The following is a 142,303-nucleotide window of genomic DNA, read 5'->3' on the forward strand; positions in this document are numbered from 1 at the left end:
CTACACCTACCCTGCCCTGTGTGTATGTGAGTGGAACCCCTAACTTAGCCAGATTCAGGGGAGAATAGTGTCAATTTGGTATACCAATCAGCCTAAGCACATCTTTGGGGTGTGGGAGGAAACGGGAGCGCCCGGAGGAAACCCACACAACCACAGGGAGAATGCGCAAACTCCCACAGACACAGGCCCAAATCCATGTATCTGCACAGCTAGCAGTGCTAGTCACTGAGCTGTTGCGGCGCCCGTCTACTGGTCCAGGATTAAGCACACACACCGACACAAAGTACTAGGCCACTCCCGGAACCTCCAAGAGCAGCCCACGCACGACCCACCGTGTGCATGCCCCTCATTTGACAACAAGGTGGACCGACACCTGCGGAATAAAAAGACAAAAACATTAACATGTAATTCTACATTTCCGGTGTCGTCCCGAGGTTCTGACCCTATTTAATACCCTCTACTATAATCCTCCATCCTTGTTTCACTCATGTGTCTATCTAAGTAAACCTTAAACAAGTCCAACGTGCCTGCCTCCACCACCCTACTCGGTAGCGCGTTCCATACCCCCACGACCCTCTGCGTGAAGAACCTTCCTCTCACATCCAAATTATACTTCTCCCCCCTCACCCTTAGATCGTGACCTCTCGTAATTGTCCCCAATCTAGGGAACAGCCTACCACTATTGACTCTATCTATTCCCTTCAGTATTTTATATACCCCTGTCATGTCCCCCCTTAATCTCCGTCATTCCAAGGAGAAGAGTCCCAGTTTCTCCAACCTTTCCTCGTAACTCAGTCCTTCCATGCCAGGCAACATGCTGGTAAACCTCCTCTGCACTCTCTCCAGTCTCCACATCCTTCCAGTAGTAAGGTGACCAGAACTGGATGCAGTACTCCAAATGCGGTCTAACCAACGTTCTGTACAACTGAAGCATTAGACGGCAGCTCCTATACTCTATACCCCTTCCTATAAAGGCTAGCATTCCATAAGCTTTCCTCACAACCTTCTCTACTTGTGTCGCCACCTTCATAGACTTGTGAACCTGCACTCCCAGGTCCCTCTGTATTTCTATACTCCTAATCGGTCTACCTTTTATCACGTAGCTCCTCTCTGCATTATTCCTTCCAAAATGCATCACCTTGCATTTGTCAGGATTAAATTCCATCTGCCACCTATCTGCCCAATGCACCAACCTATCTATATCCTGCTGTGTCACCTGACATTCCTCCTTGGTATCTGCCAATCCTGCCATCTTGGTGTCATCTGCAAACTTGCTGATCACACCATGTACGCTCTCTTCCAAGTCGTTTATATATACTACACAGAGGAGAGGTCCCAGTACTGAGCCCTGCGGCACACCACTGGTGACTGGCCTCCAGCCCGAAAAGGTCCCCTCGACAACTACTCTCTGTCTCCTATTGCCCAGCCAGTTCTCAATCCACCTAGCTACCTGTCCTTGTATCCCATGTGACTTAACCTTTTCTACCAGCCTACCATGAGGGACTTTGTCAAATGCCTTACTGAAATCTATATAGATGACATCAACGGCTTGCCCATCATCAACCATTTTTGTCACCTCCTCAAAGAATTCTACCAGATTCGTAAGGCAAGACCTCCCCCTAACAAAGCCATGTTGCGTATCCCTAATCAGATCACAACGCTCCAAATGCTCATACATCCTACCCCTAAGAATTTTTTCCAATAATTTTCCTACCACCGATGTCAAACTCACTGGTCTATAATTACCAGGGTTATCCCTACTACCTTTTTTAAACAGCGGTACAACATTAGCTACCCTCCAGTCTTCTGGGACCTCACCTGTGTCCAAAGAAGAGACAAAGATTTGCGTCAGAGGCCCAGCAATTTCATCTTTCACCTCCCTGAGCAGCCTGGGATACCCGGAGCTTTATCCGTTTTTATGCCACCTAAAAGCCTTAGCACTTCCTCCCTTGTAACAGATATTTCCTGCCACTGATCTACAGCTCCCTCCAAGACACTACACGACACCGAGCCCTCTCCTTTGTGAATACTGACGCAAAGTATTCATTCAGGATCTCCCCCATTCCCTCTGACTCGATACATAACTCCCCTCCTTTGTCCCTAAGAGGACCAATTTTCCCTCTAACCACTCTCTTGCTCCTAATATAGGAGTAAAATGCTTTTGGATTTTCCTTAATCCTATCAGCCAAAGCCATTCATGCCCTCTCTTCGCCCTTCTAACTCCCCTTTTTAGCTCCCTCCTACTCTCTCTATATTCCTCCAGCGCACTTTCCGTACCCAGTTGTTTTGACCTAACATATGCCTCCCTCTTCTTCCTGATATATCTGGAAAGGATGCTCTCTATGGTACATCTGTAACAGTTGGTGAGAGTCATTGAGGACGTGCCAAATTTTCTTAGCCTCCTGAGAAAATAGAGGCGTTAGTGGGCTTTCGTAACTATTTCACAGGACATGACTATTCCAGCACTCTCCTGGTTGGCTATCCGCAATTGTACCATCCAAAGATAATCCAAAAGTGGATTGGCCATGCTAAATTGCCCCTTAGTGTCCAAAGATGTGCAGGTTAGGGGGGGGATTGGCCATGCAAAATTGCCCCTTAGTATCCAAAGATGTGCGGGTTAGGTGGATTGGCCATGCTAAATTGCCCCTTAGTAACCAAAGATGTGCAGGTTAGGTGGATTGGCCGTAGTTGAAAGTGTGGGGTTATGGAGATAGGCCAGGGAGGATGCGTTTTGGAGAGTCGGTACAACTTCTTTCTGCGCTGTTAGGATTCAGTAGTTCGAAATTGCCTGCAACATTTAGTCTTAGAGAGGAGATACATGGAAGAACTTTATAAAAGGTTCATCGGGTTCAGCTGTATATTTTCAAAAACAGCAAATCAAACACTGGTCTTTAATTCCAGAGGGATAGTATTGGAGAGTGGAGAGGTTATGCTGAAGCTGTATCGAACTTTGGTCAGATGTCACTGCACACCATTCCAGTGACAATGCTTGTGGGGTGGGAGCACAGAATGAGTGTGTGTGAGTGTGTATGTGTGTGAACAGAGTAAGTGTGTATGTGTGTGTGTGTGGGGGGGAGCGGGGGCACAAAGTGTGTGTGTGTGTGTGTGTGTGTGTGTGTCACAGAGGGAGGGTTGTATGCTACCTGTGGGCCAAGCAGTCATTCTGTCACGTGTGACATGTGTAGCGTATGTAGATGTGGCCCCTGTAAGCTGGTTAGCCGGCAGTGAGGAAGACAGAAGCTCGGCTCTATCGCTGGGAATGGCAGGAAAGTGACGAGCAGCCGTTTACAGCTTTGAAACTGCATTTATTGGGCAGGTACGCCACCTCTCCAGGTTGTTTTAACACTGTCCTTTTTCTCCCTCATTCTATTCTTCAGCCCACAAGGAAAGGCGTTCCGTTCCAAAGTGGAGCTTTTGGCACACTTTGAGAAGGTTGGAGACACCACCTTGGACCCCAGTGACTTTGACTTCACCGTCACCGGCCGAGGGAGCCCCTCGAGAAGGGAGAAGAAGCCGCCCAAAAAGGCCAAGATCCCCAAATCAACTGGCACGGGCAGAGGACGGGGCAGGCCCAAGGGGAGCGGCAAGGACAAGCGAGTGCCAAAGGGCGGCCCGACCAAGCGGCTGTCGGACAAAAGCGCGGCAAAGCTCCTGGTCAAAATGCCTTTCTCGGCTCCCCTGCTGCAGAAAGCTGAAGGAGCCACGTCTTCCGTGGAGCAGCTTCCAAAGGTGCGGAAAGGTGGGCCTGGCAGGAAGAGGAAATCCGATGCTGAGCCCAAGGCCGTGCCCAAGAAGCGGGGCCGAAAGCCGGGCGTTGTCAACGTGGTGCCGGCCGTCAAGAAGAAAATCGTCAAGGAGTCTTCCATCAAACCCGAGGAAGTGACCGTCTTACCAATCAAGAAGAGGAACCTGGGGGAAGAGAGCTCACCCCTGAAGAAGAGAAAAAGCACTCGCATCTTCGAGGAGGATGCCAGCATGCCGGTTTTGGCAAGTCCGCCGGTGACGGAGAGCACCCAGCCTGAGCCGTCGGCAGTGGACGCCAGCGAGAAGAGCGGGAGGGGGCAGAAGGGTGTCAAGAGCGTGATCCACAAGGCCCGAGAGGGGAGCCCCAAAGGCCGCGGAACCAAAAAGGAGCCCCCTCACCCCACCGACCCCACGGAGCCAGAGCCTAAGGAGGTAACTGCCCAGGAGGCGGAGAGCTCCAAGAACAGGAGGAGCCCCTCGGAACCCAAAGACTTGAGCGCCAGAGCGTGCGTAGAGGAAAGGCCTCTGCCACGGAGCAGGCCCGAGGCGGAGCTGCTTCCAAAGGAGCCTTCAAAGACTGAGCTCGCAGACAAGGGCAAACTGAGAGGCGAGGGTGATCAGCGGGGCGTCATCTCGGCCGTGCCCAGGCCGAGCAGGGAAGAGTCGGCGGATACCCGAGCGACCGTCTCGGAGCGAGTTAGCTGACTTTGATAGGAAGAGGAGAGAAAAGAAAATGAATGAGGCAGCTGTTGTGTCTTTTTCCTCCCTTGTGAGTAGGGCTCTGACGGAAGCTTTCTGAAGCAAAGTGATTCTGAACCTCGAAGCTTATCTGGGGCAAGATTTCATTTCTAATTTCTTCCTTGAAGTGTTTGCATCTGTTAGGTGGTCAAATGTTCAGTCTGTCTTTCTTTTTTGTGTTTCGTTCGGCCCCCTCAGAAAGATAACGAACGAGAGATTGCCCCTCCTGCCCCTCCTCCCACACCCCATTTCTCCCTCCCCGTGCCCCCCCCCCCCAACTAAATAAGGCAAAAGTTCACCATGCCCTTCTGCAATATGGTCACAGAGCCCCCATTAGGATCTGAGTAAGACCTCTCCCCTTCTCCCCTCCCCCTACCACCCCTGAATCCGGTGGGATCTCTCGCAGGACAATGAACCGTTATGGAACCCAGTCCAGAATAGGGGACAGCTAATGCAGAACCATTCTCTGAGAAGGATTCTCTGAGGGCCAGACCCAAGGTTGTCAATTCTGATCAGGTTGTGCGTGTCCGTACGGGTTTGGGGCGGCAGGGGGAGAGGAAAGGTGTGTGGAGAGAGGGAGGGAAATGTCTCCCTGAAGTGGAGAGGGTCCCTGATTGCAAAAGGCGTCTTCCGTCTCGATGGGCATGGGGTATCTTTAGCGCTCATCGAAAGGTCCAGCAACGTTGCAGAGAGATTGTGGGGGGAGGGGAACAACCTTTTTGGAAAGTTGGGCTTTTCCCTTTGCTGATCGAGGTAGGGGGGAAGGCAGAACAACAAGGTGAGCTTTCAGAGCCACAGGACTGTATCCACTCCCTCACCCATTTCCCCGATGGTCCCTCTCTTCAAAACCCACCCTGTTCTCGGTGTGACTCTTCCATCCTCCCGCCCTGTGGCCCTGTTACTGAGTGAGTTGTCCCCTCTTTTTGTTAACATGCCTGCGGGACACTCTTAAATAACACATACACCCCCTCCTCCCTCCAGATACAACTGGTCAATTACAGCAAGTTCAACCGCTTCTGTTCAGTAATTCCCCCTTGCTTGTGGGGGTGCGGGGGAGAGAGGAAGAAGTAGCAGGGTTTTGGGGGAGAGGGGCAGATTAAAAAGAAATCCAAAAATGACCAACTTTTTTTAAAAGAATTATCTAAATGCACACAGACATATATATATAGGACAAATAGGTGAGTGGAGTGTAGTCGTTCCTGAGATAGTTTTCCTGTCTTCTTCCACGTTCGACTTGTCGATCCAACCTCCCCGTGTCCGAGCGAGAGCAAAGCCCAGTGCTTCCGCTGTACTACGCTAAGGGTTGCAAACACTTTGACACACTTTGCTGTTTCCTGGCGTTGGGACATCCAACCGGCTTCCACGTCCCCCACCCTTCCCACAGAGCCGGCTATTGAGCTGTCTGCTAGCCTTTTGAATCTTATTCTTCCCGCTTGCAACGTCGACTAGAGGATTTTACTGTATTGTAAGCTGTCCTTTATATCGTAATATTATTTATATCTCAATAGTTTTGGTTGTGTGTTTTTTAAAAAAAAATGAAGAAGAAAGTATGATCCAATCAGGCGGCCTGAAATACACTGATGCCCGGCACTTCCAAACGATTGACCGGGCTATATATATATATTTTTGGAAGCCTGAGATCCAGTTCTCCTCTTAAGGATAACGTTGGGTCTGCTGCTGATGATGAGGGAGCCAGGGTTGGCGGGGCAGGGACCGAGAGACCACTCCTACGGGCTCTGGCAGATCACGGCGAAAAACTATATGTTTTTTCTTAAAATAAAATGTCAAAAAATTGCTCCCTTTTTCTGGGTTTTCTTTATCAAATTCCACCCCCTCCCAACTCTGCCACCCTGGGGTTGGACCTGACGGGACTGTGACCGTTCGGGTCCTGTCACAGTCTCAGAGTCACCACGATGAACAGACTTGTCTGCAGGTTTAGAATCTCCTGCCACAGGTGGAGCTGGCTGGGGAAGGAAAGGGACAGAGCGACATGAAAGTGCAGGTTGAAGGGGAAAGGGGAACGGCAGATAGAATGGTGCCTGCAGGGTTGTGTACGTCACATGTTCCTTCACAGGTCTCACCTCCTAACACCCGTGGTCAGAAATCCTATAGGTTGGGAAATACTGATGGAGCACGGCAGAAAGGCCATTGCCCTGGTTGTGGGTTTCACTGTGGAGGCCCTTCCCTTTCTTTTCCTCCCCTTCCCCCAACTCCCAGCAATCTCCAACTTTCCCCACCTCGCCCCTGACTCCCTGCTTTGCTCCCAGCCTCGAGCCCCCCCAGCTCCTCCCATCCAGCCACAGTGGAACTGCTGAAGGGGTGACCATTCATCCAGGTGCCAGAGTAGGGGACGAGGTAGATATAATGGTGTGTCACTGTGTCTTAGTGGTCAGAGCATCAAATGCTGTAAGATAAAGCCAAGATGGTGGCGTTGACAGTGCTATGATTTGATTTCTATTTTGCAGGAGGGAGCAGCCTGTCGCTCCTTCCCTTGAGGCGTATGTACAGCCTGGGGTACGCAGACGTCCTCTGATGCTAAGGAGGTAACAACCCATATTTTGAGGTCGGGGCAGCAAGGTGCACATCTTGTCACCAGCACATTCCAAAGCTTCGCATCAGCAAGTGTCGAGTGGGCCACCATCCCGTCAAGCTGAAATTCCAATGGCTGAGGGTTTTCCCTGGGCTGTGGAAAACTGATCGATTACAGGGTGGGGGTCCCTGGCCCCCCTCCGCCCCATCCCAAATCTTCAGGGTCTGAGGGTGGGAGAAGAACCTCTGTGACTGATGTGGCTTGAGGGCAGGAAGATTATCCGAGGGCCACAGCAGAGAACGCTTCTCTCCTCCCAGATAGTGCAGTCGGATTCTGAGCAACCATCTACCCAGGCTGACAGGGCACAGGTTCTTCTCTCTTCATTCCCATGCCCCCCCATCCCACCTTCCTCCCTATCAAGGTACATATTTCAGTTAATTTTTTTAACACCTTAAAATGCACTAAATTGCACCGTTTTTTAGAAAAGAAAATCTATTTATTGTACATGTGGGTTCACATGTTACAGATTCATCAGCTACTTTTGTATGGGGGGGGAGGTGAGGAGGGGGCAGGGGTTCTCCTTACGGACATTTCCCGCACTGGCGTCCCTCCCTCCTGATGTCTCTCCACACTGACGTGCCCCCGCACCCACTTCACCCCCTACGGGTGATTCCCCCCGCCCCCCCGCACTGGCGTCCCTCCCTACAGGCATTCCTCCCGACAGGCATCCCCCCATGCTGGTGTTCCTCTGCTAAGCAATGGCTATGGGTCGTTGTTTCTCAAACCCTCCAAACTGCAATGCTCCCACCAGCTTTCAGTTGCCCTCACGGCAAAGCAGTGGGTCCACCCGTTCTGTCTTAGCTTGCGAAAGCCTGTGTGGCTTTCTCTGAGGTGCAGACCCCCTGCAGCTCCAAGCCTGCATTCTGTGAACCTCTTGTGAGGAGTTTTGCTTTGCATTTTTAATTTATCTTGGGCGCCCTGCAACCCCTGTAGCCAGTGGCCCTTCTAGACATCCCCCCATCCACTGTACATTGGCCTAGCGTGATCCATCTTCCAACTGCGTTTCTCCCCTGCCCCACCCACCCCCACCCATTCATCTATGCTTTGCCAGGCAGAGTGGGATCATGGGGGGGTTCAGCCAGCCTCTACAGCTTCGCCCACTGACACTTCCCCAACTTTCAAACTATTCGGCCAGCTGTAGTTATCAAGAAAGTTTGACTCCCTTGGAGTAAGGATGTTAAGCTCAGAGAATAGCTCTCTGCTAATATTAACTGAGTTAGTGAAGACTGGGATGTTCCGAGATGGAGGGAGATTAGGAATTTTTAACACTTAAAGAGATGGCATTTATTTCTTTCTTACTCATTGATGTAACATACAGTTCAGTTTGCATGCATACCTTGCAAGCTGAAGCAACACGGTACCTTGACATAGGTGAATTTAGTTGATTTGGAAAAGCTGACCTTGTGTTTGCTGCCAATCCCCGTACTGTTTATTGAAAATCTCCGCCCACTGTTCTGTTCGATAAGGTTTGACCCAAATTCATTTTGCAAGATTAGCCATCATGCCACCTCTGCAGTTTATTGTATGCTGAGGGAGAGAGGAGGAAGTCACACTTCAGCCAACACCCTACCTGCACGATTCCCAGACAGCTCCTACTGCCAGTGACAGACCTGTACCCATCAGTATCTTGTACCCTAATATGTACAGTTCAGTGTACTCCCAGTGACAGACCTTTCCAGGTGGTTAGCACTGCTGCCTCACAGCCAGGGACACAGGTTTGATTCCCAGGGTGACTGTGTGGAGTTTGCACGTTCTCCCCATGTCTGAATGGTTTCCTTCAGGTGTTCCGGTTTCCTTCCACAATCCGAAAGATGTGCTGGTTAGGTGCTAAATTCTCCCTCAGTGTACCCGAACAGGCGCCGGAGCACTAGGGGAAGGCTTGTTGCTTCAGTGAATTTGCTCTCAATCATGTTGGAATGTTAAATTGCGGGGCAACCTTACCCGTCTAGGTTAGCGCACAATCCAAACGCAACCCTTGGGAATGGGGAGCACATTGTGTGCTGTCGCTCCTGTTGCTGGACTTCTAGATCCATGATCTTCGATTGAGGCAGCCCTTGTTAAATGCAGGAAGAGATAAGAGCAGCTGCTGACCGGGCCATGCTGACTGTCTCCCTCCCTTTTGTGACTCTTTGGAGCCATTCCGATAAATCTGCTTTCACTTGCTTCATTTCAGACACTACTTCTATCTCACACTATAAGCTCCCAGCAATTTCACCGTGGCATCCTGTGTTTTGCCTGAGACACTCCTTCAGGCTTTCTTGTGACTGTTTGTCCCGAATGTGTCCCTTTTACCTTGCTCATATTGCGCAGTAGTTGTGTTGCAGAAGGTGAGGGCTTGCCCCCATCTTGGGTCAACACAGAGGACCAAAGCCCACTGTTTCAAAAAAAAATAATGTCCCGTAGCTGAGATAATCAAGACAGTTTTTTTTACTTTGTATAGCTTGTAATCCCCATCATTAATTGTGTTTGAGTTGTTGGGGAGGGAAGGGGACACTCGGTGGGTATAGGGGGAACCTTGCTTATTTTCCCAGAGAAAAATGGCACCCTGAGTATCTCCGCCGTATTATTTCGCGAAAGGCAGCATTCTTGATCTTGGTGCCAGTTTGCAGAAACAACCCCAATACCTGGCATACCATTGTTTTCAAGGGCAGCGTCTGAAACCGCGGTTAAATTTAAAGACACAGTCCACCACCACCACTGCACCCTCCCTCCCCCCTGCCCCGCGCTGCTTAGGTGCATTGGCCATGCTGATTCTCCCTCAGTGTACCCAAACAGAATTGTGGCGACTAGGGGATTTTCACAGTAACTTCATTGCAGTGTTAATGTAAGCCTACCTTGTGACTCTAATAAATGAAGTTTTAACCCGTGCCGTTGTTCCCCCAGAAACATGCAGGGAAACAAGAAACAGGGTAATCAGTGTGGCCTAACCAGCTTCCCCCTCACCCCATTGGTTAGCTCTGAGTCCTTCCTGCCTGGATTCGACCCCCCCATGCCCCAGACTTTTTGAGAAGGCGTGAAAGTGCCATCCGGTTAAATTTTCTGCGCTGCAGGACAGTCCCTGAAAGCGAGACTCCCAACTGTGCTCTCAAAAAAAATCCTTATATCCCAACCTTACACACCGGCGGAGGTGGGGGGTGATCCAGTGTGGGGAACAATGTGTTTTCAGATTCTAATGCTGGATGTTTAAATTGTGCATACCACCCATACAAAAGAACACCCTGACCCACAATCTTACCTAAATCCCTTAAAGGGAGAGGAACATCTGCGCTCCTTTGAGGAAGGCAAGGCAGAGGGTCCTTGGTGACCCTCTTTAGCAGCAGAGGGGCAAACAATTGGGTCAAACTTAGAAGCACTGCAGAAGGAGGCCATTCGGCCTCTCGAGTCTGCACCGACTCTCCAAAAGAGCACCTTACCCAGGCCCACTCCCTAATCCAGTGATCCCAAACTAGTGGCCAGAATGGACTCAACTTTATATTCTGTTACTTCAGTGACCGCCATTGGAATGCCCTGCTTTCCCCTTCCCATATCCCATAACCTTCCCATTCTGAAATGCAGGTAGACGTGAGCCCGTTGTTAGCTGCTAGATTTCAGGCGCCGTCTGGTTTTTGCACCCTTGCCAACGTTCCTTATTTTGGTGTGTTTTGTTTGGTTTGTGAGCTGTTCAGGTTAGGGAAATAGAAGGGTGGGGTTGGGGGAGTTTAAGTGCGTGTTTGGGATGGCAGTAGGGATATGGAAGAGAGGTCTTTGGGTTGCTGCGTGCAGATCGAGTCCATTCACCTCTGCAACCTCTCCCTGCCATACCTCAGCTGCTAAGGAGCAGAGTGGATATGTTTAAAACTCTAATGGTGAAAGTCTCACCATTTTGACAGGATCCTAGAATCCCTACAGTGCAGAAGGAAGCCATTCGGCCCATTCAGCCTGTACCGACCGCAATCCCACCTAAGCCCTAGTCCTGTAATCCCCTGACACTAGGGTCAATTTAGCATGGCCAGTCCACCTAACCCAGCACGTCTTTCAGACTGTGAGAGGAAACCCACATAGACACGGGGAGAACGTGCAGACTCCACACAGACAGTGACCCGAGGTAGGAATTGAACCCACGTCCCTGGTGCTGTGGAGCAGTAGTGCTAACCACTGTGCCACCGTGCCACCCAAGTAGGGAACTCATAGTGCGCGTGTATGCGTACATTGGTTCCTCACCATTACCCATAAAGAGGCATCTATCTACCCATCATCATGACATGGTAAAGGGGATGGTGTTGGTGGATGAGCAGCTATCCCCCGCCACCTCCACCCCCCAAACATTAGTAGAAACCGTGGTCTGGATTCCAAGTCAGTACAAATCTGTAGCTTGGGGGTTCAGTTTAGCTCAGTTGGCTGGACAGCTGATTCACAATGCCGACAGCACGAGCTATTCCCCCCCCCCCCAGTCCCGACAAGTTATTCACGCAGGCCCCTCCCGTCTCGATCTTGCCTCTGGCCCGAAGTGGGGAGACCCTTGGGTTAAAATCATCACCAATCAGCTCTCCCCCGAAGGAGGAAGGAGAGGAGCTTCTGGCCAACTGGATTGTGGTGACTTTGCTTTTTAAATCTATAGCCCTGGCTGGTGGGGGAGGCGGGTAGTTGCTGAGAGCTGTGCTAAACACAGAGTGCTGGGAAAACGCACTTGAGAGGAATGGGTTAACACTGGGAGACCAATCAGACTCCTCTTTGCAACTGGTTCTGAACCAGGTCCAAGGAAGAGACCTATCAGACTCGGAAGCGTTAATTTTCTCTCCCCCTCGACAGACGCTGTCAGACCTGCTGCGTTTTCTTTTCTGGCACACACTGTTTTATTTTAAATGATGTAGCTTGAGAACAGGGTTGAGGATGGACCGGGGAAGATAGGTTCGCTGAGAAACCTGGTGTGGTGGGGGGGGGGCGGTGCGGGTGGATGATCCAACAGCTAGATTGCTTTTGCACCGGGGAAGAGATAAGTTCTGTCTCGGACAGTGCCCGAAGCCTTCCTCCCGCTCGCTGCCTGAAGATTTTGCGACAGGAACCCAGGTTCGATTCCCAGCTTGGGTCACTGTGTGAAGTTGCACGTTCTCCCCATGTCTGTGTGGGTTTCCTCCGGGTGCTCTGGTCTCCTCCCTCTTCCCAAAGATGTACGGGTTGGGTGGATTGGCCATGGTAAATTACCCCTTAGTGTCCAAAGATGTGTCCACTAGGTGGATTGGCTGTGCTAACTTGCCCCTTAGTGTCCAAAGATATGTGGGTTAGGTGGATTGGCCATGCTAAATATGCGGAGTTATGGGGATAGGATGGGGCGAGGGCCTGAGTAAGATGTTCTGTCAGAGAGGCGATGCAGACTCAGTGGGCTGAATGGCCTCCTCCTGCACTGTTGGGATTCTATGATTCTAGCTGTCCTCCCATTGGAAGTCCGCCAGGCTGCTGCACCAGTGCTGGCAGCAAAACCTCCACTGAAAAAAGTTAGTCAGATCCTGGTGGGACCCATTAGGTCGGAGCATCCATGGTCACGGGTGACCTGGCCTCACTGGGCTGAGAGAACTGAGACCACACCACAAGTTTTTGACGGGTGGTATTTCTAATGGTGTCCCTGCCCCAGCTGATATCTACTTTTTGTCCCCCTTAATTGCCCAATAACATTACGAATAAGACCTAACTGTCGCTGCCTTTAACCGGGCAGCCTCTGTCTCTTCATCCGGTGAAGTGCTGGTGTCGTCCGAGTTCCAGAAGGCACAGTTATTTCAGGCTCCTGGATTGTACGTATGTGTGTGTGCTTTTTAATCGGTAGATTATATATAGCCGCGTTCAGGCAGGGTGGCTGTGTACATGCCTCGGACATGCTGCCAGCCTAATTGTTGGTCAGCCCCTGTAGCAAAATAGAAAACATCCCAACTTGCCAACCTTCTACTTGAAGGCACAGGTTCAAACTGGAGCATTTTCAGCAGGAAAAATTATTTTACTTATAATCAGGTGCTGGGGGAAGATTGTACTGGTGACCATGTCGCCCAGGTGCCCAGATATAGCCCAAACATTGGAAAGAGTTGTCCCTCCGCTCTGACACATCTACCGTTCCCTCCTCTCCCTCCTTCTGTCCTTTGCAAAGCAGCAATCCTGCTCTCTCGGTCTTTTTTTTTCCCTGGGTACCCTGCCCCGTACAAAAGGCCCCTTGCTGCGTCACAGTGGGGTTTGATTTTATTGTCCTTTTTCGATCGCAGCCCTTCCCGACAGTTGGACAAAGTACCCGACAGTGGGTAAAGATTAGCCTGAAACTTTTTCTAGTCTGCACTCCTAACACATTGTTCGTGTGTGTGTGTGTGTGTGTGCGTGTGTGTGTGTTTGTCAGTGATGAGATTCTTCCTGTAAACCAGTAGCCAATAACACACCTAGGTTGAACCCGTGGGTCTTTTATTCTGTTAGAATAACGCTTTTGTTTTTGCACGAGAAATAGAGAAAACGAGTTTATATTTTTTTTAAAAAAAAGGCTTTGAAAAATCTTAATTGTAAAATTGTTCTGCTTATGACTCCACCCAAATGTTTCAGCAAACAAGAATATAAATTATATATACATATATATTCTATATCATTGTTGCTTTTACATCGTTCCACACTTGTCATAACCTAGGTAGCTCAACTCGATGTGCTGGCAATTTTCTTTGCAGTCAAGACAGACAAATCAAGTCAGCCTCCCTGCGGTCAACGCTCGGCCGCAAGTCGCAGATTTGTAATCTCAATCCAGCGGCCCTCTCTGCCCACAAACCCTGTTTTCCCTTGGGGCAATAAAATGGCTGGCGGGTGGGGCATTGATGCTCAGAAACAGTAGCAAGGGGGAGAAAATGCAATGGTGCGTGGTGTGGGGGGTGGGGGAGTGCCTATTCAAGGCTCACAAACGGGAGCAGGGAGGAGAGAATGTAATGACGGGGTGGGGCTGGAGGGTCAAGAAAGGACTTGCATGTCATAACTTGGGTTCACATTTGGCAGCCTCTCAGTTTGGCAAAGCGTCTCCATATTCCAGTGGTCATGGCCGATTTCTAGCTGTTTTATGTTTATTATTAATTTTTTTTAAATTTTAAATAGATAATCTGTTTGTCCAGTAAGGATCGACCGGTTGGGGGACCATCTGGTTTATATTTTTTACATTTTAGTAATATATAGAATATATAAAAGCTTCCTATAGAATATAAACATATAGTTTCCTATAGAATATATACGTATAGTTACTGAATAGATTATAGCTCAGTGCTTCCTTTTTCTCTTGTACATGTCCGGACTGACGTGACTGTAAAGCCCAGGCCTGTAGTTTGTGTGATTGGTTTGAGCATCCTCCAAAACCTTCGCTCCTCTGATTCCACTACAGTGCCGGAGCGTCTGTCGTGCTAGCTGTGTGGCGTTCCCGTCGATTTTCTTTTTTCCTTTTTTTTTAGCAGGGTGAAGGACAGCCCGTGTGTAATTATGAAATCCCTGTTTACTCAGTGGAGGTATAAACTCTCACGCTCTCACTGTGTGTAACCATGTCAGATCCTTGCCCAGCAGTGTAAGGGTTTACTTGTCCGTGATTATGTCGTTATTGTTTGGGAGGGGTGGGGAGGGGAGTGTTGGGGGGAGGGATACAGCAGGGGGGTGATGTTCGTGAAGCCCGTGCCACTCTGTGTTAATGGCCTCGGAGATGCCTGTTTGCACAGCAGGGCAAGGATTGCTCGCTGTGTATCCGTGCGTGGGTGCGCTGGGATTCCCTTGATTCGGTAAGGGTTGAAGGGGTCACTGGCTGTGTAACGATATGGCAGGGTAAGGGACACTCACTCTGTAACTGTATGGCGGGAGGAGGTGGGGAGGGGGGGTCTGTTCTGTTCAGCAGGGTAAGGATTGAGATGACGCTGCAGACTGGTTAGTCTTCTCATTTAACCTTCCAAAATGACTCTTTAAGTGTGGCTTCTATGCCTCGCGCGTATGATGAACTGATGTGGCCTCCCATCACTGTCGAAACGCAAATAAAAATTTCCAAGTCCTCAATTTTAACCACTTGTAAGACTTTTACTTGGTGGCTATAAATGAAGTGACGTCTCGTTTTCTTTTCATCTTGCCAACCGCAGACCATCCGTCAAGCCTCATAGCCCGCCAGGGTCAGAGGTCACAGATCCAGTCCTAACGCGTCAGCACCTTCAGACACCAGGGCAGAACCAAACTCCTGCCTAGGCACTCGCCACCGGGTGGCTGGAGGGAGGCTGACCGCCCAGCCCAGACTGTGGAGGGAGAGGGGGCGGGTCAGAGCTGACTAAGGGTGGCAAAGTCCCCAACCTTCTTAATGCTAGAAGTGGCTACAGGTAAACCTCTTGGAATCATAGAATCCCTACAGTGCAGAAGGAGGCCATTTGGCCCATCGACAACAATTCCACCCTGGCCCTATTTCCATAACCCCACATAATTACCCTAATCCCCTGACATTAAGGGGCAATTTAGCATAGCCAATCAACCTAACCCGCACATCTTTGGACACTAAGAGGCGATTTAGCATGGCCAGTCCACCCAACCTACATGTCTTTGAACACTAAGGGGCAAATTAACATGGCCAGTCCACTGAACCGGCACATTTTTGGATTGTTGGAAGAAAGCGGAGCACCTGGGAGAAACCTACAAAGAGACGGGGAGAACGTATGAACTCCACAGTCACCCGAGGCCGGAATTGAATCCAGGTCCCTGGCGCTGTGAGGTAGCAGTGCTAACCACCATGCCACCATGAAAAAAAAGCAAGTGGTGAATGCTGGGAGTGGGGGGGTGGGAAGAGGTGACAACACCCTACAGGTGAGAATGGAGAATGAGCCAGCCCTGCGACAACGAGATACGTGACGCTTGATTCGAGGCGCTACGTCCTGATCACCGAGGGAACAAGCGCCCTTCGTGTGGGTGTAGTCCCAGAAGTGAGTGGCTTGTTTTGAGGGGAGTTCAAGTGGGATACAGATTGCCGCACCTGTTTGTTGTGTGGTGTCGCCGATGGGGTTTATTTGTATTTACAAAGAGTGTTGGCAGCGCATTAATGTTTGGGTGGTAAGAGGAGTCGACCCTTGGCCTTCAGGACCAACACTGTCCCATAACTCTCAGGATTGCCAACGAGAATGTTCTTTCCCTCTTCAACTTGCTGTATTGATTGTTGACCAATTTGAAAGGTGCCAGCTATTCAGTGAAGGGTCCTGCCTGTTCAAATTGGTCACGGAATCAAAATGTCACCAGCTTCTCCATTGGCAGCTAAAGCAGACCGGTGGTTTTGGAATGTCTCTCACTCTCACCTTGATTTCGGGGATAGGGCCACAGGGATTGTTCAGGTCAAGGCCATCACAGCTTTTCTCTCTCGATCTATGACCCTCCCCCACTGTCCCCAAGCTCTGAAAGGGCAAGCGACTGCTGGAATGTTCTGCTTCTCTTCTCTCAAAAGGGATCCGGCAGGCTTGCAGTGGCCCAATTGCTCCTCTTGCCAAAGATGCACTGTTAATCAGAGGCAGCATTCTTTCAAAATATTTTGTGGAAAATCCCCATCCTAACTGTGTGTGCATGCATGCACACATGTGTCTGTATGTATGCATATGCATGCATACATGTGTGTGCGTGCATGTTTGTGGCTACATGTGTACTGTGTGCATGTGTGATCTGAAATGAAACTGATAGGGTAAAGAGAAGGTAATTTAGTGGACAGCAATTAGCCCATGGATATAACAATGGGTATTTTACTTTCACTCTTTCATGGAGAATTGAAGGGGGGGTGTCGCTGGGTGAGGGTAGCATTTGTTTCCCATCCCTAATTGCCCCCTAAGAACAGAGTGTCTGGCTCAGGTTCTTTCCGAGAGTAGCAGTTAAGATTCGACCACATTGATGTGGGGGGGAATCTGGAGTCACATGTAGGCCAGACAGGGATAAGGACGGCAGATTTCCTTTTCCCTAAAGGGTTACATTAGTGAACTAGATAGGTTTTTATGAGAATCGATAATGATTTCGCAGTCATCATGACTGAAACTGGTTTTATAACCCCAGATTTTACTAATTGAATTTACATTCCACCAGTTGCCCTGGTGGGATTCCAACCCTCTGGATTAAGGTCTCTGGATTACTAGCTCAGTGATGTAACCACTATGCCACCTATCTCCCCAGTAAGTAGGCACTACATGAAGAGGGAGGAAAGGGTGCAAGTTCCAAAAATGCAAGGTGCCTAATGACCAGAACCAGGCACTGATTCACTTGTGAGCTGCTAGGTTAATCACCCTGCTCGTGTGTGTGTGTGAGCGCATGCACTAGAGTGTGCACGTCTGCATGCGTATGTGTATCTGCATGCATGCGTGTGTGCGGCTGCATGCGTGTATCTGTGTCTGCATGTGTCTGTGCGCATCTGCATGCATGTCTGTGCATCTGCATATGTGTGTGCATCTGCAGGCATGCGCATGTGTCCATGCGTGTCTGTGTGTGCGACTGCATGCATGTCTGTGTGTGTCTGCATGCGTGTCCATGCATGTCTGTGTGCAACTGCATGTATGCCTGTGTGCATGCATGTCCATGCGTGTCTGAGTGCATCTACATGTGTGTCTGTGCATCTGTATGTGCGTGTGCATCTGCATGTGCGTGTGTGCACATTTGTGTGCATCTGCATGCGTGTGCAGCATTCACAGCTGCATGTGTGTGTGCGCGCCTACATGTGTGTGTGTGCGCGCCTGCATGCATGTCTGAGTGTGCACCTGCATGTGTGTGCATCTGTATGCGTATGTGTCTGCATGCACGTGTGCATGCGTCTGCGAGTCTGGGTGTCCATGTTTGTGCATATGCATGCATGCCTGTGTGTCTGCATGCATGTCTGTGTGCGTCTGCATGCATGTCTGCATGTGTGTCTTTGTGTGCGGCTGCATGCGAGACAATGTGCATCTATATGCTTGTGTGCGCATCTGCATGTGTGTGCATATGCATGCGTGCGTACCTGCATGTGTGTGTGCAGCACGTGCGCATCTGCATGCATGTGTCTGCATGCATGTGTGCGCATATCTGCATATGTGTCTGTGAGCTCATGTCCATGCATATCTGTGGGTGCATCTGCATATTTGTGGGTGCATCTAGATGCATGTATGTGCGAGTCTGCATGCGTGTCTGAGTGCGCATTCGCGTGCGTGTGTGTTAACGGTATAACGGACTGCGATTGGGTAGTCTGGGCACCTTCCTCGTTATGTTCCAAGGATGAACACACCTCACCCTCCCCCCAGCCCTGTTCCATGAATGATGCCCCCAATCTGCCGACTTTTCAACTTTGCCAGCTCACTGTCCCATGTGACAGCCTTTGAAAACCGTGGCTGCCAATTGGTGAGCCGGCAAAGTTGTCGGAAGCGGTGCCCAGTTGATGGCCAGCCTGGTGAACATGGCATTGTCCCTTTCACCATCAGTGGCCCCAATGTCTAACCCTGCTTTGCAAAGCTTCATTCCAAGAGGCGGTTTCATTCCACTGTCTAACTGGCCGCAGGGCAGAATCTGCTGACTTTCAACACTGGAATGACCCTATCTGTCCTGATTCCCCCTCCCCCACCAAATTGGGACTGGTTTCTTCCACCGTAAAAAACAGAAGGAGGCCATTCAGTCCATCGAGTCTGCTTCGTTCCATTCAATGACTGATCTGATGTGAGAATCCTCAGCTTCACTTTCCCGCCTTCCTCGATTCCCTCACTGATTAAATATCTGTCCATTTCAGCCTTGAACACACTCAGTGACCCAGCCTCTGGGGTAAAGAATTCCACATAGTCACTCCCCTCCAAGAGAAGAAATTCCTCCTCATCTTGATCTGAAATGGGTGACACCCCCCCACCCCTTACTCTGAGATTGTGCCCTGTGGTCCCAGACTCTCTCACAAGGGGGAACAACCTCAGCAATCACCCTGTCAAACACCCCCTGAGAATCCAATATGTCTCAATAAGGCCACCTCTCATTCTTCTAAACTTCCAACCAGTGCAGCCTCAAACCTACTCAACTTAAGAAAATCCCTCTCTACCCGGGATCAACCGTGTGAACCTTCTTGCTCTGCCTCCAATACCACCTTCGCCAGGCACAGCAAGATCCCACTTCCATCAAGAAAACCCCTAAGTTAGATTCATTGACCAGGTTGAGGACCTCTGTGTCCAATGCACCAGAGGCCTGTGAGTGACCATTCACTCTCTGGTCTCCAATGCAATGTCACAGTTTCCATCCAACCCTAATCGTGAGACCACAGCTGCAAGGCTGATGTGGAAGGTGCGGACACCGTGGATGATGTATGCTCAATCGAGAGGGGAACTTCAGCACGAGTGTTTGCTGTTGACGCTCGATGCTGGGGATGTCGACACCAGTGCTTTTGTTGACTGTATTCAGACTGCGAGAATAGGGTGAGGCTGAAATGACTCCTTTGTCCGAGGGGCTCTGTTCAGCCCCTGTGTGGTTTGCCCTCTCGACTGAAGTGGAAAGGGAAATGTCGGCCAACAGCTGCCGGCTGGGAAGTTAGTTGTTGGCCTTGCCAGTTACACCCACCTGCTCCGACTCTCCAATCTCATCCTTCAACTCTTCCTTGATCACGCTCAGTGTTGGCAGTGGCCAGCTCCAACCTCTCTGTCTCCTCGGCTCTCCACCTGCTGTCTACCATTCCCACAGCCACTTCTTCCCCATTCTCCCCTTTCACACATACTTCTACACACACTTACTCCTGTCTTCCTCACTCACTCTCTCTCCCCCATCCTCTCTCTCTCTCTCTCTCTCTCCCCATCCTCTCTCTCTCTCTCTCTCCCATCCTCTCTCTCTCTCTCTCTCCCCATCCTCTCTCTCTCTCTCTCCCCATCCTCTCTCTCTCTCTCCCCCCCATCCTCTCTCTCCCCCTCATCCTCTCTCTCCCCCCCATCCTCTCTCTCCCCCCCATCCTCTCTCTCTCCCCCATCCTCTCTCTCTCCCCTCATCCTCCCTCTCTCTCCCCCCCGTCCTCCCTCTCTCTCCCCACCGTCCTCCCTCTCTCTCCCCCCCGTCCTCCCTCCCTCTCCCCCCCGTCCTCCCTCCCTCTCCCCCCCGTCCTCCCTCCCTCTCCCCCCCATCCTCCCTCTCTCTCCCCCCCCGTCCGCTTTCCCATCCTCTCTCTCCTCATCCTTCCTGTATCTCTCTCTCTCTCATTACCTCCCCCCCAACTCTCTCCCCTCTCTCCCCCAACTCTCTCCCCTCTCTCCCCCAACTCTCTCCCCTCTCCCCCCCAACTCTCTCCCCTCTCCTCCCCACTCTCTCCCCTTCCTTCCCCTCTTGCTCTCTCTCGCTCCCGTCCATCCCCTCCATCACTTCTCTCTGCCCCCACTTTCCCTCACTCCCATCTTTGTATGTATATTTCATCCATCATTCCACACTCAGTCCCTCTGTACAGGTTTGTGATCCTCTGTGTTCATGTCTCTCTGCACCCCTTTACCCTCTCCCTCCGCACCTCTCATAGAAACATGGAAAATAGGAGCAGGAGGAGGCCATTTGGCCCTTCGAGCCTGCTCCACCATTCAGTATGATCATGGCTGACCCTGTATCTCAATGCTACCTTCACCATGCTCTCCCCAAACCCCCTAGATACTTACAGTCTAAAAATCTATTTCCTTCTTAAATCTATTCAGTGTCTCGGTCTCCACACCTTTCTGCGATAGAGAATTCCACTGGTTCACCATCCTCTGAGTGAAGACATTTCTCCCAATCTCTGACCTAAATGGCCTTCCCCGTTTCCTGAAACTGGGACCTCCTGTTCCAGCCCCTCCCCAGCCAGAGGAAACAACATCCCTGCATCCAGTCTGTCCAGCCCTGTCAGAATTTTATACATTTATGAGATCCCCTCTCATTCTCCTAAATCCCAGTGAATATAGGCCCAGTCGACCCAATCTCTCCCCGTACGACAATCTTGTCATCCCCGGGAATCAGTCTGGTGAACCTTCGCTGCGCTCCCTCCATGGCAAATATATCCTTTCTTAGATAAGGAGACCAACACTGCACACCATACTCCAGATGTGGTTTTGCCAAGGTCTTGCACAGCTGGCACTTAGACATCCTTACTCCTGTACTCAAGTCCTTTGGCAATGAAGACCAACATACCATTTGCTTTCTGAACTGCTTGCTGTAATGTTTGCTTTCAGTGACTGGTGTATTCAGAAACCCTTTGTACGTCAACCTTTCCCAATCTCACCATTTAATCCTCTGCCATTCTATTTCTCTGACCGAAATGGATAACTTCACATTTATCCACAATATAATGCATCCGTCCCGTATTTACCCACTCACTCAACTTGTCTGAATCACCTCATAACCTCTTAATATCCTCCTCACCACTCATAGAATCCTACAATGCAGAAGGAGGCCATTCAGCCCACCAAGTCTATACCAACCACAATCCTACCCATAACCCCGTGCATTTACCCTAACTAGTCCCCTTGACACTAAGCAGCAATTTAGCACGGCCAAGCTACCTAATCCGTCCGTCTTTGGACTGTGAGCGGAAACTGGAGCACACGGAGGAAACCTACGCAGACATGTGAAGAATGTGCGGACTCCACACAGACAGTGTCCCAAGCCAGGAATTGAACCCGAGTCCCTGGTGCTCTGAGGCAGCAGTGCTAACCACTGTGCCACCTAGTGGCGGTGCTCCCATTCCTACCAAGTTTCATGTGATTAGCAAACTTGTAAACATCACATTTGGTTCCCTCATTCAAATTATTGACGTATTTTGTGAATAGTTGGTGTTCTAGCACTGATCTCTGCAGAACCCTCTTTAATCGCTATAGGCATTTTAAAAAATACTCATTTATTCCTACTCTCTGTATCCTATCTGCTAACCAATTCTCAATCCAGGCCAATGTGTTAGATCCAATCACATGCACTTTAATTTCGCACACTATTTGGTTTGATTTAATTTATTATTGTCACATGTATTAACATACAGTGAAAAGTATAGTTTCTTGTGCGCTATATGGACAAAGCATACCATTCACAGAGAAGGAAAGGAGAATGCAGAATGTAGTGTTAGAGTCATAGCTAGAGTGTAGAGAAACATCAACTTAATGCAAGGTAGGTCCATTCAAGAGTCTGATGGCAGCAGGAAAGAAACCGTTCTCGAGTCGGTTCATACGTGACCTCAGACCTTTGTGTCTTTTTCCCGACGGAAGAAGGTGAAACTAACCTCTTTCGTGGAACTTTATCAATAGCTTTCTGAAAAACTGTGCACACTCGCTCCCCCCTGTGCCCCCCGCGCCCCCTCCCCTTATGCCTCAGAGCCCCCTCTTGCCGCATTCCCACCCCATTTCGCTAATGTTTTTCCTGATTGAGAATTATCCGCCTTGCACACATTGCTTCTCACTCCCGGACACCCTGACAGAGATATCCAATTACCCAGTCCTGCCACCATTCTGGGATTCCTGCTTCACTCCTCCAGCTGGCAGCTGCTGACTGCCCTCTGCATCGTGCCACTGTGAGTGGGGCAGAGGGCTGTCAGTGTGGCGACTCGGGGATTTTCACAGTAACTTCATTGCAGTGTTAATGTCAGCCTACTTGTGACACTCATAAATAAACTTCAAAGTGAAATAAATAAACTTTCTGACCCTCTTGTTCACAAAGGCCTCCCTTTCTGCTCCCACTACCCGACAGCCCTCTCTCTCCTGCTGCAGATATACCCTCCCACACACCATGTGGGAATGACAAACCCACCTTCCCAGGCCCAGTGAGAACCTCTGGAAGGTTCGCAGGCACTTGTTCCATCCAGTGCAAATGCATTCATTGCCTGCAACCCTCCCAGCCTGAACCATAATCAATCCACACAAAATTGCAGCGGCACTCACTAAATTGCATGCTTCTATCATGATGTGGTGATGCCGCCATTGGACTGGGGTAAGCACAGTAAGAAGTCTCACAACAACAGATTAAAGTCCAACAGGTTTATTTGGCAGCACGAGCTTTCGGAGCGCTGCTCCTACATCAGCTGAAGTGATGAGTTGTGTTCACAAACAGGACATATATAGTCCACAAACTCAATTTACAAGATAATGGTTGGAATGCGAGTCTTTACAGGTAATCAAGTCTCAAAGGTACAGACAGTGTGAGTGGAGAGAAGGTTCAGCACAGGTTAAACAGGTGTATACTGTCCCCAGCCAGGATAGTTACTGAGATTTTGCAAGCGCAGGCAAGTCATGGGTTACAGATGGTGTAACATGAACCCAAGATCTCGGATGAGGCCGACCTCGTGTGTGGAACTTGGCTATCAGTCTCTGCTCAGCGATTCTGCATGTCGTGTGTCACGAAGGCCGTCTTGGAGAACGCTTACCCGAAGATCAGAGACTGAATGCCCGTGACCACTGAAGTGTTCCCTGACAGGAAGAGAACACTCTTGCCTGGTGATTGTCGAGTGATGTTCATTCATCCATTGTTGTAGCATCTACATGGTCTCCCCAATGTTCCATACCTTGGGACATCCTTTCCTGCAGCATATCAGGTAGACAATATTGGCTGAATCGCAAGAGTATGTACCGTGTACCTGGTGGATGGTGTTCTCATGTGAGATGATGGCATCCATGTCACTGATCTGGCACGTCTTGCAGAGGTTGTTGTGGTAGAGTTGTGTGATGTTGTGGTCATTGTTCTCCTGAAGGCTGGGTAGTTTGCTGCAGACAGTGGTCTGTTTGAAGTTGTGCAGTTGTTTGAAGGCAAGAAGTGGGGTGTGGGATGACCTTGCTGAGATGTTCATTTTCACTGGTGACATGTTGAAGGCTCTGGAGAAGATGTCGTAGTTTCTCCGCTCCAGGGAAGTACTGGATGATGAAGGGTACTCTGCCGTGTCCCATGTTTGTCTTCTAAGGAGGTTGGTGCAGTTTTTCGCTGTAGCGCATCAAAACTGTCGATCGATGAGGGCATCTTTCAGCATCTGGAGGTGTCTGTTGTGATCCTCCTCATCTGAGCAGATCCTGTGTATACGGAAGATTTGTCCATAGGGGATGGCTTCTTTAATATGTTTAGGGTGGAAGCTGAAGAAGTGGAGCATCGTGAGGTTATTCATGGGCTTGCAGTACAGTGAGGTGCTCAGGTGACCGTCCTTAATGGAGATGCGTGTGTCCAAGAACGCAACCGATTCCGGAGAGTAGTCCATGGTGATGGTGGGATGGAACTTGTTGGTGTCATCATATAGTTGTTTCAGTGATTGTTCACCATGAGTCCAAAGGAAGAAAATGTCATTGATGTATCTAGTGTATAACATCGGTTGAAGGTCCTGTGCGGTGAAGAGGCTTTGTTTGAGCCTTGCATGAAGATTTTGATAAATTGAGGTGTGAACTTTGTCCCCATGGCTGTTCCATGTGTCTGATTGAAGAAGTGGTTGTTGAAGGTGAAGACGTTGTGGTCCCGGATAAAGCAAATGAGTTGTGGAAGTGTGTCTGGAAACTGGCAGTTGTCGGCGTTGAGTACTGAGATAGTTGCAGCAATGCCGTCATTGTGGGGGGTGCTGGTGCAGAGTCCAGAGACATCCATTGTGATGAGGAGTGTTTCTGGTTCAACTGTTCCATGTGAGCTGAGTTTCTGTAAGAAGTCCGTAATGTCACGACAGAACAATTACATGATGACGTCAACAAGTTCCATCCCACCATTAGACTCACCATGGACTACTGTCTGGAATTGACTGCATTCTTGGGGACACGCATCTCCATTAAGGACAGTCACCTCAGCACCTCACTGTACCGCAAGCCCACAGATAACCTCACGATGCTCCACTTCTCCAGCTTCCACCCAAAACACATTAAAGAAGCCATCCCCTATGGACAAGCCCTCCGTACACTTGGATCTGTTCAGATGAGGAGGATCGCAAGACAATTACAGACACTGAAAGATGCCCTCGTACGAACAGGATATAGCGCTTGACTCATCGATCATAAGTTCCGACATGCCAGAGCGAAAAACCGCATCGACCTCCTCAGAAGACAAACACGGGACATGGTGGACAGAGTACCCTTCATCGTCCAGTACTTCCCCAGAGCAGAGAAGCTATGACATCTTCTCCGGAGCCTTCAATACATCATTGATGAAGACGAACATCTCGCCAAGGCCATCCCTACACCCCTATTACTTGCCTTCAAACAACTGCACAACCTCAAACAGACCATTGTTCGCAGCAAACTATCCAACAGTGACCATGACACCACACAACCCACCTCTGCAAGACCACACCACACAGCAACCTCTGCAAGACATGCTGGATCATCAACACAGATGCCATCATTTCACATGAGAACACCATCCACCAGGTATATGGTACATACTCTTGTTGTCTACTTGATACGCTGCAGGAAAGGATGTTCCGAGGCATGGTACATTGGGGAGATCGTGCAGATGCTACGACAACAGATGAATGAACACCGCTCGACAATCACCAGGCAGGAGTGTTCCCTTTCTGTTGGCGAACACTTCAGCATTCACGGGCATTCGGCCTCTGATCTTCGGGTAAGCGTTCTCCAAGGCGGCGTTCAAGACACACGACAGCGCAGAGTCACTGAGCAGAGACTGATAGCCAAGTTCTGCACACACAAGGGCGGCTTCAACCAGGATCTTGGGTTCGTGTCACACTATTTGTAACCGCCACAATTTGCCTGGGCTTGCAAAATCTCACTAACAGTCCTGTCTGGAAACAATACATATCCTTTTAACCTGTGCTTAACCCTCTCCCCATCCACATTGTCTGTACCTTTGAGACTTGATTACCCGTAGAGACTTGCATTCTAACCATTATCTTGTAATTGAGTTTGTGTCTGTATATGCCCTGTTTCTGAAATATATCCTGCACTCACCTGAAGGGGCAGTTCTTCGAAAGCTCGTACTACCAAATAAAGCTGTTGGACTTGACCTTGGTGGTGTGAGACTTCTTACTGAGCCTCCGATCAAGAAAGACTTGGATGTGGGGTCACATTTGGTGGGGGACCACCATTTGTTGCTCATCCCTACTTGCCCTGGACTTGCGCTTTTTCGGAGGAGCAGTTAAGCGTCGACCACGTTGCTGTGTAGGGAGGGGTGGGAGGGTAAGGACTGGAGTCGCATGTAGGCCAGCGACAATTAAACTAAGAAGGTCTTGTTGGAACCGCGGAGTCTGCACACTCTCCCCGTGTCTGCTTGGGTTTCTGCCATGTGCTCTGATTGCCTCCCACAGTCCGAAAGACATGCTGGTTAGGTGCATTGGCCATGCTAAATTCTCCCTCAGTGTATGCGAACAGGTGCCAGAGTGTGGCGACTGGGGGATTTTCACAGTAACTGCAGTGCAGTGTTAATGTAAGCCGAGTTGTGACAACAAATAAAATTCCTAAACATCAGATTAGTATTTAATAGAAATATGTAGAGACGGGCACTGTGATGTGTTGCCTCACCAGTGAGGGAATGCATCCTGCCCAGAGTTAAGGAATCCTACTTTATTCCCAGGTTCTGATACCAGGTTTGACACTCAGTGAGGTGCTAATCTCAGCCGGGTTCAGATTCCTTTAAGCAGAGCGCCCCCTGATGGTCTCAGCCTCTGCTCTCGTCCCAACCCAAGAGAATCAATGAAGATAAGTCGCCTTTGCCTCGTCAGACTCGGCACAGTGGTCCCACCTCTGCTTTGACACTTTGGGTCATGGGTATCCTCCAGAGACTCAAGCGCCTGTTCCAGAACTGGCAGGCGCAGTGCTGAGGGAGCACTGCACAGTCAGTGATGCCGTCTTTCGAGGCGCTGTCTGCTCCATCAGGCGAAGGGCCATGGAGAGCCGGGGAGAGTTCTTCCTGGCGTCATGGTCTCTGATTAAAGTTTTGTTTTGGGGTGACAGACTGCAATGAGTAGGGTGCCACTGTCAACACCCTGGGGGTTATACCATTGACCAGAAATTGAAGTGGACCCAGCCACATAAATACCACAAGTAATATTGGTGCCACACAAGCACCAGGCAATGCCCATCCCCAACAAGAGAGGATCTAACCATCTCCCCTTGACATTCAATGGCATTCCCATCACTGAATCCCCCCAAATATCAACATCTTGGGGGTTACTATTGAGCAGAAACTGGACTGCTCAAAAAAGACAGTAGGACTAGGGGGCACAGCCTCAAGATAAAGGGGAGGTGGTTTAGAACGGAGTTGAGGAGGAACTTCTTCACTCAAAGGGTGGTGAATCTCTGGAATTCTCTGCCCGTTGAAGTGGTGGAGGCTGCCTCGCTAAATATTTTTAAGAAGCGGGTTGATGGGTTCTTGATAAGAGAGGGGATTAAGGGTTATGGGGAGAGGGCGGGAAAGTGGAACTGAGCCACGACAGATCAGCCATGATCTTATTGAATGGCGGGGCAGGCTCGAAGGGCTGGATGGCCTACTCCTGCTCCTATTTCTTATGTTCTTATGTTCTTATATAAATACTGTGGCTCCCAGAGCAGGTCAGAGGCTAGGAATCCTGCAGAGAGTAACTCACCTCCTGACTCCCCCAAAACCTGTCCACCATCTACAAAGCACAAGTCAGGAGTGTGATGGAATAATCTCCCACTTGCCTGGATGAGTGCGGCTCCAACAACTCTTGAGAAGCTCGGCACCATCCGGGACAAAGCAACCCTCCCACTTGATTGACACGCTAACCACCCACCATCAATAGTGGATGAGGTGGAGGGCTCTTGCAGGCTGCAAAGAGACATTGATAGGATGCAGAGCTGGGCAGACAAGTGGCAGATTGGAGTTTAACCCTGTTAAGTGCGAGGTGATTCATTTTGGTAGGACAAACTTGAATGTGGATTACAGGGTCAGCGGCAGGTTCTGAGGAATGTGGAGGAACAGAGAGATCTTGGGGTTCATATCCACAGATCTCTGAAGGTTGCCACTCAAGTAGATAGAGCTGTGAAGAAGGCTTATAGTGTGACCTTGGTGAGACCACATTTGGAATATTATGTGCAGTTCTGGTCACCTCACTATAAGAAGGATATGGAAGCTTTGGAGAGAGTGCAGAGGAGATTTACCAGGATGCTGCCTGGTGTGGAGGGTAGGTCTTATGAGGAAAGGTTGAGGGAGATGGGGCTTTTCTCTTTAGGGTGGAGGAGGATGAGAGGCAAGTTAATAAAGGTTTATAAGAGGATGAGGGGGGGTAGATAGAGTGGATGTGCAGAGACTATTTCCCTTGGGTGGATGTAGCTGTTACTAGGGGGCATAACTTTAAGGTTCATGGTGGGAGATATAGGAGGGATGTCCGAGGTAGATTCTTTACTCAGAGAGTGGTTGGGGTGTGGAATGCACTGCCTGCTGCGATAGTGGAGTCAGACAATTTAGGAACTTTCAAGCGGTTATTGGATAGGCACATGGAGCACACCAGAATGATAGGGAGTGGGATAGCTTGATCTTTGGTTTGGACATAGCTTGGCACAACATCGAGGGCTGAAGGGCCTGTACTGTGCTGTACTGTTCTATATTCTAACACTCACTCCCTCCAGCACCAATGCACAGAGGCAGCAGTGTGTACCATCTGCAGGACACACTTCAGTGACTCGCCAAGGCTTCTTTGCCAGCAGCACCCAAACCTGCCACCTCTACCCCCTAGAAGGACAAGGGCAGCAGATGCCATGGGGAACACCCACACCTGCAATTTCCCCTCACACACAAATGTCAGCCATTCCTTCACTATGGCTGGAAATCTCTCCCGAACAATGCTGTGGGTGTACGGATGCCACATGGGACTGCAGCGATTCAATTGGAATATTGTGAGCCATTATGGGCTCCATACCTAAGGAAGGATGTACTGGTGTTGGAGAGGGTGCAGAGGAGGTTCACAACAATGATCCCAGGAATTAAGGTTTTTCACGAGGAGTGGTTGAGGAGTCTGGGTCTGTACTCGATGGAGTTTAGAAGGATTGGGGGGGATCAAATTGAAACTTACAGAACACTGCAAGGCTTGGATAAAGTGGATGTGAAGAGGATGTTTCCACTAGTGGGAGAGACTAGAACTCGAGGGCACAGCCTCAGAGTGAAGGGACGCTCTTTTAAAACAGCGATGACGAGGAATTTCTTCAGCCAGAGGGTTGGTGAATCTGTGCAACTGATTGTCACAGAGGGCTGTGGAGGACAGGTCATTGATTGTCTTTAAGACGGAGATAGATACATTCTTGATCAATAAGGGGATCAAAGGTTACGCAAAGAAAGCACTGTAACCCCCAACATTAATGCAACTGTACCCCCAACACTAATTAAACTGTACCCCCAACACTAATTGAACTGTAACCCCAACACTAATTGAACTGTACACCCAACACTAATGGCACTGTAACCCTAACACTAATGGAATTGTACCCTAAATGCTAATGGAACTTTAAGCCCAACATGAATGAAACTGTACCCCCAAAGTTAAGAGGAAGTAATTAATCACAGATATTTATGGTGCAGAGGGAGACAATGCAGCCCATTAAATCCATGCTGGCTCCCTTTAGTGCAAACCAGTTTGTGCTCTCTCTCTCTCTGTCTCTCTGTCTCTCTATGAGCTCTGCCTACCCCAGCCCCCTTCTCCTGCCCTATGCCTGTCAGCTTAGTTCACTCAAGCGCCTCTCTAATTTCATTTTGATTGTGTTCCCCATCCATCATCCTCAGGGCAGCAAAAGTTTCACACCATTATTTTTTAAAATGTTGCATTAGGGACCAGATCAGAAACTCCGAGATATATTATAAAGTTCACCTAGATACCTACTCTATTTGATTTTGGCATTAGTGTGAGCATAAGGTTTTTGGCTCCTGATGTGACCCAGTAGGGAGCTTTTACTAAAACAAATTTTATTCAACAGTTTAACTATAGTAAACAGAATTAGCATAACTTTTACCAGATGAGATACTTGAGCAAGACAGGGTCTAAGTTTTAACAGTTATTGATTTTCATTAGTTCCAATTTAAGCAATATCCCAATAGACATAAGACCCTCCTCAGAATCAGTCAGGCAAAAATACATTGACTTGTGTGAATTCCCAGTGTTCCAGTTGGACAGCGATACAGAATGACACCCATCTTCTGACTCTCAGACAGCAGCCTCCAGAGGATAACCTGCCATCATACAGACAAATTCCAGTGAGAAAGGCAAGGTGTAAGAAACAACCTCGTGCCTTTTTCAGATCTCTGGAGAGATGTTGTAGGTAAAATAATACCTCTGAGACTGTTAGTGAGTCAAAATACAGTGGGGTTTTTATTTCAAAGCTCTGGCGTTTATTCCAGAGCTTTGGGAGAACCGGTTCCAAACAGGGACTACCAGACCTTTCATAGAACACAAACACAAGTGGGCAATTATACATTATGAGCTCCAGCAGTAATCACGATTCAAAGTTCCAATTCTGGCCAGACCTCCAGGTCTTCCTTCCCTGGTCACGATTTAGCTTCAGAGTTAGTGTACACTTAAACTGGACCATCTGATGGGCAACACGACAGCTCTGTGACTATCACTGTTTGCTGTGCAGATACATGGATTTGGGCCAGTATCTGTGCGAGTTTGTGCATTCTCCCCGTGCTTGTGTGGGTTTTCTCCGGGTGCTCCAGTTTCCTCCCACACCCCAAAGGAATTAGTCTCCCCTCAATCTGGTTTCCAATGTGGAATGCCATAAGCGTAGACAGGGGTCATGGGTGGAAGAGAGGACTCACAATGTTGAAATGGCGGTGCGGGCTCGTTGGGCTGACGGGCCTGTTTCCCGTGCTGTGTTGTTCTTTGTTCTTTGACCAGAGATTACTGTCCAGCTGGCAGCTGCAATCATGACACAGGGTTAATCTGGTCACAATTCAAAACCCTTCTGCAGCAGGACTGGCATCTCTGTCTTTGAAGTTATTTGTGCGACCGTGGCTGTCCCAGCAGGACTCTTCCTGCTAAAAGCTGGTATCGTGATCTGCCATCAGCAGTTGTCAAAAGCCGATATCGTAAATTACCATCTGTGTAACAATGTCCAACTAACACAAATAGCTAAGATTTGCAAAGTCTACAAAATAACAGCCACATTAAACTATCTCTCTTTGTAAAAATGAGAGTTAAAGCATGAACAAATAACTTATATTACTGCCAGGGGCAGTATAAGCTTGAGAAGATCAGTCATGATGAAGGGTTATGTTTGTGACATATTCTAGGTACAAAATCCATTAACCCTTTCCCTTCTTCAGGTACAAAATGCATTCACCTTTTCCCTACTTCAGAGAGATACCAATTTTCTAACTAGTCCCCTGACTTCAATTTCCAGATGACCAGAGAGAAAGAGAGTTGCTAAACTTTTCAAAATTAAACTGCAACTCTTGCCTTTTTTCTCTCTGTGTAAGCCGAGCTCCATTCACACACAAGATCTTCTTGTCAATCAACCCAATCAAATCCTATTGTGAAACTCCAAGGAGCAACTCTAAAGAATAACAACAATGCATTTGCCTGGGTTAAAACAAACACTAATAATTAGGAGTACTGATCCTTCTGCATGCTCAGTAGGTGAGCTGCCAGCTGTAGATAATCAGCACCGTAAACAGGGCTAAAGCATAAAACACAACCTTCACCAAAAACATGATATCAAATACATTTCTTAAAGGCACAGTACCATCATGGTTGTTCCTCACATCCTCCCCAGCACATCCCCAATTATAAACGGGAAAGTTGATCCCCTCTCCAAAAGTTAACATCTAACCACTCAAAAAGGAGTAACTCACTTTATAATCTGTTAAAGTGAGTGTAAGAAATAGTACGATCTGTTCTTCAGCAACTTCTAGTGCTTAAATCAAAATAAACTACCTGAGACTCGCTCTTTAAAATCAACAAGTAGCAATTTATTTATCTAACTAGCAGTGAGCAGGTTAACTAAACAATTAACAAACGCAACAAAACATGATTCTAATGGAATGCTGTTTAGATAAATACAATTCACACTTATTAACAAAATAATATAATTTTCGTTTAGTCATTCCCAAAATAAAACCAGGCTTTACCTTCTGGAACCTTCTTTCCTATCTTCACTATTTAGATGAGGCTTTCTTTTAAGACATAAGCGATTATACTGGCAGACGGCCATTATTGCATCTCTCTGAAGCTGACAGCTGGCTCTTCCATCCCTGATGACAAACCAACATTCTCATATTAGGATTGGATCTCAGGGTACCAAATTTTAATCCGATAGGCTGCTGTTAGCTAAGTGCCTAGTTTAAACTGATTGGGCAAAATTCAAAAACAACCTGTTGTCTTGGCAACACTACTGCCTGGCCGCTCGATACAAATATTTCACTCTGTGTACTGCATGTACCTGCACCTGAAATAAAGTACAGAAAAAAATGACCTTTTATTTAGAGGGATCATGCAATATTTCCATCTTTTAGCAATTTACAATCTTTAAAATAATTTGACAAACACCAAATTCTAACATTCTACTCAACATCGTAACACCTCCACCTCACTAATTAACAATTATTAAAATGTCCCAAAATATTTGTGGTGTTAATGATCTGTGGCACTGATTCCATAGTCAAGGTGCAAGGAGCAACTGTGTGCGTTCACATTCCTGGGAATCGATTTCCCTCAGTGTTGTGACAGGGCTTTATCCTACACCAACTGCAGCCAGACTGACAACTTCCATTCCTCACAGCTATCGATTCAGAGGCAATGATATAATCTCTGGAGGCACAGAGACTGGCGTGTCAGACCCTCACCATTACCTCTGCTTGGATTGAACCTTAAATTGCAGCAATAACTTGCAAATATATATCACCTCACCCACATGGCAAGACATCCCGTGGAGGGAGTTATCAGTCAGGAGTAATTTGAGGACCTAGTTGTTTTCTGTTTTTTATTCCTTTCATGAGGATGTGTGGAGGAGGATGGGCCACTGGGCAAGGCCAGCATTTCTTGCCCATTTCTAATTGCCCCTCCAACTGAGTGTCTTGCCAGGCTCTTTTGAGAGGGGTGAATGGGATCAAAGGATATGGCGGGAAAGCAGGATTAGGCTATTGAGTTGGACGATCAGCCATGATCGTGAATGATAGAGCAGGCTCCAAGGGCCAAATGGCCTCCTTCTACTCCTATCTTCTGTGCTTCTACCCCGTCTATCCTTTTATATATTTCATTGAGATCACCTCTAACCCTTTGAGAGAATCCAGGCCCCCTTTTCCCCTGTCTCTCTCCATATGGACGGTCCCACCATCCCTGGAACAAGTCTGGTGAACCTTTGTCCTGAGTGGCAATAATATCGTTTCTGAGGTAAGGGGACCAAAGCTGTATACACATTACTCCAGCTGCACTCGAACCGAGCTCCTATATAATTGAAGTGAATCCTCACTACTCCAGTACTCTAACTCTCTCACAATAAAGGCTAATAAAAGCTGGGGCGGCATGGTGGCACTGTGGTTTAGCACTGCTGCCTCACATAGCCAGGAACCCGGGTTTGATTCCCGGCTTGGGTCTGTGTAAAGTCTGCACATTCACCCCGTGTCTGTGTGGTTTTCCTCAGGTGCTCCGGTTTCCTCCCACAGTCTGAAAGACGTGCAGGTTAGGGCACAAAAGTCTGACAGCTAGGGAATTTTCACAGTAACTTCATTGCAGCGTTAGTGTAAGCTTACTTGCAACACTAATAAATAAACTTTAATTTACTGACTTTCTGTTAGCCTTCTGAATAACTTGCTGCCCCCCCGCACGCTGGCCTCCAATGACTGATGGAGAAGGATGGAAGGGTGAGGTGAGGAGGTGGGAAGAGGAGGGGACTACGTCCGGATGCTGTACAAGGGCTTCGGAATAAAGATCCTGCAATAGCGAATCGCCAACATTCCATACGATTCACTGAGAGCGGGAATCGGAGCATCATGGGGAGAGGAAAGGGGAGTTGGGGTGGGGGGGTGTGTTACAGAATTACTACATCCTCCCCACAGCTTCCTACACCTGGTATGTGGCCACCGGCATGACTTTCTGAGGAGGATTGGTGCTAACCCTCTCTGCATGGCAGTAAGTGCCATCAAGAGTGCACTGTCACCTCCTAGCACTGGGGAACGTAGGAGGGATCTCTGAGACTGCATCAGGAGATGAGGTCAGCTGTCAAAAAGAAGAAGCATCCCTGCGGGAAGAGGAGGAAGAATGTTTATCTCCCCTCCCAAGCTGCCCTCCCTCCACCTTTGAGCCAGCGAGCTCTCGGGATCTGCAGTGTGCCACCCAAGAGGCAGATGGCAGTGTCTCCCTTCCAGGGGGGAGCTGGAATCAATCAGATTGCATGGAACTGTGTGCTGAGAGGGTGTCCCATCCCCATACCACCTCACCACCACCACACCGCACCCCCCCGCCCCGGCTCGTAATGGGTATCTAAAACAGGACGGAGCACAGTTTGAGAATGAGGGGGTCTCCCACTGAAGACAGAGATGAGGAGGAATTTCTTCTCTCAGAGGGTGGTCAGTCTGTGGAAATCTGCCCCCCCACCTCTACCTCCGACAGCAGTGGGGCTGCGGCTCAAGACTGAATTAAACAACATCTGTACAATTGGAATCAACCCTCCCTATCTCTATAACCTCCTCTAGCCCCTACAACCCTCCCTATCTCTGTAACCTCCTCCAGCCCCTACAACCCTATCTCTGTAACCTCCTCCAGCCCCCTACACCCCTATCTCTGTAACCACCTCCAGTCCCTACACCCCCTCCCTATCTCCGTAACCACCTCCAGTCCCTACACCCCCTCCCTATCTCTGTAACCTCCTCCAGCCCCCTACACCCCTGACTATCTCTGTAACCACCTCCAGTCCCTACACCCCCTCCCTATCTCTGTAACCTCCTCCAGCCCCCTACACCCCCTCCCTATCTCTGTAACCACCTCCAGTCCCTACACCCCCTCCCTATCTCTGTAACCACCTCCAGTCCCTACACCCCCTCCCTATCTCTGTAACCTCCTCCAGCCCCCTACACCCCTGACTATCTCTGTAACCACCTCCAGTCCCTACACCCCCTCCCTATCTCTGTAACCTCCTCCAGCCCCCTACACCCCCTCCCTATCTCTGTAACCACCTCCAGTCCCTACACCCCCTCCCTATCTCTGTAACCTCCTCCAGCCCCCTACACCCCTATCTCTGTAACCACCTCCGGTCCCTACACCACCTCCCTATCTCTGTAATCTCCTCCAGCCCCCTACACCCCCTCCCTATCTCTGTAACCACCTCCGGTCCCTACACCACCTCCCTATCTCTGTAATCTCCTCCAGCCCCCTACACCCCCTCCCTATCTCTGTAACCTCCTCCAGCCCCTACAACCCTATCTCTGTAACTTCCTCCAGCCCCTTACACCCCTGACTATCTCTGTAACCACCTCCAGTCCCTACACCCCCTCCCTACCTCTGTAACCTCCTCCAGCCCCCTACACCCCTCACTATCTCTGTAACCTCCTCCAGCCCCTACAACCCTCCCTATCTCTGTAACCTCCTCCAGCCCCTACAACACTTCCTATCTCTGTAACCTCCTCCAGCCCCTACAACCCTCCCTATCTCTGTAACCTCCTCCAGCCCCTACACCCCTCCCGATCCCTGTAACCTCCTCCAGCCCCTACAGCCCTTTCTCTGTAACCTCCTCCAGCCCCTAAAAACCTTCAGCCCATTATGTCTCTGCCAGCCCATCAAGAACCTATCTATTCTAATTGCATTTCCCAGCACTTGGTCCACAGTCTTGTACTCAGCAGCATTTCAAGTGCTCATCTAAGTACTTCTCAAACATTGCACGGGTTCCTGCCTCTCCTGCCCTTTGGGGCAGCGAGTTCCAGACTCCCACCAGCTTCTGGGTGAAAAATATTCTCCTCCAATCCCCTCTAAATCTCCCAGTCCCGACCTTAAATCTATCCCCCCAGTTACTGACCCCTCTACTGAGGGGAAGTTTCTTCTTATCCACCCTGTCCCCCTCATTATTTTGTACACCTCGATCAGGTCCCCCTCCTCAGCCTCCTTTGCTCTGAGGAAAACAGCCCCAGCCTAACCAGCCTCTCTCCATCACTGAGATGCTGCAGACCAGGCAGTATCTTGCTGAATCTCCTCCGCACCCTCTCCAGTGCAATCACATAGTGTGGAGACCAGAACTGCACACAGTTCTCTAGCTGTGGCTTAACCAGTGTTTTAGATAGCTCCGTCACAACCACACTGCTCTTATATTCTACACCTCAGTTAAACAAAGGCGACTATCCCCATTATCTTCTTGACCACTTTACCTAGCTGTCCTGCTGCCTTCAGAGATCTTTGGACGTGCCTAGGAACGTGCCTAGTAGGAGGAGGCCATTCGGCCCTTTGAGCCCACTGCACTTTTCATTTTGATGATGGCTGATCGTGAAACTCAATATCCTGATCCCCCCTTTGCCTCCCTATCCCAGGATCCCTTAATGGAAGACGGGAGAGGGGTGAGGCAGGTGGAGGCGAGGAGCGGGGTCGATGTTGCAGAGACGGGGGGAGGGTTGGTGGAGATGGATGGGGAGAGGTGGTGGAGTGCCTGGTGGCCTATCCAACTGTCAGAGCTCCGAAGATATTTGGACATAGTGTTCGCAGGTAATGGATCCTTTATTGTCTTCTTATCAATAAAGAGAGAACTGGAGAAATCCTAAGGCTTCTTTCGTCTGTTCTGCTCAATTGTGTACAGTCAGGTGTTTTTTTAAGGACACAACTTCCAGTAAAAATACTTGCCTCGAGACTCACACACTAGTAAATTACTTACATATGATACAAAGAGGCAGGTTCCAGACAATAGCTGTTTAATCGCAGACCATCAGTAATGTCATAATCTTTAGTAATAGACAGATGGAATGTCGGTTCTCCCAATGGTCACTTAATCATGTCTTAATTACAATCTCAGTGCTGTCAGCAAAGACATTCAGCTGTGTCCTGTTGATATATATATAGTAACACCTTCTGTGTGCGCTGTCTATTTCATGTATATGCAGAGGCAGCCAGTCCACAGTCCACATAGCTGCTGCTGATGTGTTAATTTTCCTGGGCCACTAGTGGAGCTCAGTTCTCCTTCCCCCCCCCTCAATCCATTTGTCTATACGTAGGATCCGGCCGTTGTGGCGAGGAGGGAGCTTCCTAGGTGCTAATTGGGTCACCATTCTTCCTGCTTTGTTGGACAGGCGGGCAGGGGAATTGGCTGGGGTACGGGAAAGGCGTCAGGCACGTGCGAAGTCCTGTTCTTCTTCCTCCTCTGCCCTGTTATCTGTAACCGCTCAACACCACCACCCCCCCAGCCCCAGAACCCCAAGGTTAATGCGGCCAACATGTCAACATGGCTCCAAAATGGCGGCTGGTTGGGGGGGGGGGGCTCTTTCTCCACTATGGGGTCAATGGTGACATTAGGAATCAGGTTTTTCTGAGGAAAGGTTCACTTTCTACTCTAAAAATAATAATTATGAAGAAAATGAACTCAAAATCTTCACTTTCCCTTCACCAAAAAGGGAACAAGTGTTGACCAAGATGGGGTGGGGAAACGTGAACAGGGGAAGGCCTCCGCTCTCCCTTCGACTAATCAGCGCGAGGGCGGTGGGCGGGACAAGTGGACTTCGCCCACCCTCCTCCCCCACGTGGGCTGGACCGGCCCACCAATCAGAGCTGAGCGGTGCTGCCCAGGGTGGGAGGGCCAGCCAATGGGATGAGGCGGCGGCGGCGTGCTGGACCAATGGCGGGTGAGGCCGTTGGAAGGGGCGGGATCGCGCCTCGCGCTGGGAGCGGTTGGAAGAGGCGTCGGCCTCGCGACCTGAGTGGCGGCAGGTTCGGACAATGGAAAGCCAGGGTGGGCGGGTCTGGAAGCAGCTGCCCAATGAAACTCCGGACTCGCCTATGAGTGGCATCGCAGTTGACCATTGGAGAGAGAGGGTGTGAGAGGAAACCAATGAAAAGTTAGAAGGGGCAGGTTCGGGGCGGGAGGGCAGTCTGAACCAATCGGAGAAAAGGGAATGACGAGAGGGTGGGGCTGAAGGATCAGCCAACGAGCCTACGCGATATCGCGCCTGACTGGCGGCAGGCTGGACCAATAGAAGAGAGGAAGCCACGATGTTGACTAATGGGGAGGGGGCAGCTCAGCGCTGGGCGGCCAATCGGAGTGGGGAGGGGCGGGTTCCGGGCGGCCGCGGGCCCGGGGCCGCCTCAGTGTGCGCTCGGCTGCCGGGCGGTGTGGAGCGGAGTTGGGGCAGTGCGGGAGAAAATGTCCGAGTGGAGGAGTCCGGACACGGAGTTTGCCTACAAGCTGCCCTCCAGCATCATGTGTGAATTCTGCTCGGTGATGGACTCCCTGGGCAGCTCCGACTGGGCACGTTTCGGTGAGTTAATATAACCCTATAGAGAGAAATCACAGAGAGAGAGAGAGATCACAGAGAGAGAGAGATCATATAGAGAGATCATAGAGAGAGAGATCACAGAGAGAGAGAGAACATAGAGAGAGAGATCATAGAGAGAGAGATCACAGAGAGAGAGATCATATAGAGAGATCATATAGAGAGAGATCATATAGAGAGAGAGAGATCATATCGAGAGAGAGATCATAGAGAGAGAACATAGAGAGAGAGATCATATAGAGAGAGAGATCATAGAGAGAGAAATCACAGAGAGAGAGAGATCATAGAGAGAGAGAGATCACAGAGAGAGAGAACATAGAGAGAGAGAGAACATAGAGAGAGATCATAGAGAGAGAGAGAACATAGAGAGAGAGAGATCATAGAGAGAGAGAGAACATAGAGAGAGAGATCATAGAGAGAGAGAGAACATAGAAGAGAGAGAACATATAGAAAGAGAGAACATATAGAGAGAGATCATATAGAGAGAGAGATCAGAGAGAGAGATCATAGAGAGAGAGAGATCAGAGAGAGAGATCATAGAGAGAGAGAGAGATCACAGAGAGAGTGAGAGATCACAGAGAGAGAGAGAGATCAGAGAGAGAGATCAGAGAGAGAGAGAACATATAGAGAGAGAGATCATAGAGAGAGATCATATAGAGATCATACAGAGAGAGAGACCAGAGAGAGAGAACATAGAGAGATGAGAGAGAATCATAGAGAGAGATCATATAGAGAGAGGTCATATAGAGAGATATCAATCTCTCTCTATGATCTCTGATCTCTCTCTCTCTATGATCTCTCTCTCTCCATGATCTCTCTCTCTCTGATCTCTGATCTCTTTCTCTCTGATCTCTCTCTCTCTCTCTCTCTATATGATCTCTCTCTCTCTATGATCTCTCTCTCTCCATGATCTCTCTCTCTCTGATCTCTGATCTCTTTCTCTCTGATCTCTCTCTCTCTCTCTCTATATGATCTCTCTCTCTCTCTATGATCTCTCTCTCTCCATGATCTCTCTCTCTGATCTCTGATCTCTTTCTCTCTGATCTCTCTCTCTCTCTCTCTATATGATCTCTCTCTCTCTATATGATCTCTCTCTCTCTATATGATCTCTCTCTCTCTATATGATCTCTCTCTCTCTATATGATCTCTCTCTCTCTATATGATCTCTCTCTCTCTATAATCTCTCTCATCTCTCTATGTTCTCTCTCTCTATGATCTCTCTGGTCTCTCTCTCTGATCTCTCTATGATCTCTCTCTGTATGATCTCTATATGATCTCTCTCAGAGAGAGAGAGAACATAGTGAGATGAGAGAGAGAGAACATAGAGAGATGAGAGAGATCATAGAGAGAGCGATCATATAGAGAGAGAGCGATCATATAGAGAGAGAGCGATCATATAGAGAGAGCGAGATCATGGAGAGAGAGATCAGAGATCATAGAGAGAGATTGATCTCTCTCTCTCTATGATCTCTCTGAGAGAGAGAGACATAGAGAGAGAAAGAGATCATATAGAGAGAGATCATACAGAGAGAGATCAGAGAGAGAGACCAGAGAGAGAGAACATAGAGAGAGAGAGATCATAGAGAGAGAGATCGTAGAGAGAGAATCATAGAGATTGTGATCTCTCTCTCTGAGAGAGAGAGAGATCAGAGAGAGAGAGATCATTGAGAGAGAGAGATCACTGTGATCTCTCTCTCTCTCAGTGAGAGAGAGATCACAGAGAGAGAGAGATCAGAGAGAGAGAGAGAGAACACAGAGAGAGAGATCAGAGAGATCATAGAGAGAAAGAGAACACAGAGAGAAAGAGATCATAGAGAGAGGGGGGGGACCCTATAGAGAGAGGGGGGTTCCACAGAGAGAGAGAGGAGTTCCTATAGAAGAGAGGGAGGGATCCTATAGAGAGAGGAATCATGCAGAGAGAGAGAGAGTGGGATCCTAGAGAGAGTACAGGTTCCTACAGAGAAAGTGAGAGATTCTATAGAGAGAGGGGGAGATGCTATAGAGAGAGAGATCCTATAGAGAGCATGCCATGGTGGCACAGTGGTTAGCTTTGCTGCCAGAGTCCTGGGTTCAATTCTGGCTTTGGGTGACTATGCAGAGTTTGCATGTTCTCCCTTTGTCTGCTTGAGTTTCCTCTGGGTGCCCTGGTTTCTTCCCACAGTCCAAAGATGTGCAGGTTAGGTTGATTGGCCATGCTAAATTGCCCCTTTGTGTTAGGGGGACTAGCTAGGGTAAATAGGTAGGGTCAGGGGGATAGGGCCTGGGTGGGATTGTAGTTGGTGTAGACTCGATGGATCGAATAGCCTCCTTCTGTGCTGTAGGGAATCTGTGATTCCAGGGAGAGAGGGAGGGATTCTTTTGAGAGAGAGACAGAGAGAGGGATCCTTTTGAGAGAGAGAGAAAAGGAGGGATTATACAGGGAAAGAGGGGAAGGTCGAGTGGATCCTATTGAGAGAGAGGGGAGGGGTCCTATAGACAGGGGGCTCTTAAAGAAACCTCCCAAAGGCAGAGATTGTAATGATATATTCCAGAGGGAGAGATGCTATTGAGATATTACCGTAGAAAGAAAGATCCAGCAGAGAAAGAGATATATTCTATCAAGATTCTATAGAGTCATCCAATAGGGAGAGAGGTTCTACACAGAGGGAGAGGTATCCTAAAGAGAGATATATCCGATATCTGGAGCAAGATCCTATCAGGAAGGTTGTGATCCTATAGAGAGAGATTCTACAGGGAGATATACCCTCTATGAACAGAAATCATTGAGAGATATCCTATGTAGGGAGAGAGATCCTTTAGGGCTTTAATGTAGAGGGACATACCCTGTAGTGAGGGAGATATGAGGTCCAACAGAGATATATCCTTTACAGATATCCTATAGAGAGAGATCCTATGGGGGAGGGAATCCTATAGATAGATATGTGATAGAGAGAGGGAGATCCTACGGAGGTATCCCACAGGGAGAGAGAGGGGTATCCTACAGAGAGATATAAAGAGAGCAATCCTATATATCTGAGGTATATGTATCATTTTGATGTATCCTATAAAGAGGCATCCTATAGAGATATCCTATATATTTTGAGAGAAGGGGGAGAGAGAAATCCCATATAAAAATATCCGATAGAGACCATATAGGGAGAGAGAATGGGATCCTGTTGAGATATCCAATAGGGAGAGATCCTGTAAACTTACAGTATAGGGAGAAAGACCCAATAGAGAGAGCCTGTAGGGAGAGAGATCCTATAGAGAGAGCCTATATTTTCTATATAGTGTGATTTTTGATAGAGATTTCCTATATAGTTTACAGCTATCATTACCCACTTCCCGGTACAATATCCAGATAAAAACCAACAGGTTTGTTTACTTTTTATAGATACTCATTAAAACTTTTATCTGTTGCAGCCAATTGTGTCAAATGATCTTAATGTATCTGCAAAGTCATTGCAATTAGATTAGTCTTTATATATGGCATTCAACTGCAATAGTCTTTAATCTGCTTCTCAATTAAACTATAATGTTTTTGTTGCAATTAGGTGCAAGTCAGATTTTATGTGTGACAACAAAGTGATGGTGCGGTTATTTGTGAAATAACATCTGTGAGAGTGTGTGTGTGAGAGAGAGTTATGTGACAAGTGTGTGTGTACACGTGTGTGAGAGTGAGTGTGCGCGCGTGTGAGAGTGAGTGTGCGCGCGTGTGAGAGTGAGTGTGCGCGCGTGTGAGAGTGAGTGTGCGTGCGTGTGAGAGTGAGTGTGCGCGCGTGTGAGAGTGAGTGTGCGCGCGTGTGAGAGTGAGTGTGCGCGCGTGTGAGAGTGAGTGTGCGCGCGTGTGAGAGTGAGTGTGCGCGCGTGTGAGAGTGAGTGTGCGCGCGTGTGAGAGTGAGTGTGCGCGCGTGTGAGAGTGAGTGTGCGCGCGTGTGAGAGTGAGTGTGCGCGCGTGTGAGAGTGAGTGTGCGCGCGTGTGAGAGTGAGTGTGCGCGCGTGTGAGAGTGAGTGTGCGCGCGTGTGAGAGTGAGTGTGCGCGCGTGTGAGAGTGAGTGTGCGCGCGTGTGAGAGTGAGTGTGCGCGCGTGTGAGAGTGAGTGTGCGCGCGTGTGAGAGTGAGTGTGCGCGCGTGTGAGAGTGAGTGTGCGCGCGTGTGAGAGTGAGTGTGCGCGCGTGTGAGAGTGTGTGCGCGCGTGTGAGAGTGTGTGCGCGCGTGTGAGAGTGAGTGTGCGCGCGCGTGAGAGTGAGTGCGCGCGCGCGTGAGAGTGAGTGCGCGCGCGCGTGAGAGTGAGTGCGCGCGCGCGTGAGAGTGAGTGCGCGCGCGCGTGAGAGTGAGTGCGCGCGCGCGTGAGAGTGAGTGCGCGCGCGCGTGAGAGTGAGTGCGCGCGCGCGTGAGAGTGAGTGCGCGCGCGCGTGAGAGTGAGTGCGCGCGCGTGTGAGAGTGAGTGCGCGCGCGTGTGAGAGTGAGCGCGTGAGCGTGAGCGCGCGCGCGTGAGAGTGAGCGCGCGCGCGTGAGAGTGAGCGCGCGCGCGTGAGAGTGAGCGCGCGCGCGTGAGAGTGAGCGCGCGCGCGCGAGAGTGAGTGAGCGCGCGCGCGAGAGTGAGTGAGCGCGCGCGCGAGAGTGAGTGAGCGCGCGCGCGAGAGTGAGTGAGCGCGCGCGCGAGAGTGAGTGAGCGCGCGCGCGAGAGTGAGTGAGCGCGCGCGCGCGAGTGAGTGAGCGCGCGCGCGCGAGTGAGTGAGCGCGCGCGCGCGAGTGAGTGAGCGCGCGCGCGCGAGTGAGTGAGCGAGCGCGCGCGCGAGAGAGAGTGAGCGAGCGCGCGCGCGAGAGAGAGTGAGCGAGCGCGCGCGCGAGAGAGAGTGAGCGAGCGCGCGCGCGAGAGAGAGTGAGCGAGCGCGCGCGCGAGAGAGCGTGAGCGAGCGCGCGAGAGAGAGTGAGCGAGCGCGCGCCCGTGAGGGAGCGATCGTGCGCGCGCGTGTGAGGGTGAGAGAGAGCGATCGTGCGCGCGCGTGAGGTTGTGAGAGAGCGATCGTGCGTGCGCGTGTGAGGGTGTGAGAGTGATCGTGCGCGCGCGTGTGAGAAAGAGTGTGCACGCACTTGTGAGAGAGTGAGTGTGCGCGCGTGTGAGGGTGTGAGAGAGTGATTGTGTGCGCGCATGTGTGAGAGAGTGTTAGAGAGCGAGTGCACACATATGTGAGAGTGTGTGTGCACGTGTAGTGGTCTAGGTGTTGGAAGTGTGTACAAAACAATCTCAATTTGAATAAAGTCATTGCAATGATGTGTAAAGTCACTTTGCTTTCTTAAAAATAACAGATGTGATGTTTACACCTTGCAGTTAGGTGTTAATTCATCTGAACTCTGGCAATGATGTGCAAAGTAGTAGTTCATTTGTTTATAAATGTCGATATAACGTTTGTACATTGCAATTATGTGTTGAGTCATATTGATATGTTGCAATGTTGTGGCAGATAACCTTAATTTGAATGTAGATTGGTGATACAATGTTTATATAGTTGTGTACCTTTATAGGAAGTGCACAGTTAGCAAATAAATTAAGATAATGTTTAGCTGAGTGACATCATCAGTTTTGCGTGTTTAGGGACCTGTGTAACTCACTGATGTTTCCAGTCTGGAATTTTTCTGTATTATATTTGCTTGTGTGTAAAGCAGTTTGAGTTCATTAACGTGCTCGACTACCTTTGAAGTTACCACAATTTATAAAATGTTTTAATCACTCAGATATGCGTGTCGCTGGCTGGCCAGCATTTATTGCCCATCCTTAGTTACCCTTATTTCAGAGGACAGTTAAGAATCAACCACATCGCTGTGACTCTGGAGTCACATGTAGGCCAGGCCGGGTAAGGACAGCAGATTCCCTTCCCTAAAGGGAACCAGATGGGTCTTTCCAACAATCCACAAGGCTGTCAGTAGATTCTTAATTAAAAGTTTTTTTATTGAATTCAAATACCACCATCTGCCATGATGGGATTCGAACCCGGGTCCCCAGAAGATTAGATAAGTTTCTTAATGTAAGCCTACTTGTGACTAATAAATAAACTTTAAGAAACTTATCTAATCTTCTGGGGACCCGGGTTCGAATCCCGTCATGGCAGATGGTGGTATTGCCAGAGTGTGGCGATTAGAGGATTTTCACACTCACTTCATTGCAGTATTAATGTAAGCCTACTTGTGACTAATAAATAAACTTTAACACTGCAATGAAGTGAGTGTGAAAATCCTCTAATCGCCACACTCCGGCGCTTGTTCGGGTACACTGAGGGAGAATTTAGCACGGCCAGTGCATCCTAACCGGCCCGTCTTTCGGACTGTGGGAGAAAACCGGAGCGCCCCGAGGAAACCCACGCAGACACGGGGAGAATGTGCAGACTCCACACAGACAGTGACGCGAGGCCGGGAATCGAACCTGTGTCCCTGGCACTGTGAGGCAGCATTGCTAACCACTGTCCACCCATTTCCGGATTAATAGTTCCAGGATTACTAGTTTAGCAATAATATCACTAGGCCATCACCTTCCCTGTGTATGGTAATTGTGTAAGAAGTCTCACAACACCAGGTTAAAGTCCAACAGGTTTATTTGGTAGTAACTTATTTGGTACTATCAAATAAAACTGTTGGACTCTGACCTGGTGTTGTGAGACTTCTTAAAGTGTTTACCCCAGTCCAACACTGGCATCTCCACATCATGTACAAAAACCTTCATATCATGTGCAAAATAATGTTTACTTTGCACTTAAATTCGGATAACATGTTTATATATTGCAACTGTTTGTCGTAACCTTATCAAAAGTGCAAAATGATCTTTATTTTGGGTATAATTTCAGATATAATGTTGATATATTGCCGTTAAGTGCAGAGTATATAAGTGTACAATCCACCATACGCCCTGAAGTTCCCAGTTATCTGTCCTTGACTGTACAGAATCACCTTTTAAAGTCACTGTACCTCCCAAATCATTAAAGCTGCAGGCTCTTAAATGTTCAATTTGGCAATCACTCGAAGCAAATTTTGACTGATAAATGCTTCAGCGGCACAGAGGTTAGCACTGCTGCCTCACAGCGCCAGGCACCCGGGTTCAGTTCTGGCCTCGGTATCTGTCTGTGCAGAGTTTGCACGTTCTCCCCATGTCTGCGTGGGTTTCCTCCGGATGCTCCGGTTTCCTCCCACAGTCCAAAGATGTGTAAGTTAGGTGGATTGGCCATGATAAGTTGCCTTTAGTGTCCAAAGATGTGTATGTTAGGGGGATTGGCTATGTTAAATTGTCCTTTAGTGTCCAAAAATATGCAAGTTAGGAGGATTGGCCATGCTAAGTTGCCTTTTAGTGTCTAAAGATGTGTAAATTAGGGGGATTGGCTGTGCTAAATTGTCCCTTAGTGTCCAAAAATGTGTAAGTTAGGGGGATTGGCCATGTTAAGTTGCCCCTTAGTGTCCAAAGGTGTGTAGGTTAGGTGGATTGGCCACGATAAATTGTCCTTTATTGTCAGGGGGTTAGCAGGGTAAATATGCGGGGTTCTGGGGATAGGGTGGGATTGTTGTCGGGGCTGGGCTCAATGGGCGGAATGGCACTGTAGGGATTCTATGATCCAAAGCAAGCTGCCTGCTGATGGTATATTCTTATCCAAAGGGTTTGGGCCCTGTTCACAGACAGTGTGAAGTGTGTACACATCAAGGGCTCTTATTGCAGGAAGTTTGTGAACTTTACATCAAAGTTTTGGTAAAATTGTTTGGTTCCGCTGTCATAGATAAAAAAAATGTAGCTGTGTCAGTAAAGGATGCACATGTCACAAATTTCGCAAGCACTTGCTCAGACTTACTCAGCATTTTCCTTCAGATGGTTTGAGGAGCAGTAATTTAACGTGATGACACAGTTGGGTGTGGGCTTTGGACACTGCAGGAACACCTCTCGTTGTCACTGGTACATCAACTTCTAACCTTTACAGAATGCTGAGTCAAAGGAGAGATAGCGAGAGGAGAGGGGAGAGTTACTCGACATGGCATCTCCTGGCCAAACTTCACAAAGGGAGAGTTTGGGAGAGGTGAAGAGGTTTGGAGTGCAGGAGGGGCAGTTTGGAGGGGCTCTGTTCCCCCCTCTCTCTCTCGCCCCACCTCCCCCTCTCGCCCCACCTCCCCCTCTCGCCCCACCTCCGCCTCTCACCCTACCTCCGCCTCTCGCCCCACCTCCGCCTCTCACCCTACCTCCGCCTCTCGCCCCACCTCCCCCTCTCACCCTACCTCCGCCTCTCGCCCCACCTCCGCCTCTCACCCCACCTCCCCCTCTCGCCCCACCTCCGCCTCTCGCCCCACCTCCGCCTCTCACCCCACCTCCCCCCTCACCCCACCTCCCCCTCTCGCCCCACCTCCCCCTCTCGCCCCACCTCCCCCTCTCACCCCACCTCCGCCTCTCACCCCACCTCCCCCTCTCGCCCCACCTCCCCCTCTCACCCTACCTCCGCCTCTTGTCCTCCCTTCTCTCACCCCCCCGCCCCTTCTCTCACCCCCCCGCCCCTTCTCTCACCCCCCGCCCCTTCTCTCACCCCCCCGCCCCTTCTCTCACCCCCCCGCCCCTTCTCTCACCCCCCCGCCCCTTCTCTCACCCCCCCGCCCCTTCTCTCACCCCCCCGCCCCTTCTCTCACCCCCCCGCCCCTTCTCTCACCCCCCCGCCCCTTCTCTCACCCCCCCGCCCCTTCTCTCACCCCCCCGCCCCTTCTCTCACCCCCCCCGCCCCTTCTCTCACCCCCCCCGCCCCTTCTCTCACCCCTCCGCCCCTTCTCTCACCCCCCCGCCCCTTCTCTCACCCCCCACCCCTTCTCTCACCCCCCCACCCCTTCTCTCACCCCCCCGCCACCCTGCTCTCTCGCCCCCCCCACCACTTCCCTCCCCCTCCCCGTCCCACTCCCCCACCCTCTTGCCCCTCCCACTCCCCCACCCTCTTGCCCCTCCCACTCCCCCACCCTCTTGCCCCTCCCACTCCCCCACCCTCTTGCCCCTCCCACTCCCCCACCCTCTTGCCCCTCCCCCTCCCCCCTCTTGCCCCCCCCTCTCCCCCACCCTCTTGCCCCCCCTCTCCCCCACCCTCTTGCCCCCCCTCTCCCCCACCCTCTTGCCCCCCCTCTCCCCCACCCTCTTGCCCCCCCTCTCCCCCCCCCTTGCCCCCCCTCTCCCCAACCCTCTTGCCCCCCCTCTCCCCCACCCTCTTGCCCCCCCTCTGTCTTGCCCCCCTCTGTCTTGCCCCCCCTCTGTCTTGCCCCCCCCTCTGTCTTGCCCCCTCCCTCCTGTCCCCCTCCCTCCTGTCCCCCTCCCTCCTGTCCCCCTCCCTCCTGTCCCCCTCCCTCCTGTCCCCCTCCCTCCTGTCCCCCTCTCTCCTGTCCCCCTCTCTCCATTCCCACTCTTTCGCGCTCCCCGCTCTCTCGCCCCCCCCCCACTCCTCCTGCCCCCCGACTCACTCGCCCTCCCCTCTCTCTCGCCCCCTCGCCGCCCCTCCCTCTCCACCTTGCCGCCTCCCCCTCGCCGCTTCCCCCCCCCCCCCCCCCGTCTGTCTGTCTGTCTCTCTCTCTCTGTCTCTATGTGTATCTCTCTCTCTGTCCCTCTCTGTCTCTCTCTTTCTCTCTGTCTCACTTTCTCTCTCTGTGTCTCTTTCTCTCCCCCCCATCTCCCCCCCACTCTGTCTCTCTCATTCTCTGTCCCTCTCTCTGTCTCTCTCATTCTCTGTCCCTTTGTCTCTCTCCGTCTCCCTCTCTCTGTCATTCTCTGTCCCTCCCCCTCTCTGTCTCTCGCTCTGTCTCTCGCTCTGTCTCTCGCTCTGTCTCTCGCTCTGTCTCTCTCCCTGTCTCTGTCTCTCTCTCCCTGTCTCTCTCTCTCTCTCTCTCCCTGTCTCTCTCTCTCTCTCTCTCTCTGTCTCTCTCGGTCCCTCTCTCTCTGTCTCTCTCTCTCTCTGTCTCTCTCGGTCCCTCTCTCTCTGTCTCTCTCTCTCTCTCTCTCTCTGTCTCTCTCTCTCTCTCTGCTTTCCTGTCTGTCGCCCGGCCCTCCACTCTCATCAACCTCGCCTCGTAAGGCAGCAGCAGCACCCCCCCCCACCCCTCGTCGCTGGGGTCAGTTGGGTTTGCAGAGAGAGTTTCTCCTGTGGGAGATATGTCTGAGTGCCAGCTTTATTTACAGGCCAGTGTGAGCTCATGAGGTCACGGGAACACTTCCTGTCTAAGCTTCACTTTATTCCCCAAATTCATTTTATTTTCCAGTGTGGCAGTGAGTCAGTGTCACAACATTAGAACCATAGAAAAGTTAAAAATTTCAGCTCAGAGGGAGGCTGTTCGGCCCATTCTGTCCATGCCAGCCCGAGGATTCCCTTTCTAATCCCACCTTGCTACACCCGACCCACAGGCCCGTGGCTTACAGCTGTTAATGTCCAGGTACTTTATAAATCAGTTTAGGGTCCCTGCCCCCATCACCAACTGGGGCAGTGAACTCCAGATACCCACCACCCTCTGGATAAAAACATTCTTCCCCCTGTCCTCGCTACACCAACTGCCACTTATCTTCAATCTTCTTTGGGTGGCCCAGTGCTGCCTCACAGCGCCAGGGGGCCCCGGTTCAATTCCGACTATGGCTCACTGTCTGTGTGGAGTCTGCACACTCTCCCCGTGTCAGCATGGGTTTCCTCCAGGTGTTCTGGTTTTCTCTCTCAGTCCAAAGATGTGTAGGTTTGGTGGATTGGCTGTGCTAAATTGCCCCTTAGTGTCCAAAGATGTGGTTAGGGTGGATTGGCCATGCTAAATTGTCCCTTAGTGTCCAAAGATGTGTAGGTTAGGTGGATTGGCCTTGCTAAATTGCCCCTTAGTGTCCAAAGATGTGTAGGTTTGGTGGATTGGCCATGCTAAATTGCCCCTTAGTGTCCAAAGATGTGTAGGTTAGGTGGATTGGCCTTGCTAAATTGCCCCTTAGTGTCCAAAGATGTGTAGGTTAGGTGGATTGGCCTTGCTAAATTGCCCCTTAGTGTCCAAAGATGTGTAGGTTTGGTGGATTGGCTGTGCTAAATTGTCCTGACGTCCAATGCATCGCTTTGAAAAAAGGGGGGGGCAGGTGGTGGGGAAGGGGTCACAAGAGGGGAGACTGAGGGACACGGGAAGACGGGCTGGGGTGGGGGAGGCACAAGGAGGAGGGCTGGCATGGCAGGGGGCACAGTAGTCCTCCTGTGGAACTGCTGGAGACGTTTCTCTGTCTCTCCGAGCACAGATTCATTTATCTCAAAGGCAAAATGCTGCGGATGCTGGAATCTGAAAGCAAACCAGAAAATTCTGCAAAATCTCAGTCGGAGAGGGAACAAAACCAACATTTTGAATCTGGATGACTCAACTCAGCTCTGACAAAAGGTCACCCTGACTCGAAACATTGGCTCTATTCCCTCTCCACAGGCGCTGTCAGACCCGCTGAGATTTTCCAGCATTTTCTGTTCTTCTTTCATTGATCTCACTGCTGTCTCGGGGAATGGCCATGTTTATCCCACACCACCAGTGACCATACCAGGCAAAGCACCTTGTTCAAAAGCTGTGAAGAGGGCTGCATTAAACCACAAGGACACAAAGCGACACGGTTAGCCGCCAACGGGGAGTGTTGAAGATTAAATCTCGGAATTCCTGTTGCGTGATCGGCTGGGTATAAGCGATAGCACAGCTTGGTAAACCAGCGCTGTGTAAACCAGCTTATGAGCTCTGACTAATGTACCTCTCCTATAATCACAGAGTGCAGCACTCCTGTTCAGTTAAAATAAGCTACTCTGCAAACTGTTTGCACTGTTGATAAAAGTTCCTAGAAGTCATTCTCAAGTTCCACACCCATTCCCCTTATACTATCTTTCTGTACAATCCCATATACCCCCTCCCTAACCATCCCCCGAAACTCCACTAATTTCTATTTAGGGAATATAGAACATTACAGCGCAATACAGGCCCTTCGGCCCTCGATGTTGCGCCGACCTGTGAAACCAATCGAAAGCCCATCTAACCTACATTATTCCAATATCATCCGTATGTTTATCCAGTGACCATTTAAATTGTCCTTAGTGTTGGCGAGTCCACCGCTGTTGCAGGCAGGGCATTCCATGCCTTTACTACTTACTGTCTGAGTAAAGAACCTACCTCTAACCTCTGTCCTATATCTATCACCCGTCAATTTAAAGCTATGTCCCCTCATGTTAGCCATCTCCATCTGAGGAAAAAGGTTCTCACTGTCCACCCTATCTAATCCTCTGATCATCTTGTATGCCTCTTTTAAGTCACCTCTTAACCTTCTTCTCTCTAATGAAAACAGCCTCAAATCCCTCAGCCTTTCCTCATAAGACCTTCACACCATACCAGGCAACATCCTGGTAAATCTCCTCTGCACCCTTTCCAATACTTCCACGTCTTTCCTATAATGCGGCGACCAGAACTGTACGCAGTACTCCAAGTGCAGCCACGCCAGAGTTTTGTACAGCAAAAAGGAGAAGCAGGAAGGTAGGGAGGGGGGAGGAGAGGGAGGTAAGGAAGGAAGGAGGGAGGGGAAGGGAAGAAGGGAGGGTGGGAGGAGGGAGGGAGAGAGGAAGGGATTTATGGAAGGGGTGGCACGGTGGCACAGTGGTTAGCACTGCTGCCTCACAGCACCAGGGACCCGTGTTTCATTCCAGCCTCAGGTCACTGCCTTCTTGGAGTTTGCACATTTTTTTGATTTGATTTGTTATCGTCACATGTGTTGGGGTACAGTGAAAAGTATTGTTTCCTGTGTGCTATACAGACAAAGCATACTTTCCATAGACATAGGGGAGAAGGAAAGGGGAGGGTGCAGAACGTAGAGTTACATTCATAGCTAAGGTGTAGAGAAAGATCAGCTTAACATAAGGTAGGTCCATTCAAAAGTCTGATGGCAGCAGGGAAGAAGCTGTTCTTGAGTCGATTGATACGTGACCTCAGAATTTTGTATTTTTTTTCCGATGGAAGAAGGTGAAACAGAGAATGTCCGGGGTGCATGAGGTCCTTGATTACGCTAAGATGTGCAGGATAGGTGGACTGGCAATGCTAAATTGCCCCTTAGTTTCCAAAGATGTGTAGATTACGTGCATTGGCCATGCTAAATTGTCTCTTAGTTTCCAAAGATGTGTAGATTAGGTGCATTGGCCATGCTAAATTGTCCCTTAGTGTCCAAAGATGTGTAGATTAGGTGGATTGGCCATGCTAAATTGTCCCTTAGTGTCCAAAGATGTGTAGATTAGGTGCATTGGCCATGCTAAATTGTCCCTTAGTGTCCAAAGATGTGTAGATTAGGTGCATTGGCCATGCTAAATTGTCCCTTAGTGTCCAAAGATGTGTAGATTAGGTGGATTGGCCATGCTAAATTGTCCCTTAGTGTCCAAAGATGTGTAGATTAGGTGGATTGGCCATGCTAAATTGTCCCTTAGTGTCCAAAGATGTGTAGATTAGGTGCATTGGCCATGATAAATTGTCCCTTAGTGTCCAAAGATGTGTAGATTAGGTGCATTGGCCATGCTAAATTGTCCCTTAGTGTCCAAAGATGTGTAGATTAGGTGGATTGGCCATGCTAAATTGTCCCTTAGTGTCCAAAGATGTGCAGGTTAGGTGGATTGGCCATGATAAATTGTCCCTTAGTGTCCAAAGATGTGTAGATTAGGTGCATTGGCCATGCTAAATTGTCCCTTAGTGTCCAAAGATGTGCAGGTTAGGTGGATTGGCCATGATAAATTGCTCCTTAGTGTCCAAAGATGTGCAGGTTAGGGGGATTAACAATGCTAAATTGCCTGCACTGTCTGAGCTCAGATCCCATCGTGCCACCTCTCACACACAGCAAGAGGAGTTGGCCACACAAGTTGCAATGGGCTGCCCCACCTTCAGACAGGGTGGTGGCTGATGTTCTGCCTGAACCCCAGCCTTCCCACTCGATTCCATCCCCAGCATCCCCCCCACACTCCCCACCTCGACTCCTGGACAGTCTGACTCCACCCCAAAACGCATCCACATTCCCTGCAGTGATTTTCTCACAGACTTTCGGGGAAGTGAGTCCGCCCTATACAGTCAGAACCTCCTTGTAAACTGCCTCGAGGTCCCACCCGAGTCTCAGTTACTAGTTTCTGGTCACCCTATTATAGAAAGGATATTATTAAACTAGAAAGAGTGCAGAAGAGATTTACTAGGATGCTACCAGGACTTGATGGTTTGTGTTATCAGGAGAAGATGGATAGACTGGGACTTTTTTTCTCTGGAGCGTAGGAGGCTGAGGGGTGACCTTATAGAGGTCTATAAAATAATGAGGGGCACAGATCAGCTAGATAGTCAAATCTTTTCCCAAAGGTAGGGGAGTCTAAAACTAGAGGGCATTGGTTTAATTTGAGAGGGGAGAGATGCAAAAGGGGCAATTTTTTCACACGGAGGGTGATGAGTGTCTGGGACAAGCTGCCAGAAGTAGTAGTAGAGGCAATTTTGTCTTTTAAGAAGCGTTTAGACAGTTACATGGATAAGATGGATATAGAGGGAAATGGGCCAAATGCGGGCAATTGGGACTAGCTTACAGGTTTAAAAAAAAGGTGGCATGGACAAGTTGGACCAAAGGACCTGTTTCCATACTGTAAACCTCTGACTCTACTCTCCAGTAATGTGCAACATCTCCAATTCCACTTGTCCACTTCCACCTCCGTTCAGCTTTGTCTCACCTCGCCATCTCCCCACTTCCGTGTCCACACTTTCTCACCCAGTCCCCGTTCACCCATCGCCCCCCCTGTGCTCGCTGACCCACACTGCCTCCCGGTCCGGAAACACCTCCATTTCCAAATTCTCATCCTCGCTTTCAAACCCCTGCACGTCCTCCTCACCCCCTTCTCCTTATCTCTCTGTAACCACCTCCAGCCCTCCCTATCTCTGTAACCACCTCCAGCCCTCCCTATCTCTGTAACCACCTCCAGCCCTCCCTATCTCTGTAACCACCTCCAGCCCTCCCTATCTCTGTAACCACCTCCAGCCCTCCCTATCTCTGTAACCACCTCCAGCCCTCCCTATCTCTGTAACCTCCTCCAGGCCTCTCTATCTCTGTAACATCCTCCAGGCCTCCCTATCTCTGTGACATCCTCCAGGCCTCCCTATCTCTGTGACATCCTCCAGGCCTCCCTATCTCTGTAACATCCTCCAGGCCTCCCTATCTCTGTGACATCCTCCAGGCCTCCCTATCTCTGTAACCTCCTCCAGGCCTCTCTATCTCTGTAACATCCTCCAGGCCTCCCTATCTCTGTAACATCCTCCAGGCCTCCCTATCTCTGTGACATCCTCCAGCCTCTACAACCCTCTCCATACTGATCCAAACATGGACCATCTTTCAGGTGCCTCTGCCATGACATTGCTCCAGAGAAGCCAAGTCACGCATCAGGGGCCAACATGGTGACGATGGGTGGATTGGTTTGGCCAGCTAAGGCCCTGTGCTCCTTGTAATGCATTCAGAACAATCAGGAATCAGACCTGGCCATCTCGGTGTAGCTGATGTATTGATGGAGAGAATCAGAGCAGGCGAGAGAGCGAGCGCTAACTGGGCGAAATATAAGCCATATTTATTGAAATCACTTGCTCCTGAGCTCCAGGCGGAAGTTGCAGTCATATTTCTGTTAGTGTGACATGTACCGTTCAATATTTAGTGTCGTTGGAGGGGAATTCCCTACCCCTGCCCACAACCCAGTTTTCATTTCTTCTTCTTTCGAGCTCGTTGGTGTGACACATCAAGCCCGATGCCCACCTCATTGCCATCCACATCGCTACATACCCAGACACTCCATCTCCCTCCTCCTGTAACCCCCTACAGCCCTCCCTATCTCTGTAACCTCCTCCAGCCCCTACAGCCCTCCCTATCTCTGTAACCTCCTCCAGCCCCTACAACCCTCCCTATCTCGGTAACCTCGTCCAGCCTCTACAACCCTCCCTATCTCTGTAACCTCCTCCAGCCCCTACAGCCCTCCCTATCTCTGTAACCTCGTCCAGCCTCTACAACCCTCCCTATCTCCATAACCTCCTCCAGTCTCTACAACCCTCCCTATCTCTGTAACCTCGTCCAGCCCCTACAACCCTCCCTATCTCCATAACCTCCTCCAGCCTCTACAACCCTCCCTATCTCTGTAACCTCGTCCAGCCCCTACAACCCTCCCAATCTCCATAACCTCCTCCAGCCCCTGCAACCCACCCTATCTCTGTAACCTCCTCCAGCCCCTACAACCCTCCCTATCTCTGTAACCTCCTCCAGCCCCTACAACCCTCCCTAAGCTCTGTAACCGCCTCCAGCCCCTACAACCCTCCCTAACCTCTGTAACCTCCTCCAGCCCCTACAACCCTCTCTAAGCTCTGTAACCTCCTCCAGCCCCTACAACCCTCCCTATCTGTGTAACCTCCTCCAGCCCCTACAACCCTCCCTATCTCTGCAACCTCCTCCAGCGCCTACAACCCTCCCTATCTCGGTAACTTCCTACAACTCTCTAAGATCTCTGCACTCCTCTGATTTTGGCCTCTTGCGCATCCCCCAGTTCCCATCGCCCCACCAGTGGCGACTGTGCCTTCAGGCGAGCCCTAAGCTCTGGAATTCCTTCCCTAAGTCTCTCCACTTCTCTCTCTGTCTCTCTCTCTCCACCCTTAAGACATTCTGTAAAATCGATTTGTTTGACCACATCTGAGGAGTGGTGAATGGTGCTGAACATTGTGCAGTCATCGGCGAATATCCCCACTTCCGACCTCATGATGGAGGGAAGGACATTGATGAAGGCTGAAGATGGCTGTGGCCTCGGGACATGACCCTGAGGGACTCCTGCAGTGATGTCCTGGAGCTGAGATGATCGGGGGGCGAGGGGGGGGTTCTGAAACTGTTCCCCTTGCCTCGCAATGAATGGGTGGAGTGGAAAGTGGCAACCACTTCCTCTCAGCATCCACCCTGTCAAACACCACCCCCCTCCCCCTCAGAATATGAGATGTTTTAATAAAACCCCGTCTCATTCTCATCCCTAGTTGCCCTTGAACTGAGTGTCTCACTCAGCCATTTCAGAGGGGCAGTTAAGAATCAACCACATTGCTGTGGCTCTGGAGTCACATGTAGGCCAGACCGGGTAAGGACGGCAGATTTCCTTCCCCAGAGGACATCCGTGAACCAGATGGGTCTTTTCGACAATGGCTTTCACAGTCACCAGCAGAGTCCTGGGCGGCGCGGTGACACAGTGGGTTAGCACCGCTGCCCCCTAGCTCCAGCGACCTGGGTTCGATTCCTGGCTTGGGTCATTGTCTGTGTGGAGTCTGCACGTCCTCCCCGTGTCTGCATGGGTTTCCTCCGGGTGCTGTGGTTTCCCCCCACAGTCCGAAAGACGCGCTGATTAGATGCATTGGCCATGCTAAATTCTCCCTCAGTGTACCCAAACAGGCACCGGAGCGTGGCAACTAGGGGATTTTGACAGTAACTTCATTGCAGTGTTAATGTAAGCCTACTTGTGACACTAACGAATAAAGTCAAACTCCAGATTTTTTTTTATTTGAATTCAAATTCCACCATCTGCTGTGGCGGGATTCGAACCCAGGGTCCCCGGAACATCTGCTGAGTTTCTGGATGAATCATCATTGCCTTCTGGAATCAGCCTAGTGAACCTTCTCTGAACTCCTCCTTGATGTGAGTAAATCCCCTCCTTAAGGTGACGGAGGCTGAAATTGTACGCAGTGTTCCGAGTATGGACTCACTCGCAGACGTTTACTCCCCAGCAGTGTCTGGCTCAGTGACCAGAGATCAGACAAGCCTCAGCTAATCATTAATTGCATTCCCCGTGTTCCCTCGATCAGCCTGCCTGCTGCACCCCGTCCTCCGCTCTGCTTCCCAACTCCACATCCCATCGGCAACTGCTTTCTCGGGGAGCATCTGCCTTCGGAATCGAAGCTGCCACAGGATGATTGATTCCCCGATTGCAACGCGAGGGTGCTCGGGTCAGGCTCCCGCTCCCCTTCCCTTGCCTGACAGTGGGATCTGGGATGAGGATCGCTGGAGAGACAGAACGAGAGAGGGAGAGGGGGAGAAAGAGAGAGAGTCCTGTCTTGACTGAGTCACTCCCCGCCCCAGGGGTGGTTAAGGCACTGAGATGGAATGCCAGTTTACCCGGCAGTGTAATTATTAGGTGTGGGAGCTCACAATGCAGCCACTGTCAGTGTCTCCCTGTCAGACTGACTCCAGAGCAGGATCAGCAGGCAGCTGGGCCCACAGCGAGCTGCCTATCAACATTCCCCCGGCATTCAGGGTTGTTACACCTCCCCCCACCCCCACAGTCCCATACACTCCTGCACACACAGCCCCTTCCCCACATCGACACATAAACGCGCACACTCACACACTCCGACACACACAGACATTCACATACACAGACACTCTGACACACAGACACACCCACACAGACACCCACACTCTCACACATAGGTACTCACACACACACAGACACACCCACACACACAGGCATTCACTCACTCACACACACACACACACACCCACACACAAAGACACGCGCACTCACTCACTCACACACACACAGACACACCCACACAAAGACGCACTCACACAGACACAGGCACACACACACACACACCCCCACACAAAGACGCACTCACTCACACACACATACAGACGCACACACATGCACAGGCACTCACACACACGCACACAGGCACACACATGCACAGGCACTCACACACACAGACACACACACATACACAGGCACTCACTCACACACAGACACACACACATACACAGGCACTCACACACAGACACACACACATACACAGGCACTCACTCACACACAGACACACACACATACACAGGCACTCACTCACACATAGGCACTCGCTCACACACACACACAGCCCTTTCCCCACACAACCCCAATAATACAGAGCCACTGAGTGGCTGGATTTCCTGCTCAGACCCAATCACCTTCTTATCCGTCAGGGTGAGTGCTGGCGGCCATTCGACTGCAGTGGCTTCCTCCTCATCTCTGTTTGAAAGGATCATCCTTGCAGCCTGAGGTTGTGCCCTCTGGTTCTAGTTTTTCTTAGGAGTAGTCCACTCTATCCAGGTTCACTCTATCCAGGCCTTGCGGTATCCTGTAAGTTTCAATAAGATCACGTCACATCAATCTAATCTCCATCGAGTACAGACCCAGAGTCTTCAACCATTCCTCATACAATAAGCTGTTCATTCCAGGGATCAATCTTGTGAACCTCCTCTGGACCCTTTCCACGGCCAGCATATCCTTCCTTAAATACAGGGCCCAAAACTGCTTACAGTACTCCCAATGGGGTCTACCAGAGCCTTATACAGCCTCAGAAATACATCCCTGCTATTGTATTCTAGCCCTCTCAACATGAATGCTAACATTGCATTTGCCTTCCTAACTGCCGACTGAACCTGCACATTAACCTTAAGAGAATCTTGAACAAGGACTTCCAAGTCCCTTTATAGAATATAGAACAGTACAGCAGAGTACAGGCCCTTCAGCCCTCAATGTTGTGCTGAGCTATGTCCAAACCCAAGATCAAGCTATCCCACTCCCTATCATTCTGGAGTGCTCCATGTGCCTATCCAATAACCGCTTGAAAGTTCCTAAAGTGTCCGACTCCACTATCACAGCAGGCAGTGCATTCCACACCCCAACCACTCTCTGAGTAAAGAATCTACCTTGGACGTCCTATATCTCCCACCATGAACCTTAAAGTTATGCCTCCTAGTAACAGCTACATCCACCCAAGGAAATAGTCTCTGAATGTCCACTCTATCTGTCCACCTCATCATCTTATAAACCTTTATCAAATTGCCTTTCAGCCTGCAGCAGTGCAATTTAGCATGGCCAATCCACCTAACCTACACATCTTTGGACACTAAGGGACAATTTATCACGGCCAATCCCCCTAACCTACACATCTTTGGAGTGGGGTAGAAAACCGGAGCACGCAGACACAGGGATGTACCATAGCTTGGTATGGCTCCTGCTCTGACCAAGACCGTAAGAAATTACAAAGCCCGTGAACGTAGCCCAGTCCCTCACGCAAACCAGCCTCCCATCCATTGACTCTGTCTACACTTCCTGCTGCCTCGGCAAAGGAGCCAGCATAATCAAAGATCCCACACACCCCGGACATTCTCTCTTCCACCTTCTGCTGTCAGGAAAAAGATACAAAAGTCTGAGATTACATATCAACTGACTCAAGAACAGCTTCTTCCCTGCTGCTGTCAGACTTTCGAATAGACCTACCATATGTTCAGCTGATCTTTCTCTACGCACAAAAAGTGCTTTTATTTGGTGTCACAAGTAGGCTTAACATTGCAAAATCAAGTTACTGTGAAAATCCCAAGCTGCCACACTCCGGTGCCTGTTTGGGTACACTGAGGGAGAACTTAGCATGGCCAATGCACCTAAACAGCGCGTCTTTCAGACTGTGGGAAGAAACTGGAGCACCCGGAGGAAACCCACGCAGACACGGGGAGAATGTGCAAACTCTGTGCAGGCAGTGACCCAAGCCAGGAATCGAACCCGGGTCCCTGGCGCTGTGAGGCAGCAGTGCTAACCACTGTGCTGCCCCGAGCTGTGACTGTAACGCTATATTCTGCACCCTCTCCTCTCCTTCTCCCTATGTACTGTATGAACAGTATGCTCTGTAGTGCGCAAGAAACAATACTTTTCACTGTATACTAAACACGTGACAATAATAAATAAACAAATATGCAAACTCCACACACTGACCTGAGATGGAATTGAACCTGGGTCCCTGGCACTGTGAAACAGCAGTGCTAACCACCCTGCCACCCCTTCCTTCCCTAAGTAGAAATTAGTAGAGTTTCACAGGGATGGTGAAGGAGGCGGGGTAGATGTTGAGGAATTGTACAGATCTGTAGAATGAAGGCACAGAGATGGGGGGAGGGGGAGGATAGGTGTGGAACTTGGCATTTACTTACAGGAGTTTTTATCAACAGTGCAAACAGTTTGCAGAGCAGCTAATTTTAATTGAACAGGAGTGCTTTGTTGTACCCAGTGATTACAGGAGAGGTACATTAGTCAGAGCTCAGAAGCTGGTTTACTCAGCGCTGGTTTGCCAAGCTGCGCTATCGCTTGTACCCAGCCGATCCTGCGACAAGAATTCCAAGATTTAATCTTCAGCATTCCTCGTTGGTGGCCAACCCTATCGCTTTGTGTCCTTGGGGGTTTAATGCAGCCCCCTTCACAGCTTTTGAACGAGGTGCTTTGCCTGGTATGGTCGCTGGTGGTGTGGCGATTCCCCGAGATTGCAGTGAGATCAATGAAAGAAGAACAGAAAATGCTGGAAGATCTCAGCGGGTCTGACAGCATCTGTGGACAGAGAATGGAGCCACCGTTTTGAGTCAGGGTGACCTTTTGTCAGAGCTGAGTTGAGTCATCCAGACTCAAAATGTTGGTTTTGTTCCCTCTCCGACTGAGATTTCGCAGCATTTTCTGGTTTGGTTTCAGATTCCAGCATCCGCAGTATTTTGCCTTTGAGATAAATGAATCTGTGCTCGGAGAGACAGAGAAACGTCTCCAGCAGTTCCACCGGAGAACTACTGTGCCCCTTGTATCACCAGCCCTCCTCCCTGTGCCCCCTGTAACACCAGACCTCCCACCCGTACCACCCACAGCACTCCCTTCTGCACTCCTCGCCCTCCCTCCTGTATTCCCCCAACTCCCATTGGTCCTTCTTCCTTCTGCCTCCCCTCCTTCTCCTGTGCACTGCCCCCCCCTCCCCAGCCAGTGCTCCCTCCTGAGCCTACCATGCCCCACCAGTCCTCCCTCCTGCCCTGTTTACCCCCCCCTCGCCCCCACTGGCACTCCTCACTGGCAGGCCATCCCTCCTGCCCACCCCACTCCCCAGCGTGCTCTCCTGTCCCCCTCCCATCCCTCCTTTTGCCACCTCCGCCATTGTGTCTCCATCTATCCGCGCGGTCACACGGGTGAGTTGTTGTTGCTGATGCTGAACACCGAGCGGGCAGAGGCCTTCACGAGGTGCCCGTCCAGCCCCTGGTGATGAGTGCGCGGCTGCCACCTCCTCCAATCTCCTCGGGCATTGACGCTTCTCTCACCCTCCTCTCTCTCTCTTTCTGTCTCTCCCTCAGCTTCCTGCATGGTCTCTGACTCGACTGAGCTTCGCCTACTGGAGAACAAAGGCGAACCTGGCCGGACACAGAACGTCATGTGGCACTGGATGACCCGCAACGGGACAGTGGAGCAGCTACTACACATCCTGACCAAACTAAACCTGAAGCGACCCCGGGACATCATTCTGTCATGTGAGTTACCTTCCATCCAACCCCCATTACCCAGGTCACATTGTTACCATCGTCACTGAGCCCAAGTCATAGAGGTTTACAGCATGGAAACAGGCCCTTTGGCCCAACTTGTCTATGCTACCCAGTTTAAGCTAGTCCCAATCTCGTGCATTTGGCCCATATCCCACTGTGCCCATCTTACACATGTAACTGTCTAAATGCTTTTTAAAAGACAAAATTCTACCTGAATCTACTACTACCTCTGGCAGCTTGTTCCAGATAAAAATACCCATCTGGACCCTTTTGTATCTCTCCCCCCACCTTAAACCTACGCCCCCTAGTTTTAGACTCCCCTACCTTTGTGAAAAGATGTTGACTATCTAGCTGACCTATGCCCCTCATTATTTTATAGACATCTATAAGATCACCCCTAAGTATCCGATGCTCCAGGGGAAAAAGGACCCAGCCTCTCCTAATAATGCAAACCATCAAGTCCCGGTAACATCCTAGTAAATCTTTTCTGCACTCTTTCTAGTTTAATAATATCCTTTCTATAATAGGGTGACCAGGACTGTACACAGTTTTCCAAGTGTGGCCTTACCAATGTCTTGAACAACTTCATCAAGACGCCCCAATCCCTGTATTCAATGTTCTGACCACTGTAACCAAGCATGCTGTGAATGCCTTCTTCACCACTCTGTCCACCTGTGACTCCACTTTCAAGGAGCTGTGAACCTGTACCCCTAAATCTTTTCATTCTGTAACTCTCCCCAACGCCCTACCATTAACTGAGTAAGTCCTGCCCTGGTTCGATCTACCAAAATGCATCACCTCGCATTTATCTAAATTAAACTCCACCTGCCATTTGTCAGCCCGCTGGCCCAATTGATCAAGGTCCCATTGTAAGAACATAAGAAATAGGAGCAGGAGTAGGCCATCTAGCCCTTCGAGCCTGCCCCGCCATTCAATAAGATCATGGCTGATCTGCAATGGATCAGTTCCATTTTCCCACTTTCTCCCTATAACCCTTAATTGCATTGTCTATCAGAAATCTATCTACCCGTGTCTTAAATATATTCAATGAGGTAGCCTCCACCACTTCAATGGGCAGAGAATTCCAGAGATTCGCCACCCTTTGAGTGAAGAAGTTTCTCCTCAACTCTGTTCTAAACTGCTCCCCACCCCTTATTTTGAGGCTGTGCCCTCTAGTGCTGTTAATCCGAGATAACCTTCTTCGCTGTGTCCACTATGCCAACAACCTTGGTGTCTTCTTCTACAAACTTACTGTTCATGCCTCCAGTGTTTATGAAGTGTAGAAGATTCTTCTTAATTCAGCAGGGTAAGGATCTCTGTACACAGTCTCTGTTTATTCAGCAGGGTAAGGATCTCTGTACACAGTCTCTGTTTATTCAGCAGGGTAAGGATCTCTGTACACAGTCACAGTTGTTGAGGAGGCTTGGAGCCTGCAGAAGGTCTTGGACAGGTTAGGAAAGTGGGCAAAGGAAGTGGCAGATGGAATACAACATGGGGAAGTGTGAGGTTACTCACTTTGATAGGAAGAATAGAGGCATTTTCTAAATGGGGATTGAATTCAGAAATCAGAAACACAAAGGAACTTGGGAGTCTTAGTTCAGGATTCTCTTAAGGTTAACTTGCAGGTTGAGTTGGCAGTTAAGAAGGCAGATGTAATGTTAGCATTCATTTTGAGAGGACTGGAATGCAGAAGCAGGGATGTACTGCTGAGGATTTATAAGGGCTCTGGTCAGACCCCACTTGGAATATTGGGAGCAAGTTTGAGCCCCGTATCTAAGAAAGGATGTGCCGGCCCTGGAAAGGGTCCAGAGGAGGTTCACGAGAGTGATCCCAGGAATGAAAAGGTTGGCGTATGAGGAGCATTGGGTTTGTATTCGATGGAGTTTAGAAGGATGAGGGGGGGATCTCATTGAAACTTAGAGAATACTGAAAGGCCTGGATAGAGTGGACGTGGAGAAGATGTTTCCATTAGTGGGAGAGACTGGGATCCGAGGGCACAGCCTCAGTGTAAAGAGACCAAGATGACAAGGAATTTTTTCAGCCGGAGAGCGGTGAATCTGTGGAACTCATTGCCACAGAGGAGGCCGGGTCACCGAGTGTATTTAAGACAGAGATGGAGAGGTTCTTGATTGGTAAGGGGGTCAAAGGTTACGGGCAAAAGGCAGGAGAACGGGGTTGAGAAACGTATCAGCCCGCGACTGACCGTAGTTCCGTGGCGACCCTACTAGTTGTGGTCTCTTGCTTCGAGCTTGGTGATCCGTTCCAAGGGGATGTGGTGACAGAACCAGTCACATGACTTTGCCTGCCCCCTGTGCCTCGAGATGGGGGGAGCTTTGGAGTGTTAAAATGAGACAAAGCTGGGGCAATATTCTTTTCCTTTCGATTGCTGCGCTTTTAAGGTTGATTCTAATTAGCTGCAGTTTTGATTGCCGAGATCACGCGGGGAGGGGGAATACCAGATGTGCAAGCTGGAGGCCCATCACTTTGGACAGCTGTTTGCTGTCTGTAGGCGTAGGGAAATCGCGATGGAAATTCCCTGGGGCCCTTCACACAACAGCCTGTGGGCTGGGTGATTGACCCCCACCCTCCTCGCTCACCACCCCCCCCCCCCCCCCCACCTCACTCCACCCCCTTCACGTTCCCCCCTTGCTCTCCCCCTTCCTCCCTCGCTCTCCCCACTTTTCTCCCCCCCTCGCCCTCCTCCCCTCGCCCTCCTCCCCCTCGCCCTCCTCCCCCTCGCTCTCCCCCCCCTCGCTCTCCCCCCCCTCGCTCTCCCCCCCCTCGCTCTCCCCCCCCTCGCTCTCCCCCCCCTCGCTCTCCCCCCCTCGCTCTCCCCCCCCTCGCTCTCCCCCCCTCGCTCTCCCCCCCCTCGCTCTCCCCCCCCTCGCTCTCCCCCCCCTCGCTCTCCCCCCCCTCGCTCTCCCCCCCCCTCGCTCTCCCCCCCCCTCGCTCTCCCCCCCCTCGCTCTCCCCCCCCTCGCTCTCCCCCCCCTCGCTCTCCCCCCCCTCGCTCTCCCCCCCCTCGCTCTCCCCCCCCTCGCTCTCCCCCCCCTCGCTCTCCCCCCCTCGCTCTCCCCCCCTCGCTCTCCCCCCCCTCGCTCTCCCCCCCCTCGCTCTCCCCCCCCTCGCTCTCCCCCCCCCCGACACTCTGTGTCTCTCCCCCTCCCCCCCTCTCTCTCTCTCTCTCCCCCTCCCCCTCTCTCTCTCTCTCTCTCCCCCTCCCCCTCTCTCTCTCTCCCCCTCCCCCTCTCTCTCTCTCCCCCTCCCCCTCTCTCTCCCCCTCCCCCTCTCTCGCTCTCCCCCTCCCCCTCTCTCGCTCTCCCCCCTCCCCCTCTCTCTCTCCCCCTCCCCCTCTCTCTCTCTCCCCCTCCCCCTCTCTCTCTCCCCCCTCCCCCACTCACTCCCCCTCCCCCTCTCTCTCTCTCCCCCTCCCCCTCTCTCTCTTCCCCCCTCTCTCCCCCTCCCCCTCTCTCTCTCCCCCTCCCTCTCTCTCTCTCCCCCTCCCCCTCCCCCCCTCTCTCTCTCCCCCCTCCCCCCCTCTCTCTCTCCCCCCTCCCCCCCTCTCTCTCTCCCCCCTCCCCCCCTCTCTCTCTCCCCCTCCCCCTCTCTCTCTCCCCCCCTCTCTCTCTCCCCCTCCCCCTCCCCCCCTCTCTCTCCCCCTCCCCTCTCTCTCTCTCCCCCTCCCCCTCTCTCTCTCTCCCCCTCCCCCCCTCTCTCTCTCCCCTCCCCCCTCTCTCTCTCCCCCTCCCCCTCTCTCTCTCTCCCCCTCCCCCTCTCTCTCTCTCCCCCTCCCCCTCTCTCTCTCTCCCCCTCCCCCCTCTCTCTCTCCCCCTCCCCCCTCTCTCTCTCCCCCTCCCCCTCTCTCTCTCCCCCTCTCTCTCTCTCTCCCCTCTCCCCCCTCTCTCTCTCTCCCCCCTCCCCCTCTCTCTCTCTCCCCTTCCCCCTCTCCCCCTCCCCCTCCCCCTCTCTCTCCCTCCCCCTCCCCCTCTCTCTCCCTCCCCCTCCCCCTCTCTCTCCCTCCCCCTCCCCCTCTCTCTCCCTCCCCCCTCCCCCTCTCTCTCCCTCCCCCTCCCCCTCCCCCTCTCTCTCCCTCCCCCTCCCCCTCCCCCTCTCTCTCCCTCCCCCTCCCCCTCCCCCTCTCTCTCCCTCCCCCTCCCCCTCCCCCTCTCTCTCCCTCCCCCTCCCCCTCTCTCTCCCTCCCCCTCCCCCTCTCTCTCCCTCCCCCTCCCCCTCTCTCTCCCTCCCCCTCCCCCTCTCTCTCTCTCCCCCTCCCCCTCTCTCTCTCTCCCCCTCCCCCTCTCTCTCTCTCCCCCTCCCCCTCTCTCTCTCTCCCCCTCCCCCCCTCTCTCTCTCCCCCTCCCCCTCTCTCTCTCTCCCCCTCCCCCTCTCTCTCTCCCCCTCCCCCTCTCTCTCTCTCCCCCTCCCCCTCCCCCTCTCTCTCCCTCCCCCTCCCCCTCCCCTCTCTCTCTCTCCCCCCCCTCTCTCTCTCTCCCCCCCCCTCTCTCTCTCCCCCTCCCCCTCTCCCTCTCTCCCCCTCCCCCTCTCCCTCTCTCCCCCCCCTCTCTCTCTCTCCACCCCCCCCTCCCCCTCTCTCTCCCCACCCTCTCTCTCTCTCTCCCCCTCTCCCCCCCCCCCCCCTCTCTCTCTCTCTCTCCCACCCCCTCTCTCTCTCCCTCTCTCTCTCTCTGTAGTTTCACTCTGCGGTGTGGGGATTTCAGATTGCTGTGTTGTTTGGTTCAGTCTTGCCCAGCTGCCAGGAGCCGCTGACTCACCGAGCAGCCTCAGGTTTGCTCCTGAAACCTCATTCCTTTTGAGTGTTAAGAATGCTTCATTGACTCAGTCGACCTGTGGCCAAGCCCGCACTGTGAAGACCCAGGGGCTGAGTTGGAACAGGTAGGTGGGGAGGGAGAGGGGGATTCCCCTTTGAAACCACTCACCTAATTTCACATTGAGGAGAGGAGAGCGCTGTAGGTTTCTGCTTTCGAACCTACTAGGCGGCCAGTTTAAAAGGCTCTCTGCTACTCTCATAGAACCCTAGAGTCCCTACCGTACAGAAGGAGGCCATTCGGTCCATTGAGTCTGTAACAACTACAATCCCACCCAGGCTCTATTTCCGTAACCCTCATTCACCCCAATAATCCCCCTGACACTAAGGGACAATTTAGCACGGCCAATCCACCTAACCTGCACATCTTTGGAGTGTGGGAGGAAACCGGACCACCCGGAGGAAACCCACGCAGACACGGGGAGGGACGTGGAGATTCCACACAGACAGTGACCCAAGGCTGGAATCGAACCCTGGACCTTGACACTGTGAGACAGCAGTAGTAACCACCGTGCCACCCAGAAGTGTGGGTGTCTTTAGCCCTGTATTGCTAATTGTTCATCCTTGTCCTGTGCTTCTGTGTGAGGATATTGCCTGTCAATAAATTCAACCGTGAGTCTTAGCATTTGGAAAGCAGTGGTACAATCAGACAAAGTCAGCACGGATTTACAAAAGGGAAATCTTGCTTGACGAATCTACTGGAATTCTTTGAGGATGTAACTATTAGAACTGACCGAGGAGAACACTTAGGAAGCAAAGAGTTAGAATAAATCAGAAGGATGTGGAGGTTTTTGGAGAGGGTACAGAAAAGATTTACCAGGATGTTGCCTGGTGTGGAGGGCATTAGCTATGAGGAGAGGTTGGAGAAACTTGGTTTGTTCTCACTGGAGCGACGGAGGTTGAGGGGAGATCTGATAGAAGTCTACAAGATTATGAGGGGCATGGACAGAGTGGATAGTCAGAAGCTTTTTCCCAGGGTGGAAGAGTCAATTACTAGGGGGCACAGGTTTAAGGTGCGAGGGGCACAGGTTTAATGGAGATGTACGAGGCAGATTTCTCTCACAGAGAGTAGTGGTGCCTGGAACTCACTGCCAAGGGAGGTGGTGGAAGTGGATTCAATAGTGACTTTTAAGGGGCATCTTGACAAATACTTGAACAGGAAGGGAATAGAGGGATAATGTCCCCAGAAGGTTTTAGTTAAGTCGGGCTACATGGTCAGTGTAGGCTCGGAGGGCCGAAGGGCCCGTTCCTGTGCTGTAATTTTCTTTGTTCTTTGTTCTAAATGGGTCCTTATCCAAATAGCAGGCAGTGACTTGTGGGGTAACGCAGGGATCTGTGCCAGGGCCCCAACTGTTCACATTAAATATTAATGATTTGGACGAGGGAATTAAAAGGATGGCTGGGTGGCACGCTGGTTAGCATTGCTGTCTCACAGCGCCGGGGATCCGGGTTCAATTCCATCCTTGGGTCACTGTGTGGAGATTGCATGTTCTCCCCGTGTCTGCGTGAGTCAGCGTGCCCACCCCAGTACCCAGGACTTTCAGCAGGACTGGGAGTGAGTTCCCAAAGTCCCTCCTAATCCATCGCCCGCTCACACCTCATTCTGGGGAACACCCCCCCCCCCCCCCCCAACATTCATGACATGAAGCCTTCCCTTGCCGAATACCCCTGGGTGGGTGGCTGCTCGCTCTGCGGCCCGCTCACTGCATCAGGTTTTGCAGCCTCCTTCTGTGGCGGCCTGGGTGCGTGAAGGGGTGAGGGGTTGGGGGGGGGGGGGGGGGGGGTAGCTGTGAGGGGTGTAAATCTGACTTGGTGGGGGGGGCGGGGGGGGGCTGGTGGAGGGGTACTGACTTCCGACCCCGATTGCCCACAGATTCCCGTGCGCAGAGCTGCGGAGGCGGCGAGATGTCGGAAAGCAGCTGCGGTTACTGACTTCCTGCAGGAACCGGAGGGGAGTCGGCTCACAGTGGCTGCGTGCCCGTCCCCGGTGCCAGGGCTGTCCCTCGCCATCACCCACCCAGCCCCGAGGCCTCCCGGACACCAGGGAGGGACACCGCTGCGTGATCTTCCTTTACTGCGAGTTCAGCCAACCCCTCCCGCCTGCCCTCCCCACACTGGGCCACACAGGGAAGGAAGCGATGGAATGAATATTGAACAGTGGCACAGTGCGCTGGGTTGACACAGAGTTGTGCTGAAGAGATACTTCCTGTTTCCCTCTTCCCCGGGCCCCCGAGTGGAAGCGAGAGCACTCCAGGTGGGGACAGGCTTGCTCACTGCCAGGGATTCTTGGCATTGCATGCCTGGTGGGAATCACACACAAAATATGTCACCTTGGCTAAAATACTCACTCTCTGCTGAGAAATGGGTGTCACAGCGGTTAGCGCTGCTGCTTCACAGCTCCAGGGACCTGGGTTCGATTCCCGTCTCAGGTCACTGACTGTGTGGAGATTGCACATTCTCCCCGTGTCTGAGTGGGTTTCCTCCCTCAGTCCAAAGATGTGTGGGTTAGGTCGATTGGCCATTGCTAAAATTGCCCCTTAGTGTCCTGGGATGCATAGGTTAGAGGGATTAGTGGGTATAATATATAGGATACGGGGGTAGGGTCTGCGTGGGATTGTGGTCAGTGATGGGCCAAAGGGCCTCTTTCTGCACTGTAGGGTTCTATGATGATTTGAAATTGGGGATTGGCCGTGCTAAATTGCCCCTTCATATGCAAAGATGTGTAGGTTCGGGTGGATTGGCCATGCTAAATTGCTCCTTAGTGTCCAAAGGTGTGCAGGTTAGGGGGATTGGCCATGCTAAATTGCTCCTTAGTGTCCAAAGGTGTGCAGGTTAGGGGGATTGGCCATGCTAAATTGCTCCTTAGTGTCCAAAGGTGTGCAGGTTAGGGGGATTCGCCATGCTAAATTGCTCCTTAGTGTCCAAAGATGTGTAGGTTAGGGGGATTGGCCATGGTAAATTGTCCCTTAGTGTCCAAAGATGTGCAGGTTAGGGGGATTGGCCATGCTAAATTGTCCCTTAGTGTCCAAAGATGTGCAGGTTAGGGGGATTGGCCATGCTAAATTGCTCCTTAGTGTCCAAAGATGTGTAGGTTAGGGGGATTGGCCATGGTAAATTGTCCCTTAGTGTCCAAAGATGTGGAGGTTAGGGGGATTGGCCATGCTAAATTATCCCTTAGTGTCCAAAGATGTGTAGGTTAGGGGGATTTGCCATGCTAAATTGCTCCTTAGTGTCCAAAGATGTGTAGGTTAGGGGGATTGGCCATGGTAAATTGTCCCTTAGTGTCCAAAGATGTGCAGGTTAGGGGGATTGGCCATGCTAAATTGCTCCTTAGTGTCCAAAGATGTGGAGGTTAGGGGGATTGGCCATGCTAAATTATCCCTTGGTGTCTGTACCAAGTTGTATAGATTAGGAGTTTTGGGGTGTTAGATGCTGAGTGGTTACAGACCCAATGGGCCGAATGGCCTTCTTTGGCACTGCAGGAATTCTTTGATTCTATGAAAAGATTCTTCCTCGCCTCCCTCTCCAAACTTCCCACCAATCGCTAGAAATCTGCGCAGGGGATGCAGCACGACAGAGGGAACGTATGGGGGCAGGGTAATTAAGAAATGTAGAATTCCTACAGTGCAGAAGGAGGCCATTCGGCCCATCGAGTATGTACCGACAACAGTCTCACCCTGGCCCTATCCCTGTAACCTCACCCTGCTAATCCCACTGACACGAAGGGGCAACCCTCCTCTTGCTCCCTAATTGGTCTGTTCATATGACGCAGATCAGGAGTTGACCCTGACGTGTTTCAAATAACTCGTAACCGAACTGAATCGACCGCCAGCTTCCGTTTAGGGTTGGGTTGGGGGAGCGTTTCAGTGCCCCGTGCCCCTGTCTGATGCCAGCTCCGGTGAGCGGGTACAGTGCCGCATGGTTTCAACCACTTCCAACTGCACCTTCCCCGGAGTAGCGTTCCCGTCGCCTACTTCCCGGAACGAGAGGGCGTGGGCGAGGTTAGGACAAGCAAAACCTTTGCCGCTGCCCCTTCCGGCTTCACGGCTCCAAAATGTGCTCACTTGTCCAAATCAAACTGCGTCACTGCCTTTGCTCGCTGATGTGCCCCCCCTCTCGACAGTCCAGGCACAGCTATTCCACAGCAATGCTGCCACTCAGAGACTACTGCTGGAGTTGCAAGTTTTAAATTGCTCTGTCTTTTTGTTCCTGTCCCCCCTCTCTCCCTGCTGCTTTTTAAATCAATCATTCTCTCTCTTGCCTGTATTTTAAATTTCTCTCTCGACTGTATTTTAAATTTCTCTCTCTCTCGACTGTATTTTAAATTTCTCTCTCTCTCAACTGTATTTTAAATTTCTCTCTCGACTGTATTTTAAATTTCTCTCGCGACTGTATTTTAAATTTCTCTCTCGACTGTATTTTAAATTTCTCTTTCTCTCGACTGTATTTTAAATTTCTCTCTCGACTGTATTTTAAATTTCTCTCTCTCTCGACTGTATTTTAAATTTCTCTCGCGACTGTATTTTAAATTTCTCTCTCGACTGTATTTTAAATTTCTCTTTCTCTCGACTGTATTTTAAATTTCTCTTTCTCTCGACTGTATTTTAAATTTCTCTCTCTCGACTGTATTTTAAATTTCTCTCTTTCTCTCGACTGTATTTTAAATTTCTCTCTCTCTCGACTGTATTTTAAATTTCTCTTTCTCTCTCTGTCCAATTGTATTTTAAATTTCTCACTCTCTCGACTGCATTTTAAATTTCTCTCGACTGTATTTTAAATTTCTCTCGCGACTGTATTTTAAATTTCTCTCTCGACTGTATTTTAAATTTCTCTTTCTCTCGACTGTATTTTAAATTTCTCTCTCGACTGTATTTTAAATTTCTCTCTCTCTCGACTGTATTTTAAATTTCTCTCTCGACTGTATTTTAAATTTCTCTCTCGACTGTATTTTAAATTTCTCTTTCTCTCGACTGTATTTTAAATTTCTCTTTCTCTCGACTGTATTTTAAATTTCTCTCTCTCGACTGTATTTTAAATTTCTCTCTTTCTCTCGACTGTATTTTAAATTTCTCTCTCTCTCGACTGTATTTTAAATTTCTTTCTCTCTCTGTCCAATTGTATTTTAAATTTCTCACTCTCTCGACTGCATTTTAAATTTCTCTCGACTGTATTTTAAATTTCTCTTTCTCTCGACTGTATTTTAAATTTCTCTCTCTCGACTGTATTTTAAATTTCTCTCTTTCTCTCGACTGTATTTTAAATTTCTCTCTCTCTCGACTGTATTTTAAATTTCTCTTTCTCTCTCTGTCCAATTGTATTTTAAATTTCTCACTCTCTCGACTGCATTTTAAATTTCTCTCGACTGTATTTTAAATTTCTCTTTCTCTCGACTGTATTTTAAATTTCTCTTTCTCTCGACTGTATTTTAAATTTCTCTCTCGACTGTATTTTAAATTTCTCTCTCGACTGTATTTTAAATTTCTCTCGCGACTGTATTTTAAATTTCTCTCTCGACTGTATTTTAAATTTCTCTCTTTCTCTCAACTGTATTTTAAATTTCTCTCTCGACTGTATTTTAAATTTCTCTCTCGACTGTATTTTAAATTTCCCTCTTTCTCTCGACTGTATTTTAAATTTCTCTTTCTCTCGACTGTATTTTAAATTTCTCTTTCTCTGAACTGTATTTTAAATTTCTCTTTCTCTCGACTGTATTTTAAATTTCTCTCTCTCGACTGTATTTTAAATTTCTCTCTTTCTCTCGACTGTATTTTAAATTTCTCTCTCTCTCGACTGTATTTTAAATTTCTCTTTCTCTCTCTGTCCAATTGTATTTTAAATTTCTCACTCTCTCGACTGCATTTTAAATTTCTCTCGACTGTATTTTAAATTTCTCTTTCTCTCGACTGTATTTTAAATTTCTCTTTCTCTCGACTGTATTTTAAATTTCTCTTTCTCTCGACTGTATTTTAAATTTCTCTTTCTCTCGACTGTATTTTAAATTTCTCTTTCTCTCGACTGTATTTTAAATTTCTCTTTCTCTCGACTGTATTTTAAATTTCTCTTTCTCTCGACTGTATTTTAAATTTCTCTTTCTCTCGACTGTATTTTAAATTTCTCTTTCTCTCTCGACTGTATTTTAAATTTCTCTCTCTCGACTGTATTTTAAATTTCTCTCTCTCTCGACTGTATTTTAAATTTCTCTCTTTCAACTGTATTTTAAATTTCTCTCTTTCTCTCAACTGTATTTTAAATTTCTCTTTCTCTCTCTCTCGACTGTATTCTAAATTTCTCTCTTTCTCTCAACTGTATTTTAAATTTCTCTCTCTCTCGACTGTATTTTAAATTTCCCTTTCTCTGTCCAATAGTATTTTAAATTTCTCTCTCTCGACTGTATTTTAAATTTCTCTCTTCCTCTCAACTGTATTTTAAATTTCTCTCTTTCTCTCAACTGTATTTTAAATTTCTCTCTCTCGACTGTATTTTAAATTTCTCTCTTCCTCTCAACTGTATTTTAAATTTCTCTCTTTCTCTCAACTGTATTTTAAATTTCTCTCTCTCTCGACTGTATTCTAAATTTCTCTCTTTCTCTCAACTGTATTTTAAATTTCTCTCTCTCGACTGTATTTTAAATTTCTCTCTCTCTCGACTGTATTTTAAATTTCTCTCGACTGTATTTTAAATTTCTCTCTTTCTTTCAACTGTATTTTAAATTTCTCTCTTTCTCTCAACTGTATTTTAAATTTCTCTTTCTCTCTCTCTCGACTGTATTCTAAATTTCTCTCTTTCTCTCAACTGTATTTTAAATTTCTCTCTCTCGACTGTATTTTAAATTTCCCTTTCTCTGTCCAATAGTATTTTAAATTTCTCTCTCTCTCGACTGTATTTTAAATTTCTCTTTCTCGCGACTGTATTTTAAATATCTCTCTCTCTCGATTGTATTTTAAATTTCCCTCTTTCTCTCGTCTGTATTTTAAATTTCTCTTTCTCTAGACTGTATTTTAAATATCTCTCTCGATTGTATTTTAAATTTCTCTCTTTCTCTCGACTGTATTTTAAATTTCCCTCTTTCTCTGGACTGTATTTTAAATTTCTCTCTTTCTCTCAACCGTCTCTTTCTTTCAACTGTATTTTAAATTTCTCTTTCTCTCGACTGTATTTTAAATTTCTCTCTCTCTCGACTATTTTAAATTTCTCTCTCTCGCGACTGTATTTTAAATTTCTCCTTCACTCTCGACTGTATTTTAAATTTCTCTACTTTCTCTTGACTGTATTTTAAATTTCTCTCTTTCTCTCGATTGTATTTTAAATTTCTCTCTTGATTTGGGTGCGGTATATACCCCTGCCTGTGGTTAAGTGCCGCACGCACGCGAGCCTGTGGTTAAGTGCCGCACGCACGCGAGCCTGTGTTTGGGTGCCGCACGCACGCGAGCCTGTGTTTGGGTGCCGCACGCACGCGAGCCTGTGTTTGGGTGCCGTACGCACGCGCGCCTGTGTTTGGGTGCCGCACGCACGTGAGCCTCTGATTGGTGCTGCCCACAAGCAAACCTATGATTGGGTGCCACACACACGCGTGCCTTTGGTTGCGTGCCACGTACACGCGTGCCTTTGGTTGCGTGCCACACACACGTCTGTGGTTGGGGGTTCGGGCGTGCGGGTCTGTGGGTAAACATCATTGTGATGAAGCTGCTATAAGAATCTGAGTTGTCCTATTTGCCTCATGGTGGGATCTCCCTCTGTTTTGTCTGCTCCAGGGAGGCCAGCATTCCAGCCGCCACCCCCCAGGCTGTATCCGTACCCCCAGCCCCAGCCGGCACTCCCGGAGGAGCCCCCCTCGAAGCCCTCACCACCGTTCACCTGGTCAGAACCCGAGAAGAGCCACAGCTGGAGGAGCAGCCAGCAGGAAACGCTGAATATCAACTCACCCTGTGAGTATAGAGCAAGGAGGAGGACACCATTGCCCCACCCTCATTCTTACCCCCTCTGGGCTGCGGGAGCTGTTCACCCCCCCCACCCCCCAGTTAAAATCGGAGAGGACTCCAGCACACTCCCGACTTGTGTCCTTGTAGATGGTGGACAGGCTTTGGGGAGAGTCAGGAGGTGAGTTTCTCTCCATAGGATTCCCAGCCTCTGACCTGCTCTGGGAGCCACAGTATTTATATGGCTGGGTCCAGGTCAGTTTCTGGTCAATGGTAACCCCCAGGATGTTGATAGTGGGGGGGATTCAGTGATGGTAACCCCCAGGATGTTGATAGTGGGGGGATTCAGTGATGGTAACCCCCAGGATGTTGATAGTGGGGGGGATTCAGTGATGGTAACCCCCAGGATGTTGATAGTGGGGGGGATTCAGTGATGGTAACCCCCAGGATGTTGATAGTGGGGGGATTCAGTGATGGTAACCCCCAGGATGTTGATAGTGGGGGGATTCAGTGATGGTAACCCCCAGGATGTTGATAGTGGGGGGGATTCAGTGATGGTAACCCCCAGGATGTTGATAGTGGGGGGATTCAGTGATGGTAACCCCCAGGATGTTGATAGTGGGGGGGATTCAGTGATGGTAACCCCCAGGATGTTGATAGTGGGGGGATTCAGTGATGGTAACCCCCAGGATGTTGATAGTGGGGGGATTCAGTGATGGTAACCCCCAGGATGTTGATAGTGGGGGGGATTCAGTGACGGTAACCCCCAGGATGTTGATAGTGGGGGGGATTCAGTGACGGTAACCCCCAGGATGTTGATAGTGGGGGGGATTCAGTGACGGTAACCCCCAGGATGTTGATAGTGGGGGGGATTCAGTGATGGTAACCCCCAGGATGTTGATAGTGGGGGGGATTCAGTGACGGTAACCCCCAGGATGTTGATAGTGGGGGGGATTCAGTGACGGTAACCCCCAGGATGTTGATAGTGGGGGGGATTCAGTGACGGTAACCCCCAGGATGTTGATAGTGGGGGGATTCAGTGATGGTAACCCCCAGGATGTTGATAGTGGGGGGGGTTCAGTGACGGTAACCCCCAGGATGTTGATAGTGGGGGGATTCAGTGATGGTAACCCCCAGGATGTTGATAGTGAGGGGATTCAGTGATGAGAATGCCATTGAATGTGGAGGGGAGATGGTTAGATCCTCTCTAACTGGCTGGGTCCAATTCAGTTTCTGGTCAGTGGGAATCCCCCGGATGTTGTTTGTGTCTGGGGGGGACGTGAGGAGCGGGGGAGGAGTGGATTCAGCGACGGGGATGGTGTTGGGAGAAGACGCGTGGAATTTTGGTGGGATAAACCTGATGGAGGTGGGAATACCGCACGCTTGACCGTGGCATGACACTTCTCTTTTAAACAAAGCCACATTTATTTTCTCTCGCCCTTGACCTCAGTGCCGAAATCCGTACTGCCGCGGCCGCCCACCCCTCCCCGCAGCCTGTTCACCGATGCCAGCAGCTCGTGCTCCAGTGGCAAGGACAGTCTGAGCAAGGTAAGGAAAATTATTGTACAGCAGCGCAGAAAGAGGCCATTCAGCTCTTCCTGTGTCCCCACTGGGCCCAGGGCTCGCCCACTGGGCCCAGACATCGCCCACTGGGCCCAGACATCGCCCACTCGGCCCAGACATCACCCACTCGGCCCAGACATCACCCACTGGGCCCGGGCATCACCCACTGGGCCCGGGCATCGCCCACTGGGCCCGGGCATCGCCCACTGGGCCCAGACATCGCCCACTGGGCCCAGACATCGCCCACTCGGCCCAGGGCTCGCCCACTGGGCCCAGACATCGCCCACTGGGCCCAGACATCGCCCACTGGGCCCAGACATCGCCCACTGGGCCCAGACATCGCCCACTGGGCCCAGACATCGCCCACTGGGCCCAGACATCACCCACTCGGCCCAGACATCGTCCACTCGGCCCAGACATCGCCCACTCGGCCCAGACATCGCCCACTCGGCCCAGACATCACCCACTCGGCCCAGACATCACCCACTCGGCCCAGACATCGCCCACTCGGCCCAGACATCGCCCACTCGGCCCGGACATCACCCACTCGGCCCGGGTCTTGACACACAAGGCCCAGGCCTCGCCCACTGGGGCCCAGTGCTGTACTGTTCTTTGCATACCTGAAGCGCGTACCTTTGCCAGAACTGAGTTTCTGCTTGATAAAATGACAAGAAGCTCCCTGCAGGGACACAGGTCCCGACAACTGGAATATCCGTTGACTCTAGTCTGAAGGATGGGCCTACAACTTGCAGAATAATACAGGGTGAGTTCGATGGGATGACCACACGTCGCCTGTGTGGATGTGAGTGTTTCTAAGAAGCTTTACTACATTGCACTATGAACATTTATATTTCCTTTTGATGTTCTATTTTCTTTTCTCTCACTCTCCCCCCTCCTGTCTCTGCCTCGCTCTCCCTCCCCCTCTCTGCCTCGCTGTCTCCTCCCCCCTCTGCCTCGCTCTCCCTCCCCCTCCCTGCCTCGCTCTCCCTCCCCCTCCCTGCCTCGCTCTCCCTCCCCCTCCCTGCCTCGCTCTCCCTCCCCCTCCCTGCCTCGCTCTCCCTCCCCCTCCCTGCCTCGCTCTCCCTCCCCCTCCCTGCCTCGCTCTCCCTCCCCCTCCCTGCCTCGCTCTCCCTCCCCCTCCCTGCCTCGCTCTCCCTCCCCCTCCCTGCCTCGCTCTCCCTCCCCCTCCCTGCCTCGCTCTCCCTCCCCCTCCCTGCCTCGCTCTCCCTCCCCCTCCCTGCCTCGCTCTCCCTCCCCCTCCCTGCCTCGCTCTCCCTCCCCCTCCCTGCCTCGCTCTCCCTCCCCCTCCCTGCCTCGCTCTCCCTCCCCCTCCCTGCCTCGCTCTCCCTCCCCCTCCCTGCCTCGCTCTCCCTCCCCTCCTGCCTCCTCTGCCTCCCTCTCCCTGCCTCCCCCCTCCCTGCCTCGCTCTCCCTCCCCCTCCCTGCCTCGCTCTCCCTCCCCCTCCCTGCCTCGCTCTCCCTCCCCCTCCCTGCCTCGCTCTCCCTCCCCCTCCCTGCCTCGCTCTCCCTCCCCCTCCCTGCCTCGCTCTCCCTCCCCCTCCCTGCCTCGCTCTCCCTCCCCCTCCCTGCCTCGCTCTCCCTCCCCCTCCCTGCCTCGCTCTCCCTCCCCCTCCCTGCCTCGCTCTCCCTCCCCCTCCCTGCCTCGCTGTCCCTCCACTCTCTCTGCCTCGCTCCGATAGTCCTCTGCCGTACCCTGTCCAGTGTCCTCCCTGTCAATGGACAGGTATCTGTTCTACTGGCCCCTGCCTGAGCTGCAAAAGGGAACCCACAACTTTACGGAGAGACAGAAGATTGGTGAGGGCGGCTTTGGCTGTGTCTACTACGCGGTGATGCGTCACACTGAGTACGCTGTTAAAAGGTTGAAAGAGGTGAGCCTGTTTTATCGCTCGTTGTATTTAAATAGGGCACTGAGGTGACCTTGGGGCTGGAAGGGCTGAGATGGGCCGAACGGCAACCTCCTTTGCTGTAACCTTTCCATGCTTCTTATGGACTTTTGGCAAATAGAATCATAGAGGTTTACAGCATGGAAACAGGCCCTTTGGCCCTGCTTGTCCACGCTGCCCAGTTTTAAAAACTAAACTAATCCCAATTGCCCACATTTAGCCCATATCCCTCCGTACCCATCGTACCCATGTAACTGTAAATGCTTTTTAAAAGACAAAATTGTACCTGCCTCTACTCTAGCAGCTTATTCCAGACACTCACCACTTTCTATGGGAAAAAATTGTCCCTCTGGACCCTTTCGTACCTCTCCGCTCTCACCTTAAACCTGTGCCCTCTAGTTTCAGACTCCCCTCTGTCTCTGCAGGATTCTGATCTGGCCTGGAACACGGTGAGGGGGAGTTTTCAGACAGAGTTGGAGAAACTCTATCAGTGAGTATGCGATTCACACTGCTGAACTCTTTTTGCTCACCTCTCCCCCATTTGCTTCTGAATGATGCTCACATCTGGACCCTCCTTTGCCTCTGTCTCTCCCTGAGGTACCGACACCCCAACATAGTGGACTTGGCCGGATGCTGTGTGGAAGATGGTGTTTACTGCCTGGTCTACGAGTACATGCCAAACGGATCACTGCAGGATCGCCTGCACTGTCAGGTATCGGAATCGTGGAATCCCATCCCAACCGTGCACACTGAGGCTATTCAGCCCATCCACACTGCACTGATTCTCTGCCAAAGTATCTTATCCAGGCCCTCTCCCCCACCCTTTCCCCATAACTCCACACATAGTCCGTCCACCCAACCTGCACATCTTTGGACACTAAGGGGTGATTTAGCATGGCCAATCCCCCTAACCTGCGCATCTTTGGATACGAAGGGACAATTTAGCATGGCCAATCCCCCTAACCTGCACATCTTTGGATACGAAGGGACAATTTAGCACGGCCAATCCCCCTAACCTGCACATCTTTGGATACTAAGGGGTGATTTAGCATGGCCAATCCATCTAACCTGCACATCTTTGGACACTAAGGGGCAATTTAGCATGACCAATCCACCTAACCTACACATCTTTGAATATACACAGTAAGAAGTCTCACAACGCCAGGTTAAAGTCCAGCAGGTTTATTTGGTAGCACTAGTTTTCGGAGCTCTGCCCTTTCATCAGGTAATTGGGAGTTCTGTTCACAAACAGGACATATATGGACATAAACTCAATTTACAAAATAATGGTTGGAATGCGAGTCTTTACAGGTAATCAAGTCTTAAAGGTACAGACAGTGTGAGTGGAGAGAGGGTTAAGCACAGGTTAAAGAGATGTGTATTGTCTCCAGCAAGGACAGTTAGTGAGATTTTGCAAGTCCGTGCAAGTAATGGGGTTTACAGATAGTGTGACATGTGGAGTTGCTGAGCAGAAACTGATAGCCAAGTTCCCCACACATGAGGACGGCCTCAACCGGGCTCTTGGGTTCATGTCTTGGGTAGAGGTGGGGGGGGCGTTGGTGTGTTGCAGAAATGAATGGTGCTTCCTCACTCCCTTTCCTGCTTTCACTCCCTGGGCTACCTTGTTCTTGCTCCTGCAGAATAGCAGCTCTCCGCTGCCGTGGCTGACGCGTATAGACGTGGCTCTGGGAGCTGCCCGTGCCATCCAGTTCCTGCACACAAGCAACCCCAGCCTGATACACGGAGACGTGAAGAGGTAACAGACTTCATTCAGCACCTTCCGGCAGTCCAAAGCTACAGTCGGCCTTTCTCCCTTCTGATAATCAGGGGAGGGGTCAGTGCTGAGGGAGCGCCGCACTGTGGGAGGGTCAGTGCTGAGGGAGCGCCGCACTGTGGGAGGGTCAGTGCTGAGGGAGCGCCGCACTGTGGGAGGGTCAGTGCTGAGGGAGCGCCGCACTGTGGGAGGGTCAGTGCTGTGGGAGGGTCAGTGCTGTGGGAGGGTCAGTGCTGTGGGAGGGTCAGTGCTGTGGGAGGGTCAGTGCTGTGGGAGCGCCGCGCTGTGGGAGGGTCAGTGCTGAGGGAGCGCCGCACTGTGGGAGGGTCAGTGCTGAGGGAGCGCCGCACTGTGTGAGGGTCAGTGCTGAGGGAGCGCCGCACCGTGGGAGGGTCAGTGCTGAGGGAGCGCCGCACTGTGTGAGGGTCAGTGCTGAGGGAGCGCCGCACCGTGGGAGGGTCGGTGCTGAGGGAGCGCCGCACCGTGGGAGGGTCAGTGCTGAGGGAGCGCCGCACTGTGGGAGCACCGCACTGTGGGAGGGTCAGTGCTGAGGGAGCGCCGCACTGTGGGAGGGTCAGTGCTGAGGGAGCGCCGCACTGTGGGAGGGTCAGTGCTAAGGGAGCACTGCACTGTGAGAGCGCCGCACTGTGAGAGGGTCAGTGCTGAGGGAGCGCCGCACTGTGGGAGGGTCAGTGCTAAGGGAGCACTGCACTGTGAGAGCGCCGCACTGTGAGAGGGTCAGTGCTGAGGGAGCGCCGCGCTGTGGGAGGATGTTTTGCACGGCAATATAAACGTTTGTTCTGCAAGTTATTGTAAATGTCCCGCCCCATTCCAGTTCCAACATCCTTCTGGACAAAAACTTTGTCGCAAAGCTAGCGGACTTTGGACTCGCACGGTTTAGTCGATACTCGAACAACTCCGGACAAAGCTGCACAGTGGCACGGACACAGACACTGCGGGGTACACTGGCATACCTACCAAAGGAGTACGTTATGAATGGGCAGCTTACTGTGGAACTAGATACCTACAGCTTTGGAGTGGTGAGTACTGGACTTTGTATTGCTGTACCTGTCCTGGGAGTGTTTGATGGGGACAATGTAGAGGGAGCTTTACTCTGTATCTAACCCCGTGCTGTACCTGTCCTGGGAGTGTTTGATGGGGGACAGTGTAGAGGGAGCTTTACTCTGTATCTAACCCCATGCTGTACCTGTCCTGAGAGTGTTTGATGGGGGACAGTGTAGAGGGAGCTTTACTCTGTATCTAACCCCGTGCTGTACCTGCCCTGGGAGTGTTTGATGGGGACAGTGTAGAGGGAGCTTTACTCTGTCCCTAACCCTATGCTATGCCTGTTCTGGGAGTGCACATCTTTTTACATTATGGGGCAATTGACCTAACCAACACATGTTTGGACTGTGGGAGTAAACCGGAGCACCCGGAGGAAATCCACGCAGACACAGGGAGAATGTGTGGACTCCACACAGACAGTGACCTGAGGCCAGAATCGAACCAGGGTCCCTGGTGCTGTGAGGCAGCAGCACTAACCCACTGGGCCGCTCCATGTAATAATGTTTTCTTTCCTGTTTCCACAGGTCTTGTTGGAGATCCTGACTGGGAGAAAAGCCCTGGAGAACGAAGGGGCAGCCAGGTCCAAATACCTGGTAAGTGGGATCCCTATCCAGTCACAGAGACATCACATGGTCACCCCTTCCCTCATCCCCACTTCCTGTCTGTTGACTTGGGAAGGGTTGCAGGGGCAGGGGTGCAGGTGGGCCGTTTTAAACAACATCTGGTCACCGTAAAGACAGAAGGAGGGGCATCAGATTGGCGGAAGGAACATAATGTGGGATAATGTGAAGTTACGTGCTTTGGTAGGAAGAATAAAGGAGCTGAGTTCTATCTAAATGGAGAAAGACTGCAGAAAGCTTCAGCAAAGAGGAGTTTGGAAGCCTATGTGAATATAGTGGGTGGTGGTTGTGTAGTCGTATTGTCACTGGATGAGTAATCCAGAGACCCAGATGTTCTGGAGCCCCGAGTTCGAATCCCACCATGGCAGATGGTGAAATTTGAATTCTATAAAAACCTGGAGTCAAAAGACCGTGAAACTATTGTCGATTGTTGTAAAAACCCATCTGGTTCACTAATGTCCCTTTAGAGAAAAGGAAATCTGCCATCCTTTACGTGATGTGGCCTACATGTGACTCCAGACCTACAGCAATGTGGCTGATTCTTAAACGCCCTCAGGGTTGGGCAATTAATGGTGGCCCAGTTTGTGACACCCACACCCCAGGGAAGAGTATAAATCACACGCAAGTTCAGCGGGTAATTGAGAAGGGTAATGGAATGTTGGCTTTTATATCAAAGGGAGTGGTTATAAAAATAGGGAAGGTCTTTGCTGAAACTGTACAAGGCACAATTCCAACAGCACCTGGAACACTGTGAACAGTTTTGGCCTCCTTATCTAAGGGAACATATCCTAGTGTTGGAGGCAGTCCAGAGAAGGTTCACTCAGTCGATCCCAGGTGGGGAGGGAGTTTCTTCTGAGGAGAGGTTCGGGACTGCACTCGTTGGGAGCTTAGAAGAATGAGAGGTGGCCTTATTGAGACATATCGGATTCTCAGGGGGTGTCTGACAGGGTGGATGCTGAGAGGCTGTTTCCCCTTGTGGGAGAGTCTGGGATCAGAGGGCACAGTCTCAGAGTAAGGGGGTCACCCATTAGAGACAGAGATGAGGAGGAATTTCTTCTCTCGGAGGGGAAGGAATGTGTGGAATTCTTTACTGCAGAGCCCTGTAGAGGCTGGGTTACTGGGTGTGTCCAAGACTGAGATGGACAGATTATTAATTAGCGAGGGAATCGAGGGGATAAGATGGGAAAGAGGGATTCTCGCATCAAGTCACTCACGATCTGACTGAATGGCAGAGCAGACTCGATGGGCCAAATGGCCTACTTGTCTGATACCACGCTCAACAAGTCAGCCAGTCTTCGTGGGGAGGGAAACAGAGTTGATCTTTCAGGCCAAGGGCCCTTGCACCCAAGCTGCCATCTCCACTTCTTCCACCCACTGCACTCCGTGTAAAAATAAAACAGGCCTCATACATCTCCTCTAAACCTTGGGCATCGCTGGCTGGGGCCAGCATTCATTGCCCGTCCCTAGTCACCCTAGGGCAGTTGAGAGTCAACCACATTGCTGTGGCTCTGGAGTCACATGTAGGCCAGACCGGGTAAGGATGGCAGATTTCCTTCCCCTAAAGGGACATTAGTGAACCAGATGGGTTTTTCCGACAATGGTTTCATCAGTAGATTCTCAATTCCAGATATTGAATTCAAATTCCACTGCCTGCCCTGGGCGGGATTCGAACCCAGATCACCAGAACATTAGCTGAGGGATTAATAGCCTGGGGAGAATACCACGAGGTTATCGCCTCACCTTTCGGTGCATCATTGCCTGCGGCGATATTCGCGCGCACAGAGGGCTCGCGATGCCTCACCCCGGGATACGTCACGGCACACAGAGGGTGCACGTTTCCGGAAAAGTGCCAGCCCTAAAGCCCAGTGCCAGTCCATCCCCGTCACAACGTGCCGTAACGCTGTGTGCCCCCTGTTGTTGTCCACAGAAAGACATGATCGAGAAGGAGGGAGACGAGGAGGCCGACACAGAGAGCCTGACGCAGACGTCTGCGGCACTCTCCCACCACCAGCGCGTCGCGGCCTGGATCTGCCAGAAGCACTTGGACCGGAAAGCGGGTGTGTGCCCGGGGCATCTCCCCATGCAGCTGTGCCTGCTGGCGTGTGAGTGTCTGAATCGCAAGAGGAGGAGGAGACCCAAGATGACCCAGGTAACTGCGGATAGGGGGCAGCGTTTCAGACGATAGCCATCACTTTAAAGGTGATCAGAACAAACTGCATTGCAGTAGCGCCTTTTGTGCATGAAGAGCCCGCACCCCTCCCCCCTCACCCACATACATAGAAACATTGACAATGCAGGCCCTTCGGCCCACAAAGTTGTGCCGAGCATGTCCCTACCTTAGAGATCACTAGACTTACCTATAACCCTCTATTCTACTAAGTCCTATGTACTTATCCAAAAGTCTCTTAAAAAACCCTATTGAATCCACTTCCACTGCCGTTGCCGGCAGCCGATTCCACTCACCCACCACCCTCTGAGTGAAAAACTTACCCCTGATATCTCCTCTGTACCTACTCCCCAGCACCTTAAACCTGTGCCCTCTCATAGCGACCATTTCAGCCCCGGGGAAAAGCCTCTGAGAATCCACCCCATCTATACCTCTCAACATCTCATACACCTCTATCAGGTCATCCCCCATCCTTCGTCTCCCCCCGGTCCACCTGGCCTCCCCCGCCGTCCACCTCGCCCCCTGCCCATCTCGGCTCCTCTCCGCCTCGCTCCCTGTCCACTTCACCCCTCCCTCACCCCCAGTCCACCTCACCCCCTCCCTTGCCCCCAGTCCACCTCGCCCCCTCCCTTGCCCCCTTGTCCACCTCGCCCTCTCTTCACCTCGCCCCCTATCTCGCCCCCCACCCCCTCGCCTGCTGTCTCCCTTCACCCCTCTTCAGCCCCACGTCTGTTTCTCCCTCTGTCACCTTCACATCCCTCCGATAATCCAGTCCTCAGAACTAGATATGATTCTGCAGCCGAGGCTGAACTGGTGTTTTTCCAAGTCCAGCATTACCTCTTCGCTCCTGTACTCAGTGCCCCTGTTAATAAAGCCCAGGATGGTGTCTGCTTCATTAACCTTTCTCTCAGCCTGTGCTGCCACCCCCAGTATTTCCCGCCGCCCAGATCCCTCGCCTCCTGCAGCCCCTTCAGGAATCGTTCCCTCTGTTTACGACTGCAACCTGATCGATAGGGCGGGGCCCATCTGTGATGGCACAGTCCGTCAGCCAAACCATTCAAGGCACGGACTGTCCCTTTAAGAGCACTCCCTGCTTCACGAGAGAGAGCGGGGCGGGAGAGGTGCCCGTGTCGGCTCGCTGGATTGGCCGGGGTGAATGGGCTGGGGGTGGGGGGAGAGACTGGGTGGGATATTCGGCATGGATTGGATGGGCTGAACGGCCTCTGCCTGCGCTGTGGGAATTCTGCGGTAAAACTGGATTTGGGTGTAGAATATCGGTCACCCGATGGGGGAGTGTCTGGGTCACGTGTACAGGCCCCACTCCCATGCTCTCAAATAATCCGTCTCGCTTTGCCAGACAAAGATCCCGGGGGGTGGGGGAGGGGTGAGCGAGCGGTCCGAGGTGTTGGAGCGATGCTGTGTGCAGACTCTGACTCTCCTTTCTTTCTTCTCCCCCACCCCGGGCAGGTGTACGAGCGACTGGAGGCACTGAGGAGGCTCCCCCAGCCCCCGGAGGGAGAGCGTCCCGCCGCAGGCCCCCCTCCGGACGCCAGCTGGGACCCGGACTCTTTGGCAGACAGGCTGCGGGGCACCTCGCTCAGCCCGGCCGAGAACACCTACCGGTTCGCCTCGCAAGCCCCGCTCACCGGCGCGGACCCCGCTCACCGGCCCCAGCCCGGGGCGCAGAGGTGGCAGCGGGGTGACCGGTGCCCGTCTCAGACCCAGCAGGGGCACAGAGCCCCCGGCGCCTTCACCCGCCCCAGCGGCGCCACGGGGTCCGTCCCCTCCTACAGCGGGCTGAGCCAGCCGGTGGAGAGCAAGGAGAGCTCGATGGATGATGGTGGAGGCATCAGCATGATCAACACTGCCTCCTCCTCATCCTCCTCCACTGCCTCGCGTCGGGGTTACAACTCCGGGCTGCTACGCTCCTGGGACTCGCCTGCCCACCTCTCTCGACCAGCCTTGGCTCCACACCCTCCCCGGGAAAGCTCCCATTACCATCTGCAGAGCGGCCACCCCAGGTTACCCTGGCCAGAAGAAGCTTCCGGAGACTGGCGGAGAGCAGACTCGCGATCTTTCTCAGACAGTTCTGGAGGTAAGTTCAGAACTGGAATAACAAAATAGCGTTAGATAGTGAGATTTTGTTGGGGGGGTTGGGGGGGCGTCGAGTGGTAAGGTCTTTCCTTTGTAAAGCGCCTAGTACATCCAGAGCCATTTTGAGATGAATTGTGACTGTCACAACGCGGGGGTGGGGGGGAGGAGATGGTGGGATTGGCACTGGACTCGCAATCCAGTCACACAAGGTAAGGATCTGAGGGACACGAGATTCGAATCCTCCTCCCACCCCCATCCCGGAGCAGGACGGAGATGCAGAGAATTTCCTCGGTCTTCACCTGGGCAATATTGTTAAGAAGGGAAGGTGATCCCCTCCCTGAGAACTAACGCAGAGAGGAGTACCTCCTTTTATAATCTGTTAAAGTGGGTGTGAGAAGGGATAATATTTACACTTCAGCAAATTCAGATCAAAATAATCAAGTTAACAACCAGTTAAATCAAAATAACTACCGGAGATTCCATCTGTAAAATCAACAAGGTACACTCTATTCTTCTAACTAACACTAACAGGTTAACTAAACTATTAGAAACCCGAATGAAACACGATTCTAACAGAATGCTGTTTGGATAAATTAGATTCCCACTCATTAACAAAAAAATAGAATTTTTAGTCGCACTCAAAATTACAATTCGTCTTCCGGAATCTTCTGTCTTTGCTGATTTCTTCTGTTGGGATCTTTACGATTGAGGTTAAGCTTTCTTTTAAGACATAAATGTGACTGTTACGCTGCCAGAGACAGTCACTGTCTGTCTCTCTCTTTCGCTATGATCTGTGGCAGTTGCTGGTAGGCAGTCTACTGGCCGTTTGGAACTAGGAACTGTGGCCTATATGCCCCTAATGACATACCCACAATAGGATTGGTTTACAGGTTATCAAAACATTAAATTCAAATCTGATAGGCTGGTGTTATTCAAATGCCCATTTCAAATTGGTGAAAATTCAAAAACATGTTCTGATTCAAATACCTAAAGCCTGCTATCAAAGCAACTTTGTTGCCTCTGATACATTGTTTCAGTCTGTGTACTGCATGCACCGTACCTCTTTTAACTATCTAAGAATAGCAAGAAACTAGTTTCTTTTATAACTTTACAAACACTAACCTCACACCAAAATCCAAAGTGATGAGCAACATTTGTGCCACACAAGTGCCAGGCAAAGCCCATCTCCAACAAGAGGGGATCTAACTGTTTCCTCCACCCACGCTGCCCCCCACCCCGAACACACAATTCAACATCCTGGGGTTACCATTGAGCAGAAACTGAACTGGACCCAGCCACATAAATACTGTGCCTCCCAGAGCAGGTCAGAGGCTGGACTAGTTACCTAGAGACCCAGGGTGGTGATATAGGGACCCAGGTTCGAATCCCACCATGGCAGATGGTGAAATTTGAATTCAATAAAAATCTGGAATTAAAAGTCTAACGATGACCACAAAACTGTTGCTGATTGTCAGAAAAACCCATCTGGGTCACTAATTCCTTTAGGGAAGGAAACCTGCCGTCCTTATCCAGTCTGGCCTACACATGACTCCAGAATCACAGCAATGTGGTTAAGTCTGAAATACCCTCGGGTAACTAGGGCAATTAATGCTGGCCAGCCAGCGATGCAGTGTCCCATGAAAGAATAAAAAGAAGCTTGTCGCTGAGGGGATGGAGCGTAGGGCCATTACATTAATTGTTGGAATGGGGGGATTGTCCCTCGGATACAGGGTCACATACACACCCCCTCCCACTCGCGCCCTTTCCCCCCTTGGGCCCCTTTCTCTCCCTCATGCCTCTACACCCTTGAGCTCCTTCCCCCCGCATGACCGTCCCCCTCATGTCCCTCCCTAACCCCACGCCTCTCCTACCCCCCCCGCGCCCCTCCCTCCCCATCGTGCTTCGTCCATCCCCTCACGCTCCATCCATCCTCTCGCACCCCTCCCTCCCCATCGCGCTCCGTCCACCCCCTCATGCCCCTCCATCCACCTCACGTTCATCCCTCCCCCTTACGCCCATCCTTCTCCCTCTTGCCCCTCACGCCCCTTGGGCGAGGACCAAGACCATCTCAAGGTCGAGGAGGGTGGGGGAGGGACATGGGGAGCTCTTACCTCCTGTAATATCAGCCAAGGGCAAGGAATATTCTGGAAGGTTTGCCAGCCACTGATTTTGTATGTTTGGCACGGAGCAGGGAGAGCCATTGCGCGGGAGCAGTGATAGTGTGAGCGAGAGAGTGGCTTCCAGCGGGAAAAGTCCAGGCGTGGAACTCAATTGGACGGCCCCTATGGAGCTAGCACGGGGGGGTTGATGTACTGAATGGTCTCCAGTGGGGTTTGGTGAGACTGACTGACCCTGTGTCTCCCTCCCCTCCTCCAACCCCAGATTCCTCTGTCCCGAACAGGCAAATTGTCATGAACCCGGCAAAGCAGAGGATCATGGAGCAGTTTGCACTTTATAACGCGGGACACATCGACAGCGGGGAACTCCTTTCCTCCCCCAGGCAAGGTAAGGAACAACTCCATCCCTTTCTCCTCTGAAACCTACCGCAGGGACGTGGTCGCGACTTCCCATTGCCTGTGTGTGGGCGTGTCCGCCCTAAAACATTCCCAGGGATGTCGGGGTGGCTGGCCGGCTCCAGCACTTACCCCCCCCATCTCAAATTGCCCCCTTGAGAAGGTGGTGGGTGAGCCGCCATCTTGAACCTGCTGCAGTCCCGTGTGGTGTAGGTACACCCACAGTGCTGTTAGGGAGGGAGTTCCAGGATTCTGACCCAGTCACAGTGAAGAAACGGCCAATATATTTCCAAGTCGAGATGGTGTGTGTGTGTGTGTGTGTGTGTGTGTGTGTGTGTTTGGGGGAGTGGGGGAGAGCTCTCACCCCCGCTCTTTCTCTTGCGGCTTCTCTCTCTTGCCTCACCTCTCTCTCTTCCCCTCTCTCTCACCCCCTCCCTCTTTCCCCCATCCATCTCTTTCTGTCTCTCTCTCTCTGTTTCTCTCTGTCTCTCTCTCTGTCTCTCTCTCTCTATCGCTCTCTCTCTCTCCCTGTTTCTCTGTCTCTGCCTCTCTCTCTCTGTCTCTCTCTCTGTCTCTGCCTCTCTCTCTCTCTGTCTCTCTCTGCCTCTCTCTCTGTCTCTCTCTGCCTCTCTCTCTCTCTCTCTCTGTCTCTCTCTCTCTCTGTCTCTCTCTCTCTCTGTCTCTCTCTCTCTCTGTCTCTCTCTCTCTCTGTCTCTGCCTCTCTCTCTCTGTCTCTCTCTGTCTCTCTCTCTCTCTCTCTGCCTCTGCCTCTCTCTCTGTCTCTGCCTCTCTCTCTCTGTCTCTCTCTCTCTCTGTCTCTCTCTCTCTGTCTCTCTCTCTCTGTCTCTCTCTCTCTGTCTCTCTCTGTCTCTGCCTCTCTCTCTCTCTCTGTCTCTCTCTCTCTCTGTCTCTCTCTCTCTCTGCCTCTGCCTCTCTCTCTCTGTCTCTCTCTCTCTCTCTCTCTGTCTCTGCCTCTCTCTCTCTCTCTCTCTCTCTCTCTGTCTCTCTCTCTCTCTGTCTCTCTCTCTCTCTCTCTGTCTCTGTCTCTCTCTCTCTCTCTGTCTCTCTCTCTCTCTGCCTCTGCCTCTCTCTCTCTGTCTCTGCCTCTCTCTCTCTCTCTCCCTGTCTGTCTCTCTCTCTGTCTCTCTCTCTGTCTCTCTCTCTGTCTCTCTCTGTCTCTCTCTCTGTCTCTCTCTCTGTCTCTCTCTCTCTCTCTGTCTCTGTCTCTCTCTCTCTCTCTCTCTCTGTCTCTCTCTCTGTCTCTCTCTCTTTTTCTCTCTCTGTCTGCTCTTTAAGACGATTCTTTACAGCAGCCCCTCTGACTGAGTTTTAGGTTGTGTTTCCCTCGTGCCTGCTCGTGTTTTGGGGTCGGACCTCGCTGGTTGAAGCTTCTGCGATGTTCCCTGGGCCACTTTGCTGTGTTACAGGTGCTACAGAAATGCAACCTGTCCTGTAAAGGGTGAGATGATGGCGTTGCTGGAGTGGGTCTACAAACATTCTCTTTCTTTCTGTCTTGGCAGAGGACTGGTCAGGAGTTGTGCGCCGTGCGCCGGAGGAGAGCGATGAATTTGACTGAAGGTGATGGGCGCCCTGCCTGACCCCTGCTGGAGGCACCACTCGAGGGCGCCCCGCGCACTTTAACCTCCCAGAGGCGCCGGGGGAAAGGTCGTCTGCGGAGAATGAAGGGACGACATAGGAATGGGAAATAGGAGCAGGAGTCTGGCCATTCGGCCCGTCGAGGCTGGCCTGCTATCGAGTGTGATCGTGGCTGACCCCCTTCCGCAATGCCAAACCTGTCCCACCCCTCCGCTCCCCTCTGAACCTTTTACCATGGGAGGATGTGTGCTGTTATCTCCGGTGTGGGTGGTGAGCCAGAGGACCTGCTGCGGTCTCCGCAATCACTGCCCATCGTGACCTTTGGAAAACTCCTTCCCGAGATGTGGGGAATACGCTGCACGCCCCCCAGTCACTCCTCTCCCCCCCTCAATGAGCTACCTGTTAGACCAGGGCTGCACGCCAGAGCTCTCAGTCCAGCAGGATCGACACTCAGACAACGGCGGAGATTCGGGATGGGCTGTGCGACGTTCCGACCGGAATTGGGTTTGGAGGACGGGGTGGACAGACGATGGGCGACACGGTGGCACAGTGTGTTAGCACTGTCGCCTCACAGCGCCAGGGACCTGGGTTCAATCCCAGCCTTGGGTCACACTGTCTGTGTGGAGTCTGCACATTCTCCCCGTGTCTGCATGGGTTTCCTCCGGGTGCTCCGGTTTCCTCCCACAGTCTGAAAGACGTGCTGGTTAGGTGTATCGGACGTGCTAAATTCTCCCTCAGTTTACCCGAACAGGGGCCGGAGTGTGGCGATTGGGGGATTTTCACAGTAACTTCATTTGAAAGCACAGGAACAGGCCCTTCGGCCCACTAAGCTTGCATCGATCACATTGTCCTATCCAGACCAACCATCTGTACCCCTCAATTCCCTGCCTGTTCAGGAGTCTACCCAGATAAATCTTCAATGTCGCTCATGTGCCTGCCTCACTTGGCAGTGTATCCCAGCCCTCTGCCACCCTCTGTGTGAACAAACTTCCCCCGCACATCTCCACTCAACCTTTCCCCCCTTATTTACAACTTGTGCCCCCTCGTAATTCTCATTTCTGCCCCTGGGAAAAAGCTTCTAGCTGTTCACCCGATCCGTTATCCCTCATAATTTTATAAACTTCTATCAGGTCACCCTTCAGCCTGCGTCTTTCCAGGGAGGAGAATCCCAGACTCCGTGTTTAATGTAGGCCAACTTGTGACACTAATAAATAAACGGAACTAACATTTCTCCATTCAGAGCGTGGTGAAGGTGTGGAATTCACTACCACAGAATCTGAAGGCCAAATCGCTGAATATATCCCAGGGTCAAAACAGGCCTCGGGTCTCTTAGCGGGGGTCGTGGGGGAAAGCGGGTTCGGGGGGGTGGGGGGCGTGGGGAGATTGGGGTCAAGGGAGGGGCGTGGGGGACAGCAGGTTCGAGGGGCTGTGGGGAGAGCACGGGGTTGAGGGGGAGAATGGGGAGAGCAGAGTCGAGGGGGGCGCGGGGAGAGGGGTGTCGAGGGGGGCGCGGGGAGAGCGGTGTCGAGGGGGGCGCGGGGAGAGCGGTGTCGAGGGGGGCGCGGGGAGAGCGGTGTCGAGGGGGGCGCGGGGAGAGCGGTGTCGAGGGGGGCGCGGGGAGAGCGGTGTCGAGGGGGGCGCGGGGAGAGCGGTGTCGAGGGGGGCGCGGGGAGAGCGGTGTCGAGGGGGGCGCGGGGAGAGCGGTGTCGAGGGGGGCGCGGGGAGAGCGGTGTCGAGGGGGGCGCGGGGAGAGGGGTGTCGGGAGGGCGTAGGGAGAGCGGTGTCGAGGGGGGCGCGGGGAGAGGGGTGTCGGGAAGGCGTAGGGAGAGCGGTGTCGAGGGGGCGCGGGGAGAGCGGTGTCGAGGGGGGCGCGGGGAGAGCGGTGTCGAGGGGGGCGCGGGGAGAGGGGTGTCGGGAGGGCATAGGGAGAGCGGTGTCGAGGGGGCGCGGGGAGAGCGGTGTCGAGGGGGGCGCGGGGAGAGCGGTGTCGAGGGGGGCGCGGGGAGAGGGGTGTCGAGGGGGGCGCGGGGAGAGCGGTGTCGAGGGGGGCGCGGGGAGAGGGGTGTCGGGAGGGCATAGGGAGAGCGGTGTCGAGGGGGGCGCGGGGAGAGGGGTGTCGGGAGGGCGTAGGGAGAGCGGTGTCGAGGGGGCGCGGGGAGAGCGGTGTCGAGGGGGGCGCGGGGAGAGCGGTGTCGAGGGGGGCGCGGGGAGAGGGGTGTCGGGAGGGCGTAGGGAGAGCGGTGTCGAGGGGGCGCGGGGAGAGCGGTGTCGAGGGGGGCGCGGGGAGAGGGGTGTCGGGAGGGCGTAGGGAGAGCGGTGTCGAGGGGGCGCGGGGAGAGCGGTGTCGAGGGGGGCGCGGGGAGAGGGGTGTCGGGAGGGCGTAGGGAGAGCGGTGTCGAGGGGGGGGGCGTGCGTGGGAGGACAGTGTGTCGACAAGATGGATGATCAGCCATGTTCCTGTGGAATGGTGGAGCGGAGCTCCTGTTTTCTGTGAAGCTGCTCTGAATCGCCGTGAACTGAAGTCTGGGTCAGCGATGGATGGCCAGGGGGTCTCACCGTGAGGGTTCAAGAGCCCGGATGCAAGGGTAACAGTCGCCTGTCTCCCCACCCCGCGCGTCAGAGCCGCCCCCCCCCCCCCCCCCCGACCCCCAGCCCCCGCTGCGCTGTGGAGAACAGAACAATAAAAGCGAGCGTGGAGATTGACAGATTCTGTAGTTTATTTATCCGCGTTGAGTGGCCTCGGAGTGGGAAAGCAGGTGGTAGTTTGTGCTCCAGGTTCCGGAGGGTGTGTTAGAAGTCCGGGCGATGCACGGAGGGGGGGGGGAATGGATTTCAGCTCTGTGAGTCTGCGTGGAGAGAAGAAGAGTAAACTTAAGGCAAAGGCACCAGACCCGAAGGGATTAAGAACATAAGAAATAGGAGCAGGAGTAGGCCATCTAGCCCTTCGAGCCTGCCCTGCCATTCAATAAGATCATGGCTGATCTGTCGTGGCTCAGTTCCACTTTCCCGCCCTCTCCCCATAACCCTTAATCCCCTTGCCTATCAAAAACCCATCAACCCGCGTCTTAAAAATATTTAGCGAGGCAGCCTCCACCACTTCAACGGGCAGAGAATTCCAGAGATTCACCACCCTTTGAGTGAAGAAGTTCCTCCTCAACTCCGTTCTAAACCGCCCCCCCTTTATCTTGAGGCTGTGCCCCCTAGTCCTACTATCCTTTCTGAGCGGGAAGTCTCTCCACCTCTATCTTATCCATCCCATTCATCATCTTATACGTCTCAATGAGATCTCCCCTCATTCTTCTAAACTCTAACGAGTACAAGCCTAATCTATTCAGCCTCTCCTCATAGCTCAACCCCCTCAACTCCGGCATCAGCCTAGTAAACCTCCTCTGCACTCCCTCCAAGGCTAAAATATCCTTGCGTAAGTACGGCGCCCAAAACTGCACACAGTACTCCAGCTGCGGCCTCACCAATGCCCTATACAGCCGCAGCAAGACCTCCCTACTTTTATATTCAATCCCCCTTGCTATGAAGGCCAGCATCCCATTCGCCTTCCTGACCACCTGCTGCACCTGCAGGCTGGGTTTTTGCGACTCATGCACAAGGACCCCGAGGTCCCTCTGCACCGTCGCCTGCTGCAGTTTTTCGCCACGTAAGTAATAATCCTTCCTACCATTATTCCTACCAAAGTGGACCACCTCACACTTGCCAACATTAAATTCCATTTGCCATTTCCTGGCCCATTCGCCCAGCCTATCTAGATCCTTCTGTAGACTCTCCACACCCTCCGCACAATTTGCCTTTCCACCAATTTTGGTGTCATCAGCAAATTTCGACACCCTACACTTGGTTCCCTCCTCCAGATCATCTATATAAATGGTAAATAGCTGAGGCCCCAGCACCGACCCCTGGGGCACTCCACTAGTCACCATCTGCCAATCCGAATAGCACCCATTGACCCCCACTCTCTGCCTCCTATTTGACAACCAGTCCGCTATCCACGCTAACACCCTACCCCCAACTCCATGCCCCCTGACCTTCTGCAATAACCTCTTGTGAGGTACCTTGTGAAACGCCTTCTGAAAATCCAGAAAGACCACATCCACCAGCTCTCCTCTATCCACCGCCCTAGACACATCCTCATAGAACTCCAATAAATTTGTCAGACACGACGTCCCTTTAAGGAAAATGTATTGCGTCTGCTCTATCAAGCAATTCCCTTCAAGATGCCTCGCTATTTCCTCCTTGGTGACGGATTCTAACATTTTACCTACAACAGACGTTAAACTAACAGGCCTATAATTCCCTGCCTTTTGCCTGGCACCCTTCTTAAACAACGGCGTAACATTAGCCGCTTTCCAATCTTCCAGCACTTACCCGGAATCCAGCGACATCTGGAAAATAACCACCAAGGCATCCACTACCACCTCCGCCATTTCTTTCAGGACCCTCGGATGCATTCCATCCGGTCCTGGGGACTTGTCCACAGATTGCAAAACATTACTGCCATTCGGCCCCTCACATCCCTGCCAGCTCTTCATCACGGCTACCCAAAAGTCTCTCTCCCTCCTACTTCTCCCCCCATAGCCTTGCAAATCCCACCCCCCAGGCTGAGCGACTCGGCCAGTTCTCTTCTGGAAATTCACACTGAGTGTGTTCACCTCAGATGAAGGTTTGAAACAAACCAGACCAATCAGGAGAAGGCCATTTGGCCCCTCGAGCATGCTGCCCCATTCCATAAGATCATGTCTGATTGTAACCCCACGTTCCCACCGACCCCCCCCCCCAATAACCTTTCACCCCCTCATTAAATCCAGAATTTGTCCATTTCTCCCTTCAAAAGATTCCAAGACTCTGCTTCCCACCTTCTGAGGAAGAGAGTTAAAGAGACTCAGCCCGTCTGAGAGAAACCATTTCTCCTCATCTCCATCTGCACTGGGCGACTCCCTTTTACATAGTCATCACCCCCCACCGCACCCCCCCCCCACACCAAGTTCTAGACTCTCCCACAAGAGGAACCATCCTCTCCACATCCACCCTGTCAAGAAACCCCCTCAGGATCTGAAAGGTTTGGATCGAGTTGCGTCTTACTCTTCTAAACTGCAGCAGATACAAACCTAACCTGTCCGACCTTTCCTCATCAGACAACCCGCCCATTCCAGGGATGGGTCTGAGAAACCTTCTCTCAACCACTCCCAACACATTTACATCCTTCCTTAAATAAGGAGACCCCGTACTGTACACAATACTCCAGATGTGGTCCCACCCGTACTGTACACAATACTCCAGATGTGGTCTCACCCATACTGTACACAATACTCCAGATGTGGTCACACCCATACTGTACACAATACTCCAGATGTGGTCTCACCCGTACTGTACACAACACTCCAGATGTGGTCTCACCCATACTGTACACAATACTCCAGATGTGGTCTCACCCATGTTCTGTACAACTGAAGCATAACCTCCCTACTTTTATATTCAATTTCCCTCAGCAGTGGGAGTGGTGGTGAGAGGGAGACACAACATGTATTTACACACAGCCTTTAACATGGTCAGCACATCTTGAGGAGTTTCACAATTATGTTGACTGAGAAAAACTTCATTTTTTATTTCATTCCCAGAATGTAGGGGTCGCTGGCTGGGTCCAGCATTTATCCCCATCCCGAATTGCCCCTTGAGAAGGTGGTGGGTGAGCCGCCATCTTGAACCCGCTGCAGTCCCGTGTGGTGTAGTACACCCACACTGCTGTTAGGGAGGGATCTCCAGGATTTTGACCCAGTCGCAGTGAAGTCGGGATGGTGGGGATGTGAAGGGGGGGGGAGGGTGGCTCGGAGGAGGAACCTGCAGGTGGTGGGTGTTCCCCATACCGCCTGTTGTCCTTGTCCTCCTACGGGGTAGAGGTGGCGGGTTTGGGTGGCGCTGTCGAAGGAGGCCTTGGCGAGTCGCTGTGGTGAATCTTGTAGACGGTACACACTTCTGCCACTGTTCGTCGGTGGTGGAGAGAGTGAATGTCGAGGGTGGGTGGTTAGTGTGTCGATCGGGGGGGGGCTGCTTTGTCCTGGATGGTGTTGAGCTTCTCGAGTGTTGTCGGAGCCGTGCTCATCCAGGCGAGTGGGAGAGTATTCCAGCACACTCTGGCTTGTACCTTTGTAGATGGTGGACAGACTTTGGGGGGAGTCAGGAGGTGAGTTACTCCCCGCATTTAAGATTATGATCTTAATAAAGATTAGTATAGAGTAACGCACCTCTGACTTTCCCAAAGCCTGACCATCATCCGAGGCAGCTCATGTCCTTGGAGCCAGTGAGATGGAAGCGATTGGTTCGCAAATTTATTTGAATTAGTATCTTGCAGATTGCAGTGCAGGGTGATCTTGGTAGCTCGCGTAGCGCCCAGGCTAGTGCCCGGAGCCACGAAGGAGCGCCGAACCTCGCTGGAGTGAATCTTCCGAAAGTCGGTGCCTTTGGGGGAGACGAATCAGAAGGGGGGAGGGAGGCGAGAGGTGCGTGCGCAGAGGGAGGACTCACCGTCTGAGCCAGGAGGTCACTCAACATCTGCAACATCTGCTCCGCGTACTGCATGGAGTCTGCCTTGTTCTTCCTCAGTCCAACTGTGACGGTATCCCAGCCTGAAAAGACACGCCACCATCAGCAGCAGCAGAGACAACCCCAAGGGAGCGGCAACATGTCAGCGCAACACTCAGTAAACATCACTGTGTCTCAGGTCAGTGAGGCGAAGGGGATGGGGTTTCTTCACCTGACATGTCAGGTAGTTTTGACGTTTTATAGAATCAAGTCCCTTCAATGCAGAATTGATCCATTTTAGCCCATCTAGTGCACCTAGTCTCTGACAGAGCATCTTACCAAGGCACAAACCTTGCCATAGCCCTGTACATTTGTCCCACTAATCCCCCAACCTTAACATCTTTGGACACTAAGGGGCAATTTAGCATGGCCAATCCACCTAACTGCACATCTTTGGACACTAAGGGACAATTTAGCATGGCCAATCCACTCTAACCTACACATCTTTGGACACTAAGGGACAATTTAGCATGGCCAATCCACTCTAACCTACACATCTTTGGACACTAAGGGGCAATTTAGCATGGCCAATCCACCTAACTGCACATCTTTGGACACTAAGGGACAATTTAGCATGGCCAATCCACTCTAACCTACACATCTTTGAACACTAAGGGACAATTTAGCATGGCCAATCCACCTAATCTATACACCTTTGGACACTAAGGGGCAATTTAGCATGGCCAATCCACCCTAACCTACACATCTTTGGACACTAAGGGACAATTTAGTATGGTTGGGATTGTTGCAATTTTTCTTTGCCAGGTGGGCTTGGGAGACTCACCTGTGCCACTGCGGAGTCACTTTGACCCTCCTCCATCTGTAAGGCCACATCCTCGTAGAGCTGGCGCTTTGGGCTGGATTTCTGTGGGGGGGATGGGGAAGGGAGGGAAACAACATACAACCTTATCAACCTCATCAAAGAGGGGGTCACATCTCCAAAGCTTGTGGCCCCGTGAAGCTCAGGACAAACACAAGAATACCAAACTCCAGATTCGCTCAACAATTTATATCGCAAGAGGAAAGGAGAATACAGATTTGGCTGGCACATCAACTCTGATTGGCCTAGGCGTTGCCATGGCGAAAGCAATAGGGCTGGGGCGTTGCCACAAAAAAAAGTGCAAGGTTTGATCATGGTCCTTCTGTTTGCAAAATTCGAGTCCCTCTACATTAATGGTTGTAGCTTTGAGCACATATAAATGAGCCACACTTCAACTCATCATCTGAAATTGGTTGTTAGTGTAACGATGAGCGCGCTCAGGATTCTTCAGCCAGTGCTGCCCAGTCACATCATAACCGCTCTGTTTTGGGGATGTTGCGAACAAGGGCCAGCTGATTAAGGTGACCATCACAACTAAAGGAACACGCCATTTGATTGGATCAGCCAATCAATTGACACGTGGCTTACACATCGAGAATTGCCCCCTCCCTGAACTACATCCGTGCCATTGGCTCACTCGGCAGCGCCCCCTCTGTGAGTGGCAACTATTGGCCTGCAGCGCCTGTGAGATTCCGCCAGCATCTGAAATTTGGTATTCTTCTATTTGTCCGGGTGAGTGTCTCCCTCAGGCCAGTCACCACCAGGAAATCTCGTACTGAGGGTCACCTCTGGGCATTGAGGTGGGTATGGCGCTGCTGATCAAGGTGGTCAATTGACCTTCTGCAGAGGTTGGACAGACTCAGCAGCCAATGAAATGCTTCCCACAGGTAGCCTCTGTGGCCTAGGCGTGGCGGTGACCAGTTGTGCACAGTAAGCTCCCACGGGTGGCAATGAAGCGGTGGGCGTTTTGCCACATCAGCACTGAGGGACGGGATGGGGAGGAGGCAGGGATCCTGCCGTCCCTGGAGACCCGGGTCCCACACGGAGACCACAGCCCCCTTGTAGAGGGAAACATCCGAAGGTTCACCACGTCTCACTGCAGATGCTGGCATCAAACGGGGGCACCCCCTCACCCTTATGCCTGGGGCATAGAGACAAAGGGCAACCCCACACCCACTGCACTGGCCCAGCACCTGATTTGACTGCAGTGCCAGTGATTGGCACCTCTGGTTGCCAGGCCTGACCCTCACCACCGAGCATACCCCCCTGCCCCCCAAGCATCCCTCCCCCGCCTCACCCTCCGAGTGTACCCCTCCCGAGCATCCCTCCCCTGCCTCCCACTTCGAGTGTAGCCCCCCCCAAGCCTACCTCCCCTGCCTCCTCCTCCGAGTGTAACCCCTGCCATCCCCCGAGCGTTCCTCCCCTGCCTCACCCTCCAAGCATACCTCCCGCCCCTTCCGAGCGTTTCCCCCCCCCCAAGCGTAACCCCCCTGCCCCTCCCTTGCCTCCCCCTCCAAACGTACCCCCACCCACCTCGAGTGTACCCCCTGAGCATACTCCCTTGCCCCTTCTCAAGTATATACCCCCTGAGCATACCACACCGAGCGTACCTCTGCCCCCCCCCACCACCCCCCCGAGCATACCGTTCCCCCCCCCTTGCCCTCGGCTACTCCGACACCCCTGCACTCACCCTGGTGTTGCCGCTGCTGTTATCGTCCTTCTCCTTGAGCCGTGGGTGGAAGCTGACTCCAGCCTCCGCCTCAGCAGCGAGGGTGGCCAGCAGCGCCACGGCGAACATCGCTGGAATCAGCGGCTTCATCCTCAGTGGCAGAGCTGGCAGGTGGAGCAGGGAGAAAGGGGTCAGTCTGGGTGGCACCATATCCCGCCCCCACCCCACCCCCAGGCCAGCCTGCACATTAACAAATCGAATGGAGTAATGAATATTTACCGAGAGGAGGTCACCGTGGGAATAATCACGCTCCCCGCTGTCCGCCCCAGCATTACTCCCAATAATGAAAAGTGACCAAATCCAGATATTTCCAACTAAACACTATTTTATATATAAAACCCCACCTGCAAACTCTTTAACTGTGCCACTGTGGGTGACACGGTGGCACTGTGCTTAGCACTTCTGCCTCACAGTGCCAGGGACCTGGGTTCAATTCCCGGCTTGGGTCACTGTCTGTGTGGAGTCTGCACATTCTCCCCGTGTCTGCGTGGGTTTTCTCTGGGTGCTCCGGTTTCCTCCCACGCTCCAAAGATGTGCAAATTAGGTGGCAATGCTAAGTTTCCCCTTGGTGTCACTGGGAGTAGCAGGGTAAATATTTGGGATTATGGGAATATAGCCTGGGTGGGATTGCGTTGATGCAGACTCAATGGGCTGAGTGGCCTCCTTCTGCACTATAGGATTCTATGATTCTAAAAGATTCCAGTCTGTAACTCACTCCCGGGAATCTGTTATTCTATATATAAACCACCCCGAACCCCTCGATTAGATTCCAGTCTGTAACTCACTCCCGGGAATCTGTTATTCTATATATAAACCACCCCGAACCCCTCGATTAGATTCCAGTCTGTAACTCACTCCCGGGTATCTGTTATTCTATATATAAACCACCCCGAACCCCTCGATTAGATTCCAGTCTGTAACTCACTCCCGGGTATCTGTTATTCTATATATAAACCACCCCGAACCCCTCGATTAGATTCCAGTCTGTAACTCACACCCGGGTATCTGTTATTCTATATATAAACCACTCCAAACCCCTCGATTAGATTCCAGTCTGTAACTCACTCCCGGGTATCTGTTATTCTATATATAAACCCCTTCGAACCCCTCGATTAGATTCCAGTCTGTAACTCACTCCTGGGTATCTGTTATTCTATATATAAACCATCCCGAACCCCTCGATTAGATTCCAGTCTGTAACTCACTCCCGGGTATCTGTTATTCTATATATAAACCCCACCCCGAACCCCTCGATTAGATTCCAGTCTGTAACTCACTCCCGGGTATCTGCTATTCTATATATAAACCCCCTCGAACCCCTCGATTAGATTCCAGTCTGTAATTCACTCCCGGGTATCTGTTATTCTATGTATAAACCACCACAAATCCCTCGATTAGATTCCAGTCTGTAACTCATTCCAGGGTATCTGTTATTCTATATATAAACCACCCCGAACCCCTCGATTAGATTCCAGTCTGTAACTCACTCCCGGGTATCTGTTATTCTATATATAAACCACCCCGAACCCCTCGATTAGATTCCAGTCTGTAACTCATTCCAGGGTATCTGTTACTCTATATATAAACCATCCCGAACCCCTCGATTAGATTCCAGTCTGTAACTCACTCCCGGGTATCTGTTATTCTATATATAAACCCCACCCCGAACCCCTCGATTAGATTCCAGTCTGTAACTCACTCCCAGGTATCTGTTATTCTATATATAAACCCCACCCCGAACCCCTCGATTAGATTCCAGTCTGTAACTCACTCCCAGGTATCTGTTATTCTATATATAAACCATCCCGAACCCATCGATTAGATTCCAGTCTGTAACTCACTCCCAGGTATCTGTTATTCTATATATAAACCATCCCGAACCCATCGATTAGATTCCAGTCTGTAACTCACTCCCAGGTATCTGTTATTCTGTATATAAGCCACCTCGAACCCCTCGATTAGATTCCAGTCTGTAACTCACTCCCGGGTATCTGTTATTCTATATATAAACCACCCCGAACCCCTCGATTAGATTCCAGTCTGTAACTCACACCCGGGTATCTGTTATTCTATATATAAACCACCCCGAACCCCTCGATTAGATTCCAGTCTGTAACTCACTCCCGGGTATCTGTTATTCTATATATAAACCATCCCGAACCCATCGATTAGATTCCAGTCTGTAACTCACTCCCGGGTATCTGTTATTCTATATATAAACCACCCCGAACCCCTCGATTAGATTCCAGTCTGTAACTCACTCCCAGGTATCTGTTATTCTGTATATAAGCCACCTCGAACCCCTCGATTAGATTCCAGTCTGTAACTCACTCACCAAGGTGTCAGTTATGTAGTGTTTAAAGCAATGATTCTTCTCCGCTGTTGCGCTGTGGATGCACCTTGTACCAAGTTCCCTGGAATTCAGATTGGGAACATGAACCGATGCCTGACTATCCTCTCGGTCTCTCTGGGGCTGTATAGCCAGTGAGATGGACAAGGTGGTCCAAGTTTTTGTCCGTGAACACCGGGGTGGGTCTCACGGAAAGAATCGATGTCTCAGAGTTTGAATGAGAGTGAGCGATTGGTCCTATTTATCTCCCCACGCTTCGTCTCCCCTTGGACACAGCAAACTCCTATCTTATCGGCAAATCGCAGGATTGTACGCAGGCAGGAACTGATTCTGTGGACTATCAGCTTTCAGGATGTGTCATAGCGACAGTGCTGAGTAACAGTTGCTGTCGCTGATTGTTGAGAGTTTGTTTATGGGGAGTGGGGAGCTGGGAGACTGCGAGGTGTGTGGGCTGCTGGGGAGGACATTGCTGAAGTTCCAGGCACTGTGTTTGCTGCATGTTTCAAAGGACTGGCACTGCGGCGTATCAACACTCAGGTTTCCTGGATGGTGAGGTATGACAGGGTGGCTTTGACCTGCTGGAGCCCTGGTATCTGTGCAATGTGTTCTGGCTGTGGGTGTTTGCTGATGGGGAGGGAGAGAGTTAGCTGTGACAACTGTGTGAAAGAGAATGTGTGTGTGAGAGAGAGTGTATGTTTGTGTGTGTGTGTGGGAGAGAGGGTGTGTGCGCGAGAGAGGGAGTGTGTGTGTGTGAGAGTGTCTGTGTGAGAGAGAGATAATGTGTGTGTGAGAGAGTCTGTGGGAGAGAGTGTGTGTATGAGAGGGATTGTGTGTGTGAGAGAATGTGTGCGTGTGTGTGTGTGAGTGTGTAAGTGAGAGAATGTGTGAGCAAGAGAGTGTGTGTGCGCGAGTGCCTATGCGAGAGAGTATCTGTGTGAAAGAGGGAGTGTGTATGTGTGAAAGAGTGTGTGTCTGAGAAACTGTGCGAGAGGGAGTGTGTGTGTGAGAGAGCGTGTCTGTGTGAGAGACAGTGTGTGTGAGAGAGTATGTGAATGTGAGAGTGTGTGATTGTGTTTCTGTGTGTGTGTGTGTGTGTGTGTGTGTGTGTGCGCGAGAGTGTGTGAGAGAGTATGTGTGTGAGTGTCATAGAGTGTATGAGTGTGTGAGAGGGAGAGTGTGTGTGTGTGAGAGAATGTATGTGTGTGTGGGTGTGTGTGACAGACAGCGTGTGTGTGAGAGAGTATGTGTGTGAGAGTGTGTGAGAGAGAGAGTGTGTGTGTGTTTGTGAGAAAGTTTGTGTGCGAGTTCGAGAGTGTGAGTGTAAGCGAGCGAGTGTGTGTGAGTGAGAGTATTTGTGTGCGTATGTGGGCCAGAGTTTATGTGAGACGGTGTCTGTGAGTATGAGCCAGTGTGTGTGTGTGTTTATGACTGTGAGAGAGTGAGTGTGTTTTTGTGTGTGTGTGAGTGAGTGAGAGTGTGAGTTTCTGTGTAAGTGTGTGTTTGTGTGTGTCAGTAAGAGAGTTTGCGAGTGTATGCATGAGAGTGTGTGAGTGAACAGTACAGCACAGGAACAGGCCCTTCAGCCCTCCAAGCCTGTGCTGATCATGATACCCTAACTAAATTTTTTCTAAAACTCTGCCTTTACTCGGTCCGTATCCCTCTATTCCCTCCTATTCACGTACCCATCCCGATGCCTCTGAAATGTTGCTAATGTGCCTGCTTCCTCCCCGGCAGTGTATTCCAGGCACCCACCACTCTCTACATGAAAAACTTCCCCCGCACATCTCTCTTAAACTTCCCCCCTCTCACCTTGAATCTGTGCCCTCCGCTCCCCCCCCCCGTGTAATTGACGTTTCCATCCTGGGGGAAAGGCCTCTATCATAAGACCATGACGCATAGGAGCAAAATTAGGCCATTCGGCCCATTGAGTCTGCTCCTCCATTCAATCATGGCTGAGATTGTTCTCATTCCCATTCTCCTGCCTTTTCCCCATACCTCTGATCCCCTTATTAATCAAAAACCTATCTATCTCTGTCTTAAAGACACTCCATGACCTGGCCTTCTGCAGCAAAGAGTTCCCCAGACTATCCACCCTGTCTCTGCCTCTCATCATTCTGTAGACCTCTCTCAGGTCTCCCCTCAGCCTCTGTCTTTCCAGTGAGAACAACCTCAGCTTATTCAACCTCTCCTCACAGCCAACGCCCTCAAGATCAGGCAACATCCTGGTGAACTTTCTTTGCACTCTCTCCAAAGCTTCCATGTGAAATTGCCCTTTAGTATAAGGGGACTAAAGAACAAAGAACAAAGAAAATTACAGCCCAGGAACAGGCCCTTCGGCCCTCCAAGCCTGCACTGACCATGCTGTCCCTACCCTTCCGGGGACCATATCCCTCTATTCCCACCTCATTCATGTACTTATCCACACGCCCCTTAAAAGTCACTTCTGTATCTGCTTCAAGTATTCTGCTCCTGCTCCCTCCCGCCCCGCAACCACATCCCCACCTCCCCCCCACTCCCGGCAGCGAGTTCCAAGCACCCACTATCCTCTGTGTAAAAAACTTGCCTCGTACGTCTCCTTTAAACCTTGCCCCTCGCACCCTAAAACTGTGCCCCTCCTAGTCATTGACTCTGGGAAAAAGATAGTAAATGTGTGGGGTTATGGGGATCGGGCCTGGGTGGGATTGTGGAAGCTGTAGACTTGATGGGCTGAATGGCCTCCTTCTGCACTGTAGGGATTCTATGTCTGTCTTGAGCTCCCCCTTCTCCAAGCTCTTCTGGAACGTTCCCTGGCTATCAGCCATTGGGGGTCATAGGGCAGGGGATCACAGCAGCCAATGGGGTTAAGCCAGGTCATCCTCGGTGTTCTGGCTGTTCAGGTCTCCTTTCGAGACCTGGTTATCCGAGGTGCCGGGGCACCTGGCTGGGACTGGGGAATACTCAAACATATTGGCCGGAATTTTCCAGCCGTTCACGCTGACGGGATTCTCCAGTCCTGCTGAGTGCCAAATTCTTCATCCTCACTTGCAGCAAGGCCGGGACACAATCAGCTAAAAATTCTGGCCAATGTCTTTTCCGATTCCTCTGGTTGAGTACTTCTTGATGAGTTTGGGGTTGTAACATCCCTCCCATTGTTAAGGTCAGCCGGCTCTGTTCAACATGGAAGACAGGGCCGGGCTAGTCCCTGTTGGCTTTTGAACTGTGGTATCCTTGTTCGCATCCCATCAGGCCTTGCCTGTCAAAGCGGTTTGGCTATCTATTCATTTAGAGTGTCCAATTTGATATTGGGCCTAGTTGCTCAGGCTGTTGGCCACAGAAGATTGTGTTGAACTTGTATAAAACATTGGTTCATCCTCAACTGGAGTATTGGATCCACTTATGAGCGCCGCACTTTAGGAAGGACGTAAAGGCTTTTACAAACATAGAAACCAGAAGCAGGAGTAGACCATTCAGTCCTTCGAGCCTGCTCCACCATTCATTATGATCATGGCTGATCATCAAATTCAATATCCTGATCTCCCCCATATCCCTCCATCCCTTTAGCCCCAAGAGCTATATCTAATTTATTCTTGAAATCACACAACATTTTGGCCTCAACTACTTTCTGTGGGAGTGAATTCCACACATTCACCACCCTCTGGGTGAAGAAATTTCCCCTCAGTTCTAAAAGGTTTACCCCTTACCCTCAAACTATGACCCCTAGTTCTGGACTCCCCCCACCATCGGGAACATTCTTTCTGAATCTACCCTCTCTAACTCTGTTAGAATTTTATGAGTTTCTATGAGATCTCCTCTCAGCTTTCTAAACTCCAGTGAATATAATCCAAACCGACTTAGTTTCTCCTCATATGACAGACCTGCCATCCCAGGAATCAGCCTGGTAAACCTTCACTGTGCTCCCTCTATACGGATATTCCCCCCCGATAACATCATTGCTCCCAACTCTGGGGGTTTCTCCGCAGGGTGGATGTGGAGAGGATGTTTCCTCTTGTGGGAGATGCAGGTGGAGATGGGGAGAAATGATTTCCCTTGGAGCAGACTGAGTCTCTGGAACTCTCTTCCTCAGAAGGTGGGGGAAGCAGAGTCTTGGAATCTTTTGAAGGCAGAGGTGGAAAGATTCTGGATTAATGAGGGGGTGAAAGATTATCGGGGGATGGGGGGGAACGTGGAACTTGAAACACAATCAGTCAGCCACAAGTGATGGTGCAGGCTGGAAGGGGTTGCATGGCGTTACCCTTGCTCAGATATTCTTAAGTTTGTACCTTAACAACAACAAAGAAGAGTACAGCACAGGGACAGGCCCTTCGGCCCACCAAACCTGTACTGACACATGATGCCTTTCTAAAGGTTTTTCCCTCTATTCACTGCCCATTTGAGAAGGTCTCTTTCAAACATTGCTATTGTATCTGCTTCCATCACCTCCTCTGGCAGCACATTCCTGGCACCCTCTGTGTTAAAAAACTTCTCTCTCACATCTCCTTTAAACCTATGTCCCCCAGTAATTAACATTTCTACCCTGGGAAAAAGACTCTGACCATCCGTTCTGTCCACACCTCTCATCATTTTATAAACTCCCCTCAGCCTCTGATGTTCAGGTTGGGGTTTGGCCAATCTCTCCTCGTAGCCAATACCCTCCAAATTTTTTAACTCATTTGTGGGACGTGGGCGCCGCTGGCTGGGCCAGTATTTCTTGCCCATCCCTAGTTGCCCTTGAACTGAGTGTCTCACTCGGCCATTTCAGAGGGTGGTTGAGAGTCATTGCTGTGGCTCTGGAGTCACATGTAGGCCAGACCAGTTAAGGACAGCAGATTTCCTTCTCTAAAGAACACAAGTGAACCAGATGGGTTTTTCCAACAATCGACAATGGTTTTATGGTCACCAGTAGATTCTGTAATTCCAGATTTTTTTCAATTGAATGCAAATGCCACCAACTGCTGTGGCGGGATTCGAACCCAGGTCCCCAGAACATTAGCTGAGTTTCTGGATTAACAGTCTAATGATAATACCATGAGGCCATCATTTCTGTACCCTCTCCAAAGCCTCCACATCCTTCTGGTAGTGGCGACAAGAACTGCGCCCAATATTCCAAATGCGATTGAACTAAAGTTTGAAGCAGTTGCAACGAGAATTGCCAATTTTTATAGCCTATGCCCTGACTGATGAAGGCAAGCGTGCCAGATGCGTTCTTGACCACCTTACCCATTTGTGTTGTCACTTTGGCCTTGTATGGGTGGGATTATCTGGCCTCGCTCGCCCCGAGACTGGAAAATCCTGCCCGAGGTCAATGGATTGTTGCGTGGTTCGCCCCTGCCTGCTACGATTCCCCTGGCAGGCTGCACAAGAGAATTCCACCTGTATGCCTTGTATGTACCTCGCCCGTCTGTCTGGGGAGGAGCATTTACATCTGGAATACTGAGTCCAGTTCTGGTCGCCACACTACCAGAAGGATGTGGAAGCTTTGGAGAGAGTGCAGAAAAGGTTTACCAGGATATTGCCTGGTATGGAGGGTATTAGCTATGAGGTGAGATTGAGTAAACTAAGGTTGTTCTCTCTGGAAAGACAGAGGTTGACCTAATAGAAGTTTATAAAATTATGAAGGGCACAGATAGAGTGAACAGTTGGAAGCTTTTTCCCAGGTCAGAAATGACAAACACAAGGGGTCACAAGATCAAGGTAAGAGGAGGGGCAAGGTTCAATACAGATATGTGGGGGACGTTTTTTACACAGAGGGTGGTGGGACCTTGGAATGCACTACCAAGCAAGGTGGTTGAGGCAGACACACTAGGATCATTTAAGACTTATCTAGACAGCCACATGAACAGACTGGGAATAGAGGGACACAAACGGATGGTCTGGTTAGGAACACATGGTTGGTGCAGGCTTGGAGGGCCGAAGGACCAGTTCCTGTGCTGCATTGTTCTTTGAGTAAGGGTTTTGCAATGATCCCAAAGAGGTGTGTCATTTGAGTATGAGCTCCCTGATTGAGGGAAAGATTACCTGCCACATCAGGGGGTCTCGCCTATGTACAGAGGGAGTGTCAGGGTTACTGACACTCCAGATTCTGGCTGTGTACCTGAAGCACTTCTAGGACTGGAAGAGTTTGTAAATAAAGGGAAGTTGGTGAAGGAACACTGGCCTCCGAGGAGTTAAGAACATAAGAACATAAGAAATAGGAGCAGGAATAGGCCATCTAGCCCTTCGAGCCTGCCCCGCCATTCAATAAGATCATGGCTGATCTGTCGTGGCTCAGTTCCACATTCCCGCCCTCTCCCCATAACCCTTAATCCCCTCTCTTATCAAAAACCCATCAACCCGCGTCTTAAATATACTTAGCGAGGTAGCCTCCACCACTTCAACGGGCAGAGAATTCCAGAGATTCACCACCCTTTGAGTGAAGAAGTTCCTCCTCAACTCCGTTCTAAACCGCCCCCCCTTTATCTTGAGGCTGTGCCCCCTAGTCCTATTATCCTTTCTGAGCGGGAAGAGTCTCTCCACCTCTATCCTATCCATCCCATTCATCATCTTATATGTCTCAATGAGATCTCCCCTCATTCTTCTAAACTCTAACGAGTACAAGCCTAGTTTATTCAGCCTCTCCTCATAGCTCAACCCCCTCAACTCCGGAATCAGCCTAGTAAACCTCCTCTGCACTCCCTCCAAGGCTAAAATATCCTTGCGTAAGTACGGCGCCCAAAACTGCACACAGTACTCCAGCTGCGGCCTCACCAATGCCCTATACAGCCGCAGCAAGACCTCCCTACTTTTATATTCAATCCCCCTCGCGATGAAGGCCAGCATCCCATTCGCCTTCCTGACCACCTGCTGCACCTGCAAGCTGGGTTTTTGCGACTCATGCACAAGGACCCCGAGGTCCCTCTGCACTGTTGCATGCTGCAGTTTTTCGCCATGTAATCCTTCCTACCATTATTCCTACCAAAGTGGACCATCTCGCACTTGCCAACATTAAATTCCATTTGCCAGTTCCTGGCCCATTCGCCCAGCCTATCTAGATCCTTCTGTAGACTCTCCACACCCTCCGCACAATTTGCCTTTCCTCCAATCTTGGTGTCATCAGCAAATTTCAACACCCTACACTCGGTTCCCTCCTCCAGATCATCTTCAGGTTTGCCTGGTGCTGCAGTTTTGATTAATTAAGTATGCGCTGCAGTGTTGCTTTAACTGGTGAAGGGTGAGGGAAAGACAAGGAAAAAGGGAGGGGGTAGCGGCGGAGTAGGGAGATCTCACGGGAACTGTCAGCGTGTTTTCTCTGGGCAGGCTTTGCACAGCTAATGAAGAACAGATGTGGAGTTCCAGTGAGCAAGTTCCCCTCACTGTGGTCAGACAGAACACCAGCACCCACCCTGACAGAGGGGGACAGAGGCCTCCTGTGTTCCTGTCATCGCTTCCTCGCAGGACCAATGACAGGAACACAGGAGGGAGCCCTCAATCTGACAGTCAGAATGTGAGAATAGCATTTGGCAAAGATCTCTCAAGGAATCATATAATTCTTCGATTTCCATCGAACCTGAAGCTTTTATAAAAATTACACTCCATCAAAAGGAGATGGGAAAGTTATCATGTACAGCTCTTTAATTCATTAATATTTACCAGGAGGTCTGTAATACAGCTCAACATTAACCAAGGTCAGTGCTGAGGGAGCGCCGCACTGTGGGAGGGTCAGTGCTGAGGGAGCGCCGCACTGTGGGAGGGTCAGTGCTGAGGGAGCGCCGCACTGTGGGAGGGTCAGTGCTGAGGGAGCGCCGCACTGTGGGAGGGTCAGTGCTGAGGGAGCGCCGCACTGTGGGAGGGTCAGTGCTGAGGGAGCGCCGCACTGTGGGAGGGTCAGTGCTGAGGGAGCGCCGCACTGTGGGAGGGTCAGTGCTGAGGGAGTACCGCACTGTGGGAGGGTCAGTGCTGAGGGAGCGCCGCACTGTGGGAGGGTCAGTGCTGAGGGAGCGCCGCACTGTGGGAGGGTCAGCGTTGAAGGAGCGCCGCACTGTGGGAGGGTCAGTGCCGAGGGAGCGCCGCGCTGCAGGAGGGTCAGTGCCGAGGAAACGCCGCACTGCGGGAGGGTCAGTGCCGAGGGAGCGCCGCACTGCGGGAGGGTCAGTGCCGAGGGAGCGCCGCACTGTGCGAGGGGCAGTGCCGAGTGAGCGCCGCACTGTGCAAGGGTCAGTGCTGAGGGAGCGCCGCAGTGTGGGTCAGTGCCGAGGGAGTGCCGCACTGTGGGAGGGTCAGTGCCGAGGGAGCGCCGCACTGTGGGAGGGTCAGTGCCGAGGGAGCGCCGCACTGTGGGAGGGTCAGTGCTGAGGGCGTGAAACACTGTCAGATAGTCAATGATGTGGGAGTGACATACTGTCGGAGGGTCAGGGGAAAGGTTAGTTGAGGTGTGAACTTTATATTTAAAATATATTTATGAAGTATTTATATTGAATACACCTCAACCAACATCAGAGTTACAGAATTTTACAGCACAGTAGGAGGCCCTTCGGCCCATTGTCTCTGTGCTGTCCAAACACACATCAATTCTAATCCCAGTATCCAGCTCTTGGTCTGTGGCTCTGTACGTTCTGGTGTTTCCAGTGCTTTTTTGAAACATCTTCTTCAACATCACTGACAGGATAGATGGTCTGGGCGATTTAGCACTGTCTGTGGGATCTTGCTGTGTGTCACTTGCCTCTCGCATTTCCTACATGAGGCCACAAAGCGCACTTTTTGTTAATTTGATGTGCGGTCGATCAACAGCGTGAGAAGCTTTGGGAAATCCCATGGTGGCGGGAGGATTGTGAGCCATCGAATTTTCTTACCCCCCCCCCAAAGCGCATTGACTCTCACCCAATTTACTCCGTCCAAAACCCCCCTTGTGATAGTGAACGCCTTAATCAAACCTGCCCTCCTTAACCATCTCTGCTCTGAGAAGAAGACTCCAACACTCTCCAGTCTCCCCCCTCTCTATTTGTTTGCTCCACTCTGATTTTTACCCACCTTGCATCTTGCATAGAATCCCTACGGTGCAGGAGGCCCATTGTGTCCGATAAAAATCCCACCCAGTCCCTATCCCCATATATTTACCCTGCTAATTCCCCCCAACACTCAGGGACAATTTAGCATAGCCAAACCACCTAACACACACATCTTTGGTCTGTGGGAGGAAACCCATGCAGACACGGGGAGAATGTGCAAACTCCACACCGAAAGTCACCCAAGGCCAGAATCGAACCCAGGTCCCTGGGGCTGAGAGTCAACAGTGCTAACCATTGTTTTGACTAGGCCTGCATCTGTTGCCCATCACAAAGTGTTTGCGTGTTCCCTTCTTGAACATCTATTGTCCGTCTGATGAACTTTGCTACCATGGAGGGGCAGTTCAGAGTCGACCACATTGCTGTGTGTTGGGGGGTGGTCTGGAGTCCCGTGTAGGCCAGACTGGGATAACGACAGTTGATTTCCTTTCCCTAAAGGGGATATTAGTGAACCAGATGGATTTTTACAACAATCGATTCACACTCCCCATGACTGAAACTGGCTTTATAACCCCAGATGTTATTGACTAAATTGAAATTCCACCATAGGATTAGAAGCCATGTCCCCCATTAGCCCCGGGGCTCTGGATAACTACTCCAGCGACGCTAGCTGTCTCTGCCTATTATCTTTTCTTGTGGGTTTCATTGATTTTAGCGTGTTTTTTGGCTGGAGGTCATGTGAGATACTTCCATCATTCACTCCCTCCATCACCGACGCACGGCGACGGCAGTGTGTACCATCTACAAGATGCAGCAACTCGCCAAGGCTCCTTCGACAGCGCCACCCAAACCCACCACCTCTACCCTTGAGAAGGATAAGGGCAGCAGACACCATGGGGAACACCGTGTGCGAGAGCGAGGGGGTGTGTGTGCGTGTGAGAGTGAGTGCTTTTTTTGTGTGTGTGAGACAATTTGTGTGTGAATATTTTTGCATTTTTTTTGGTGTGTGCGCACTTGAGAGTGTGTGCGTGTGGACCAGTCAAATCACAGGGTGACAGCACCTACACACATGAAAGCTTAAAACACTTCTCTCTGCCCCACACAGCCCCGCAGTCTCAGCCTGTGTCTGGATGTGTGTTATCAAACAGTCAAATCGTATCAGAAAATAACACTTATAATTTCATTTAAAGATTTAGATTATCAAACAGAGCAAATGCATATCCTTATGAATTAAAAAAAAGGAGAGATTATATAGTTAGAATGGAACTTCCGGCACATTAAGTGTGAAATGTAGAATTACCAAACTAATATTGTTCTCTCAATCCGGTGGTGATTCGCACTGGGGTGCTGTTCCCTGAATATTTATACTTTAAGGCATAGCCTGTAGTTATTGCTCTTCTTGCTGACACCCCAGCAGGTCCCACTGTGTGTGAACTCAGGGGGCAGTTATCTTGGCACCCTTTCAGATGGGGTACCGAAAAGGCTGATCTGTAAACTGTCCTTCCCGGATATCTCTGCCCTTCAAGAGGTCCTGGGAGGGAGGTCGCGATTGACAGGCTGGATGTGGAGAGGATGTTTCCTCTTGTGGGAGAATCAAAAACTGGGGAGGGGAAGGTGGGGAAATGAGTGTTTGAAAATCATGGGGTTGCCCATTGTAGACGGAGGAGAAATGTTCTCTCTCAGTGGGTGCTGAGTCTCTGGAACTCTTTTCCTCGGTGACACAGTGGTTAGCACTGCTACCTCACAGCGCCAGGGACCTGAGTTCGATTCCGGCTTGGGTCACTGTCTGTGTGGAGTTTGCATGTTCCCCCCATGTCTGCATGGGTTTCCTCCAGGTGCTCCAGTTTCCTCCCACAGTCAAAAAATGTGCAGATTAGGTGGGTTGGCCATGCTAAATTTAAAGTTACTGTCATAAGTAGGATTGCATTAACACTGCAATGAAGTCACTGTGAAAATCCACACTCTGGCGCCTGTTCGGGTATACTGAGGGAGAATTTAGCACGGCCAATGCACCTAATCTGCATGCTTTTAAATTGCCCCTTCGTGTCAGGGGAGACTTGCTAGGGTAAATTCATGGGGCTATGGGGATAGGGCCTGGGTGGGATTGTAGTTGGTGCAGACTCGATGGGCCAAATGGCCTTCTTTTACACTGTCAGGATTCTATGATTCTGTGAAAAGACGAGTGAAGCAGATTCTTTGAATCTTTTTAAGGCAGAGGTGGGTAGATTGACTTAAAAGGTCAGCTCTTTTCTCTCCTCACAGATGCTGCCAGACCGGCTGAGATTTTCCAGTGTTTTCTCTTCTGGTTTCAGATTCCAGCGTCTGCAGTAGCTTGCTGTTAGCCAGTGGTGAGACAGTGGATTATACAGGGCGGGGGGGGGCGAAGTTACAGGAGGGTGTGTGAAAGGTTGTTTGGGGTGGGGAAGACAAAAGGTTACAGGGGCAACATGGGGTCGATGTTACAATCAGACATGATATTATCAAATGGGACAGCAGCAGGTTGGAGAGGCAGAGTGGCCTCCTTCTTGGTCAGTTGCCATTGGCGAATGGAAAATTTGTAGCATTGAGTCCAAAAGAGTCCATCGCAGGGTCCAGGAGGCTGAGGTGGTGGTGATTTCCTCAATGGGGGGTCCCAGACCCCGTCCCCTTGTTGTCTGCCATCAGTGGCCCAGGCGCTTCCACTGCCGGTGGCTCAGGTTCGCCCCCTGCCGGTGACCCAGGTGCTCCAAGAAGCGGAAGCTGAGGTGGATCTGCATGATGTCACAAAGCTTGGACAGGAAGTGTCCGGACAGGGGCTGGGGCAGGAGGCCCCGGGCAGCCAGCGGCTTGTCCAGCAGCTTCAGGCCCACGAAGCCGGTGCACGAAGCCAGGGCCTGGGCCAGCAGCAGGCCGGAGGCGGCGTCCCCCAGGCGGGCCTGGGCCGCCAAGCCGACCAGCGCGGCCAGCAGGATGTGGGCGGCCAGCGCCAGCTCGAAGCCGCGGCAGTGGGCCAGCGCCAGGCCGTAGCTGGACACCGAGGCGGCCTGGGAGGCCAGGGCCAGGGCCCAGCGGCTGGGGGCCCGCGGCGGCCGCAGCAGCTGCGCCGCCCACACCGGCACCCAGGCGAAGAAGGGCAGCGTCAGCCACTGGTCCAGGGCGGCGCTCCGCTGGCTCTGCGCCGTCAGCCGGACCCACTGCACCGGCCCGTAGGCCAGCGCCATCCAGGCGAAGACGGCGCAGTGGTAGGCCCAGGCCGCGGACTGGCTGGGCCGCCGCCGCAGCCAGTAGGCCCCCACCGCCATGTAGCCCAGGTTGACCAGCGAGTTGCAGGGCATGGCCAGCCAGCGGGGCAGCCAGGCCAGCTGCCTCTCGGCGTAGTGTCCGTACCCCAGCTCGGTGCACACCCCATCGAACAGGCCCGTGCCCAGCGCCGCCACGCAGACCCCCAGCAGCAGCAGGACGTACAGGAAAGCCTGGGCCCGGGGCCCCAGCTTAGCGGCAGCTGACACCAGCCCCATCCCCGTCTCTGCCTCACCTCCCTCCCCGAACTGCTGCTGCTGGTTCCGGCTGCTCTTAAAGCTGTAATTAATGTCCACCCGCCCTTAAATACTCAGCCTCACCGCCAGGTTAAAGTCCAACAGGTTTGTTTGGCATCGCCCAGCTTTCAGTGCTGCTCCTTCACCAGCTGACTGGAGAGTTGGCTTCACAAACAGGGCATATATAGGGGCTCACAGCATAAAAACAGGCCCTTCGGCCCAACTTGTCCATGCTGCCCCCTTTTCTAACCCCAAAGCTAATTGCCTGCATTTAGCCCATATTCATCTTATACCCACGAGCAGGAATTTCTTCAGTCAGAAAGTGGTGGATGTGCGGAACTCTTTGCCGCAGAAGGCGGGTAAAATATGTAGGGATATAGGGGTAGGCCTCAGTGGGATCATGGTCAGTGAAGACTCGATGGGCCGAAGGGCCTCTTTCTGCACTGTATGATTTCTATGATAAGGCTGTGGAGGCCATGTCTTTAAGACAGGTTCTTGATTAATAAGGGGATCGGGTTTATGGGGATGAGAAAAATATCAGCCATGAATGAATGGCTGAGAGACTCAATGGGCCGAGTGGCCTAATTCTGCTCCTATGTCTTATGGTCCTATAACTGCCTAAATGCTTTTTAAAAGACAAAATTGAACCTGCCTCTACTACTGCCTCCAGCAGCTTGCTCCAGACACTCACCACCCTCGTATGCAAAAAGTGCCCCTCTGATCCCTTTTGTATCTCCTCTCTCATCTTAAACCTACGCCCTCTAGTTTTAGATTCCCCTGCTTTTGAGAAAAGATTTTGACTATCTAGATGATCTGTGTCCCTCATTTTATAGACCTCTATACGATCACCCCCTAAACCTTCTATGTTCCAGAGAAAAAAGTCCCAGTCTATCTAACCTCTCCTTATAACTCAAACCATCAAGTCCCAGTTGCATCATAGTACATCTTTTCTGCACTCTTTCTAGTTTAATAATATCCTTTCTAACATAGGGTGACCAGAATTGCAAGATATGCTGGAATGCGAGTCTTTACAGGTAATAAAGTCTTCAAAGTGTCCGTATATGCCCCATATGAGTTTCTGTCTATATATGCCCTGTTTGTGAACCTACTTCCACTTACCTGATGAAGGAGCAGTGCTCCGAAAGCTCATGCTACCAAATAAACCTGTTAGACTTTAACCTGGTGTTTGTGAAACTTCTTACTGAGCTCACCCCGGTCCAACACTAGCATCTCCATGCCTTAAATACACAGCACAGTTCTCCACCTACTCAGCCTTAACCAGGAAGGCTACTTTCTCAAGGGGCAACTGGGATGGTGCAAATCCCCCAGCCAGCAACACCCACAACCCATCACTGAATAAACACACAGGCCTAGTCTCTTATCTCTGCTGAAGATAGGATGGCATAGTGAATTAGCAGTGCTGCCTCGCAGCATCAGGAACCAGGTTCACTTCCCAGCTCAGGTCACTGTCTGTGCAGAGTTTCACGTCACCGTGTCTGCATGGGTTTCCTCCCACGCTCCAAACAATGTGCTGGTTAGGTACATTGGCCATGCTAAATTCTCCCTCAATATATGCAAACAAGTGTGGCAATTAGGGGATTTTCACAGTAGCTTCATTGCAGTGTTAATGTAAGCCTACTTGTGACTACTTAATTTTAGAAGGGTGGGGGAGGATGGAGGTTTTTAAAATAGTGAAGGGGTTTCAACAGGGACAACATAGAGATGTTTCCACTTTGTGTGTGAGAGAATCATAGAATCCCTACAGTGCAGAAGGAGGTCATTTGGCCCATCAAGTCTGCACCAATCACAATCCCACCCAGGCCCTATTCCCATAACCCTACATATTTACCCTGCTAATCCCCCTGACACTAGGGGTAATTTAGAATGGTTAGAATTCACTTAACCTGCACATCTTTCAGGCTGTGGGAAGAAACCGGAGTGCTCAGAGGAAACCCACACATACACAAAGAGAATGTGCAAACTCCACACAGACAGTGACCCAAGGTTGGAATAGAACTCAGGTCCCTGGTGCCATGAGGCAGCAACACTATGCCACTGTGCCAACTTCCAGTGAGAGTGTATGTAAAAGAGAGTGCATTTGATTTGATGTATTGTCACATTATTATACAGTGAAAAGTATTGCTTCTTGCTAAGCAGACAAAGCATACCGTTCACAGAGAAGGAAAGGAGAGAGTGCAGAATGTCGGGTAAAAAGAAAAATCAACTTAGTGCACGTTAGGTCCATTCAAAAGTCTGATAGCAGCAGGGGAGAAACTGTTTTTGAGTTGGTTGGTACGTGATTTTAGATTTCTGTATCTTTTTCCCGAGGGAAAAAGGTGGAAGAGAGAATGTCCGGGGTGCATGGGGCACTTAATTATGCTGGCTGCTTTTCCAAGATTGTGGGAAGTGTAGACAGAGTCAGTGGATGGGAGACTGGTTTGTGTGATAGATTGGGCTGTGTTCACGTCCTTTTGCAGTTCCTTGCGGTCCTGGGCAGAGCAGGAGCCACACCAAGCTGTCACACAACCAGAAAGAATGCTTTCTATGGTGTATCTGTAAAAATCGGTGAGTCATAGCTGACATACCAAATTTCCTTAGTCTTCTGAGAATGCAGAGGCACTGGTGAGCTTTCTTAACTATAGCATTGGCATGGGGGGAATTGTGGGGGTTGCTGGCATCTCAACCCTATTTCTGTTTCTCTTTGGCTCAACGCCAGCACCCCCACCCCTTCCCCAAACAGGGCCATCCGTCACTCGTTCTTCATAGAATCTGTTTTTGCTGTCGCTGGCCTCTCATCTTAACACATTGTGATAGTGGTGAGAAATTGACAAACAATAAGGCGGTCTTTCAGGTCAGACAAACAATAAGGCAGATCATTGGACAGGAGTGATTTCTTCAGATTCACTCGTGGGACATGGGCATCGCTGGCTGGTCAGCATTTATTGCCCATCCCTAGTTGCTGGAGGGTGGCTGAGAATCAACCACATGTAGGCCAGACTGGATAAGGACGGCAGATTTCCTCCCCTAAAGGAAATTTGTGAACCAGATGGGTTTTTCTGACAATGGTTCCATGGTTATCCGTAGATTCTTAATTCTAAGTATATTAGTTTCAATTGAATTTAAATTCCACCCTCTGCCATGATGGGTTTGAACCCAAGTCCCCAGATAATTAAAATTTCTGGATTAATAGTCTAGATAAGTCCACTAGGCCTTTGTCTTCCCTATTTGAACCTTCCCAAAAAACAGCCACAAGAAAGCTTGTAAACTTTTCAACAACTCCAGGCCTCCCAACTGTTCACTCCAACTGTCAAACAACCCCCCTCCATGATTGACTTGATGTGACCCCTGAAACCATCCTCCCCGGCCCAACAAATGGGCATGTCACCACACACATTCTGCCATCTTCTCTAAGATTTAAGGAAGGATGTGCTGGCCCTGGAGAGGATTCAGAGGAGGTTCACAGGAATGATCCTGGGAATGAAAAGCTTGATATATTTGAAGCATTTGAGGTCTTTGGTCCATATTTGATAGAGTTTAGAAGGGGGGAGGGGGGACATCTCATTGAAACTTACTGAATACTGAAAAGCTTGGATAGAGTGGATGTGGGGAAGATGTTCCATTAGTAGGACAGACTAGGATCCGAGAGCACAGCCTCAGAGTAAAAGGGCGACACTTTAGAACCGAGATGAGGAGGAATTTCTTCAGCCAGAGGACGGTGAATCTGTGGAATTCATTGCCACACAAGGCTGTGGAGACTGGATCATCAACTGTATTTATGTCAGAAATTAGTAGGTTCTTGGTTGGTAAGGAGATGAAAGATTATATGGAAAAGATGGAAGACTGATTCTGGGGATGAAGGGGTTGATGTATGAGGAGAGATTGAACAGTTTGGGCTTATATTCGCTGAATTTTAGAAGGATGTGAGGGGATCTGATTGAGGTATATAAAATTTTAAAAGAATTGATGAAGTAACTAGACCAAATGTTTCCTTTTATGCAGAAATCTTAAACAAGAGGTCACAGGTATAGGTTGAGAGGGCTGTAGATTTAAAACTGAGATAAGGAGGAACTACTTACAGAGAGTAGTGATTTTGTGTAACTCGCTGCTCCTAGTCTGAATCATTGAATGGTTTCAAGAAGGGGATAGATATATTTCTTAAAAAGTGAAAGAGGGGTAAGGGGAACACATTGGAAAGATGGATTTGTGATTAGGGAGAGATCAGTCATGACCTGATGGAATGCTGGAGCAGGCTCAAAGGGCTGAAATAGCCTATTTCTGCTCTTAATTCCTATGTTCCTAATGGGGTTTAGAAAATTATCAGCTATGATCGAATAGCAGAGCAGATGTGATGGGCCGAATGGACTAATTCTGCTCCTATATCTTATGGTCTTATAATTTTACCATTGTGCCGCTATTAGCATCTCCTTTGGTCCTTAATGTTGCCATTAACGCCACTGCTTTGTCCGCTGTCTACGACGTCAATCTCTCCTGAGCTTCCTGGCTCACAATCCTGCCCCACTGCCCTCTCCAACCATGTTGATTGTCACACGGTCAGCTATTTGGCCTCTTTTCCCACTGAGCTGGAGGTGCTCCAGGGTTTGAATATGTGACCCAGTCACAGGCGTGTGGCTGCTGCCAGTTACCATGGTGACAGGACGGTTGCTAAGGGCGTGGCCAGGGATGCTGTCAGGACTCTGAAACAAACGGTCACCAGTTCAAGAATATGACTACTTCATAACGCCGGGATTTTGAAAATTGATTAATTTTAAATCAAGCAATAATAAAAACATTTAAAAAATAGTGATGGATTTTGAATTTGGACTGTGAAGGGCGGAATTTGTGATTGACAGCGGGTTTGAACCAATCAGCGCCCAGCATAGGCGGGACTTGAATCTTATTTTCGTTTAAAATCATTTAATTTATTAACTCTCCACAATTTCCTCCTCTTCGATATTTCCATGTATCTAAAATTCAATTTTTTTTAGAAAGCAATAATTATTCCGAAAGAGTAGCCGTTTTTAAATTGAGAAGCGCGAGGTGTGCGGGACTTCCGGTTCTTTTAACGGACTGTTCTCGAGGCGGAAAACAATAAAACATTTTAAAATCCTCCGACCCGCCGTAGAATTTAAAATGAATGTAATCTGACGGGAGAGAGCCAACATATAAATGTTTTCAAAAATATGTTTTTAATCGGTTGCCCAGGGCGATGGCGTAACATCCGGCCCTTCATATGTCAACAAGTAAAAATATCAAGGTAAATGTTTATTATTTTACATAAGACTATTATTCAGTGGTTTTTGTTTCTAAATGTGTTATTTTTATATAATGGGTGTGAATGTTTGTGGTTTTACACTCAAAGTGGGAGAGAATTTGTGGGAGGTGCAGAAGAGGGCGTGGTCAGGACTCATCCCCAGACCGCCCCCTTGCTTCAGTCCTCCCCATTCCCATCATTCCTCGTCCCCTCTTTTATTCTATATGACGGGCACTCTTTGATATATGTAACATATTTTGCTTTTCGGAAACATATACTTTGTAAATAAAGCTGTGATTTTTTTTTCAATTGTTTTCGAAATGATTTCTATATGACCTGGGGGGAGGAAGAGGGCGGGATCATTGTCTGGTCCTTCGGTTCCTCCTCTGACCTCACGCTTCCCATCATTCCCCTCGGGGAAACTTTGATTTTATTTCATCCTCATAGACATAATATATGTGCCATATTATTTTTCTAATTTTGGCTATACATACATATATATTTCAAATTGTTTTTCGAAATTTATCATTTTTATTCCAGCCTTGCAGGGGTTGAGAGGAAAGAGTCAGTATTCGATCCTCCAGTCCCGCCCTTTTGTCATTCCTCCTGTTTACTCGTGAGAAATTTTTATCTTATACAACTACGTACATAATATTTTATTATTCTAAGTATATCATTTATGTACAGATATCATTTTCCAATGGATCCTTATCATTTTTATCTTTTGGGGTGAGGGCGGTGGTCGGGACTAATATTGAGGGCGGGTCCTCCAGTCCCGCGCCCTAGCCTCTTCCTCCTTCCCATCATCCTGTTCCCTTGAGTAATGTTTACCATTTGAGATATCATGCGTATTAGTAACACTTAATTTCTTCCCCGTGTGTCATTTGTAAACACACCATGATTTCCTAATTTTATTCTGAAGACACAATTTAAATTTTGGCGGTTTGGAGACAGATCCAGAGTGTTAAGGAAGGGGCGGGGCCTGAGCTGCGTCCTCCAGTCCCGCTCTCTGGTATTCCTTCACGTTCCTATCATCCCTCCACAAAAATATCTATGATTCGAGAGATATATAGATTACATATTTTATTTTTGTGAATATATAATTTGCATAAAGATATGATTTTCTATTTTTATTCTGAATATATTTTTAATTCAAGCTTCTCGGAGAGTGGAGCCGGTAAATGTTGAGAGCGGGAGGTGGTGGTCGGGGACAGGTCGTCCAGCCCCGCCCCCTAACCTGACTCCTCCTCTATCCCATCATCCACTCCGCCTTCTCTCTCCTGGCCGCTGCGCGGGAGAGAACTGAATAGCTGTGTCCTCATGGGAGTCCCGCACAAAGCAAATCTTCAGTAAAATATCACAATAAACAGCCTTACCATCATGAAAGTAATCTCACACTTAACACTCCCACCATCCTCACTGAAATCACAAGGCAAATAGCCTAATATCCTAACTGAAGTCTTACACTAAATGGGGGGAGGACCTCCAGCCCCGCCCCACTACGTTCCTCCTGATTCCCGTCATCCTCTCACCCGGCCTGTGGGATTGAGCGTCCTTCAGCTCCGCCCCCTTGTCTCCTCCTGTATCCCGTCATTCTCTTTCCCCACGCCCCGGCGTCACTCCTCCAGATTCCCGTCAGCCTCTCCTCCTCCTCAGGGCGAGCGGGCGGGGGCGGGGCCGCTCGCTGGGTTGCGCGCGCCGAAAGATGGCGGCTTCCATGCTGAAGTGGAAGCGCGTCGCGGGCTCGAGCGGGCCGGTCCCCCGGCCCCGCCACGGGCACCGGGCCGTGGCCATCAAAGAGCTGATGGTGGTCTTCGGCGGCGGCAACGAGGGCATCGTGGACGAGCTGCACGTTTACAACACGGGTAATGGGGGAGGAGAGGGGGGTGAATAACACACACAATTGGGAAAGAAGGGAAAAGGGAGGGAGAAGCAACAATAACAAAATCTTCCCCTCCCCCTTGCAGATGGTGGGGGTGGGGGTGGGGGTGGGGGTGAGGGTGAGGTTGCCCATCATTCATATTCCCCTTGTTGTTGTAGTAACAACATGGCGGCGCCCGGGGGAAGCAGCGGCCTGTGTGACGTCACGCCCGACAAGATGGCGGCCGCCACAGACTGGCGCCAAACCTAGAGCCAGCTCCCCCAGCTTTACACAGTGTAACACCCCCGTCTGCCTGACATAGTGCAAACCTCGTCTGCCTGATACGGTACAAAGCCCCTCTGCCTGACACAGTGCAAACCCTCCTGCCTTGTACAGTACAACCTCCCTTGCCTTGCACGGTGCAAACCTCCCCAGCCTTGCAGATTGCAAACCCCCCCCGCCCCGCCTTGCACAGGGCAAATCCCCCAACCCCACTGCCTTGCACGATGCAAACTGCCCCCCCCCCACCCCCACTGCCTTGCACGATGCAAACCCCCCCCCAGCCTGGTGCAGTGTGAACCTCCCCCCCTCACCTTTGCCTAGCATAGTGCAGACCCACACAGCCTCATGCCACATTCCCCCTGCCACCTTTTACTGTCTGCCTGTTTACGTTTCCACATTTCCCACCTCTCCACTCTTGCTTTTAGTTTGACTTTTATTTACACTTTTCAAATTTTCCACTTTTCCACATGTGCCATTTTCTGGTTTTTTGCTTTGTACAAAATATCCAATGGAGGGAGAGGTGTCTTCTTACAATTTCAGGGGGCTTTTTTTTCCCCAAACTTCCAAGGCCTCTTGTTTGCAAATGTCTAGGGTCATTTGTTTGCAAATTTCCTGGATCTACACTTCTGCAAGTGTCTTGATTCTGCAATCCACACCCTGCAGCTTTGCGGTGTCCACGTGTTTGTGTCATCTGCGTTTTTGCAGAATTCGGGCATTTGCAGGTTTGCGGCATCCACGTTTTTGCAGAATTCTGGCGCCGGCACCCGTGCAAATTTTCGTATGTGTTTTTGCAAATTTTTAGTGCTAAATTTTTGCAAGTGGAGTTGTTTGTGTTTTTTATCGTTGGTTTGCACATTTTGATTTTGCAAATTGTTTCTGTTTCACAAATTGCATTTTCTTATTACACGATTGGCAGTTTCAATTGCATTTCAAATAATTCCAGTTAAACTGAATGACAACATAAAGGATTTTAACACAATGTCCTCAGTTTTGATTTTAGGTTTGATGTTACGTCCTTGTTCATAAATCACTAAAAGCCAGAAGCTGCAACAAACACTTGGGCAAATAATGCTTTAACCTTCGTTGTGACGGGATTTGAGTACAGAAATAAAGGTGTTTTGCTGCAGTTGTATTGAGCCTCAGTATGAGCTCAGCTGGAGTGTAGTGTGCACAGTTCTGTTCTCTGTGTCAAAGTGGACTGAATGAAGTTTCACTAGCCTAATCCCCAGGATGGTGGGATTGTCTTACGAGCAATGCTTGAGAAGACGGGGCACAGTGGTTAGCACTGCTGGCTCACGGTGCCAGGGATCCAGGATTGGGCCAATGTCTGTGTGGAGTCTGCACATTCTCCCCGTGTATGCGTGGCTTTCCTCCTGCAGTCTAAAGGTGTACAGGTTAGGTAGGTTGGCCACGATAAATTGGCCCTTTAGTGTCCAAAGATGTGTCAGTTAGGGGGATTAGTGTGGATACTGTGTGGGGATACAGGATTGAGGAGGGGTGGTGGTTGAGTCGGATGTTCTGTCGGAACTTCGGTGCAGATCAGGACACATGGCCTCCTGCACTGTTGTGATTCTGTGAAGTCTCGCAACACCAGGTTAAAGTCCAACAGGTTCATTTGGTGGGAAAAGTCACTAACTTTCAGGTCTCTGACCCTCCGTCAGGTGAGCAGAGAACTCACTAGCAAAAGCCACTAGCATTCGGTCCTCTGACCCATCGCCAGGTAAGCGGAGAACTCTCTGCTCAGAGGCCTGAAAGCTAGTGGCTTTTGCTACCAAATAAACCTGTTGGACTTTAACCTGGTGTTGTGAGACTTCTTACTGTGTTTACTCCAGTCCAACGCCAGCATCTCCACATCGTGATCCTATGACTCAAGGGTTGATACAGGCAGGATGTTTGTGTTTGCCCTGGCTGGAGGGACTGGGCTAGAAGCAGGTGACACAGTCTCAAGGCACTGGTGAATCTTTGGAGTTCTCTACCCCAGGGGACCCTGGACACTCAGTCATTGAGCAGGTGTACGATAAGAGATTGGTAAATCATAGAACCTTACAGTGCGGAAGAGGCCCTTTGGCCCATCGAGTCAGCATCAGCACATTAGAAACACCTGACCTTCCACCTAATCCCATCTGCCAGCACTTGGTCCAAAGCCCTGAATGTTACGATGTGCTAAGTGCTCATCCAGGTACTTTTTAAAGGATGTGAGTCTACCCTCCACCACTCTCCCAGGCAGTGCATTCCAGACCCTCACCACCCTCTGGGTAAAAAAGCTTTTCCTCATCCCCCCCAAACATCCTGCCCCTCACCTTGAACCTGTGTCCCCTCGTGACTGACCCTCTAACAGCTGCTCCCTATCCACTCCCTTGGGGAGCACCCACAGGAAACCCACGCAGACATGGGCACGACATGCAAACTTCACACAGTCACCCAAGGCCGGAATCGAACCTGGGTCCTTGGTGCTGTGAGGCAGCAGCTCTAACCACTGTGCTGTCCCAAATCCTTCAAGTATTTTCATGTCCCACATAATCTTGTATACCTCGATCAGGTCGCCCCCTCAGTCTTCTCTGCTCCAATGAAAACAACCCAAGCCTACCCAACCCCTCTTCATTATCTAACTGTTCCATCCCAGGCAGCATCCTGGTGAATCTCCTCTACACCCCCTCCAGTGCAATCACAGCCTTCCTGTAATGTGACGGCCAGAATGGCACACAGTACTCCAGCTGTGGCCTCACCTCTCCAATATGACTTTCCTGCCTTTGTAGTCTATGCCCTGATTGATAAAGGCAAGTGTCCGTTTTTTTTCACCACCCTTTTGACATGCCCTTCCGCCTTCAGAGGTCTCTGGACAAACACACCAAGGTCCCTTTGTTCCACAGAACCTCCTGGTGTCCTACCATTAACTGAATACTTCCCTGTCAAATTTTTCCTCCCAAAGTGTATCACCTCACACTTTTCAGGGCTAAATTCCATCTGCCACTTAAGCCCATTTGACCATTCTGTCGATATCTTCTTGTAGCCCAAGACATTCAGCCTCTCTGTTAACCACCCGACTAATCTTTGTAACATCCACAAACTTACTGATCCTACCCCCCGCATTGTCATCTATATCGTTTATATAAATACTGATAATAGGGGTCCAGCACAGATTCCTACGGTACGCCACTGGACACTGGTTTCTGGTCACTAAAGCAGCCTTCTGTCATCACGCTCTGTCTCCCACAACTGAGCCAATTTTCAGTCCGCTTTATCAAATTGCCCTGTATCCCATGTGAATTTACCTTCTTTACAAGTCTCCCATGTGGGACCTTGTCAAAGGCTTTACTGAAATCCATGTAAACTACATTGACTGCACTACCCTTGTCTACATACCTGGTCATGTCCCCAAAAAGTTCAGTCTAACAAAGCCACGCTGACTGTCCCTGATCAAGCTTTGCTTCTCCAAGTGGAAATAGATGCTCCCCTTCAGAAGTTTCTGCAATATTTCCCTACCACTGACGTGAGACTCACTGGTTTGTAGTTCCCTCGTTTATCTCTACAATCCTTAAATAGCGGAACCACATTAGCTGTCCTTCACCCGTCTGACATCTCTCCCATTAAGAAGTCTGCTAACACCAGGTTTAAGTCCAACTGATTTATTTGATAGTAAACTCGCAAGCTTTCGCAGTTTGCCCCTTTGTCAGGCGAATGGAGAGTTCTGGCCTCAGACAGAGCATATAACAGCACAGACAGTTTACAGATTACTGACTAGAATAGAAAACTTCTTACTGTGTTTACCCCAGTCCAACGCCGGCATCTCCACATCACCTCTCCCGTTGCCAGAAAGGAACTGAAAATTTGGGTCATAACCCGTGTAATTTCCTCCCTCACTAGGGCACAATTCATCTGGACTTGGAGATTTGCCTACTTAAAAGGTTTGCCTTCAAGTTGAGGAATAAAGAGTTCTCTAAGGTTTGATCTGTTGCTTTGGGGCTTATGTTGACCCTGATATTGCCCTACCCTCGTTTAGATGTAGCTGCATTGTGAATATGAGGGGGTGTCTGAGTCCGCTCTGTAGATACGGGACGAGGTTGGGGCACTGGGCAGAGCAATGACAGCTCTGTCAATGGGACGGGGATCTGGGTGTTTTCAGCAGTGATGCTCCCGACACCTTTGACCATGTGGCACTCGCTCGCTGCTGGCTGGGCTTTCTGTGCTCAAATCACCAGGCTGGAGGTCAGCAAGGTCCAACCCTGCTGCACGTGATGTGGAATTTGGCCGGTCTGCAGTGAAATTCATAACCTTGATCGACCAGACAAAGCTTTTGGAGTTTTAAATTGGCTTTTATATGTCCAATAGCAAGGAAGTCTGTCTTCCACAAGGTGGTGTACGTGGCATGAACAATTATACCTTTACTTATCTTTTCACATATGCCAATCACATGTACGTTTGTTCTGAAGTAATTGATATCCAATTACAACAAATAGTTCTGATTGCTTCATTGATGTCAGGTGAATATAGTTACCTAGTTACAATCCCAATATGCTTGTCTGGTTATAACCATTACTTATTAACGAGGTTTGCCGACATTGCGACACCACCCACACCTGCTGTTGTGGTTACCACATTGTGATTGTCAGAGTTTTCACTTACAGAATTATAGGATCCCTACAATGCAGAATGAGACCATTCAGCCAATTGTGTCTGCACCGATTCTCTCGACGGAGCATCTTACCTACCCCCTGCCCTGGACCTGCAATCCTACCCTGTGTTTACCCCACTACTTCCCTCTAGCCTACACGTCTTTGGACACTAAGGACTGATTTGCCGTGGCCAATCCACGTAACCACATCTTTGGACAGTAAGGGGCAATTTAATATGGCCAATCCACTTAACCTGCACATCTTTGGACTGTGGGTGGAAACCGGAGGAAACCCATGCAGACATGGGAGAACATGCAGACTCCGCACAGACAGTGACCCAAGCTGGGAATCAAACCTGGGTCCCTGGCGCTGTGAGGCAGCAGTGCTAACCACTGTGCCACCGTGCCGTTTCTTGGTCTGCTTGTCTGTGCTGCCCATCTATAAGTGCGGGAACTGCACTGAAACATCTTCAGGGCGGTAACCTGGGGAACTGTGCTGTGCTGGCAACTGAAGGCATCGAGTCCCCCCCTCCAACACCATTTCAGATTGACCAGCCTAAATATGGTCATCCGAGGACACTTCCTCTTCTTGCTGGGAGCTGGGATGTTGACAGGGCAGACAACAGAACATTGAGAGCAGTGGGAAGCACAGGAGGAGGCCATTCAGCCCATCAGAATGGCTCCACCATTCCATTAGACCATGGCTGACCTGTATCTCTCCCTTTTTATCATTCCTCGATTCCTGAGAAGGATGTGGGCGTGGCTGGCCGGGCCCAATGTTTATCCCCATCCCTAATTGCCCCCTCGGGAAGGCGGTGAGTGAGCTGCCATCTTGAACCTGCTGCAGTCCTGTGTGGTGTAGGTACAGCCACGGTGCTGTTAGGGAGGGAGTTCCAGGATTTTTGACCCCAGCCACAGTGAAGGAATAGCCGATATATTTCCAAGTTGGGATCGTGTATGTATGTGTGCGGGCATGTGTGTGCATTTGGAGAGGGAAACTTGTAGGCGGTGGGTGTTCCCCATGGCGTCTGCTGCCCTTGCCCTTCTAGGGGGTAGAGGTGGCAGGTTTGGATGGCACTGTGGAGGGAGCCTTGGTGAGTCACTGCAGTGCATCTTGTAGACGGTACACACTGCTGCCGCTGTGCATCGGTGGTGGAGGGAGTGAATGTTGAGGATGTGTGTTAGCATGTCAATTGAGCGGGGGGCTGCTTTGTCCTGGATGGTGTCGAGCTTCTCAAGTGTTGTCGGAGCCGCGCTCATCTAGGCGAGTGGGAGAATATTCCAGCACACTCCTGACTTGTGCCTTGTACATGGTGGACAGGCTTTTGGGGGGAGTCAGGAGGTGAGTTACTCTCCACAGGATTTCCAACCTCTGACCTGCTCTGGGAGCCTCATTTACTTCCAAGTATTTATTTTTTTGCTGTGGGCGCAGCAAACAGAATCCCATTAACCAGTGAACAAAACCCTTCCTTTGAATGCCTACGAAGCAGTCTCCCCTCCCCTCCCCGTCACCATTCCCACTATCTGCTCCTAAACACAGATCAGAGGCTGATAGGATGAACACACAGGTAGAGGCTCAATAATCTGTGCCCACTTGCTGCATGAGAAGCTCAAAGCAGCTGCCATCTGGATGGCTCTAACCCCATGCTGTACCTGTCCTGGGAGTGTTTGATGGGGGACAGTGTAGAGGGAGTTTTACTCTGTATCTAACCCCATGCTTCACCTGCCTGGGAGTGTTTGATGGTGGGGACAGTGTAAAGAGAGCTTTACTCTGTATCTAACCCTGTGCTGCACCTGCCTGGGAGTGTTTGATGGGGGACAGTGTAAAGGGAGCTTTACTCTGTATCTAAGCCCTCGCTGTAGGAAGGTTTGAGCTGTGTGATACTTTTATTCCTTCCTGGGGGTGTGGGGGGGTCGCTGGGGCAATTAGGGATTTGTTGCCCATCCCTAATTGCCCCCTTGATCTGACTGTCCTGTTTGGGGTCATTACAAACTGACTGTAAATCTGCTGTGCCTCCTCCGTGCTGAAGGAGGAGACCATTCAACCCATCGAGCCTATTCTGCCATTTGATACAATCGTGGTTGATCAGACACTTTTACCCACACTATCCTCACTACTCTCTCCATCACTGTTAATCGGAAATCTATCAATCACTGCTTTAAACACACGCAGTGACTGAGCTTCCACAGCCCTCCGGGATAGACAATTCCAAAGATTCACAACCCACATCTCCATCCTAAGGGGCTTGATTTTGACATTGTGCCCCCTGGTTCGAGGCTCACCCACCAAGCAGAAATGTAGAAAATGGAAGGAGGAGTAGACCGTTCAGCCCTTCAAGCCTGCTCCGCCATTCATTTTGATCATGGCTGATCATCGAATTCAATATCCTGATTTCCCCCTCCTTTCCCCCTCGATCCCTTTAGCCCCAAGAGCTGAATCTGATTCCTTCTTGAAATCACACAACGTTTTGCCATTACTTTCTCTGGTAGCAAATTCCACACATTCGCCACCCTCTGGGTGAAGGAATTTCAAATCCGTCTGGTAAACCTTTGCTGCACTCCCTCTGTAGCAAGGATATGCTTCCTCAGATAAGGGGGTAGGTCGGGGGACGTATCTCTGCAGGTGTGGAAAAGTGGCAGCAAAATACAGGGGACTCGTAAATTAAGGGGGTGAATCGGGGCTCTGCATTTAATTTCCTCTCGATTCACTGTTGTAAGGTAAATATCAGATTTGTGACATGGTGGGGGTGGGGGGGGGGACCTGCCTCATCATTCCCCGCCCCAGCACTTCAATATAGAGACCCCGGGGTCTTCTATGTTCATGCGAGGGGTGGGGGGAGAATCAGCATGTCCTGTAAGAAAGGCAGCACTGCGTAATGTGGGCTTCTCAGCTTGGGTTCCTGGAGAGAGGGGACATGCGTATGTGCACACGTACATACATGTGCGCACACATGCACACCTGCATACACGTGCACAATAGGTGCACATACGTGCGTGCACAGACATGGATAAGTGCGCACACGCACTTGTGTGCACGCTGTTGATTTAGCCTACCTATAGCTGGGTGTAGCAGGGTTATTGAGCTCCCTCTCTCTCTATCTGCAGGTTCCAGTTTCACATCCTGCCTTTCTCTTTTCTCCCACAGCTACGAACCAGTGGTTTATCCCAGCGGTGCGAGGGGACATTCCGCCCGGCTGCGCAGCCTACGGTTTCGTGTGTGACGGCACCCGCCTGCTGGTCTTCGGGGGCATGGTGGAATACGGCAAATACAGCAACGACCTGTACGAGCTCCAGGTACCAGCTTCCTGCACTTGGTACACAGCGGACTCACTCTGGCTTCTCGCTCGCATTCGCCTTCACAGTCTGTCCTTGCTGTTCGTTCAGTTCATTTATAGCTCCCCTCGCCCCCAGCCACACTCTCTCTCTCTCTCTCTTTCTTTCTCCTCCTCCTCCTCCTCCTCTTCCACCCCCACGCCTAGCCCATCTCTCTCTCTCCCTATTCCAGTCTCTCTCTCTCTGTTGCTCTATCCCAGTCTCTCTCTCTCGCTCTCTGTCTCTTTCCTCCTCCTCCTCTCCCCCACTGACCCCACCATGCTCCTTGTTTCTTCCCTGTCTGTACCCGCCTCCCACCGCCAATCACATACTTCTCTTCTGCCTCACTCTTTGCATCTGTCTCCCTCTCTGTCCCTACAGTAACCCCCATACGTGCTTTCTGCCTTCCTGTCTTTCTTTCCTCTTGTTTTTTCTGCCTCGATGTTGCCATTCTCTCACTATCTCCTGTCTACCGGTAATTTTCCCTTTGAACATCACCTCCCTCATATTTAATTAGATTTTGAACTGACTGTAATTAAAACTAGTTTGAAGTTCCGAGTACAGCCACATTGAGAGAGAGGTGTGTTTGTGTTTTTCCTTGCCTAATTTGAGGTTTAATTTTGAAGAGTGAATGAATTGAGTTTGAAAGTTTGCAACAGATGCATTAAATACCTGACCAATGGCCAAACACAGGAGAATGTTCAAAATAGTGCCAGACACAGTAAAGTTTATTAATAACAAGTAGGCCTACATTAACACTGCAATAAAGTTACTGTGAAAATCTCCTAGTTGCCACACTCCGACACTTGTTCGGATACGCTGAGGGAGAATTTACCACACAAATAGAATCCCTGTAGTACAGATGGAGGGCATTTGGCCCATTGAGCATACATGGACAATAATCCCACCCAGGCCCAATCTCTCATCCCACACATTTACCCTGTTAATCCCCCTGACACTAAGGGGCAATTTAGCATGACACATCTTTGGTCTGTGGGAGGAAGCCCACACAGACACAGGGAGAACGTGCAAACTCCACACAGACAGGTACCCAAGACCAGAATTGAGCCTGGGTCCCTGGACCTGTGAGGCAGCAGTGCTAACCACTGTGCTGCCCGCGTAGATAGAGGGAAAGAGACAGGTGTGAATAGAAATGGCTGGGAGCCTAATGCGTGAGAATCATAGAATCCTACAGTGCAGAAGGAGGCCTTTTGGCTCATCGAGTCTGCACTGACCACAATGCCACCCAGGCCTATCCAAATAACCCCAAGCGTTTACCCTAACTGGTCCCCCTGACACTAAGGGGCAACTTAGCACGGCCAATCCACCTAACCTGCACACCTTTGGACTCTGGGAAGAAACCGGAGCACCCGGAGGAAACCCATGCAGACACAGGGAGAATGTGCAAACTCCACATTGACAGTGACCTGAGGCCAGAAGTGAACCCGGATTCCTGGCGCTGTGAGACAGCAGCGCTAACCTACTGTGCCACCATACTGCCCTCGTAAATAAAGGGAGAGAGACAGACACATATACAATTGGTGGGAATCCATTGTGTGAGAGGTCCAGCTGTTGGGGTAACGGACTTCCTTTCTCTCTGCGCAGGCTAGTCGGTGGGAGTGGAAGAAGCTGAAGCCTAAACCTCCCAAGAACGGGTCGTTGCCATGCCCGCGGCTGGGACACAGCTTCTCCCTGGTTGGAAACAAGTGCTACCTGTTTGGAGGATTGGCCAATGACAGTGAGGACCCCAAGAACAACATTCCACGGTAAGGAATGGGGGAAAATGTGATGCGGGAATCCTGGGTGTGCGAGGAGGCGGGGATCTTAGTGCCTGTTCCAAAGCACTTCACTGGACACAGAGTTTGAACCCAGCGCTGCACGAGCTTGTATTGGAGAGAGGCTCTTGAGGAACTTGGACAGGTTTTCAGCAAAATCATAATTTGTGGGGGAGAGACAGAGACAGAAGTAGGTCCTCCTTCCAAGACAGAGATACGGAGGGTCGTTGTGGCTGGAGGAGGTTACAGAGATAGGGAGAGGGTGTAGGGGCTGGAGGAGGTTACAGAGATGGGGAGAGGGTGTAGGAGCTGGAGGAGGTTACAGAGATAGGGAGGGATATAGGAGCTGGAGAGGGTTACAGTGATAGGGAATAGGAGCTGGAGGGAGTCACAGTGAAAAGGAGGATTGAAGGGGCTGGGGGAGGTTACAAAGATAGGGAGGGTTGTAGGGATCTGAAGGATGTTATAGAGATAGGAGGGGTTGTAGGGGCTGGAGGGGGTTACTGAGATAGGGAGGTTGGGGCTGGAGGAGGTTACAGGGATAGGGAGGAGTGTAAGGGCTGGAGGAGGTAACAGACATTGGGAGGGTGTAGGGGCTGGGGGGGTGCAGTTTATAGAGATAGGGAGAGAAGGTGGGGAGATTTGAATGCGAAAATGCAAACTCGACCATTGAGGTTCTTTGACTTTTTGATCAGTGCTTCATCTCTCTCTGTCAGTGACCTGATGTTATGTGATGACAGAGCGTAGACCTCAATAACTGCGGGGTGATGGGGAATGCCAGTAATTGCTGTTGGAGTTGAAGCCAGTGAGTGCAGTAGGGGGGTGGGGGCTGAAGGAGGTCTCGTGCTTGGTGTAAAGGGACAGTGTTGGAACCGTATTCAGAGGGAGCAGGGGAGACACGGGCTGGAAATAAAAGTTCCTGTCTCTGAATGTACTATCAGATTCTCTCATTGTCCCACTGATTTGACTGTGGCTGCTTTCAGGGTGAGTGTTTTGTAATTACCGTTAGTTTCCAGTGGAGCTGCTGAACGATTTGTTTATCTCCTCATCCCTTCACCCTTCCCCTTTCTGTCCTTTTCCTTTCTCTCCCACACTATATCATTTTCTACTCCTCTTCCAACGTCTGTCTCTCTGTCTGAACCTCTCTGTTGCTCCCCCCACTCCTCGCTTTCTTTCTCTCTGTCCTCCGCTATTTCCTTCCCTGCCACTGTTGACCCCCCACCTGCCTTTCTCTCTGTCGCCTCTCCTTTTGCTTTCTCTCTATTCTCCCCCTCTGCCTCTGCCCCTGCCGCCGCCCCTCCCCTTCTTAGATATTTGAACGATGTTTACATCCTGGAGCTGAGGCCTGGCTCAGGGGTGCTGGGTTGGGACAATCCCATCACCTATGGAGTCCTTCCCCCTCCGCGGGAGTCTCACACTGCGGTCATTTACACTGACAAGGAGGTCAAGAAATCCAAGCTGGTCATCTACGGAGGGATGAGTGGCTGTCGGCTTGGCGATCTCTGGACTTTAAACATCGGTAAGGAAAAGGCCACTTCATCCAATTAACAGCCGCATAATGTGAGGATTTTGCTGTCGGGGACAGTGTAGAGGGAGCTTCACTCTGTATCTAACCTGGTGCTGGACCTGTCCTGGGAGTGTTTGATGGAGGACAGTGTAGAGGGAGCTTCACTCTGTATCTAACCTGGTGCTGGACCTGTCCTGGGAGTGTTTGATGGGGACAGTGTAGAGGGAGCTTTACTCTGTATCTAACCCCGTGCTGGACCTGTCCTGGGAGTGTTTGATGGGGGACAGTGTAGAGGGAGCTTTACTCTGTATCTAACCCCGTGCTGTATCTGGCCTGGGAGTGTTTGATGAGGATGGTGCAGAGGGAGTAGAAAGAGGATACTCCTTGTTGCTGTGCAGGGAGAGCCGGGCAATAGGGCTGACTTTCTGGCCCTCTCAGATGGCTAGCCCTAACACGGGCTGAGTGGGCTTTAGTTGTAACATCCTGCAATGGTGTTGTTATTTGCCAGCAAGGTGCTTGAACGATCTGAGGTTTTGGAACGGTGATGTGCAGCTGTGGGACTATTGGGATGCTTCAGTTCTGCTCCGGAAACAAGGAAGTTAGCTTTCTTGCTTGTTCTCTCTGTAGATACGTTAACGTGGAACAAGCCCAATGTGAATGGTGTTTCCCCGCTTCCTCGCAGTCTGCACTCTGCCACCACTGTCGAGAATAAGTAAGTGAACGTTCTACCTCCTAGGCAGCGGGCTCTTGTATTAAAAAGCTCTGGTTCTGAGTGCGTTCTGTCTGTTATCATTTCGTGTCCCTCGCTGCCCTCCTTTGCGCTCTCCTTTAGGCACTCTCTGGACACGGACTCTGTTTTGCACCCCTTGTACAGTCCCTCTTTCACACACACACACACACACCACGGTCTCTGTTAAAAGTGGGTTGGGATGAAGGGTGTGTTTATGAGGTTTAAAATCTGATATAAATCAGCTTTCTCTCTCCCAGAATGTACGTGTTTGGTGGCTGGGTCCCGTTAGTCATGGATGACGTGAAGGTGGCGACACATGAGAAGGAATGGAAGTGTACCAACACACTGGCCTGTCTCAATCTGGGTACGTATGGCTGCCTCTGTCTTCCCTGCTCGCTTCCTTACTCTGCTCTCCCTACCCGTCACCGACCCCCTACCCTTCACCGACCCCCTCTGAGGGCTGAAACGCTGTGAATCTGAGCCTCCAACTCAAACCCCAGCAGGAACGTGGGAACTTTGTGTGCACAATACTGCCACCATGTGGCGTGGATGGGCCAGTCATGACTATAATCCTGCCTCTCTCTGACCGACCTCCTGATTTTAAAATTTAATTTTTTAACTAAGAAGATCTTCCTCCGCCTCCCTCCCTCTGACAGACACGATGACCTGGGAGCCTGTCGTCATGGATGCGCAGGAGGATAACCTGCCCCGGGCCCGGGCTGGCCACTGTTCTGTGGCGGTGAACTCTCGGCTCTACATCTGGAGTGGCAGGGACGGATACAGGAAAGCTTGGAACAATCAGGTGTGCTGCAAGGACCTGTGGTACCTGGAGACAGGTAGGCAGGAGCTGAATCTCCACTGGCTCTCCCTCCCCACCTCGGTCCTCCTCTCTCTCTCTCTCTCCCCATCTCAGTCCTCCACTCGCTCTCTGTCTCCCCCTGCCTCAGTCCTCCGTGCTCTGTCTCTCTCTCTCCCCCCCACTTCCCCACCCAGCCAACATTCGCTTCTCCCCTCCCTGCCCCCCTCCCTCCTCGTGCCCTCCACCAGTTGCATTGATTCCAATAATTAGGTGTTGAGGGAGTAACAGCCGGAAGCTGGGACATCAAAACTGGCTGATTTTCCAAGACAGCAGAGTCACGGACTCTCCCAGCTCCTCTCAGACAGTCAGCTGGTTTGGCTGCTCTTATCAATGGCAGGAACCCGTCTCCAGCTAGGGACCCGAGGCACTTTTCACTGCTATACCAGTCGCGACATTCTCCAGACCCTGAGTAGGTGTCTGAGGAAGCGGTTGAATCTCGACCGTGGGAGGCTTCGCCCCACTAGCCAGTCCTCCAGGTGTGTCTGTGCGAACACACCAACTCCGGGGGGTGTGCTAGATTATGAAAAATGGAGGCAGCACCTTGGCTGTTTTCTTCCAATAGGTCATTCGTCAGCCCTGTTTTGGGAGTCAGCAGAGCTTTCACCAGAAACTCAAATCTCCTCCAACTCCTCCAGTCAATTTGGACAAGAAGGGCGACATGGTGGCACAGTGGTTAGTGCTGCTGCCTCACAGCTCCAGGGACCCAGGTTCGGTTCCCGGCTTCGGGTCACTGTCTGTGTGAAGTTTGTACATTCTCCCCGTATCTGCGTGGGTTTCCTCCGGGTGCTCCGGTTTCCTCCCACAGCCCGAAAGACGTGCTGATTGAGTGGATTGGCTTTGCTAAATTGACCCTGTGTCGGGGGGACTAACAGGGTAAGTACATGGGGTTACGGGGTAGGACCTGGATGGGATTGTGCTCGGTTCAGACTTGATGGGCCGAATATCCTCCTCCTGCACTGCAGGGATTTTGTGAAGAGAATGGAACCCAAGGAATATGAGAGGGAAGTAAGTGTCAGTTACGTGATAAGTAATTAGGCTCCCTCCCTCCCTAGCCGGTTGTGTGTGCCTGTGCGTATAGTGGCGTCACATGTGCTTGTGTGCGTGTGGGGTGGCACCGCCTGTGCGTAAGGCTTTGCTGCCTGTGCCTGCGGCGTCACCACCCCTCCATGCCTGCGCATGCGCGCAGTGGCGATAGTGCCTGTTGCTTGGGGATTGATGTCACTAAATGGCATTGATGTAATAAATGGCAAGGACATGACTGGAATTGGAGAGGGCAATGTTGGCGTAGTGCAGAGCCAGAGTGTGTGTGTGTGTGAGAGAGAGGCAGCATGGTTTTGTACTTGCGTATTGTGCACGTAGTTATAGGTGTAGCATTGCAGTCACAGCAACGGGGAGACGGAGAGAGCTAGAGGGGTTTGTTTATTGCAGTCGACCGTGGTTTCATGATCATCGTTTGATTTCTAATTCCATGTTTGTTTTTTCTTACTGAATTGAAATTTCACCGTCTGGAATGGTAGGATTCGAACCCGAGCTCCTGAGAGCATTACCCTGGGTCTCTGAGTGACTAGTCCAGTGATCATCCCAAAACACTGTGGCCTCCTGATGGTAGTGTGGGGAAGTGCCTTCTCTGTGAACCTTGTCACCGATTTTTGATTTGGTTTGTTATAGTCAACAATTATTGGGATACAGTGAAAAGTATTGTTTCTTGCGTGCTATACAGCCAAAGCATACTGTTCATAGAGAAGGAAATGAGAGAGTGCAGAATGTAGTGTTACAGTCATAGCTAGGCTGTAGAGAAAGATCAACTTGATGCGGGGCAAGTCTATTCAGAAGTCTGATGGCAGCAGGGAAGAAGCTGTTCTTGACTCGGTCAGTACGTGACCTCGGACGTTTGTACCTTTTTCCCAATGGAAGAAGGTGGAAGAGAGAATGTCCAGCGTGTGTGGGGTCCTTAATTATGCTGGTTGCTTTGCCAAGGCAGAGAAAGTTAGACGGAGTCAATGGGTGGGAGGCTGGTTTGCGTAATGGACTGGGTTTCGTTCACGACCTTTCATAATTCCTTGCGGCCTTGGGCAGAGCAGCAGCCATACCAAGCTGTGATACAGAAAGCAGCTTTCTATGGTGCATCTGTAAAAGTTGATGAGAGTCATAGCGGGCATATCAAATTATCTTAGACCCCTGAGAAAGTAGAGGCATTGGTAGGGCTTCCTTAACCATAGTGTCAGCATGGATGGACTAGGACAGGTTGTTGGTGATCGGGATACTTAAAAACCTGAAGCTTTCAGCCCTTTCTTCTTTGTAGACGGGCAGGTTCTGAAGTCGATGACCATCTCCTTCAATTTCCTAACCGCCGGCTCTCCTTCCTCTTTCAGAGCGACCCCCGGCTCCTTCAAGGGTGCAGCTGGTCCGAGCCAACACCAACTCGCTGGAGGTGAGCTGGGGGGCTGTGCCCACTGCCGACTCCTACCTGCTGCAGCTCCAGAAGTACGACATCCCCGTCGCCTCGCCCGCTGCCCACCCACTGCCCTCCGTGCCAGCTGGTCAGCCCAAGAGCCCAGCCCCTGCCTCAGCAGCTCCCTCGCCGCAGCAGGTTGGCGTCTCGGTGCTGCCGCAGCCTGGGGCGGCCGTCCCCTGCTCCTCCCCCGTCGCTGCTGCTCTGCCCTCGCCACAGACTGTGCTGGGCAGTGCCACAGGAGTCCGAGGCCCAGGTGAGTGCACGTGTTTGTTGGGTGTCCGGCATTGTATGGCTCCACTAACCCAGGGAGCAGGGGTGTAGGGGGACAGTAATGGATGTGGAGCTGGGGTGGTTGGACAGTAATGGACAGCTGGGGTACAGGAACACTAATGGAAGGGACACTGGTGTAGGGGGACACTAATGGAAGAGGTGCTGGGGCAGGGGGACCCTAATAGAAGCGATGCTGGTGCAGGGGGACAGTAATGGAAGAGGTGCTGGGGCGGGGGGACCCTAATAGAAGTGATGCTGGTGCAGGGGGACAGTAATGGAGGGTGCGCTGGTGCAGGGGGACAGTAATGGAGGGTGCGCTGGTGCAGGGGACAGTAATGGAGGGTGCGCTGGTGCAGGGGAGACAGTAAGGGAGGGTGCGCTGGTGCAGGGGGACAGTAAGGGAGGGTGCGCTGGTGCAGGGGGGACAGTAAGGGAGGGTGCGCTGGTGCAGGGGGACAGAAAGGGAGGGTGCGCTGGTGCAGGGGGACAGTAAGGGAGGGTGCGCTGGTGCAGGGGGACAGTTAGTTATCTTACACCACTCCCCAGTGCATCCCAGTCTCATGTTCCCCTCCCCACAACTCTGTCTACCTTGCAGGCACAACGGCAGTCCTGCGAGTGGCTTCACCTCAAGCTTCTACAGTCTTGTCAACCGGGACTTCACTCATTGCCGTGCGGCAGGCAGGGAGCCAGGGGAAGGTGCAGGGTGCTGTAACGACACTGCCCACGGGGGTACGCATGGTGGTGCCTGCCCAGGGCACCCAAGGCATGGTAAGTGAATGTCATCTGATGCTTGCGTGGTGCTACCCTGATCAGCATTCTCACTGATTCGCCTCGGAAAATTGACCCTTGGTATCCAAAGATATACAGGATAGGTGGATGGACCATGCTAAATTGGTTCTCAATGTCCAAAGATACATAGATTAGGTGGATTAGTCGGTGTAGGACCTGGGAACGTTGCTCTGTCGGAGAGTTTTTGTGTTACAAGGCTTCCACAACACTCCGGCGCCTGTTCGGGTACACTGAGGGAGAATTTAGCATGGCCAATGCACCTAACCAGCACATCTTTCAGACTCTGGGAGGGAACAGGAGCACCCAGAGGAGACCTGTGCAAACACAGGGAGAACATGCAGACTTGCACAGACTGTGACTCAAGCCAGGAATCGAACCCCAGTCCCTGGTGCTGTGAAGCAGCAGCGCTAACCACTGTGCCACCGTGCACACCTGATGGGCTGAATGGCCTCCTTCCGCACTGGTGGGCTTGTATGATTCTTCTATGACTCTGAACTGTACAGGGTGTTGGTGTTTCTGCAGCTGGAGTACTGCGAACAGTTCAGGTCTCCTCACCCTTACTGAAGGGGGGATCTACTCGCATCGGAGGCCGTTCAGAGAAGGTTCACTGGGTTGATTCCTGGGGTGAAGGGGGGGATTTGTCTTATGAGCAGGTCAGGGCCTGAACCCATTGGAGTTTAGGAGAATGAGAGGGGATCTTATTGAAACATTTCAGATTCTGAGCGGGGGGAGTTGACAGGGTGGTTGTTGAGAGGATGATTCTCTTCTTTCTCTCTCTTTCTGTCTTGGGAGATCAAATTGAAGTATACAAGATGATAAAAGGTATGGATAAAGTAGACGTGGAGCGGATGCTTCCTCTTGTGGGGCATTCTAGGACGAGAGGTCATAGTCTTAGGGTAAGGGGTAGTAAGCTTAAAACAGAGTTGAAGAGAAACTACTTCTCCCAAAGGGAATTTGCTACCCCAAAGTGCAGTGGATGCTGGAACAGTGAGTAAATTTAAGGGGGAGTTAGACAGATTTTTAATTGGTAATGAGGTGAAGGGTTATGGGGACAAGGAGCATATCAGCCACGATCAGATGGCGGAGCAACTTGATGGGCTGAATGGCCTAATTCTGCTCCTGACCCTCTGGCGGTGCGGCACTGCCTCGGCGCTGACCCTCCGGCGGTGCGGCGCGAGGCAGAGGAGGGGTGCGGGGGAGGTGGGGGCTAGGTGATACGGTTTGGGGGTTTTGAATGGGGGTGGTGGTGTTGGGGAGGGGCCACTTCCTGCGTGCTTCGCCTACTGACTGATTCTCTTTTCCTCCCGGACGCCGTGCAGGCGATTGGCGGCAGCACCCAGATGAGTGGCATGGCAGCGCTGGCGGCTGCTGCAGCTGCCACCCAAAAGATCCCGCCGACCACCATCTCCACCGTGCTCGGCGTCCCCGGATCCACCATGATCAAGACCGTCGCCGTCGCCCCCGGCTCCACGCTGCCCGCTACTGTCAAGATGTCATCATCTCCCATTATGGTAGGTCACGACTTCCCGTTGCCTGTGTGTGGGCGCGTATCTGCCTCTTTTTAATACCAAAATATTCACCCCCACCCCCATCCACCTGTGGGCAATGGCTTTTCCCCATGGCGTCTGCTGCCCTTGTCCTGCTAGGAGTTAAAAAAAAGTGTCAAAAGAGCCTTGATGAGTTGCTGTGGTGCATCTTGTAGATGGTACACACTGCTGCCGCTGTGCAGAGGGAGTTAATGTCGATGGTGGGTGGTTAGCGCGTCGATCGGGCTGCTTTGTCCCGTGAACATTTGTATCTTTATTCCTTCGTAGGGATGTGGGAGTGAGGGCAGCATTTATTGACCATGCCTAATTACTCCTTTGAACTGAGTGTCTGCCTCGTGGTTGTTTCGGTGGGGTGGGGTGGGGGCAATTAAGTATTGACCACGTTGCTGCAGGACTGAAGTCCCATGTCAGCCAGACCGGGTTAAGGACGGCAGATTTCCTTCCCCCCCCCCGAAGGGAGACATTGGTGAACCAGAAGATTTTTTAACCACAGTCGATAGTTTCACCAGGATGAGCTTTATCGTCCCAGATTTTAGTATTAATAGAATTTAAATTTCACTCGCTGCCGAGATGGGATTTTGAGCCTGTGTCAGATGATTTGGGCCTCTGCGCGGCACAGTAACACAGTGGTTAGATGGCTGCCTCACAGCACCAGGGAGTCGGGTTTGATTCTCGGGTCGGGTCACTGTCTGCGTGGAGTCTGCATGTTCTCCCCGTGTCTGCGTGGGTTTCCTCCGGGTGCTCCAGTTTCCTCCCACAGTCCAAAGAGGTGTAGTTTAGGTGGATTGGCCGTGCTAAATTGTCCCTTAACGTTGGGGAACCAGCAGGATAAATACGTGGGGGCAGGGCCCTGGTGGGATTGTGGCTGGTGCGGCCTCCTGTACTGTGGGGATTCTCTGATTACCAGTTCTAGTGACATTACCCACTGCGCTTCTGCCTCTTTTCGAGTGTTGTCAGAGCTGCGAGTGGGAGAGTATTCCATCATACTCCTGACTTGTGCCTTGTAGATGGTGGACAGGCTTGGGGTGGGGGTGGGGGGGGGGGGGGGGGTGGAGTCAGGAAGTGAGTTACTCTCCACAGGATTCCCAGCCTCTGACCTGCTCTTGGAGCCACAGTATTTACATGGCTGGGTCCAGTTCAGTCTGCCCAGCCAGATCCTCCTACCAGCCTTGCTGCATGTGGACAGGGAGCGCGCCAGACTGTGACTAGTCACCAGAGCCTCTGCAGAGTTAGCAGCGAGGGTGTGTGTCCATGTGGGGCCTGGCAGCGCCTGTCTGTCTGTTGATTATTTACCTGTTCCTCTTGCCTCTCTTCTCCCCCCACCCCGCCAGGTGAGCAATCCAGCCACACGGATGTTGAAGACCGCAGCGGCTCAGGTGGGGACGTCGAGCACTCCGGGGACGCCCATGCGACCCATCATCACCGTTCACAAGTCCGGCACAGTGACGGTGGCACAGCAGGCACAGGTGGTCACCACGGTGGTGGGAGGGGTGACTAAGACCATCACGCTGGTGAAGAGCCCCCTCTCCATGGCGGGTGGCAGTGCACTGGTAACTATCACCACTCAGGGTATTGTGTCCCTCCTCCCCCACCCCACCTTCTCGGCCTCCCATCCCCGGATGAGGCTGTTTGCCTGATGGGCTGGTGAGTCCTCCCCCACTCTGACCTCTGGTTGTGTGTGTTTGCCTTCACCCAGATCTCCAGCCTGGGGAAGATGGTGTCGTTGGTTCAGACGAAGCCCATCCAGTCGGGGGTGGTGACGGGGCAGGCGACCTCGAGCCCGGTCACGCAGTATATCCAGGTGTGTGCGCGAGGCGAGCTCTGTACGTTTATAACGAGCAGGGAGCTTGTTGCATTAGGCAAAGAAACAGATTACCTCAGGACGTCCGCGAGTGTTTAGCAGTCACTGAGGACTCTGTTTTTAAAAGAGCTGTGATGCAGGAAATACCCATTGCGCACAGCAAGATCCCACAGCGCGAAAACGACCCACTTTTGTGTGGTTAAGAGTTAGATTTCGGGCCCCAAGTCACATGGCTGAAGCCCCACTTCACTTTCTGCAGATGTGGCTCTGAGAAATCCTATAGCCATTGGAGAGCGGAGGCAGACCTGTGGCTCAACAGCTCATCCGAAATACAGCAGTGCGGCGCCCCCTCGGCGCTGACCCTCCCGCAGTGCGGCGCCCCCTCGGCGCTGACCCTCCCGCGGTGCGGCGCCCCCTCGGCGCTGACCCTCCCGCGGTGCGGCGCCCCCTCGGTGCTGACCCTCCCACAGTGCGGCCTCGCATATTAAACCTGTTACCTGAATGTGTCTTGAATGCCTCTGTCTCGGTCTCTTTGCCATCATTTCCTCCTTTCTCTTTCCCTTCGCTGATAATGTTGTTCCCTGATTGTTGGTTGTTGCCTTTGCCGGCTCTAACCCTGTGTTTCCCTCTCGGTCGGGCTGCCGGGGGCATCGCAGACCAAGGGCCCACTCCCGCCGGGGGCCACCATCCTGAAGCTGGTCACGTCGGCTGACGGCAAGCCCACCACCATCATCACCACCACGCAGACGGGCGGCACCCCTGTGTCCAAGCCCACCATCCTGGGCATCAGCAGCATGACACCCAATGCCACGAACAAGCCGGGCACCACCACCATCATCAAGACCATCCCAGTGTCAGCACTCATGGCTCAGCAGGGAACCGCAGGTAATGGCGATGGGGAGTGGGGAGCGAGTGCTTGGGACGATGGGGGTGTCTGAGCTCATAGAAACTGCAGTACAGAAGGAGGCCATTCAGCCCATTGAGTCTGCACCAGCCGCAATCCCACCTATTTACCTTGACACTAAGGGGCAGTTGGGTTGATGAAGCCAGAACTAGGAATCTTTCTTCACTGGGTGCATCTTTTGATTTGATTTATTTTTGACATACAGTGGAAAGAATTCTTTCTTGCGCACTATACAGACAAAGCATACCGTTCATAGAGAAGAAAAGGAGAGACTGTACTAGTGTTACAGTCATAGCTAGGATGTAGAGAAAGATCAACTTAATGTGAGACAGGTCTATTCAAAAGTCTGACAGCAGCAGGGAAGAAGCTGATCTTGAGTCGGTTGGTACGTGACTCAGACTTTTGTATCTTTTTCCCGAAGGAAGAAGGTGGAAGAGAGAATGTCCGGGGTGTGTGGGGTCCTTAACTATGCTGGGGTTGCTTTTCCGGGGCCACGTGAAGTGTAGACCGAATCAATGGATGGGAGGCTGGTTTGCATGATGGATTGAGCTACATTCACGACCCTTTGTAGTTTCTTACGGTTTTGGGAAGCAGGAGCCCATACCAAGCTGTGAAACAACCAGAAAGAATGCTTTCTTTGGGTGCATCTGTAAAAATTGGTGAGAGTCGGAGCTGACACGCTAAATTTCCTTAGTCTTCTGAGAAAGTAGAGGTGTTGGTGAGCTTTCTTAATATAGTGTTGGCATGGGGGGGTGTCCAGGGCAGGTTGTTAGCGATCTGGACATCTAAAAGCTTGACGCTCTCGACCATTTCTACTTCGTTGATGTAGACAGGGGCATGTTCTCCTTTATGTTTCCTGAAGTCGATGACAATCTCCTTCATTTTGTTGACATTGAGGGAGAGATTATTGTCATCACACCAGTTCACCAGATTCTCTCTCTCATTCTTGTACTCTGCCTCATTGTTGTTTGAGACCCCGACCCAGTACGGTGGTGTCATCAGCAAACTTGAAAATTGGATTGGAGGGGAATTTGGCTGCACAGTAATGGGTGTATAAGGAGTATAGTAGGGGACTGAGACATAGTCTTGTGGGGCACCAGTATTGAGGAAGGGGTTTGTTCCATCCCTTAGCTGTTCTCTCCTGCCCAGTGTCCCAGTCATCCCCTAGTCTTTGAAAACCAAACTAACAGATATAAAAATAATCAACTATTTGATTGGCCGCTGCAACTAAGCAGCAGAATTTTCAAAGGAAAATTTAAATTAAATGTGATTATGGGGCTAGTGAGTCATTACGTTCCCAGTGACGCACACTGGTGTGCAGCCCTCGATTTACAGGTGCTGAAAGTACTGGATTAGCCCATGTCCCTCGCCTGGACATCTTAATACAATTCATCAAATCATAAAATCCCTACAGTGCAGAAGGAGGCCATTCAGTCTGCACTAACAACAATCACATCTAGGCCCTATCTGCATAATCCCATATTTACCCTGCTAATCACCCTGACACTAAGGGGCAATTTAGAATGGCTAATCCACCTCACCTGCACATCCTTGGGAGGAATGATCTTGTAAATTGAGTTTGTGTCTTTTTATGTGCCCTGTTTGTAAACACAAGTCCTCACTCACCTGATGAAGGGGTAGTGCTCCAAAAGCTTGTGCCGCCAAACA

The 142,303-nt window shown here is 51.0% G+C and overlaps 4 protein-coding genes and 1 long non-coding RNA gene across 6 annotated transcripts in view; 3 read left to right on the forward strand and 2 right to left on the reverse strand.

Moving 5' to 3' along the window:
• mecp2 (methyl CpG binding protein 2) overlaps positions 1-6,276 on the forward strand; it is a 76,008-nt gene extending 69,732 nt beyond the window's left edge. The window contains exon 3 of the mRNA XM_080204277.1: positions 3,378-6,276. Within this exon, the coding sequence (XP_080060403.1) occupies positions 3,378-4,449 (1,072 nt within the window). The 3' untranslated portion in view covers positions 4,450-6,276. The remainder of the gene's footprint in view (positions 1-3,377) is intronic.
• A 31,865-nt stretch (positions 6,277-38,141) lies between these two features.
• On the forward strand, positions 38,142-89,960 carry irak1 (interleukin-1 receptor-associated kinase 1). Its single transcript, XM_080204273.1, has 14 exons — positions 38,142-38,335; positions 60,501-60,674; positions 73,262-73,435; positions 74,877-74,974; positions 76,689-76,877; positions 77,318-77,382; positions 77,490-77,604; positions 78,533-78,648; positions 79,502-79,706; positions 80,256-80,324; positions 82,279-82,500; positions 83,986-84,613; positions 86,995-87,117; positions 88,646-89,960. The coding sequence occupies exons 1-14, from the start codon at positions 38,221-38,223 to the stop codon at positions 88,699-88,701; spliced, it is 2,349 nt and encodes a 782-aa protein (XP_080060399.1). The 5' UTR covers positions 38,142-38,220; the 3' UTR covers positions 88,702-89,960.
• A 5,351-nt stretch (positions 89,961-95,311) lies between these two features.
• Positions 95,312-97,936, reverse strand: LOC145353024 (uncharacterized). The gene is made up of 3 exons (XR_013888635.1): positions 97,820-97,936; positions 96,094-96,174; positions 95,312-95,353 (listed from the first exon to the last, which is right to left on the reverse strand). It is a non-coding gene; the product is annotated as an uncharacterized LOC145353024 (long non-coding RNA).
• A 13,611-nt stretch (positions 97,937-111,547) lies between these two features.
• tmem187 (transmembrane protein 187) lies at positions 111,548-113,844 on the reverse strand. Its single transcript, XM_080204276.1, has one exon. The coding sequence runs from the start codon at positions 112,660-112,662 to the stop codon at positions 111,826-111,828; it is 837 nt and encodes a 278-aa protein (XP_080060402.1). The 5' UTR covers positions 112,663-113,844; the 3' UTR covers positions 111,548-111,825.
• Positions 113,845-119,604: 5,760 nt separating this feature from the next.
• The window catches only part of hcfc1b (host cell factor C1b), a 46,034-nt gene continuing 23,335 nt past the window's right edge, over positions 119,605-142,303 (forward strand). For both annotated transcript variants that reach the window (XM_080204274.1, XM_080204275.1), the window contains exons 1-13: positions 119,605-119,796; positions 127,832-127,980; positions 129,604-129,764; positions 131,084-131,292; positions 131,908-131,992; positions 132,268-132,374; positions 132,667-132,846; positions 135,242-135,577; positions 136,190-136,362; positions 137,703-137,894; positions 139,262-139,480; positions 139,627-139,731; positions 140,388-140,616. In XM_080204274.1, the coding sequence (XP_080060400.1) occupies positions 119,637-119,796; positions 127,832-127,980; positions 129,604-129,764; positions 131,084-131,292; positions 131,908-131,992; positions 132,268-132,374; positions 132,667-132,846; positions 135,242-135,577; positions 136,190-136,362; positions 137,703-137,894; positions 139,262-139,480; positions 139,627-139,731; positions 140,388-140,616 (2,305 nt within the window). In that variant the 5' untranslated portion in view covers positions 119,605-119,636. The remainder of the gene's footprint in view (positions 119,797-127,831; positions 127,981-129,603; positions 129,765-131,083; positions 131,293-131,907; positions 131,993-132,267; positions 132,375-132,666; positions 132,847-135,241; positions 135,578-136,189; positions 136,363-137,702; positions 137,895-139,261; positions 139,481-139,626; positions 139,732-140,387; positions 140,617-142,303) is intronic.

The sequence above is a fragment of the Carcharhinus amblyrhynchos genome, chromosome 15 (assembly GCF_965287045.1).
Source record: "Carcharhinus amblyrhynchos chromosome 15, sCarAmb.v2.hapA, whole genome shotgun sequence".
In the NCBI taxonomy this organism is placed as follows: Eukaryota; Metazoa; Chordata; class Chondrichthyes; order Carcharhiniformes; family Carcharhinidae; genus Carcharhinus; species Carcharhinus amblyrhynchos.

Coding starts and splice junctions, on each gene's coding strand:
- tmem187 (XM_080204276.1), bottom strand. CDS start 112,662: ATGGGGCTGGTGTCAGCTGCCGCTAAGCTGGGGCCCCGGGCCCAGGCT.
- irak1 (XM_080204273.1), top strand. CDS start 38,221: ATGTCCGAGTGGAGGAGTCCGGACACGGAGTTTGCCTACAAGCTGCCC. Junction 38,336..60,500: donor CTCCGACTGGGCACGTTTCG/GTGAGTTAATAT, acceptor TCTCTCCCTCAG/CTTCCTGCATGGTCTCTGAC. Junction 80,325..82,278: donor CAGCCAGGTCCAAATACCTG/GTAAGTGGGATC, acceptor TGTTGTCCACAG/AAAGACATGATCGAGAAGGA.